Below are 112,317 nucleotides of genomic sequence, written 5' to 3'. Positions count from 1 at the left end.
GTGTTGGTTGTTGACCTGCACAACTGCCTCTTACATGCCACTAGAGCATAATTACCCAATTTCATGTAATAGAAAACCAAAAGCCAGTGTTTACTGGAATATTTAGTTTTATTTTACATGATCCTGTTTATGAAGTATATTTAACACAGGTCTTCAATAGCAAGATTTTTCAGAAACTACACTGTTTTGTCAATAGGCCATGTCAGATTAGTGAAGCCCTAGACACTTAAATGGGACAGAGCTGTAATGCCAAAAATCATTAAATTGAGATGTAGTTGAGAGATATATATATATATATATTTATTCACCCCTTTCAGTTCCAGATCGTTTAATCCTTAACTTTAGGCTGATAAAACAATAAATGCAATTTCCCTGGAGATGTTCCACCTCGTGCCCTGTTTTGGCAGTAATCTCCCATTGGCACCATTGTGTAGCTCACAACTTCTACAGCTTGGTATCTTTAGAAAGGCCCTGCTGTATCTGATTATTCTAAAGAGGGGGGAAAAACTATCAACGGAAACCATGATGAGTGAATGTGCTGGGATAAGGTGTTCTCAGGTGCTACCGTAATTGAATGTCATTGGTGTGATTTAAAAAAAAAAAAAAAAAAAAAAAAGCTTGAGCCCCCGCGGCTGCATGTGTCATGGCTGTTCGACGGCTGCAGAAGTTGTCTAACAAATAGACTATCTTCATGTGATATGGCTGTCAAACAGCAACGAGACATGCAGGGACTCAAACATACATATTATTCAAAGACTCGGTTAGCGCCTGAGCATGGTCAGATAACCTTATCCCAACATGTTTGCTCATGACTAAACCCATTTAATGCTGCATTCACATTTGCGTTGTGCGCCGCAGCGCAAACAAAACGTAGCAAACGCATGCACAACGCTGCGTTTTGCGCCGCATGCATCCTTTTTTTAATTGATTTTGGACGCAGCAAAAATGCAACTTGCTGCGTCCTCTGCGCCCGGACGCGGGCAACGCATGCGGCGCAAAACGCAAGTGTGACTCATGTCCATGCGCCCCCATGTTAAATATAGGGGCGCATGACGCATGCGGCGCCCGACGCTAATGTGAACGTAGCATAATAGAAGTCTCTCATGCATGAGCTTTTATTCAGCTACTGCCAAGTTAAAGGGATATTCCAAGCTTATAAAGTGGATAGCTCATCGCTTTTACTGTATAATCATTGAGCTGTGACTTCCACAGAGCTGGATCATGAGGGTTATAGCATTGGGCTGCCTACTTTTATCCCATCCAGAAAGTTTATTACCCTTTTTAATTGAGTCTGTGCTGCTCTTCTCCACCCAGTGAGTATTGGGAGCATCAGTGTGCAGTGAAGAAAACGGACTAGATCTGTGAACTCCAAATTCACATGATCATTGGAGTCATTAAATGGTACAGCTGGATACGTGCTTCTCCCCAATGAAAATGATACTTTCTCAGGTAGAGAGCCAATGTCCTGGTCATTAGAAATCACATGCAGATTAGGCTGGATGTGCACTGGGGTTGTCAGTGCACTTGGAAGAAGCAGTCTAAGTGCACTAATGGAGTGCCCCCAGATGCAGGACACTCGGTACTGGGCCTCTCTCTCAGTTCTGGGGTTGTCACGGTGGCTGGACCCGGTCCGTGACCCTGCTAAGGGGCGTCCAATGAAAGATGTGATGATGGTGCGTGGTGCAGGTAGCAATAAATGACGAGGACACAGAGTTGCAGTCTCTTTACCTCTTTACTGAAGGCTTCAAGATCCTCAATCCAGAGTACGGTTAACAGGGCTGCAAGAGACCGGCCGGTCCGATGGCACCTCCAGAGTTCCCTTTGCAGGTGGAAATCTGTGCCTACCTTCTAGCGCCTGTGTTTTGTAGTACTTCCCTGCTGAGCACCACGGGATAGTCCTCAACTGTTGTCTGTTTCTGATGTTCTTTCCCACAACTTATGTCTGTTCTGATGTTCTTCTCCGTCCCCCAGATGATATGGATAGGACGCACCCGTATGACGGGTAGGCCTGGAGTTCTTCCGGGACCCTAGTGACGCCCCTCTCCCACAGTTCCCCCCCCCCTATGTCTGCTTAGGTGATTTAGGTGAGACAGCCAACCTATAATTAACTGTCCTGCCGTTGCTTTGAAGTATTGCTTGGAGCCCAATACTTCCTCGGCGTTCCCTGCTACGCGCCTCAGTAGGATGTTGCCTCGTCTTACAGCACGACTCCTACTGGTGTTTCTCCTTGTTGCATTGATCTCGTTTCTCACTCTCCACAATAAACCTCGCTTCTTGTCCTTTCTTGAGATACCGCCGCGATGTAGTGCAGGCGCGGTTCCTTAACATTCTTTCCTGTTCGCTAGGCCTCTGTCAGGATCCCACCCCTGACAGGGACCCCCCTGAATCTTAACCCGCAACACCCTCTGCCACAGGATGTTGCCTGGTTCCAACCCAGTCAGCTTCTGACTAACTTTCTATCTAACCCCCAGTTTTACCAGATTGTGAGGAGTGGCCTAATACATAGCACCCTTAGCTCCCCCTGGAGGCCAGACTGTGAAGTGTATTGGTGTCTGTGATACCTGGTCAGATGAACTCCTTCAGTGCCATCAGACGTACCATCACTCCCCTTAGCGGCGGAGCATCAGTACTGCAACGACCAGGTCTCTGGGACGCTGCACTAACACGCCCACAGTGCTCTACCAGCCTGATCTGCATACAGCTTCTACACAAGACTTCTCATGACTGGCATATTGGATCACTATATAAGACATATAATTGGGAGGGTGGGGGGACAAGCGGCCGTTATATATGGAAGTAATGGTATGACTGTACAAAGTGCTGATAAGCTCCCTTTATGGTTGGACTCCCACCAGTCATATGTGCGATACTTCATGCACGTTAGCCTATGGGATCACATGTTCATGTGATAACACACTTTCACAATTACAAAAAAAAGCCAGCAGGAAGTGAATATGGCGCAAAGATGAACTTGGACTTTGAAATTGGACCACTGGAAAGGTGCAGGAGGTGGAGTCAGAGACCTATCGCCCCCTGGTGGTAGGAGACCCCGGAGGCTTCCGAACGATATCCTGACATGACAGAGAATTCTTACAAATTGGAAATTTATTTACAGGATATTCCAATATGGAGGAGCAATACATACAACATTTCAATGGAGTAAACTTGTGGGACGCTCACGTATTTACAGATGGCTCTTCCCCAGTGAAGGGAATGTGCTGACGTACATCACCAGCTGTACTCGTCTCTGTCGCAGTTACCACGCAGTATACCCAGTGTGGCCTACTCCACTCAATTCATGGTTTATAATACAGCACAAGCCCACTTCTTCCCTGACAGTCAGAATAAGTCTACTGCCCACGTTCTCTCTGCCCCCTAGGTACTGGCCTTGTTACTCTCTGAGGTCCTCATCAGACACCACCTTACGTTACTCAGCTACAAAAAGAAGTACAGAACTGTCTATCCAAATGCTAAAATCAATTTTCAGGGGTTACAGCCGCTAGTATCTCTCACTTTACAAAACAATGCCATTCTGATCCTTCACTTCCCAGGGAACGGTGGAGATCTCTGGATTCTTTCACTGAGCAGCACTACTGCCGATCTCGCTGCATGTCCATTGTGGGACTCTACAATAACCTCCTAACTGAAGCCTAAACTACCAGTCGCTCCCACATTATGAAATATGCTACCCGCTTGCCCATCATTCTTCTCACTTCACCATGTCAGTGACACATATCAGTATGACATCATCATATGAGGCTGTCAAGTTTGGATTAGGAGACTCATAAACAGGATCCAAACTTGACAGACTCATATGAAGCTGTGAAGTTTGGGGCAGGAGACTTGTCATAAGTCCGTGCATCCTTTTTCACACTAAAACTGTGACACACAGATGAGGCTGTCAAGAGACCTTTTGGACAGTCAGTACATTGCGGTCTCTGCTCGGACCATGACACACGGATGAGGCTGTCAAGTTAAGGTCATGTCACCCTTTGGACAGTGAGTACATTGCGGTCTCTGCTCGGACCATGACACACGGATGAGGCTGTCAAGTTAAGGTCGTCACCCTTTGGACAGTTCTTACATTGTGGTCTCTGCTTGGACCATGACACATGGATGAGGCTGTCAAGTTTAGGTCAGGAGACCCTTTGGACAGTGAGTACATTGTGGTCTCTGCTCGGACCATGACACACGGATGAGGCTGTCAAGTTAAGGTCGTCACCCTTTGGACAGTTCTTACATTGTGGTCTCTGCTTGGACCATGACACATGGATGAGGCTGTCAAGTTTAGGTCAGGAGACCCTTTGGACAGTGAGTACATTGTGGTCTCTGCTCGGACCATGACACATGGATGAGGCTGTCAAGTTTAGTTCAGGAGACTCTTTGGACAGTTCTTACATTGTGGTCTCTGCTTGGACCATGACACATGGATGAGGCTGTCAAGTTTAGGTCAGGACACCCTTTGGACAGTGAGTACACTGTGATCTCTGCTCAGACCATGACACACGGATGAGGGCGTAATATCAGTTGGGGGTTCTCAAGATTTAACAGACTACTGATATGTAGCGCAAGTGCCCTTCACTGCCTCCAATGAGGATGTCAAGTTTAGGTTAGGAGACCCATGGGCAATCTGTACATTGCTGTCCGTTCTTGGACACACGGATGAGGTGTGTCAAGCTTGGGTCAGTCCGTCAATCATGGTCCGGACCATGACACACGGATGTGTAAATGTGGCGGTACTCTCTCAGAATGCAAATAATGCTTCTTTCACACTTGTGTCAGTATGAGGTCGGCGCGATGTACCGACGCACGTTGTGAAAATGTGGCGCAACATAGGCAGCGGATGCAGTTTTTTAACGCATCCACTGCCTATTCTAAAGTCCGGGGAGGAGGGGGCGGAGTTCCGGCCGCACATGCGCGGTAGGAAATGGCGGATGCGACGTACGAAAAAACGTTCCCTTGAGCGTTTTTGTGCCGACGGTCCGCCAAAACACAACACATCCAGTGCACGATGGACGCGACGTATGGCCATACATCGCGATCCGTCGGCAATACAAGTCTATGGGAAAAAAACGCATCCTGCGGGCACATTTGCAGGATCCGTTTTTTTCCCAAAACGACGGATTGTGACGGACGTCACACAACGCAAGTGTGAAAGAAAGGCTACTTTCACACATCCGTCGGTACGGGGCCGTTGCAAACCGTCAGCCCGACGTACGTTGTGCTAAATGTAGCACAAAGTGGGCAGCGGATGCAGTTTTACAACGCATCCGCTGCCCATTGTGAGTTCCGGGGAGGAGGGGGCGGAGTTTTGGCCGCGCATGCACGGTCGAAAATGGCAGACCTGACGCACAAAAAAAGTTACATTGAACTTTTTTTGTGCATCACAGCCGCCAAAACACGACGCATCCGTTGCACGACGGATGCGACGTGTGGCCATACGTCGCTAATGCAAGTCTATGGAGAAAAAACGCATCCTGCGGGCAACTTTGCAGGATGCGTTTTTTCTCCAAAACGACGCATTGCGGCGTATCCCTAAAGACGGAAGTGTGAAAGTAGCCAAACCTAACAGAAAACATATGTATTCAAGGAGGTGTCGATCCGGCAGGCTCAGAAATACAAATGCTGATTCAAAAAAAAAAAATGCTGTCTATAATGAGGGAGTGAGAACAGCATCCTGATCCTTCCCACCACTTACACCATCATTGGACACATATGGGATTTGCACAGCCTACACTACCTGTGGGACCTGCTGGGCACAGGTGTCCACATTAGTAGCTGACCAATCACGTGTCCCTTCTCCATGATATAAATGCTTGGTCTTGGGTGTAGGTTAGTAATCAACATCACAGAGAAGATGGGGTGTAAGATGGCAGGGGTGGGCATTGGGCTGGTGTTCTGGATATGGTGTGTTTGTTGTAGTGATGCAAAGAATTTATGGGATGCCTCTTCACATCTCCATTGTGGTGTTGAAAGCATGGAGTTGTCCTTCCCTCTATTGATAGAGGATATTGCATTTTCATTGACTGTTCTAGGTAAGTCTAAGTGAGAGTCTTCAGCGTGCATTTGATTCTCTTATTAGGTTTTGCTTTTATTTTATCTAAAGTAGAGGTGCTGATGTAAAGTTATGGGGAAAGTAGTGTGTGTGTGTGTGTGTGGGGGGTGGGGGTTATGATTTGGGTTTTAAAACTTTGTTTTTTGAAGGGTGAACTGGCCTCAGCTGGTTGTGGGGTTTTTATTTCCCGACACTTTTATTGTGTGTGTCTTTATGTTGTGCTCACGCTAAATCTTTGGAGCATAAACTTCAACTCTGTACTCAATTTGGTTTTTGGAAAGTTCTTACTCTGAAAACTGACCCTTAGGTTAAGTGCTTTAAAAGCTGTGTAGGAGGGTGTGTGGGGGTTTTATTTATCATTTATTTTCCAAATCCACTTTGTCCCTTTTTTTTTTTTTTTTTTTTTTTTTTTTTTTTTTCCCCCACCATTTTCTGCTAACTAGATTTTTGTGCACTGGGTCTTCTCCTCCATGACTACTCTCCCATAGCCCCTCTGTTGTCTGAACAACTACTGTACTACTTTTTACTGCCCTGCCTCAAAGACTAAGGCTAGGAGCAGACCCAATACACTGAAATATATAAGTGGAAAAAATAAATAAATCTGAAATTGTAATTGAGCACCAAAGTACATAATCATGCTAATAACTTTTTGGAAGGGGCATCCCCAGAGTAGCTCTGTTGGAGGAGGAAGCAAAAACTCAGTTCGGAGGAAGCAAAAACTCAGTTCAGAGGGTATCTCCCCTGTAGAGCAAATGGGCAAAGTGAATAAACTGCTAGTCAGTGGAGCAGCAGCAACTTGGGAAGATACCCAGTGATGGGTTGTCTGACTCTGATCAGTACTTGTATAAACTTTTTTTTTTTTTTTTTTTTATGCAGTTAACTTTAGTCACCATTTGTAAAGTTTCCTATATTTTAATTTTATTGTACTATAAATGTATAATCAATCAGCAAAAACTGCTTCTTTCTCCACTTATGAGCCATTTCATACCACCCACAACCCCCCCCCCCGGGGAAAATTAAGCTTTTTTTTTTTTTTTTTTTTTAATCTTGCTCAGGACTAGTGTACCAGTTCACTAGGGTATTAAACTTTATGGTGGTAGGAACAGTGTACCATATGTAGGAGCTTTGTGAAGCAGGGAATATGTGCAGGCTCAAGCTAGCTTATCCCAGAGCTGGACTCACATCTACACTGCATAACTTACTGCATGACTCTGTTAGTATACAGATGATAAGCAAAGTGAGAGAGCAGGAATCCTTCATTCTGTGTCTATGGAAGACATCATGATGTTAGTTTCTACTTTTGTTGCAGAGTGTGAACTTTCTCTAAATCCTTGCTTGGTAACAAATTCTGAAGTTTTAAATTGTCTTAGACTTTCAGGGAGAGCCTCATGTCCTTGGCAATAACTCTGCTTGTGGGTTCTGGATAAGCAAGAAACTAAATGGCACAGTGCTGGTTATTGCTGCTTATGACGGATGCTACATGATTGAGGAGGTAAGAACTAGATGGAGAACTGACAGCAAAGCAAAAAAAAAAATATATTGATGACTAATTTCGGTGCTCCCATACCTTTTTCACATGGTTGATGTAGGTGAACCCAAAGACCCCCTCTGCCACATAAGACACCATAAATGAGTGGGTTACCAGATCTTGCTTTGGTTTTCACCCCCATGTCCCATAACTGTTGGCTTGCAGGGCAACTCCTTAAGACTTTTGGGTATGGTGAGAAAAGAAAAAAAATTGGTGCTCTTAACAACTAAAATTTTTAATTTGTCTTATGCTGTGCACACCCAGGAAAACTGGTCAGCGCAAAATAAGTAGTCACTTGTCTCCACCTATTAGTTTTCTGGGAGTTTGGAAGTTGCTATAATGCTTTTGCAGACAAGTCTAACAACTGATCAGGGATCTAATCTGCTGTCAATATATCTTGGCAGGACAACGAATATGTGATGACTCTAATCTTGGAAGAGATCGTAAATGGACAAGTTGAGCAATATAAGGTGGAAAAGAGATGTCCTGTTATAGCAGGTAAACCTCTCTAAAAAAAAATGTTTTTTTACATACATTCACTTTTGCTGCACATTTTACTCCACTCATTAGTATGGATGAGTTCGGAAGCAGAAACACCTGAAACTGTGCTACATTTAAATCTGCAAGCAAAAAAAGAGCCTTCAGGATTCTCATTCATTTCTCTGGTACTAAAGGATCCTTCAGGTTTACTGACAAAACTATACAATGTGTGCACAGACTCTAAGGGAAGAGGGTTGGTGATCCCAACAAACTAATGTTGGGGATGGAAAGTTTGTTTTGGGCCTGCCATGACCTATTCTTTCAATGGGGTACTTGCCTATCTTCCATGAGAGGTATTTCCTCTACCTAAACTAGATCTGGTGTTCTATGCCTAAAGTCCAAAAGGTCAGCCCTTTTTTAAGTTCCTTAGTACCGGGTTACACTTATTTCTCTCTTCCATCCTAGTTATGGATGCTCCAAGCGCAAGTGAATGTTCAGCAGTGAGTCAAGCAGACAAGCTTTCTTGTGTGAAGGCCCCAGTGTCTCGAGAAGTTTGCGAGGAAGTTGGGTGCTGTTTCTCAAATGACTTTACAGTTCCATGTTACTATGGAAAGAAATGTAAGTCCGATATTTTGACCACAAAAATCCTGTTGACAAGTTTTACTGTTTTATTCTAACATTATGGAGGAATGACACTCAATCTTTCATGACCATTCAATAGAGAATGGTATAACTTGCTTTCCTTTGGTTGTCATGATATTTCATAACTTTCTTGCAGTGACCACACAGTGCACAAGTGACAATCTCATGACAGTTGCTGTTTCCAAAGATCTTACAAAGCCATCACTGAACTTGACTTCAGTCCATGTGGTTGGTTTGGACTCTTCGTCTTGTGCTCGTTTGTCAATGTCCATGAGTGCGTCATTTGCCGTTTTCCAGTTCCCTTTATCCTGTGTTGGATTTCATCAGGTAAGGACAAGTAGATGAGAAGGTGCGCACAAATATTTGGCCACTCCAAGGGGGCACTAAGTGCCTGGACACTCCTTTTAAAGGATACTGAGCAAAACAAATCTGGTCTATCTTGAGTAAGGGAATGTACAGAAGTGTTAAACATAAGTCTAGAAGTTGGGTGCCTTAAGGGAATATGGCTGTGCTGCAATGTCTCGACATGTAGATAAGTGCTGCAGGAATGGTAAGAGCAGTCAGCCATGTATCTACAAATTTTCACAAATGATTTGGCCGACCCTATAACATTTCCGATAGGCCTCAGATATAAATTACTTTTGCAGCATCAAACTAGACCTGGTATGATGTAACTACTAAATATCTAATGTAGGTAGTTGAAGGACCAATAGTCTATGAGAGCACTATTGAAGCTGTAAGAAATACCATCTCCTGGCAAGGATCCACAATTACAAGGGACAGCACGATGCGGTAAGAGGAGTCAAACTTGTGAGACTAAACTTTATTATTTCTGTCCTGATTTATAACAATGTCGTCATATTTCCAGGGTGACTGTACGATGCAGCTATTTCCAAACTGACCTTATTCCTTTGCAAGTTGGAGTATCCACTCTACCACCACCATTTCCCATTACTACCTCTGGGCCACTGTTAATGGAGATGAGGATTGCACAAGGTGACTTCATGGAATGACTTCAAATTGCAAAAAAAAAATAAAAAAAAATGGCTAAACCTAGTTTCTTAAAATCTCTGTTCTATTCGCAGATGTGTCCTACTCCTCTTACTTCCTCGAGGAGCATTACCCTGTGGTTAAAGTACTCAGAGATCCGGTCTACTTGGAAGTCCGCCTCTTGCATAGAACCGATCCCAATCTTGTCCTAGTGTTAAACGACTGCTGGGCCACTAACTCCGCAGACTCCACACTCCTTCCTCAATGGCCTATCCTATTGAATAGGTGGCTGATCAGTTACAAATTAAATGCCCACTATGGGTTTATGCATCTGACTAACATAAGTCTACTTACAGATGCCCCTTTGATGGTGACAACTATATTTCCCAGAGTGTACCTGTTGGAGGTCCTACGCAAAGCCTGCCTTTCCCAAATCACTATAAACGTTTTGTAGTGAAGACCTTTACATTTGTGGATCAAGGGGCACAAATTGCTCTTGAAGGATTGGTAAATATACTTCAAATTCATCACTTTTCTATGCAAAACCTGATCTTGTATTGGCCATCAAGCTTTGTTATCTCCACTCCAGATCTACTTCCACTGTAGTGCTTCTGTCTGTGTCCCATCTGCCATGGACAACTGTGTGACTTCATGTTCCTCAAGAAATAGTAAGCTTGCTTCATCTAAGCATAAGCTCTTGCCACCTTGTAATGTCGTCTTCTACACTAAATGTACATAGAAATAATGCTGAGACTTATTTTCTAGGACGTATGGCTGAAGATGTTGAACCAGAACTTTTAGCAAACGTGGTGACTTCAGATGGACCAGTTGAGTTCCTCCCAATTGAGACTGAGGCCTTAAACCTAAAAGGTAATTGTACAATGTGTGGGTTGATCATTAGAATATTGGGATTAAATGAAATATAATTTATTTTGTTTTTTCCTCTTCAGGTCACACTTACTCTAAATATTCAAAGTTGGATGTTGTCCGAGCCATTACTGTTGGAGGAGTAGTTATGTCAGTGTTTGTGGTGTTTTTAGGTGTTTGGTTTCATTGTAGGACGCAAAGTAAGAAGAAACATGAACTAAATGCTTAAATAAAATAATTTTTCAAAAACGTTTGTCTTGGCCATTACCTTGAAAGATATGTTACCTTATCTGTGAGATAAAACTACCAGCTTATTTTCATGTATGTAGTATAAAGTGCATAGGTAGTAACAACCTTCTCGCATATGGTTGAGTGGGTTTTCTGTATAACTGGAACTGATCAGTTAAGAAAAATTGATTGCAACCCAGATTCACTTCTACATGTGTCAACTAGCTACTGAAAAGGATCAAGCGCTCTAAATCCAGATTTGGGATTCACTATCTTACTACTCCTTCACACGTGTAAAAGGGAAAAATCCTTTAAGATCTCAGAAGTTGATAAGCTTCTCATTAAGAAGAGCAACAAATTGGTGCAGGTAGATACCTGAGGCTGCCCATGGAAATTTGAGTGGGTAGGTAACCTTTTTATTTAGCTATTCATGCCAATGTCCAATATACTCACATATGAGCTTTGCCATGTTGTCGCTGGCCAGAAACTTTACTATCTAGACCCCCCCCCCCCCACTTTCATTATAGAGGCACTAGCAATCCTAAAAGTCAGTATTTTTATATAGTGGCACAAGGGCTCCTCTTGAGGTGACTTGCATATTTTATTTTCGCATGTCCTGACCACGTGCTATGGTACCTCTTGCACAATAAAACTAGATATGTCCATTAGATGCTCTAAACCAGAGCTGTCAAATACAAATGGGCAATATTAAAAGCCTGGATGAAGCCATAGGCAACCTTGATATTAAGCCTAAAAATGAAGCTTCTTTCCTTCTAGGCTATGTGCACACGTTCAAGAGAAACGCATGTGGATTTCCTGCCGAAAAAGTCCGGTTTTGTTCAGGAAAATCTTGACGTGTGCACATACCCTATTAGTTATTTTACACTTTCTCATGGAAACAACCTTGAGGGGGTTGTCCTGCACACAGTACATTCTAATGAATAGATCTGACTTTAATGTATTCTGTTATGTAAAAGCAGTATAAAGCATACGGCCTAATTTAGATATAATAAATCATAAAAACCTTGACTAATGTGTAATTCATACAAACGTGCCCCCTACAGTGATATCCACATAGCGAATCCTCCATGCCTGGTATAATGACCCTACTGTACCCCCACCCCCAACACGGTGATTCTTCAACTGAAATCCCCACACACTATAATGGGCCCACATAGTGCTCCATACAGTATAATGGATGGACCCACACTGGGCCCATTCCCCAGCTGCTCATCTCTTCATGGTGTCTGCAGATCCTCGTTACATCTCAGTACAGTGGGATTGTTGTAATAACATCATTGCGACAGCAGACAAATGAATGATGTTAGAGGAAGGGTCAGCTGATGCTCCCTCCTCATTGCTTTCATCTCTATTTGCATCTAGGATGCTGATAAAGTTGAGTAGACATGTAGTGCCACCCATTCTTCAAGTCAAGAGCTCTGACCAAAAAGCTTGTGCAAACTTGCAGAGCACTGGCTACTGCCTTATCTGCTGCCTCGATTTAAAGACCTTGTTGTCACTTCCCAAAAATTTCCTCTCTTGAATCATTTATCAAAACAAATGGATGCGAAGGTTATTTGGGTCAAATGCCCTCCCTCATTTGTTTCGTGACCCATGGTTGAGGTTGCTCACCTCTTGGTTAAAGGGAACCTGTCACTAGTTTTGTCCTGTCAACTAAAACTATAGAAAGGAATATCCACCGCACTCTCAAAGTAAATGTTAAAGATACTTATTGATTGGTACACATCAAAGAAGCATGGACCTGTTAAACAGATTAGCGACAAAAAAATAAGGAAGATGTTTCAACCCATCCTGGGTCTTTATCACAAGGTTGCAGTGTATCTGAATCCATGAAATACAGCATGAGCTTCTTATAGAGGGATAACTTAAGAGTCCATCCATCTGGGGAATAGAAGAGAGTAACGCAGGCACATCCTGTGCCCTTGCAGTGTCTGTTTTCAACTGGTTCATGCTCCTCTGATGTGTACCAATCAATAAAGTATCTTGAACATATCTACTGTGAGAGTGCTTTGGATATTCCTTCCTATATACTGGGACCATAACCTACTTCTCCAGCACCACCAATTTTTTTCTTTTTTTTTTTTTTCTTGTGCAGCCCAATTATTAACTTCATCTAAAGCTATGACATTAATCAGCACCTTTGCTGCAGTCCATCAATGGTACATCAATGGAAATACCCCCCCCCCCAAAAAAAAATAAAAAAATAAAAAAATAAAACCTTTAAGTTCTCACACGCTGTATGTTTTTCCTGTCAGTCTGGTCCAATAGGTGTTTTCTGCGGTCTCCATCCTGGCTTCTCTATCCCTTTTCCTGGCTGCTGATAGCCACCGTCCTGCTGTAATTAGTGTGGATGACACTATCTGCGTCATCCACCTAGCCGGGCAAAATCAAGTGCCTGCGCAGGGAAATCTCCAGCTCACACCTGCGCACCTTTCTTGGCCCTCTTAGGGCACAGCCTAAATCCTACCGCCTTATGTGCTCTTGTTTTCGGCTCTGCCCGCAAAGGGCAAAGCACACTGCAGAGGCGTGAGAATTAGCCAGGCTATGTGGATGACTTAGGTGTCGTCCATGTAAATTACAGCAAGACGACTGCTAGCAGCAGCCTAAAGGACGGATAGAGACCACAGAAACAATGCCGACCAGATCAACATACAGTGCGGGAGAGCTTAAAGGTTTTTTGGGGGAGTCGGGGTTATATAAGTGGTCGTGCCCTCCTTTTTATACTGCTCTGTTCCTCCTCTTCCTCGGTACTTGCTGACTGAGCTGGTTGTGTCACTCCAGCAATATGGCTGACGGAGAGTAGGTGGCGGCCCTGAGGGCGCGCATACAGGCAGAAGGGCACTTCTTGTGGCTCAAGCTCCTGCTTCCCAGTCAGTGTTGAGTACACAGGTTAATACAGGTGGTCCGCACAGTGTCCCAGATCCCCCTACTTCTGCCCGAGACATAAGGTGGATGAGGTGAATAGGAGACATTTGCATGGGCAGTGTCTGAGGCCTCCTCGAGGAGGTCGTGCGGCCTTATACCTTTATCCCTCAGCAATATCCTGAGACATAAAAATACACAAAGGAAATTGGAGACATTTATTAGCATCCTGGATAGGACCTGTGCACAGTATATACCGTATGGGAATAAACATACTAGAAATAGGAGGAAACCAATATGGCTAAATAGAGCTGTAAGGGGCTCAATAAGTGACAAAAAGAAAGCATTTAGAGAATTAAAGGAAGTAGGTAGTGAGGAGGCATTAAATAAATACAGAAAATTAAATAAATTCTGTAAAAAGCAAATCAAGGCAGCAAAGATTGAGACAGAGAGACGCATTGCCAGAGAGTAAAAATAATCCCAAAATATTCTTTAACTACGTAAATAGAAAGAAACTAAAAAATTATAGCGTTGACCCCCTTAAAAATAGTCTGGGTGAAATGGTGGATGAGGATGAGGAAAAAGCCAATATGCTAAATGACTTTTTTTCATCAGTATTTACACAAGAAAATCCCACGGCAGACAATATGATTGCAGCACCCCAGGGTCCTGGTTGTTGCAGTAATATAATTCTCCTCTAGGGGGGAGTGATGTTACGTTTGGAGGCAAAGAATGACAACCGAATCCAGGTAACACAAACATGCAACACATTTCGCACTCCAGGCCACCAGGGGGAGCTATGCTCCTATTTATTAGGGCACTCTTCATACTTCGGTAAAACTGGTTGCCTGGAGAGGAAGTTAAGCAGTTGCTGGCTGAGCTTTGCTCAGGTAGTTGGTCCCTGTCAGAGGCCTAGACAGAAGGACACGGAGCTGTGCCTGCCCTAAGTGCAGCAGTTCCTAAGAAAGGACACTGAAAGAGAACTGTATTGTAGAGAGGGTGAAGAAGTCATAGCAAAGGAGTGGATACCAGGAGGAGTTCTGCCTTACACAGGCTGCCTCCTTCTGAGGCGCAGGATCCCGGTAGCCGGAACACCGAGGGAGCAACAGTCCTTTATGCCTTGCTCCAGAGACCGGCAGGACAGCTAATTTCATGTTACTGATCCGCCCCTATACCCCGGAGGCAAGGTGGCACCACTTAGAGGCTGGGGCATGATAGAGTCCCTGTAAAATGCCTCAAGTCACGGGTCATATGGGTTTGTCCTATCCATCTGGGGGACAGAGAGAGAGACATAATATCGATAACATCTGTAAGGACCTTATGAAACGCTTAGCAGTAAGGTACTACAACACCAAGACGCTAGAGGAAGGCTACTGATTTCAATGATGGACAAGAGAACTCTGCATTTGCCTCCAAACCGGCCGGACTCTGCCTGCCCTGTGATCTGTGCTCTGGACTGTGGATGCTGAAGCCTTCAGTAAAAGGTAAAGAGACTGCAACCGTGTCCTCATTCATCACTGCGCCTCTCACCATTGGGAAGCCCTGGGGATACACTTCACCTGTGGGAAGGTATACCATCTAGCTGCCATAACATCACCCCAGCGGACCCCTTAAAGCAGCGTCGGTCACCCTGACCGAATGCCACTGGTGGCGTCACAAACATTTCCCCTTTAAAGACCTTTCCCCTTTTACACGGACGTCCCAAGGGCCACGGACCGGGTCAGCCACCGTGACATCCCCTGTGAACCGAAGGACCTGGTACCGAGTGCCCCATGGGGCGCTCCATGATCAGTGATAACAAAAATTCCCCATTAAATGTCACCTGCTTAACCCAGCATGAAGTACGGCGGCGTCTAAAAATCACTAAAATTGACAAATCTCCGGGCCCGGATGGGATACACCCCTGAGTACTGCAGGAATTAAGTACAGTCATTGATAGACCATTATTTTTAATCTTTAAAGAGTCCATAATAACAGGGTCTGTAGCACAGGACTGGCGTATAGCAAATGTGGTGCCAATATTCAAAAAGGGGACAAAAACTGAACTCTGAAATTATAGGCCAGTAAGCTTAACCTCTACTGTGGGTAAAATCCTGGAGGGCTTTCTAAGAGATGCTATACTGGAGTATCTGAAGAGGAATAACCTCATGACCCAGTATCAGCACGGGTTTACTAGGGACCGTTCCTGTCAGACTAATCTGATCAATTTCTATGAAGAGGTAAGTTTCGGACTGGACCAAGGGAACCCAGTGGACGTAGTGTATATGGACTTTTCAAAAGCTTTTGATACGGTGCCACACAAAAGGTTGATACATGAAATGAGAACAATGGGGATAGGGGAAAATATGTGCAAGTGGGTTAAGAGCTGGCTCAGGGATACGAAACAAAGGGTGGTTATTAATGGAGCACACTCGGACTGGGTCGCGGTTAGCAGTGGGGGTACCACAGGGGTCAGTATTGGGCCCTCTTCTTTTTAACATATTTATTAATGACCTTGTAGGGGGCATTCAGAGTAGAATTTCAATATTTGCAGATGACACTAAACTCTGCAGGGTAATCAATACAGAGGAGGACAATTTTATATTACAGGATGATTTATATAAACTAGAAGCATGGGCTGATAAATGGCAAATGAACTTTAATGGGGATAAATGTAAGGTCATGCACTTGGGTAGAAGTAATAAGATGTATAACTATATGCTTAATTCTAAAACTCTGGGCAAAACCGTCAATGAAAAAGACCTGGGTGTATGGGTGGATGACAAACTCACATTTAGTGGCCAGTGTCAGGCAGCTGCTACAAAGGCAAATAAAATAATGGGATGCATTAAAAGAGGCAGAGATGCTCATGAGGAGAACATAATTTTACCTCTATACAAGTCACTAGTTCGACCACACTTAGAATACTGTGCACAGTTCTGGTCTCCGGTGTATAAGAAAGACATAGCTGAACTAGAGCGGGTGCAGAGAAGAGCGACCAAGGTTATTAGAGGACTGGGGGGTCTGCAATACCAAGATAGGTTATTACACTTGGGGCTATTTAGTTTGGAAAAACGAAGACTAAGGGGTGATCTTATTTTATTGTATAATATATGAGGGGACAGTACAAAGACCTTTCTGATGATCTTTTTAATCATAGACCTGAGACAGGGATAAGGGGGCATTCCTCTACGTCTGGAGGAAAGAAGGTTTAAGCATAATAACAGACGCGGATTCTTTACTGTAAGAGCAGTGAGACTATGGAACTCTCTGCCGTATGATGTTGTAATGAGGGATTCATTACAAAAAATTTAAGAGGGGACTGGATGCCTTTCTGGAAAAGTATAATGTTACAGGGTATATACACTAGATTCCTTGATAGGGATTTGATCCAGGGAACTAGTCTGATTGCCGTATGTGGGGTCGGGAAGGAATTATTTTCCCCAATGTGGAGCTTACTCTTTGCCATATGGGGTTTTTTTTTGCCTTCCTCTGGATCAACATGTTAGGGCATGTTAGGTTAGGCTATGGGTTGAACTAGATGGACTTAAAGTCTTCCTTCAACCTTAATAATCATGTTACTATGCCATTTCCTGTAGCGCTGTCCACTGTTTGTGGTGTTGATGTGCTAACAGCAATGGGCAATTGGAGAAATACTTTGTCTGCTGAGGATCCTTTAACGCCTCCTGCTACACAAATTAATGAAGGGGTTACAGCATCTCTCATACAAATCCCAGCTAGTGAAAAGGCTGAAAACAATTTCTTTGATGCCCCTCAGCCCCCTCTTAACAGATCACTAGCGGGAAAAATTTCCATGTACCGTTGTTCCTGGCAGTGTCACGCAGGTGCACCAGAAAGGCTCCCTCATGGTCACGCTCCTGGTACGGTTCCCAAAAGTCTGTTAGGCGTGGGCGCAGGAGGGTCGCTGGCCACAGATGGCACAGACGCAGACATTCCTCCAGATCATTGAGGATATATCAGAATAAAAGAAATACAATAATGGACGGGGTCGGCCACAGCTAAGAAGTTATGTGTCATGTGCCTTATTGGTCTTATGGTAGGAAGGCACTGTTTTCCTTAAAGGTGTTTTTTAGTTTCAGCAGTCAAATAAGGTTACAAGGCTTCTACACAATGGTCCAGTCTTCTGTAGAGCGATGAAGTAGGGTGGTGAGAGAGACTGTGACAATTGCTTGCTGAAAGTTGAGAAAGTGGTGTTACATGTTGACGGATTGGGAGCTCATGTCAGCAAGAGGAGGCCTTGTGCTCGACGAGCTAGCTGATGAAAATATAGGACAGTCGGTTGCGGCAGTTAATGGCACTGATTGAGGAAGAAGTAAGGCTGGGTGGCCTGGTGGGGAAGGCCACCAGGTCCCCTAAAGGAAAGCCAGAAACGAGGCGCGAGCCAGAGATTGAACCCCTGACATCGATCTGGTTCATGGCCTGCAGTAGGGCCAAATGGCTGGAGATATTATGGGCCCAGACACCAATGGCTAGGCTACTGACTCCAAGAACAGTCCCCACCCCTGAGTGGGCACCCGCTATCACCCAGATGCAGTAGATAGAGGATGTGACATGCGACAAAAAGAGGGAGGGAGGAATGGGTGTGAGACCAGTTGAACAGCCCTGGAGATGAGGACTTGGTCCAACATATCAGGAATCGAAAGGTCTTGTTTTTTGACCGAGAGAGGGACTATGGCTTCCAGAAAGAGAAGCTCACCAAACACTGTATATGTGATCGTTCCATCTGGTGCGGTCCCTTTCTCTCAAATGGCCAAAGTTTACAGCCCCAGTGAGTTCAGATCCATAACGAAGACAGTCCGTGGAGGTGGTTCACGGTGGATTTCTCCAAGGTGGAGATGGGACCAGAGACAGAAAGTCTGTCTGCAGTTGGAGCGCCCCCACTGCCGCAGGGCCGAGGGGTACCCGGTACCGGGCCTCTGAGTCTCTGCTCTGGGGTTGTCACGGTGGCTAGACCCGGTCCGTGACCCTGCTGAGGGGCGTCCAGTGAAAGGTGGTGGTAAATGGTGGTGATGTTGCGGTGCCGCGTAGGTCGTAGTAATAACAAGGACACCAGGTTGCAGTTTCTTTACCTCTTTACTGAAGGTTTTAGAATCCTCAGTCCAGAGCGCTGTCAACAGGGCTGTCTGAGACTGCAACGACCAGGACTCTGGGGCACTGCACAGTCATGCAGCTCCGAGTGAGCCTTGATTTCCCCATACCTCAAGGCTTGTGTGGAGGACTCAGTCTTGAGTCTCCACTGTTCCATAAAGGTGGAAGGAAAGAATAAGATTTAGAAGCTGGAGGAGTCCACATTGTGCTAGTGCACCCAATAGTAGAAGCAGTTTAGGGTTCTTCAGGGGAGTGTGTGAGTAGTGTAGCTTACATATCACTCGTCAAACTCAATCTGACAGGTGCCCCGCCCCTATCAAAGTGTATCAAAGTGTGTAACCCCTCCCCTCTGCAGTGTGTAGGCGTTCCCCCTGTAATACTTTGTTGTGTTATAAGAGTATCAGTTAAAATTGCTAGATGTATTTTCAAAGCATTTAATTTTGATTTTGATAATGCTGCTATCAATTAAATTACAATTTTGTGGCTATACAGCGCAATAATTTTGATTGTCAGGCTATTATTATCATGTTGTTGTGTAGCACAATGTATTTTATCCTGGTATATTATGTATGTCTCTATCACAATGTGAAATGTCACTATCAAAATGTGATTACTTGGTCATTATATGATGTATTAAGCTTACTCTTATTTGATAACCCGATGACATGCAAATGAGCCTGTGTTTTTGCAGCATTATTTGATACTGGGATTCTCATTTTATATGTGTTTTATAACACACCAGGCTCATTGTATGGGCATATTATGTATATGACCATGTTACAACACCACCAAGTATAAAGCGCGTGTTTTATACATTTGTAAAAAAGCAAAGACACGGAATTGTAAAAGTTTTAAAAATATTTTATTGTAATAAACTAAATACATTTCATTTGATACTGTGATTCTCATTTTATATGAGTTTTATAACACATCAGGCTCATTGTATGGGCATATTATGTATATGGCCATGTTACAACACCATCAAGTATAAAGCGTGTTTTATACGTTTGTAAAAAGCAAAGACACGGTATTGTAAAAGTTTTTCAAGATTTTATTGTAATAAAATAAATACATCTCAAAGACATTTCAATAATATAAAGTTCGTACAGAATGATATAAAAAGCATCACAAGAGACTGCGGTCAGGGTCTGTGTTAATATGTGATTACCAAATGTGTGCTGACCAGCAGATAAAATAACCATAAGCACAGCCTCATCCTGTCCAGATGGGGACAAGTGATAGTAAATCGATAGAGTGCTGCAACAGAATTACTATTTTGTGGCTGTACAACGCAATGATTTTGATTGTTAGGCTATTATTATTATGTTGTTACACAAGATTTTTGGTCATTATATGATAGAAAACGAAAAGGTTGATTCCAGCTCCAAGAATGTTTGAATAAAATAAAATAAAAACACAGGCTGCAATGCTCTCCATGATGAAAACGGGAAACGAGCTACGCGTTTCGATCTATTACAGATCTTTGTCAGAGCTCTGACAAAGATCTGTAATAGATCGAAACGCGTAGCTCGTTTCCCGTTTTCATCATGGAGAGCATTGCAGCCTGTGTTTTTTAAACATGTACCAATAAAGGATCAAATTTTATTCAAACATTCTTGGAGCTGGAATCAACCTTTTCGTTTTCTACTATTACAAGTTACCACGTGGATCGGCGTGGAGGTTCCGTGCACCTGCTAATGGCTGTTTGGTGAGCTGGCTTTTTGTTTTTTCTTTTGTGTCATTATATGATGTATTATTTCTCAACATTATATGATACTGTCATGCTTAATAGTGTGTGATAGTATAATTCTCAATATTATGAAAAATGACAGACATTGTTTGAGTTTTAAAGATTTTGGTATATAGCACAGCCACGAAGTATATAACAGCCCACGTAGTAAATAGCACAGCCACGTAGTATATATCACAGCCACGTAGTATATAGCACAGCCACGTAGTATACTTAGCTTAGACATTTAACCAGCATGTACTTGCAAGCCAATACTAACTACCAAACGTCCCATACCGTTGGTGCACCTGCTCAGAATGAAGGTAGTCAGCAACGCTACATTGCTTCCCTCACTGTAAACCCACCGGTTAGGACACCACCAGGAGCAAATGTGGAGGTATCGTCGCAAGGCCAAAGCAGTTAGGGAATCACAAGGTTATTGGTAAGAAACACTGTAGGTAGGCCAACATCAATAATACCATCACCAACCCTCTCTCAATCCGACATGTCCACCACCACCCCCGCTAGTTCCACCATATGCAGCTCTCCAGTCCAGCTCACCCTACAAGAGACTCTCGTTAGGAAAAGAAAGTACTCATCCTCTCATCCGTGTACACAGGGTTTGAACGCCCACATTGCTATACTAATCTCGTTAGAGATGATGCCCTACCGGTTGGTTGAAAGCGAAGCTTTCAAAGACCTGATGGCCTATGCAGTACCATGCTATGACCTACCCAGTCATCACTTCTTTGCGAGAAAAGCCATCCCAGCCCTCCACCAGCATGTCAAAGACCTCATTGTCCATGCACTGAGGCAATCAGTCAGTGGAAAGGTGCACCTCACAACAGATTAATGGACCAGTAGGCATGGCCAGGGACGTTATGTGTCCATCACGGTGCACTGGGTTAATGTGGTGGATGCAGGATCCACAGGGGACAGCCATAGTGGGACAGTTCTGCCTAGCCCACGGTCTAGGAAACAGTTGGCTGTAGGCGTTCGCCACCCCTCCTCCTCCTCCAGAAGCGAAAGCTCGTCCACAGAGCGCAGTCGCATGACCACTCCATCCGCAGCTGCCAGTGTTGCACACGAGGTGTCCCATTATCGAACAGCTAGAGGTAAGCGTCAGCAGGCTGTGTTACAAATGAAGTGTTTGGGCGACAACAGACACACTGGCCGGAAGTACTGGCGGAGTACTTGCAGCAACAAACTCAGTCATGGCTGGGCAGTGTACATCTTGAGGCAGGCAAGGTAGTGAGTGATAACAGAAGAAATTTTATGGGTGCCATAGCCCTTTCAGAACTGAAACACATACCTTGCCTGTCTCAAACCTTGAACCTGGTGGTGCAGTGCTTCCTCAAAAATTATCCGGAGTTACCAGCCCTGCTCCTGAAGGTGCAAAGACTTTGCTCGCACATCCGCCGGTCGCCCGTACACTCCAGCCGTATGCTGAACCATCAGCGATCGCTGAATCTTCCCCAGCACCGCCTAATAATCGAAGTTGCAACAAGGTGGAACTCCACACTGCACATGGTTCAGAGGCTGTGCAAACAAAGGTGTGCTATAATTAATTTGTGGGAGGATACACATACACGGGCAGGCACTTGGATGGCAGACATGGAGTTGTCTGGTGTGCAGTGGTCGAAGCTACAAGACCTCTGTCAAGTCCTTCAGTGTTTTGAGGAATGCACACGGCTGGTAAGTGCAGACGACGCCATCCTAAGCGTGAGCATCCCACTAATGCGTCTGCTGATGCAAAGTTTGATGCAGGTGTCTGCAGCCGAGGAGGAGGGAAGCCTTGATGACAGTCAGCCATTGTCTTCTCAGGTAACTCTCCTGGACAAGGTGGCGGACGAAGAGGAGGAGGATGATGGGGATGAATATTTATGGGAGGAGGATGCTTCTCAGGGGGCAATAGAAACTGGTGATGTTGCAAGGTCAGGTACAGGGTTTTTGAGGGAGACAAGTAATGTTGATTTGCCAGAAAGTGCTCCTCAACCCAGCACAAGCAGTGAATTGACACCTGGAACATTGGCCCACATGGCTGAGTATGCCTTGCGTATCCTAAAAAGGGACCCCCGCCTTATCAAAATGACGACCGATGACGATTACTGGTTGGCCTGCCTCCTGGATCCATGATACAAAGGCAAATTACAAAATATCATGCCACATGAGAACCTTGAGCAAATATTGGCTACCAAACAAGCAACTCTTGTAGACCGTTTAGTTCAGGCATTCCCAGCACACAGCAGCGGTGATGGTTCTCACACGAGACGTAGGGGGCAACACGGCAGAGGTGTTAGAGGTGCACAAATCAGGAGTGGCGTTGGACAGAGGGGTTTTATGACCAGGTTGTGGAGTGATTTCGCAATGACTGCTGATGACACGACGTACTGCTGCATCGATTCAAAGTGACAGGAGACAGCATTTCTCCAGTATGGTTACAAACTACTTTTCCTCCCTTATCGATGTTCTCCCTCACAGGTTATTCCCCTTTGATTACTGGGCATCTAAAATAGACACCTGGCTTGAATTGGCAGAATATGCATTACAGGAGCTCTCTTGCCCTGCTGCTAGTGTGCTATCAGAAAGAGTATTCAGTGCTGCCAGTTCAATACTGACCGTAAAGAGGACACGTCTGGCTACCCAAAATGTTGATGATCTAACCTTCATTAAAATGAACCAATCATGGATTTGAAATTATTTTGCCCCACCTTCCCCTGCTGACACAAAACTTGCCTGAAAAATGTCTTGCTTTTGGCCTCCTCTTACGGACTTCTCAAATTCTTCCATTTGCAGCTGCTGGTTGTCCACCATAGGCCATTTTTATACTTCCCTAAATGGGATGACTCCCCCCACAGGGCCGTGGTCACCACCTGGCGCAAGCACCCGTGCGAGTACCGTTTGCCTGGACAGGTGGGTGTGCCCACTCTTGGGCGACGGCACTGGCACAGGGTCCCTCATAGTACAATGAAATGTCTCTGGCGGTGGTGGTGCACAACCAACGTCAGACACACCGTCGTAATATGAGGGGCCCTGTGCCAGTACCGCCGCCCACGAGAGAGTGTTCCCCCCCCAGCTCGAACAGTGCTCTACCACTTGCAATACTTACCTCTCCTTGCTCCACCACTGTGTAGTCTGTAATGTTAAATCCTTCAATGGTACTGCCATAACAAATTTGTTGAAATGATAGATGATAGTTAAAATATACAGGGGCCCTGGCCTCCATTTAGACCAGTTAATACTTAGCGCCTACTACCACTGTCTGCTACTCAGCAGAGGAGCCCACCCCTGTACCTAGCTATGCCACCTGTTAAAGTGGGCTAAATGTCTGCCAAAAAAATTGTTCATAAATTATTATTTGGGTCTACTGTGTTTCCTCCTCATCCTGCCCATTGCCCAGCCACTGCTAGATGAGTCTGCTGGTACATTGACCAGGGCCGGTTTTAGGCAAAGTGGGGCCCTAAGCAAAAGTTTAAAATGGGGCCCCAAATGCTAACATATTGCACCAACAGAAACATTTTGGTTGTAGCTACATGCACTGATTTCAGGCCACTAAACGAGCGTGATCAACAATATTGAAGTCATTCGCCACTTGTTTCCAGCCTCTTTACACTGGCTGGGGACAGAATGATCACTAGTAAATCAATCTGTCCCCATACAGTATCATCTTAGCAGAATATCTGCAGTTTTAACTGGGCGATGTGCTGATGAGAACAATGATTTTTGTTCCGGCATATACTGTACATACATACACCGTACATACACACAGATACACATACCGTACATACACAGACATACACCTTACATGCATACACACATACAGTTATATACACAGATAGTATACACATACCGTACATACATATACCATACATACACACAAATACACATACATACAACGTACGTACACAGATACACATACAGTATATGGAAACATACATATACCATACATACACACAGATACACATACATATACCATCATACATACACATACCGTACATACACACATGCATATACCGTACATACACAGATACACACATATACCGTACATACACAGATAGTTATATACATATAGTACACACATACCGTACATACATATAAAATACACCCAAATGCACATACCGTACATATACACCGTACATGCACACACACATATACCGAACATACAGATACACGTACCGTACATACACACATACAGTATATACACATACCGTACACACATACATACACATATACTGTATGTACATGCACATAAACATACATATATACCATATATCCATAAAAATGTATTTCACATACACAGATACACACATACTGTACATGCATACACACACAGCCATACAACTATACCATACATACACACATATACCGTACATACACAGATACACACACAGACAGAAACATACACATACACACAGATGCACACATACATATACAAGCATATACATACATACATACTAATCTTGTATAGGTGATCAGATGAGCCCTGCAGGTCAGTTCAGCTGGAGAAGGCTGCAGACCCCACTGTGGGGGATGGGGCACAGAGCAGACAGCACCTGATGATAAATTCCCAGTAAGGGAGGAAAAGACTCAAATTCAAAAAGTTCCATGACTAAAATTATAAAGAGATAAGTTATAAAGAGCACTATAACTGCACATTACTTTTCAGGTCACTTCACAGCATACATTTTGCTGCCGTGCTGCCCCTGCAGTGAGCTCCTCCCCCATCTCTTCTCTGTGAGGAGACGCTGCAGCCTGCTCTGAACAGAACAGTGGAGGGAGCAGAAGACCCCCTGTAAGTCCTGCTCTTCCTCCACTGATGTCCCTGTGTGCTGTGCAGCCGGGGCCCCTGACTGTAGGCGAGCACTCACCATTGGGACGCTCCATGCAGGGGGACAGACGGCAGCCAGTGAACGCTCTCCTCGGTCTGGTCACTGTGAGGTAAGGAAAGCGTTCATTGGCCAGCGTCTCTCCCTGCATGACACGCCCCCTTTTTGATCTCCTGCACTTCGCGCCCTGCTCTCTCCCCGACACTCTGTGTTCCATGATTACAGGAGGGAGTGAGAGGGGCCCGACCCTGCATGATACCGGGCCTGCCTGCAGGGGCCCCCCTCCACCTCTGGGCCCTGGAGCAGTGCCATCAACAGTATGTCTGCCCCTGGCTGGGGGCCCCCTAGGGCAGCGGGGGCCCCAGGCAGCTGCCTAGTCTGCCTGCCCCTAACGCCGGCCCTGACATTGACCCAGACCACTACATTCCCTTGGCACTCTACACAGCCAGAATCTGACCCTGCTGAAAGTCAGGTTCCCCTTCCCGCATGTTATACCACCTTACACTGGGACAAAGATGAAGGTGCAGATGAAAGTGCAGGTTCCTTCATCAGGTGGGGGGGCATACTCGTTGGTGACGTCACAGGCACAGGGCCCCTCAGAGTACGCAAAAGTGTCACTGCCGGTGGGAGGCGCCCCCGCCGTGCAAACACACCGCCGTACTTTGAGGGGCCCTGTGCCAGTGCGAACGAGTGGGCCCCCCCTGCTTGCTCAGGATCACAGCACTTGCAAAGTTGAAATACTTACCTTTCCCTGCTCCACCGCCGTGATGTATTCCGCGTTTCCTGGGCCCATGAAAATCTTGAGCCAGCCCTACTCCCCCCACAACTTTAGCCAAATGACCCCCAGTTTTCAATGTTTAACTATTATTATAAAGTAAATTAAGATTGACAAGCTTAAGTAATAAGAATGGATGTTTTGGGCAGTAAAATGGGCACCGTAGGTGTTTTCCTGGCCTCCACTCACTGCCGACTTTGATTCCCCATTGACTTGCATTGGGTTTCGTGTTTGTCGGCCCCCGACTTTTTGCAATATATTGGCCGATTTCACCCGACTTTTCACAAAGTCAGGTTTCGCGAAACCCGACTCGATCCGAAAAAAGTAGAAGTCGCTCAACTCTAGTACTGATCTTTGTAAAATAAAGAGCGAGAGAACTTTTTCAGATAAAAGTAAAAACGTTTATTGAACAAAATCAATTACATTTTATAAAGTCATATGAATAAATTTCGTTTTTCAATTAGATTTAATCAGTTACTTCTTGAAATCCACAATACACCGCAAATAAACAAATTATCACTGAACACTCACTATTACACTCATATAGATGACTCGGAATGTAATAATGTATATACAGTACATAATATTTCTTCCATAATAATTTATAGCAATACAATTGATAACGGCTACATAGTGAGCCACTTGGATTGTAGTATCGATGATACTCTTTTTTGAGCCTCAATGGTCCTTGAGTGATACCTAGTGGGGTGGAGTGTAAAGGACGGATCGCACGGTGTGGTGTGAATAGAGTTTGTGGTTTAGATGTTCCATCAGTTTCATTCATTGGAATTTTTAAAAATCGATCAAATTGTTCTCTAGTAGGAGGGCACATTTAATTCTGCCATAGCCTGCATAAACTTATCCCAGCCCTGGGGTAAATTCCTGCTGGACGTGGCATGACCGAGTTGTGTTACGTACCAAATCCAGCATGTTACAGTTCCTTTCAATATAAATTAACTTCTCATTCCACGACGTAATATTTTGGGTAGAAAATGCTGAGATTTCTGCGATGTACATACTTGGTAAAGGCTTTTTCTATCTCACAATTTTCACCAGCACTCTCCATGAGATCAACAGTAGCCAAATTCACCTTCTCGGGAGGGAATAATACGAATGTATTTGGCAGACCCTCCACAAATCTGGTGTTGGGAAAAGCTATATGATGAAATCTCTTTTCCCAACACGAATAAAACCAAACAATATTATCAAGTTTCTGAAAAAAAAATTAGTTTCATTATATAGCAGTTTTACAAAATAGCTCTTTCCAGAATTAGACGGGCCTGCTAGAATGCATGAGAATGGGTGTTGCAATTGCGGATCCATCACAATACTCAGCTAATAGACGATTTCACTACCATGCCATTTGGCTAATAGTCGACGCTTTGTGTAAACGCACTTTTGGGTTTTGCGTAATGGTCTTGTTTCAATGTCCCAGTAATTATTATTTCTCATAATCGACTGCTGGTGTACAACAATACGCTGCTGAGTTTGTGTCAGAATTATGCAGATAGTCCAGAACTAGATCTTTTACACTGCTGAAATTTATTCATACGACTTTATATAATGTAATTGATTTTGTTCAATAAACGTTATTACTTTTATCTGAAAAAGTTCTCTTGCTCTTTATTTTACAAAGATCAGTACTGTTTATAATATCAAATTGTCAATAAAAGAGGGTCCTATATAATTACTGTAGGTGTATCAAATTGTCAATAAAAGAAAAAAATATTTGACTAAATAAAAGGGCCTATATAATAATAGATGTATCAAATTGTCAAAAGAGAATAAATTATTGTTGGGATTATAGGTGTATGAAAATGCCAATAAAAGAATAAATATTATTGGGACTATAAATAAAAGGTCCTATATAATAGGTGTAATACACTTTGATACACTACAATTGTGATATCTATTTAATACGCTTTGATGTCACTGATAACAATTTATAATCAATGTGTGGGAATCGTATCAGTAATCAATTTAATACACTTTGATTCACTACGATATCCGTATGATGTCTAATTAAAGTCACATAAAGTGAATTAAATAATTATCTGCTGGCCAGAACACATATTTGGTAAACACCTCTTAACAAAGACCCTGACAGTGTTGAAAAATTATGGCATCACCACTTTCTGAACACTTGTAAAATAACAGTGATACTATATCTTATTAAACTCATCACCACTGTTTGCTGTTGTACATCATGCTGTAATCCCGCTGAAATGTGCTGTTATAGCTGAACTGTAACACTATTATCTATTTTGTAATTAGTGTAATGATGTATGTTAATTGTACATGTGATTTTATATCATTCAATAAGAATTTTATAGTATTGAAATGTATTTGAGATGTATTTTATTACATTAAAATCTTTTAAAATTTTACAATACCATGTCTTTGCTTTTTTAGAAACTTACAACACCATCAAGTTTAAAGCGTGTGTTTTTATAACATGGTCATATACATAATATGCCCATACAATGAGCCTGATGTGTTATAAAACTTATAAAATGAGAATCACAGTATCAAATGAAATCTATTTAGTTTATTACAATAAAATCTTTTTAAAACTTTTACAATTCCTTGTCTTTGCTTTTTTACAAACGTATAAAACACGCGCTTTATACTTGGTGGTGTTGTAACATGACCATATACATAATATGCCCATACAATGAGCCTGGTGTGTTATAAAACATAAAATGAGAATCCCAATATCAAATAATGCTGCAAAAACACAGGCTCATTTGCATGTCATCAAATAAGAGTAAACATAATACATCATATAATGACCAAGTAATCGCATTTTGATAGTGACATTTCATATTTTGATAGAGACATACATAATATACCAGGATAAAATACATTGTGCCACACAACATCATGATAATAGCCTGACAAATCATTGCACTGTACAGCCACAATATTGTAATTTAATTGATAGCAGCATTATCAAAATCAAATCCTTTGATAATACATCTAGCAATTTTAATTGATACTCTTAACACAACAAAGTATTACGGGGGGGGGGGGGGGAGACGCCTACACACTGCAGAGGGGAGGGGTTACACACTTTGATAGGGGCTGGGCACCTGTCCGATTCAGTTTGATAAGTGATATATAAGCTAGTGTGAGTGTGTGAGTGTCGAACTCTTTGGTGTCTTTCACGTTTTAGATGGCCACCATTAAAGAAGGGGGAAATGTAGGGAGATTGACATGCTGCCTACAATTCCTTTTGAAGAGATTGTGTTGTGTGAGCTGTGGTGGTGGTGTTGTGCTCTGCCTGACAGTAAGGAGAGTTGGAGTTGATATTTGGGACTAGCCCATAGTGGGAGGGGCTAGGGTGAGGGGAAAGAGGTACTTTCCTGTCAGGACATCGGATGGAGGCCAGTGTGCCTACTGTGCAGACCCTAGGTCTGCTCCTGATGCAGTGTTGCTTGATGTGGGTGTCCAAGTTGAGAGGAGACCAAGACAGAGGTTGGCATGAACCATAGTGAAGAGGAAGGAGAACTGACAGAAGAACAGGGTGGACAGCCAAAGACAGGTCCTGGGAGAGGACACCTAACAGTGCAGTGCAGAGTTTGTAACACGTAGAGGTAGTGGGCAGGGACGGTGTCCCAGGCGGGAGTTCTGGGGTGTCAGTAGCAGAGAAACAAAAGTACATATTGCCATATTGGCAGACTAGTTACCTCGAGTGGAAAGAAGACACAGAACCAGAGATTGAAAATAGGTTGTGGTGAAGGAAAGTTAAACAGTGGAGATAGATAAAAACAAGTAAAGAGAAAGACTGTGAAAATGATCCATATTGTGAAGGAAAACATTCACTAAGCCGTGTACCCGCTACCTGTTGTACATAATCCCCATCAAGTTATCATTTAGTAAGAAAGTTAATTTTTTTGACTGATGGTCTCCCTCATGAACTGTTCAACATCTGTTCCTGGCCAATCCAAATAATCTGCAACATGCGGCCTGCAAGGACGTAGCGCCCCCTTAGCACAAGTTCATTCACCCAGCCAGGATCCCCACCTTCATGTAACATGCCGTAAGAGAAGACAAATTTAATTGCATGACCATAAGAGCCTCAACAATATCAAATACAATTCAGTAATTTTTCTTCTGGTAATCCAACGTTCCATGTTAGTCTAATAAGTTTCCCAGTTATCAGGGATGTACCAAATGATAAGCTCATTTGTAAAATTGGGGCAATTTGGTATGGTCATGCTTGAATTTTAGTGGTTGAGCGGTCAAATAAATGATTGCTGTAGTTAACATATTTATTTAAAAAAAACTTTAAAACTTTAAAATTAATTCTCTACAATAGAATATTATTTTCAACCATGGGTGGATTGAGTTAACTAAAATAAACATTGAAATACTGAACATTTGATCAGATTTCTTCTGTGTTGGCTTCTGTCTTTTATAATACTGTATCAGGTCTGTTCGCTCTCTCAACACTGTGGTGGATTCCATATAGAAAATATATAGCGAAACCTGCAAAAAAAAAAAAAAGTTTATAGTAATATGGAGGAAATAATAGCTTCCGTATTATGGAAGTGTAAGAGGTCTTTAGGGAGTTGTCCACTATTCGGAGAACCTCCTTCTCAATAACTAGGTTTCCCCCTTGTAAAACATTTACACTTACCTCCAGCATCGTTCCAGTGGAGTTGGCACTGGCTCTCCTGGGGATCGTATGACATAATGTCACGCGATCCCTGAGGCCAATCCAGTCAGCCGCTTCACTCTCCACTCCTTCAGACAAATCACATACATCCGAAGGAAGTGAAACAGCAGCAGCTCTCACTTCCTACGGATGCATGTGATTTGTCCACGGGAGGGCCAGTGCTGACAAAACAGGAACAGCACCAGAGGCAAGTATATGTGTTATTTTACAAAGAGGAAGCATAGGGATTGATTAGAGGTTGTCCAGATAGTGGACAACCCTTTTAAAACTTTTTACGGTAATGTATTCTCTTGTTGCTTGTTGGCTTTTCTACGTACCAATTGCCATCCACACCATGTATCGAAGCCATGTGTCAGAACTTAGTTGGACCATCAGGTATACATTAACAAAGATGCTAAGGACCGGTAGAAATGGTAGACATGGAACCTACAGAAAGAACAAATGGAAATGTAAAAGATTCTTTAAGAACTATATCTTTGATAGACCTAGGAAGATGAAGATCTTAGTAACCTGGTGTTTTTACACAAATGACCTCAAGACTGTATCCTAAATACCACAGCTACAAAAATGAGTCATGAAGGCAGGAGTCATACTTGACTAACTAGAATATATGATGCCAAAAGCCGCTCTTGATAAGGAGCAAGGCAAACGAGTCTTCCACTATGGTACTTTGGCTTATGCAAGATCACCTACTCTTCCGGTGGTGTCTCATATGAATGGTGTCCCTTTCATCAGCTCTCAGTATTGGACCTCCTGCACATGGCGTCTCCCTTCAAGAGCTTTCAGTATTGGAGTACCTGCGAATGGTGCTTCCGGTCATTAGCTCTCAGTATTGGACCTCCTACATACATGTCTTCTGTCATTCATTGCTCTCAGTATCTGACCTTTTGTCGTCTACAGTCATCTCACTGTATTGGGCCTCCTGCACATGGCATCTCATCTCAAGAGCCCAGTATTGGACCTCCTGCAAATTGTATTTCCTGGAATCAGTGATCTCCGTATCAGACCTCGTTGTCTTCAGTCATCAGCTCTCAGTATTGGACCTTCTGCACATGATGTCTTCTCAAGAGCACTCAGTATTGGATCTCCTGCACATGCCATCTCCCATCATCTATCAATATTGGACCCTCCTACCCATGGTGTCTGTGCAGCGCCCCCACTGTCGCAGGGCCGAGGGGTACCCGGTACCGGGCCTCTGAGTCTCTGTTCTGGGGTTGTCACGGTGGCTAGACCCGGTTCGTGACCCTGCTGAGGGGGCGCCCAAATAATAGGTGTGGGTATGGTGATGATGTTATGGTGCGGTGAAGTGCCAGTCGCAGTAAATAATGAGGACACCAGGTTGCAGTCTCTTTACCTCTTTACTGAAGGCTTCAGGGTCCTCAATCCGGAATATGGTTAACCGGGCTGCGCAAGCCTGGCCGGTCCGATGGCACCTCCAGAGTTCCCTTTGCAGGTGGAAATCTGTGCCTACCGTCTAGCGCTTGTGTGTTGTGGTCCTTCAATGCTGTGCTTACGGGATAGTACCCCACAACTGTTGTGTCTGTTTCTCGTGTTCCCTCACAACTCGATTCTGATGTTCTTCCACGTCCCCCAGATCTTATGGTTAGGACCCACCCATATGACGGGGAGGCTCGGAGCTCTTCTGGGACTCTAGCGTCGCCCCACTCCTGTTGTTACCCCCCTGTGTCTTCCTAGGTCAATTGGGTGAGACAGCCCGCCTCTGACTGACTGTCCTGCCGTAGGTTTGAAGTTTGGCTTGGAGCTCTATACTTCCTCGGCGTTCCGGCCACCGGTTATGCGCCTCAGTAGGATGTTGCCTCGTCTTACAGCACGACTCCTACTGGTATTCTCCTTGTTGCGTTGATCTCGTTTCTCACTCAGCACAATAAATCTCGCTTCTTATCCTTTCTTGGGGTACCGCCGCTATATCGTACAGGCGCGGTCCCGTAACGTTCTCTTTGGTTGCTAGGCCTCTGTCAGGATCCCACCCCTGACAGGGACCCCTCTGAATCTTCCCCTACAACACCCTCTGCCACAAGGTGTTGCCTGGTTCCAACCCAGTCAGCTTTCTCATCTAACTTCCTATCTAACCCCCAGTTTTACCAGACTGTGAGGAGTGGCCTAATGAATAGTACCCTTAGCTCCCCCTGGAGGCCAGACTGAAATGTATTGGTGACTGATACCTGGACAGATGAACTCCTTCAGTGCCATCAGATGTACCATAGCCCCCCTTAATGGCGGAGCATCAGTACTGCAACGACCAGGACTCTGGGGCGCTGCATCTGCTGTCATCAGCTCTCCGTATTGGATACCCTACACATGGGGTGTCTGGTCTACAGCTCTCATTTTGATAGCACCTCTACGTGGACCTGGCCCTTTCCTAATGTGGATGTCAAAGTGTGACTAGCATCACTTACCATGAAGGCTGCTTTATTCGGATTCTGTGGCTGTCTCCAGATGAACATGGTGAGTGCCGCTATTCCAAGAAGAACCACAACAAGCAAAATAATGTACCAAACTGTACCAGACAGTAAATACTGTGATCCTGCTGTAGACATCACACTCGTTACGCAGATTAGAACACCTGTGGGAAGATATTCTTGTATGTAGTTAGTTATTCTAACATTTGCTTCCCAGTTTTTTTATACCAATATAAATTTCTACGGGCACTACCATCCTCCACTATGCAGTTAGACGTTATACACCAGCCATAAAAATGTATGGACCCATATAGTGCCTTTTAGATACATATGTTATACACAAAGAAATGCATATTATAGGGATAGCCGCCATTACTAGCAATGCTTCTAGGGGAAAATACAGAATTTATAGATGTACAGTCCTGTGAAAAAGTTTTAGACAGGTGTGGAAAATATGCTGCTTTTAAGAATACAAGTGTTAATAGTATATTTTCATCTATTAACAAAATACAAAGTGGATGAACAAATGAGAAATCTTAAATCAAAGTCAATATTTGGTGTGATCGTCCTTTGTCTATAAAAGCAGCAAAAACTGGAATACAGTTTTTGAAGAAATTCGACAGGGAGGTTGTTCTAAACATCTTGGAGAACTAACCACAGATCTTCTGTGGAGGTCGCTTGTGAAATTCGTTCTGTATCCACGTAATCAGACAGACTGAATGATGAGGAGATCAGGGCTCTATGGGGGCCATACCATGATTTCCAGGACTCAGAATTTTCATCGCGGCAGCATAAAGAACAAAGTCTCTGAGCAGTTAAATACTCGGAAGTCACCCAAGCTTGCTCAGGAAAACCCGAGCAACGAGTACACTCGCTCATCACTAGTTGACAGTAAACCACATTAATAATAAACCGCATTCATGTTTCACCTTCGCATGTGATCGTATCTTTGAACCTTGGGCAGCACGGATTCTGAACCACCATATTCCTCATTCATATCAACTCAGAACTGGCAGCAATCAAAGTGATCCAGCTACACTCATCTACTGGTTAGAGAAAGTTGGCCAAAAGTGGTCTTAATGGAAGAGTCGCGACCAAAAACCCGAATCTTCCACATGGAAATAAGTGATTCAATTACAGTGAGTACGGAAAGTATTCAGACCCCTTTAAATTTCACTCTGTTTCATTGCATCCATTTTGTAAATTCAAAAAGTTCATTGTTTTTTCACATTAATGTACACGCTGCACCCCATCTTGACTGAAAAAAAAACAAAAATGTAGAAATTTTTGCAAATTTAAGAAAAACTGAGCAAAGGGTCTGAATACTTATGACCATGTGATATTTCAGACACTTATTTAAGTAACATGTTGTCCATTTCCTTGTGATCCTCCTTGAGATGGTTCTAGTCCTTCATTGGAGTCCTGCTGTGTTTAATTAAACTGATTTGGAAAGGCACACACCTGTCTATATAAGGCCTCACAGCTCACAGTGAATGTCAGACCAAATGAGAATCATGAGGTCAAAGGATCTGGGCAAGGAGCTCAGAGACAGAATTGTGACAAGGCACAGATCTGGTCAAGGTTACAAAAGAATTTTGGTAGTACTCAAGGTTCCTAATAGCACAGTGGCCTCCATAATCCTTAAATGGAAGAAGTTTGGGACCACCAGAAGTCTTCCTAGACCTGGCAGTCCAGCCAAACTGAGCAATCGTGGAAGAGGAGCCTTGGTGAGAGGTAAAGAAGAACCCCAAGATCACTGCAGCTGAGTTCCAGAGATGCAGTAGGGAGATGGGAGAGAGTTCCACAAAGTCAAATATCTCTGCAGCCCTCCACCAGTCAGGCCTTTATGGCAGAGTGACCCGACGGAAGCCTCTCCTCAGTGCAAGACATATGAAAGCCCGCATAGAGTTTGCTAAAATAAAAAAAAACAAACACACCACACACAACATGAAGGACTCCCAAATTATGAGAAATAAGATTCTCTGGTCCAATGAGATGAAGATAGCCCTTTTTGGTGATAATTTTAAGTGGTATGTGTGGAGAAAACCAGGCACCTGCCCATTACAATCCCAACAGTGAAACATGGTGGTGGCAGCATCATGCTATGGGGGTGTTTTTCAGCTGCAGGGACAGGATGACTGGTTGTCATTGAAGGAAACATGAATGTGGCCAAGTACTGAGATATCCTGGATGAAAACCTCTTGCTCTGGACCTCAGACTTGGCCGAAGGTTCACCTTCCAATAAGACCATGACCCTAAACACACAGCTAAAATAACCAAGGAGTGGCTTCAGAACAACTGTGACCATTCCTGACTGGCCCAGCCAGAGCCCTGACCTAAACCCAATTGAGCATCTCTGGAGAGACCTGAAAATGGCGTCCACCAACGTTCACCATCCAACCTGACGGAACTGGAGAGGATCAGCAAGGAAGAATGGTAGAGGATCCCCAAATCCAGGTGTGAAAAACTTGTTGCATCATTTTCAAGACGACTCATGGCTGTACTAGCTCAAAAGGTTCTTCTACTCAATGCTGAGCAAAGGGTCTAAATACTTGTGACCATGTGATATTTCAGTTTTTTTTTATTTTTTTATTTTTTTTTTTTAATAAAGTAAAAGTTTCTACATTTCAGTTTTTTTTTCATTCCAGATGTGGTGCAGAGTGTACATTAATGAGAAACATTTTGGGGGGAATTTACCAAATGGCTGCAATGAAGCAGAGTGAAAATTTTAAAGGGGTATGAATACTTTCTGCACCCACTAAACATAGGAACTGGGGTGGAGAAAAAAAAAAAAATGGACAAAGCCAAGTACAATAATGAGTGTCTGTAGAAACAGTGAAGCATAGTGGAGGTCTCTTATAAGTTTGGGGCTGCATTTCAGTAAACAGGAGTTGGGGATTTGGTCAGGATTAACGGTACCCTCAATTTTGAGAAATATACACTCACTGGCCACTTTATTAGGTACACCTGTCCAACTTCTTGTTAACACTTAATTTCTAATCAGCCAATCACATGGCGGCAACTCAGTGCATTTAGGCATGTAGACATGGTCAAGACAATCTCCTGCAGTTCAAACCGAGCATCAGTATGGGGAAGAAAGGTGATTTGAGTGCCTTTGAACGTGGCATGGTTGTTGGTGCCAGAAGGGCTGGTCTGAGTATTTCAGAAACTGCTGATCTACTGGGATTTTCACGCACAACCATCTCTAGGGTTTACAGAGAATGGTCCGAAAAAGAAAAAAAATCCAGTCAGTGGCAGTTCTGTGGGCGGAAATGCCTTGTTGATGCCAGAGGTCAGAGGAGAATGGGCAGACTGGTTCGAGCTGATAGAAAGGCAACAGTGACTCAAATCGCCACCCGTTACAACCAAGGTAGGCCTAAGAGCATCTCTGAACGCACAGTGCGTCGAACTTTGAGGCAGATGGGCTACAGCAGCAGAAGACCACACCGGGTACCACTCCTTTCAGCTAAGAACAGGAAACTGAGGCTACAATTTGTACAAGCTCATCGAAATTGGACAGTAGAAGATTGGAAAAACGTTGCTTGGTCTGATGAGTCTCGATTTCTGCTGCGACATTCGGATGGTAGGGTCAGAATTTGGCGTAAACAACATGAAACCATGGATCCATCCTGCCTTGTATGGAGCATCTTTGGGATGTGCAGCCGACAAATCTGCGGCAACTTTGTGATGCCATCATGTCAATATGGACCAAAATCTCTGAGGAATGCTTCCAGCACCTTGTTGAATCTATGCCACGAAGAATTGAGGCAGTTCTGAAGGCAAAAGGGGGTCCAACCCGTTACTAGCATGGTGTACCTAATAAAGTGGCCGGTGAGTGTAGGTAGATACTTATGCATCATGTAATACTATCAAAGAGGTGTCTGATTGGCTCCAAATTTACTGTGCCATAGGACAATGACACCAAACATGCAGCCAATGTCATTAAAAGCTATCTTCAGCGTAAAGAATCACCAGGAGTCCTGAAAGCCATGATCTCAACATCGGGAGTCTTACATGAAGAGACAGAAGGATTTACATAGGTGACTAACAGACGAAACAGTGTTTACCAAGTCCCCTATGTTATTTAGATGTGCCATTGCTCTTTACCTACAGCAGGGTATATGCTCATTTAGTTTCTATGTTAGATTTTGTCTGCTGTATCCTGTAGACTTAGGACTTTTGTGGTCCTAGTCTTTGCAGTTTAAAGACTTGATCCCAATACCATCTTTGTCATTTTAGGTAAGGACTGAAGTTGAAGGTGCATATCTGACCTCTGTTTTTTTCACTTTTTGTTTCTATAATCCTATGTACATTGGCATGTAATAGTTTGGGCACCCCTGGTCAAAAGTACTGTTTTTTTTTTATGAACAGCTAAGCAAGTTGAAGATGAAATGATCTCTAAAAGGCCTAAAGTTAAGGATGACACATTTACGTTGTATTTTAGGCAAAAAAAATAATAATTACATATATACACATACACATTACAAAAAGGAAAATGGGCCGCTGCAAAAGTTTGGGTTGCTTTTTTTCCTTGCAGACTTGAGCCAATGTTTTTCTCAAATGTGCAAATTCTACATTCTTTCAGGGTTTTTGCAGCATTTTTCACCCAATCAAATGAATGGAAAAAAAAAAAAAAAAAAAAGTATAAATATGCATCAAAAATGCATGTAAAAACACTGCACAAATGCGATTATAAGCAACGTTTTTCCTGCCAACTTTTTTTCAGCTGAAAAATTTGCTGCAAGTTCAGTGTGTGCGCATATATCAGAAATCATCCTCCCTTCAATCAGCCCCTTAGTTCATGCTTACATAAATTAGAAATATCGGATTACTCACCGGTAATGCTCTTTTATAGAGCCCACGACAGCACCCACTGAGAGAGGGGATCCGCCCCTAGGAACAGGAAACCTACAGAGAGATAAAAGGGGCGGCCCCCCCTCGCTCCTCAGTTGTTTTACAGAGAAAAAAGGAGGAACCGCCGCCAGGTTTTTTAGTTTTAACAGGTTTAGGCATATATACATATTTACAACTTCATACCATACTACTCTATTATATACATCTCCCTATTAAGACACCACGTGCGACTAAATAAAGAAAAGGGAGGGATTCGAATGGGTGCTGTCGTGGGCTCTATAAAAGAGCATTACCGGTGAGTAATCCGATATTTTCTATTCGCCACGACAGCACCCACTGAGAGATTTTCAGAGACTATATACTGGGTGGGTTAACTGAATCAAGAACCGAAACCCCAAAGGTTAGGTCAGAAGCAGCAGATAGATCTAATCTATAGTGTCTATAGAAGGTATTTGGTGAAGACCAAGTTGCAGCCTTACATATAAGGTCTATCGGCACATTCGCCCTTTCTGCCCAGGAGGTCGACACTGCTCTTGTGGAGTGTGCTCCCACATGCATTGGAGGATCTCTTCCTCCTGCTTTATACGCCAGGACTATGGCATCTCTAATCCAGCGTGATAGCGTGCTCTTTGTAACTCTGGAACCTTTGGTTTTTCCCTGGAAAGAGACAAAGAGAGCCCTACTCTTCCTCCAGTCCCTAGTCCTCTCTAAATAGGCTAGAATAGTTCTCTTAACATCTAGGGTATGAAGCCTGGCTTCTTCTGGAGTCGAGTGGTCTTCATAGAAGGTAGGTAACAAGATCTCCTGGGATCTATGAAAACTAGTGGCTACCTTAAGGAGATAACAAGGGTCCGTTTTTAAAATTATTCTATCAGATGTCACGGATAGATAAGGAGGGTCAATTGACAAGGCATGGAGATCACTCACTCTTCTAGCGGATACTAACGCTACTAACAGTATTGTTTTTAGCGAGATGTTCTTTAACGAGGCCGCATGTAGAGGCTCAAACGGGCTTTGTGTCAAGGCATCTAGGACCAGAGATAGATCCCACTGAGGCACCTGTGGTATATGAATAGGTTTTGATCGTTCACATGCTGATATAAAACGAGAAACCCATCTATCTCCCGCCACATCATAACTAAAGAGGGCTCCTAGAGCTGAAACCTGGAGTCTTAGAGTATTTACAGACAGTCCCAATTCAAGTCCTTTTTGCAAGAACTCCAATATTGAAAATATAGGTACCTCAGCGGAAAGTTGTGCAGTATGAAATTGAAGGAATTTTTTCCAAACCCTGACATAGATTTGGGTAGTGGAAGGCTTTCTACTCTTCATAAGAGTATCTATAAGCCCACTGGAAAAACCCCTTAGAGTTAGTAAGTGCCTCTCAAATTCCATACCGTCAGATTCATGCCTTTTACCCGAGGATGGAAAAACGGTCCCTGAGACAACAGGTCCTTGGTCTGAGGCAGGATCCAAGGGTCTGTAGTCGACATCGCCCTGAGCCAGGAGAACCATGGCCTTTTGGGCCAGAATGGGGCTACCAACAGAACTCTTGCCCCCTCCTCCCTTATTTTTCTTATTACTATAGGTAATAGATTCCATGGAGGGAATGCGTAGGCCAGGTCGAATGTCCATGGCACCTGAAGGGCATCGAATATGTCGGGGTTGTCCAGTCTGCAAAGGGAAGCAAATGTTTTGACCTGACGGTTGGACCTTGTTGCGAATAGGTCTATTTGTGGCACTCCCCATCGGTCTGTTATCAGCCAGAAAATATCTCTGCTGAGCATCCACTCCCCTTGATGAAGGGTATGGCGACTGAGGAAATCGGCACGAATGTTGTCTATACCTCTGATGTGCACCGCTGATAAGGACAACAGATGACTTTCGGCTAACGTCATGATGTCCGATGAGATTTTCATAAGATTTTCTGACCGTGTACCTCCTTGATGATTTAAATAGGCTACTGCCGAGGCGTTGTCTGAGAGGACCCTTGTGTGAGAGCCTCGTAGCTGGGGAAGAAAGTGGAGTAAGGAATAATATATGGCTCTTAATTCTTTAACATTAGAGGAATTAGCTAATTCTGACCTGGACCAAAGGCCCTGAACCACCTGATCACCAAAATGTGCTCCCCAGCCCTCCGGACTAGCATCTGTGGTTACTACGGTAGAAGGGGTAATGACCCATGGTACCCCCTCTGATAGATTTCCCCAATCTAACCACCATGTAAGGGAGTGTACTACCTCTGCCGTTAAGAAAATTGTTCGATCTAAATGTACCCTATTTTTAGTGTCCTCCTGTAATACCAATTTTTGGAGTTGCCTGGTATGGAATTGGGCCCATGTAACCGCAGGGATACATGATGATAGTGAACCTAACAATGACATGGCATTTCTCAGTGACATATTACGCTTTTTGATAGCTAAATCCACTTTACTAATAATCGAAACCTTTTTATCATCAGGCAACCAACATTTTTGCTCTACTGAATCCAGAAGGAGACCTAAAAATTTCTGACAAGTGACGGGTTGGAGTCTGGATTTTTCCCAGTTAATAATCCATCCCAGCCTTTGTAAGGAGGATACTACCTCCTCTAACCTTTGCTCACACTGTAAGAAATTTTTCCCCACAATTAGTAGGTCATCGAGATATGGGATGACCAACGTGTCTTTTAATTGTAGAAAGGACATTACTTCCAAAAGTAACTTAGTAAAGACCCTAGGAGCCATAGATAGACCAAAGGGCATTGCTCTATATTGAAAATGACGAACTTGACCGTCTATAACCACTGCTACCCGAAGAAACTGCTGGTGTGACTGGTGTATAGGAAGATGATAATAAGCATCTTTGAGATCAAGTACTACCATGTAACAGTTAGGGAACAAATTTTTAATAGCTGACCGAATGGATTCCATTTTAAATGTTGTGGGTTTTATGAACATATTTAGTTTTTTCTCAAATTAAATATAGTTCTATAGGATCCGTCAGGTTTTGTAATCAGAAACAAGGGGGAGTAGAACCCCTGCCCCGTTTGAGATGACGGAACCTCTATTAAGACCCGTTTTGCAAGAAGGGACTTAACTTCTACTTCCAATGCTTCTTGTTGTAGTTTGGATCTCAGGGAGGTGAACCGAAAGGAATCCGGAGGTTTTCGGATAAAGTCTAGGGTGAGGCCTGAGGATATTAATTTTATGGCCCATGGGTTGACAGTTATTTCTCTCCACTGATTGATAAATCCCAGTAGTCTACCGCCCACTGGTGGAATAGGGTTCCCGGGATTTTTCGGCTGGTTTGAAGGGACGTTTGTTAAACAAATTGCCTTTCTGCCTGAAGTCTTTGTTCCTCCATTGCTCCTTAAAGCTTCCTTTTCTGCCAAATGCTGGCCTCCTAAATGCCCTTCTGTAAGCAGGAACAAAGGGATTAGGAAAACCTTTTTTACGTTCACCCGCCTTAGTGAGTATCTCATCCAGAATAGTTCCAAAGAGGTACTCACCCTGACAGGGTATGGCACACAACTTGGACCTGGACTGGGCATCCCCCTTCCAGTTCTTTAACCATAAGGCTCGGCGGGCAGTATTTGCGAGGCTGGCTGTCCTGGCCGCCAGGCGGAGAGAATCCACGGAGGCATCGGATATAAATGCCGCAGCGCTCCTAATTAAGGGGATGGATGCCCTCAATTTCTCCCTAGATATACCACTCTTGATATTCTGGTCCAGCTGGTCTAACCAAACCAGCATAGATCTACTGGTACATGTGGTGGAGATTGCCGGCCTAAATGCAGTGACACAGGCCTCCCATGATTTTTTCAAAAGTGCATCCGATTTCCTATCCATGGGATCAGATAAGGAGCCTGCATCTTCCACTGGTAGGGAAGAACGGCGGGAAGTGGATGCGACAGCCGCATCGACCTTTGGAACTTTAGTCCAGGTATTTAAATCTTCGTCCTCAAAGGGGTAACGTCTCTTACAGGATACTGGTGTAAACCCCTTCTGCCCCTTGCTCCACTCCTTTTTAATGAGGTCTTTTATAGTCTGATTTACTGGGAATACGTGGCCCTTTCGCTGAGATAGACCTGCGAACATAACCTCCTGGGCCGTTTGGGGTTCTTTAACCTCCGACACCCCCATCGTTTTCCTCACTGATTTGACTAGACTATTTACTCCCTCAGTCGGGAAACAGACATGTTCCTCCTCATCTGAGGAACCAGACAAGTGGGAGACGTCTGAATCAATCTCCCCACTTTCCGCCGACGTGTCAGCATTAGGCGAGGATCTTCTACTCCTCTTCTCAACACTGCCTGAGGGACCACCACTCAACGATTGGAGTTACTCTCGAATCATGAGCCGTATTTCGTCCATTTTAACGGACTCCTCCTGCCGCAGGGTGTTATCTATGCATGCCTGACATAACGTTTTTGAATAAGAGTCAGGCAGGGGCTCAATACATATAGCACACTGCTTGTGCTTGGTCTTCTCCTTGCTTTTTGCCTAGAGGGACATGAGCAGAGGAGACCAATATAAACTCTGAAGGAGCTGAATACCCAACATTCTGAAGCATACTATACCGATTGTTGGGTGGATCGTCCGGTCTGGGATGTGGAACGGGATGATTTCCTTCCCGATTTTTCAGTGGAATCACTCTTCCTGGAGTGTCCACTATTCCTTTTTGCAGCATCACCACTTTGCATTAGTGGCTCTTCTACAGGGTGCTCACTGACTTCCTCGTGGGACGACATAATGCGCACTGTTTTCCCTTCCTATCGGACTTTTATAGTGCGGACTATCAATCTCAGCCCCCGCAGCTGCAATCCCCTTTTTTTTTTTTTTTTTTTTTTTAATTACCTGCATCAGGAAAACCTGCGAACACCGCCAGGAGGAATCCAACATGGCGGTTACCCCGGAAATGCAATGCCGACCTCAGGGGGTCGGCCATACTACATCCGGGATTCCGGACGCACTGCGCATGCGCCGGCGTCTGCCGCATTTTTCCGGCACTGCAACCCCACGCATCGTACCTGAGGGACCGGGGGGAGCCACAGCTGTCCAGCGCCACATCGTTCCAGACCGGGATCAACCAGGTATACCATGGTCGTTTTTCAACAACGATGTCCCAGCAGGGAGATCGTTGGAACCTTTCAGACCCCACTATTCGGCCGGTGCAGACGAGGAGGGAACCATCAGGAATCCCCGACTCTGCCTTTACTCGCTCTGGAGCCCCTGCCGCTCAGCAGAGACGTACAGGCGGCATCCAGGCGAGTTTTTCCTCTTCTCAGACACCGCTGTACAGTGTCTACAGAGATCTTCTCTGTGGGCTTCCTTCTAGGAACAGGAAACCAACTGAGGAGCGAGGGGGGGCTGCCCCTTTTATCTCTCTGTAGGTTTCCTGTTCCTAGGGGCGGATCCCCTCTCTCAGTGGGTGCTGTCGTGGCGAATAGAAAAAATAAAAATTCTTCTAATGCTTCATGAATACAGCTCCTAGGCAGACCTAGAATACAAATTCATTTCGATTTACAGACTATACAGAGTAGGAGACAGATGGACACCACTACAAAATCAGACTACACGCAGTGTTTGTAGTCTGTTACCTTAGAGACACATAGGCCTGCGTAGGAGCTGTAAACACTAAACGGTAAGAGTTATTTTACAGTGTATGATTTCAGTGTTTCTTTGCACCCTACAACCACAAGTGTCTCTAGATTTATCAGTAATAGGAACACAACAGATACTAACTTATGCCTACTACGCTCCGTAGCACCAGTGTAGAAGAACGTGCCGGCCTCATGGCCGAAGGTCCGTTACCGCTAAGTTCCTCGAGGTTTCCATTGTTGGTTGGGCTAAGTTCGAGGTTTCCATTGTTGGTTGGGCCAATTTCGATTTGTAATTGGTACCTGGATTTAAAAAAAAAAATATATATATATATAATTTTATTTTATCAAAAGCTTAAATAATTAATAGAAGACTAATAATATAAAACATTTTATATCTGTCTTTACCTTAGTAACAGGACACAAGTAGAGACTAAGGTGTAGGCGAATAAGGTTCCGATAGACATCATATCGACCAAGGCTTTCAGATCAAACAGGAGCGCCATAAAAGCTGTCAAGCATAATTTATCTTAGGTGGATTATTACTGTCCTGGTGGGCCAGGGTGGTAAAGGGATTAATGAGGCATCTCCATGTTCTAAGGTATTTATAATGATTTAGATGAAGTGGTTTTAGAAGTCTAGGATGGTGAACATAATGGTAAGAGAGGAGAAAACGATACCTGCCACTATTCCAGATGACATGGTAGCATACACTGGACTCTGCCGACTGCTAACCCGTGATAATAGCTGAAAAAGTAGTCCATCTCTAGCCATGGCGAAGAGAATCCGAGGCATCGGGAAAATAGACCCTAGAAGGCTTAACAAAGGATTAATTGCAAAATAAGAGTGAAGGTTGCAAGAAGACACAGAATGAAAAGGGGAGTACAAAGGAGACATCTTGGAAATGCCACTCGACTCCCTGAAGAAGCACTGCGAAACATGCCTTTGAGGGTGAGGTGGAGGATGAACAGGGCATTTAGATATTATGGGTTTGTAGTTCTTTTATTATTCTTACATTGATGTAACACTTATCTATGAATGGTGTATACTTTTCGGGTTATTTATTCTTGGTACGCCATCATTCACTAAGAATTGAGCTCTATATTTATTTTATCATTTTCTTAAGTTGTGCAGTAGGGGTAGCAAGAACCAAGCACTTTTTGATCATTTAGGTCTATACAATTTGATTATTTTGTCCTGATCTCTGGGTCACTCCTTACTATAAGATCTACATCATAAATTTTGCACTGTATTCCTCCACCTTCATTTATTTTATCTTATCCGTCTTGTCATATATTGTTTTGTTTTAATTATGGTAAATTGTCTTGTCCACTTTGTTTTCAATAAATATTTTTTTAATATTGTAGTATTGGTCTTGTGCTGGATTTTTGTAGGTGTTCTGTTGTAAATACCACTATATAAGTCAGTGTCAGAACAAAGACCGGTTGACCAAGTGCGAATTGCTGTCTCCTAAAAAAGGACCTGTTACTGGGTCATAAGTGGACAGTTTATGTCCTTATTTTTATTCCCGCTGTGTATTTTCTCTTCTAAATGCGCCATACAGTTCCAGAGATATGGGCTTTTTTTTATTTAGGCCTGATGTTTATAGTCTTTACTGAGGGGGTGGTGCTCACAGGGTTATGACAGAGCAGCCTAGAGACACGCCCCAGAGGATCAGGAAGACAGGAAGACAGGTATTTGAATATTATACTAAAGGAGTTAAGTGGGAAGGAAATAAAAAGCAGAAATGATACACCCTTGACCCTGTAACAGGTTAAAGAGATTAACCGAGTAGTGAGTTTTATTGAAGTGCTACATGGGAGAGAATTATGCAAATTAGCCATCTCTTAAGTCTCATCTAGGAGAGGTGATTACCCTATTAAAATCAATATCAAACTCTTTAGCGAGCCTTTCAATAGGACCAGAGATATATGTCAAGCTAAAAACTCATCTCAAAGTCTGTTTTGGTGTGTTTGCCCTTCATCAGGGTAGAGTAGGGACTGGCTGAGTGCACCACATTAAAAAGATCAGCTGACTTTGCTCTACACTGATGAGGGGCAAATGCCCTGAAAACAAGGCTCCCTGTAGAGAAGTTTCTGACATTCATACCTATTCATGTTTTCAAGGATTGGTTGAGTTAAGACATTGATTTATAGAGTAGCTACCTTTTCTAGATATTTTATTTTGTTCTGCAGGAGAGCAAATTTACATTCTCAGTATTTAACAAATTTTGGATCCATCATATTCCACCAATGAATGTAGCTTTTACAATGAGAGAAGAGGCACCGGATCAAGATCAGTGATGACAAGACCGCACTGCAAGGGGTTATACGAAAGGTATTTCTGTACTATGCAGAGGAAATTGGGGACTCACATTCAGCTTACTAGAATATTGAAAAAGACCATAAAGGTTGTGGTCACACTTTATATTGGGAAAACCTGGCCTTGAAAGTGGCCTCACAACATGTCGAAAGATATAAGCTATACAACGGCCTCGTCGAGGACGATCTGCAGACTCATATGGACCCTAATTAGAAGTAAAGTAGGGTAATGGTTGGCTTGATGAGAGTCCTTTAATGAGAGTCTAGAATTTTACTACATTTCCCTGTGGAGACCTGGCATAGGAGGGTCTTATAGGCCAGGTAATGTCCCCTGGAGAAAATAAAAAAAGATGTTTGCATTTTGTATTTCTTACTAACCAGTGAGCATGATCCTGCCAAGTACAGTTTTGCTGAAATGTTTACATACCCCGGCCAAGGCAACCTGTCATTGGCTACAGCAGAACAAAGTGAAGGTTCTGGAGTGGCCATCTCAGTCTCCTGATCTCAATATCATTGAGCCACTCTGGGGAGATCTCAAGCGCGCAGTTCATGCTAGACAGTCCAGGAATTTACAGGAGCTGGAGGCTTTTTGCCAAGAAGAGTGGGCAGCTTTACCATCTGAGAAAATAAGGAACCTCATCCACAACTACCACAAAAGACTTCAAGCTGTCATTGATGTTAGAGGGGGCAATACACTATTAAGTAATGGGGTATGTAAACTTTTGATCAGGGTCATTTGTTGGTTTTGGGTTGTCATTCTGATTTAGAAAGGGAAAACACAGTAGTTTGACAATAAATCGCTTCACCCAACCACTAACCATGAGTGGAGAAAAAGTTTTGGTATGATCATTCATATTCTCTGAAAAAAGGCCAAGAAAGCAAAAATTCTGCCGGGGTATGTAAACTTTTTCAGCACAGCTGTATGTGCACACAACATCTGTTAATCTACTGTATTTTCTAAGAGTAAGACACGTCTGGACAAATCAGCTCTTTTTGTCATGAAACATCTTTGGTAATTTCCTAAGCGCTTGCTTTGTCGCTTTTGACCACTTGCAATTTTTTTTTTTTTTAGTGTTTCCATTGTTTTTGAGCTGTGTTTTTTTGTGGCATTTTCCAGTCATTTTTCTTTTTTCATTCAACAATGAAATAACCTTTAGTGATTTCTGGTGCAAAAACCACTGGGAAGAACTGTTAAAAATTCCCCAAGGCCCCTCTGGCAACTTTTGAGCCTTCCCATTGACGGAGTGTCTTCTGGGCGGAGATCAGAAGAATGGACGTGTCATATCGTTTAGCCACTTTTTTGGAAACATGAAGTGGCTAAAAAAAAAAAAAAAAAAAAAAAAATATATATACTCTAAACCTGAACATGTGCATAGCAATTCATTTTAGCACAAATACTTATTTTCGTTCTTTTAAGTGTTTTCTAAGCACTTTTTCAGGAGGTTTTCAAGTGGAATTCACCTGAAAAAGATGAGGTGTGTACAAACCTCAAAAGCTGCCAAAGAGAAACAGCTTCTTAAATCTGAGATACAATTTTTTTTAAGAAAATAATGTAAATAATTGTACAAGTTTCATAATGGGTTTATAGAGCGAAACCCTTCACATATATTGGGGAATTTTGTGGCGTTTCGCTCACACATCTTGTGCAGTCACTAGGAAAGTGTTAGGATGTGACAGCCATAAAATAAAAATTTTCACCTTACCTTGTGGTCAAGGCACACAAGGAACCAGCGGCTACAATATATTTGACCACATTCCACCCCACATATTCAAAAGCAGCCGGCAGTGGACTCCGAGAATCCAGGAGGTAGTATGGCATCATGAGAGTGAGAGACGCAGAGACTCCAAAGTATGCCAGGAAGCAAATGGACAGGGATAACACTATTCCGAGAGGTATTGCTCTTTGGGGGTTTTTTACCTCTTCTCCTAAAATTAGAGAGTTTTGGCTTTTAGCATTTTGAAACATTTTTACTGATTTATTTTTATCTTTTATTTAATTTAACACATTATGAGCATGTTTGCTCATATAATGCACATCAATACTTGTCCAATAACTGAACAAAGTCTTTTAGGTCAGCCATAAAATCCCATCCACACCCAATAATTATGCCATGTGGTTGGGGGTGATGAGGTGTCAAAGGAAACTTCTTGAAGGGAATCAATCAGCAGGTTTTGCTTTATAAGCCAAGAACAGCGATTTATCACTTACTGGACTGCTTTTTGTAGTTTCATTAGAATCCCTGTTTTCTCTGCTGTAGATTTAGCAGTGCTTGGGAATGGTGAGCGTTGTATAACCCCACCCACACCACCGATTGGCTGACTGCTTGCTGACAGTGTACACTGTCAGCAAGCAGCCAATCAGTGGTGGGGTGGGTTACACAGATCAGCTGGACTGCCTGGCATGTGACATCTAGTCCAGCAGAGATAATCTCCTGCTGATATAACACTGATTGTATTAAAATCACAGAAAGCTGCTAAGTGACACATTCCTGAAATCAGCCTCTCTCCGTACACTATGCTGCTCTCAGACTACACAGCACAAACCTTGGATGCAGCGGTCGCCATCGACCAATCTAAACAGTTAAAACAGGATCAAAGTAATCTCTGATAAAAGACCGACAGCCGCTGCCAATGACGTTGAAAATGTACATAAGGCTGTGGGATATCGAAAAGAGGTTAAAACCGTTTCCCCTGTGGTGGATTTGTTGCACAATGTCACAATACGAAACTGTACACATTATAGAATAGATCTGATTTAAAAAAAAATAAATAAATAAAATTCAGAATTCTTCCTTTTTTAATCTTTCCCTGCCAGATATTTAAATGAGCATTTTAAAGCTAAGAAAAAGCACATTTTTATATTTTCAGAATTCTACAGCCTCTCTAACAAATTTTCAAAGTAAGTACACAAGCCTCATCAGGTCTTAAAGATCTATTCAATTATGTATGCCGCTTCTATTGTGACAGATCAGCTTTAACTTGTGGCAATACATAGTATGTACATACCTGTGGTGGCGATGCAGTCAAACCCAACAAAGGCATAGAAACAAGTGGCTGCTCCTGCCAACGTGCCGCTAAAACCGAACGGCATGAATCCACCAACTCCATACATGCCAGTCTCGTTGCCACCTGCTGAATGGTTACTGTTGGCATGATGGTTAAAATATTAAAAAAAATAAAAATAAAAAAAAAATCTTAATACAATCATGTCAAAGTTTCATAGAGAGCAAGTGAAAGAGGGCACCAAGATTACAAAGCATCATCGCTATCATTTGTGGTTTTTCATGCTGGATAGCCTTCAGGAAAACTATGACAATATTCCTTTATGTGAATAATCATACATAAATTGGTCTTACCACTATGAACCTAAGAAAAGGCAACTACCTAGCACAAAAAAAAAAAAAAAAAACAAAACCCACAATATTTGGGCTTCTTAGAGCATTGTCCTTCCACCCATCATCCTAGTATAGGTGGACCTGGCACAAGTTCCGCTACATGTTCACATTGCTTATGTATAGATAGAAGTAAACCAAACTTAGCTCAGACTTTTTTTTTTTAATTTTAATAATTTCTTATTTAATTTTTTTTTACTACACCAGAAATTGTAGACTAAAATGGAAAGCTTCACATGTTCCAAAGGGATTGGAAATGCAGTGCGACCTGCCAGCAGCAGCAGTGGCGGACACTGACAGCTTTGGGCCCCTGTGCAAGAAATGTGTCTGGGCCCCCCTCCCTGCCCAGCATCATACCTCCCAACTTTTGAAGATGGGAAAAAGAGCTAAAGCTTGCGGCGCGCAACGCGGCAAATTTTAGGCCACGCCTCTTGCCACACCCATTCATAACTAGTCACACCCATATCCACATCCCAACCACACCCATTTAGCACTGCTGATCACACTTTCATAAAGAATAATTATAAACAAAAAAATATGGCCACACAGTGCTCCATACTGTATAATGGCCCCATATGATGGTCAATACTGTATAATGACCGCAGATAATGCTCCATACTGTACAATGACCCCACATGATGCTCCATTCTGTATAATGGCCACACATGATGCTCCATACTGTATAATGACCGCAGATAATGCTCCATACTGTATAATGACCCCACATGATGCTCCATTCTGTATAATGGCCACACATGATGCTCCATACTGTATAATGACCGCAGATAATGCTCCATACTGTACAATGACCCCACATGATGCTCCATTCTGTATAATGGCCACACATGATGCTCCATACTGTATAATGACCGCAGATAATGCTCCATACTGTATAATGACCCCACATGATGCTCCATACTGTATAACGGCCACACATGATGCTCCATACTGTATAACGGCCACACATGATGCTCCATACTGTATAACGACCGCACATAATGCTCCATACTGTATAATGACCGCACATGATGCTCCATACTGTATAATGACCGCACATGAGGCTCCATACTGTATATACTGTGCACTGTACTATGTGCACATATATAGTGTTATATACACTGAGCACTGACCACGCTGCAGGAACTCACATTATAATATACTATATTATAATGTGAGTTCCTGCAGCCTGGTCAGTGCTCAGTGCACATAACACTATATATGTGCACATAGTACAAATCTATATCTGATATATAATGTGGGATGTCCTGGAGCCGGGCTCAGGGTCACACAGTGCAGGGTGAGGATCACTGTGTTACTGCAGCTTCAGCTTACATGCAGATCGGGTGACGCTGGAGCCGAGACCTTATCTGTATGTAAACTTAAGGTGGTGCAATAAATCTCACAGTACAGAGAGATCCTCTACAGAAAGCAGATAAGAAAGCAGGAGTGAGATGAAGCCCATCACACACCTCCTGCCCGGGACCTCATGGCTTTCTACTAACTTCATCTCTCCTCTCCGGCGCGCAGGTGACGTGAGATCAGCAGACACACAGGCTCCTGCTGTGTCTGCAATAGGAGGATGCCGGCCGGCACTTGTACACTGCTAATACAGTGCGGGGCCTGCACCGATCTACTGCAGCAGCAGAAAGCCGGGCCCCTGTATGCCCCTGCCTGCAAGGGCCCCCCCCTCCACCTCCGGGCCCCGATGCGGCTGCACCGGCGGTAGGTCCGCCCCTGAGCAGCAGGCTATACAGCAAGTGAAGCAGAACAGACTGATATACAGTTTGTTAAGACTCCGGGTTAGGCCACGTTCATACGGTCAGTATTTCACATCAATATTTGTCTGATTTAGAAAAGGTTTTCAAAACACTATTAGAAAAGCCTGGATTAATAGAGCAGAGGCCAACTATGAAGAGCTGTCCTTGTTTTGGAAGACCATGTCTAAGGCCTCGTTCAGTATTTGGTCAGTATGTGCAAGTCAATAATCAGGAGTGGGTGAGAAATGCAGAAGTGGTGCATATGTTTCTATTATACTTTTCCTCTGATTGGTCAGTATTTTGCATCAGTATTTGTGTAAGCCAAAATCAGGAGTGGAACAAATACTGAACGTGTGAACACGGCCTTAGGGTAGGGTCACATGGCAGCATTTTACCTCAGTATTTGTAAGCCGAAACCAGGAGAGGAACAATCAGAGGAAAAGTAGACTAGAAACACGTCACCACTTCTGTATCTATCAACCACGCCTGCTTTTGGCTTACAAATACTGAGGTAAAATACTGACCAAATTCTGAACGTGTGAATGTGGCCTTAGGGTACTTTCACACTAGCGTTTTTTTTTCCTCCGTCGCAGTGTGTCGTTTTGGAGAAAAAACGCATCCTGCAAAAGCGCTTTCGCCATAGACTCACATTAGCGACGCAGTGTGACGCATTGCCACACATCGCAACAGTCGTGCGACGGTTGCGTCGTGTCGGTCCGTCGCCAGCAAAAAACGTTGCTTGTAATGCAGCGTCGAGACAGTCTTTTCCAACCGCGCATGCGTGGCCGGAACTCCGCCCCCCCCGCACCTCACATTGGGGCAGTGGATGCGTTGTAATAATGCATCCGCTGCCTCCGTTGTGCAAAATAATCACACTGTCTGTCGGCACGTCGGGCCGACGCATGGCGACGGCCCCGTGCCGACGCCAGTGTGAAAGTAGCCTTAGGGTACGATCATATGACCAATTTCTCTACATCTGAGAAAAATCGTCCAATTCTTCTGACCAGACTTTGATCAGAGTTCCATCAATTTTTCTCAAAAGTGGAGAGGAAAAAAAAAAAATATATAGAATATCATAGGTACGAGTGCAGTTTGTGATATCCACTGATAGCACTCGTATGAGAAAATCACTGTGTTCGCGAGCCCTAACTTGCACTTTAATGTAATAGAATCCCTATTGTTTCTGTGCACTCAGATCCAGTGGACGGTTTTAATCAGTGATTGACAGATATCGCTGTATTTACACCTACATAGGGAAAGCTGTCAATTACCGATTAGGACCACCCATTAAAAGTCAAAAATACAAGTTATATTGAATCTTTTCCAACAAAACTATATATCAGTTAAGTTCCTCCCTCTCTAACACGATGCCTGTAGATTGCACTGCATTTCCATGCTGACAGGCTCCCTTTAAGTCTGCACACCCACTAGGGTACTATATTTTATATTACACCATTAATCTCAGCCTATGTGCACAAATACAGGATAATAAATACCTAATGCTCTGAATGGCATCGTCTAGCTCTTTTTCTGTGATTTCCCAGTTCTTTAGGTTGCCTTTAACAAATCCACTCACTATGACAAACGCCAAGACAATCATGTTGATGACTGTGAAGACTTTATTAACTGTGCTTGACTCCTTTACACCAAAGGAAAGAAGCCCTGGAATGGAAAAAAATAGATAAAATATAAAATACCTTTAATCCACGTTTAGATCGAGCTATGTTTCATCTGGATTCAAACTGCTCTTTCGATTCTGGAACAGTTTTTCTTTTTCTTCTATGTCCCTCCGTTTCAAAGTTATGCCCTAAAGTAATAAATATATATATTTTTCCTTTAAGCAAGTGGGTGTGTACAATGGAACTACTCAGTGGGCGTGACTTTGTTTTGATTGGCCACCAGAGGATAAAGAGCAAACGCCCACAGAGAAGGTCTGTGATTTAAGTGCAGTTGGGAAAATTTGCATCTAGAATACCAGGGGACATAACTTTGGAATGGAGGGGCACAGAAGAAAAAGAAAGACTGTTCCAGAATCAGTGGCTCAGCAGCAATCGGAGGTGGGACTCTGTTTAAATTTGAAATCCAGTGAAAAAAATTACTCTAAGGGTATGTTTCCACGTTCAGGAAACGCTGCGTTTTTGACGCTGCGTTTTTCTGCTGCGTCAAAAACGCAGCGTCCAGATGTTACAGCATAGTGGATGGGATTTTATGAAATCCAGACTCCACTATGCGTTTAAAAACGCATGCGTTTTTGCCGCGAAAACGCATGCGTTGTGCGTTTTTTCAAAACGCTGCATGTTGCTACTATGAGCAAAACACGCAGGTACACCGCAGGTGACCTGCCAGTGACCTCAGGTGCAGTTTTGGTCAGGATTTTACTTGCATAAAATCCTGACCAAAGACTGATGCAATCCTGAACGTGGAGACATACCCTTAGGCGCCCTCACAAATTAGAATACAAGTGGCCGATTTTGATGAGATTGGCCACTGATCTTGAGTATATGGGGTCTTCCCCACTAGACCAACAGATAATGTAAAAGGGACAAACGATCGGAAAGTCAAATTTCAAGTGCAAAATCATAGAACTTTAATACCTGAAAGAATGAGAATAAGACACATAGCAAAAATGTCAGGGTAGTCTGCCAGCCCTGGCACATCCATTGGTATTTTACTACTGAGGAATGTTCCTATTGCTTTTCCAACAAGTTCATCAAATGTAGCGCTCCAAGCCCGGGCAACACTGGCAGTGCCTACAAAACAATACTCGATTACTGATATATGCCATCTGTCAATATGTCCCTCAAAGGGAATGTATCAGTTTATTTCACCAATTTCAACCAGATACTGATGAATATTCTAATTTTCTAATTTTTATTTGATTTTTTTTTTGCATATGATTATGGGGCCAGTTATCTTGCCTTGACCTCAATCAGAGATATACATAAAGGAGTCACATGGACATAGGACCTGTAGTCTGTAGAGGTTTATTGAACCCTATAGGAAGGTGTTGTGGGCATGCTCTGATCTGTGCAGAATTCAATGTACAGGCAGGTGGAGGAGGCGATCTGTGATTATGACTGGTGGGCCCCGTATTATTCATATATAGTGATTTTTTATTGTAACCCTCCTTTGGATGATAATGACAAAACAGCTGAAAAGTGAACTCTACGAAACAGTAAGCCTACTATTATATGAAGGGTACAAATAGTTAAAAGATTTCAAGATTTACTTACTATAGATATGGAAAATGTTGAAAATATTGGTAGTTTAAAATGATCTATTTAGAAATTTTACTGATGAATATATGTATATAAGTGAGGACGAGAAAACTTTGTACTTGCCTATGACATAAGAAAGAATCAGGTTCCACCCGGCAGTAAATGCCCAGATCTCTCCAACTGTAACGTAGCTATACAAGTAGGCAGATCCAGTAAGGGGTACCCGAGCACCAAACTCGGCATAGCACAGTCCAGCAAGCACCGAGGCCAGAGCCGCAATCATGAAAGATAACATAATGCTTGGACCCGAATCCATCTTTGCCACTTCTCCTGCTAGGACGTAAACACCAGCCCCCAAGGTGCTTCCGACACCCAGTGCCACCAGGTCAACGAATGTCAGACATCGGCATAAGCCAGATCCCTCTGTGTCCTCTGAATTAATTTTTTTCGTTCTTGTTAGGCTTTGGTAAAAGTAATGTAAGGCATCACAGGACGGCATCTGGAAGGAACAAGTATGGAACATAATGAAGGAAACTCATGAAATATGTATTTGGATATTGCTTCTGAACAATTAAGATGTGAAGACACGTAGGCTCAGCTCAACTTGTGGTAAGTAAAGCTGATCGCCCCTTAAAAAGGTTTTACGACCAAAGACATTTATCGCCTATGCATAGGCCTTGTGTAGGGGGGGGGGGGGGGGGATCATATTATTGTCTGTGTGCCATCTGACAAAGCATCAGATGGCATTTGGACCAACCGAGAGCCATCCGGACCAAACTAGGACCTAAACTTGAGATCGATGATAACATCTGATCATTGGGAAACCAACTTCTGGGACACCCATAGATCACTAGACTAGGTGTCCCGAGCCTCTACAGTACTCTTCCTGTGTTCTTCCAGGAATTATGGGTTTGAACAAGTGAAACACTTGCTCCACTAAAGGTCTATGGAGCAGACAGATGTACATCTGGTGGTGTCTCAATCAATGAGACATCTTTCCTGTGGATCAGTGGTAAAAGTCCTAGGTGGTAAACATCCTTAACGCCTAAAGGATCGCGGGTGATTTTTCATTTTTGTGCTCTTGTTTTTTTCCCTCCTCTTATTCCAAGAGCCATAACTTTTTTTTTATATTATATATTTTTCTGTCGACATAGCCGTGTGAGAGCTTGTTTTTTTACAGGATGAGTTTTACTTTTGAATGACAATCTATTTTATTAGATCATGTTATGGACAGCATTCATTTTACCGTAAAAAAAAAACCCAACAACCAGGCATCAAGATTCTCCAGGTACCTATGATTAAAGGGAAGCTGTCAGCAGGATTGTGCTTAGTAATCTGCACATAGTGTCAGGTCGGCGCCGTTATACTGATTACAATGATACCTGGTTGATGAAATCCGTCTTGTGATTGTTTAATCTTTGTTATTTTTCAGTTACTGAGATTCTTGTGCTTCGGGGTGACCTGTCGGGGGGGGGGGGGGGGGGTCTTTACGTGATGCTCTGCTTAGATATTCATCCTTATGGTTTATGACCGGTCAGTGATCTGCACCCTGTTACATACTGAATATAATATATGTTTGTTTTGAAAAATTATTATTTTTTTTTTTTAAATTCACATTCAGCAGGCAGGCGCCTGCGCTGTAACATGATCACATGTATAATATTGATGTAATTATTTTATTTGATGATCTAGATGTATTCAGAAAAAAAAAAAATTCTCAAAATGGCACCGGCCATGCCTGCGCAAGTAGCATCCATCTGATAGATTCTACTGCGCTGGCGCCATTTTGCTAGAGGGAAAAAAAAAAAAAAAAAAAAAAAAAAAAAATATATATATATATATATATATATATATATATATATATATATATATATATAGTCTCCACCAAGATGCCGCCAGAGAGTTTAATTTTTTTCCTGACTACATGTATATCACCAAATAAAATAATTACATGGACACTATACACTACTTCCCCATAATCCTGTAGAATGTAAGCCCACAAGGGCAGGGTCCTCGCCCCTCTGTATCAGTCTGTCATTGTCGGTTTGCTTACTGTAAGTGATATCTGTATTTTGATTTAACAGCACCATGGAATTAATGGTGCTACATAAATTAATAATCACCATGCTACAAAAACACGAGGCTGCATGTCTCACAGCTGTTTAGACAGTCACAAATTATGGCCGTTCTTAGGCAATCTGTCGAACAGACGCCAGATATGCAGAAGCGTCAACTCAAGCAGTTTTTTTTTTTTTGAGTGCATCAAAAATACTCGATCAGGACATGAGCATTCTCAGATAACACCTTATACAAGCACACTCGCTCATCACTAATGGTAATAATCCTGGAACGCTTCAATGTATCACACCGATTATGAGACTGTTTTTTTCGCAAGACATTGTACTTCATGTTAGTGGTAAATGTAGGCAGATATTTTTTGTGTTTGTGGAAATTTGATAAAAATTTTGCAATTTTCAAACTTTTAATTCTTATGCCTTTAATTATGTCACACAAAATAGTTAATAAATATTTCCCACATGTTAACTTAACATCAGCACAATTAAAGAAAAAAAAAGATAAAAATTTGTTAGCCCGTTATAGGGGTTACGTTGACAACGATTTCATTTTTCAAACAAAATGAAAAAAATTATTTTGTATTTTTTTATTTTTAGGGACCACATCACATTTGTACTGACATTAACGGGGTCTATATGACAGAAAATACCCAAATGTGACACCATACTAAAAACTGCACCCCTCAAAGTGCTCAACACTAAAACAAGAAGTTTATTAACCCTTCAGATGCTTCACAGAAAATAAAGCAATGTGGAAGGCGATTCACAGGATTGTATACTGTAGATGGAATGGTGAGCTGTACTGACACACTCACCTTACTGACTCCTGATTCTGAAGGAAGTTTCCTACATCGAAACACAAACATTTTACAGTGCCATCTGTACAGTGGGCACGGCCATTTTTTTTGTACCATATGTTAGCGCAGAGGTGTCAAACTGCATGATAATTTAATCACCTGCACAGAATGATTCTAGCACCTTGTGGAATGCTAAGGAAATCCTGAAAACATGACCTGTTGGCGGCCCTCGAGGAATGCAGTTTGACACCCCTGCGTTAGCTTTTTGCATGGCACTGTGTGGTTTGAGGACATGATTTGAGAGATCTACAACCCCCCACCCCATGTACTTATTATAACCCAGGATGCAATCTGGCTTTGGGGCTTGTGTTGTGGTACCTCAAAGTTGTTGTCATGGTGTATGGTGGTCAAAAAAAGGCCATCCCCGTCGTCCTTATACTTGTTCACCAGCATGTTGCTGCTGCATTCGGCTTGGAAAGGCCTCTTCGCATGGTGCCGCGTACAACTGTACCTCAATAGCGGGATGCTGGTGTAAAAGTTATCTACGTAGAAGTGAATCCTTCTCCAGCAATGGGTGCAGAAATTCCCGCACAATTTTCCCACTCACCCCCCAGGACGGGGGGGGGGGGGGGGGGTAATCTTGGTATCCTTACCCTCGTAGACCCCAAATCTGTGGGTGTACCCTGAGGTACTCTCGCACAGCTTGTGGAGTGTAAACCCATAGCTTTCCCTCTTACTGGGCAGGTATTGTCGGAATTTTCACCTCCCTTTGAAATGAACCAGAGATTAATTTACAGTGATGTCCCTCTGGGGTGTGTACGCCTCAGGAAATTTTCTGCTGAAGTGGTCAACTACTGGCCGAATTTTGTATAGAAGATCAAAGTTAGGATCGTCTCGGGGAGGACACTGCGCACCATCATTATAATGCAATCATTTTTGGATCGCTTCAAATCGTGTCCTTGTCGTGGCCATACGGAATACCGGTGTACTGTAGAGTATCGGTACTCCAGCATTACCGAATCTCTGGTTTACTGACTATGTCCATATGCAGCACAATGCCCCAAAATGTCATAATCTCTGCTGCATCTACAGGATCTATCTGGCATTTGAGGAAGTGGGATTTGGGGTGAAAAATTGATGGGTATACAAGTTTGTCGGGGCACCATATTTCCTTGCTGAAAAATAATTTGAAAAAGTCTATTTCAGTGAAACTGGTGGGTTCAAATAGGATTCCTGAACTGTCCATGAAATACGGAAGAGTGGGCTGAATTTTTGAAAGTGTATGCCTCCTCTGATGAATAGCGTCTTTTTGACATATGGCCCATTTTTAGATTATTCGTCTAACCAGTGGTAAGGGGTCTGTAAGTGGTGCTTTTACACGTGTATGATGTGGGGTGCATGTAAAGGGTACTATTTATTACTTACTATAAAAAGTAGAGAAAAAAAAAAAAAAAAAAAAAGGAAAAAAATGTATAAGTCTACATAAAAAAAAGTTACAGTGACGTGACGTTCATTACGCTAATGCCCTTCTTAGTAAGCTACTCGGAACTAACTATTCTTTTTTGTGCAAAAGAAAAACGGACGTCCCCAACACTGCGACGTACGTTCCCCTAATGCGCTAACTAACAAGTTATCCGGCGCTAACAATTCTTTTATTTGTGCACAAGGAAACAAACGTCACCAACACTGAGACGTGCGCTCCCCTAACGCGCTACCTCTATACCTAGCTACTCGGTGCTAACTACTACTGTTTTTTTTTTGTCCCCTACAAGAAAAATCGGATGCCTGCTACTCTACTTATAGAAATAAAAAGTCCCTTGGCACAGACTCTGAATAGCAGTGATACGATAGTGTCCCCAAAACAGTGTGCCAAAAATTGAGCACAAATGCAAAATACAATTGGGGTGTGCACACGTAAAATGTGCAAAGAAAAAAAAAAAAAGTGCCAAAAATGCAAATGAGGAGTGGGGGTATTGGGGGGTTGGTCAGCGGGAAGAGGGCTTTAGGAACTGCTGCTGCGATCACACAGCAACGGATCGCAGGAGACACGGGAGGATCACACTGGCCATCAATTTTTTTTGTTTTCTCAGGTACACAGAGGGAGGGGTCTACAAACGCCCTGCACGCCAGATCTGAGGAAAAGATGGCATGTAGAGCCGCAATCATTATTAAAAAAAAACCAAAACCTTTTGGCACTGATTGGTCAGTAACGCATAGGTGCTGTAGACATCTACTCTTCATGGTCAATAGTACTGCCGAATATTGCCAAACAGAGCACAGCTTCATCTGGGGGTCCAGAACGCACCACTCAGCACTAATCTGGGGATCACTAGGGTTTCCAGTGGTCAGATCCCTTGATATCAACAAGTAATGCCATATTCTTTGCATCAGCAAGTTACCAGTTATCTCATATCCCAAAGAGGGGCTGTTCTTCTGCAGGCAACATCTCAGCCCGGATTGGGGTCAGATCTGCCATCATGGCCACAAGAAACAGGCCATGTGCACACATTGCGGATTGGTGTGCGGATTTTCCCGCACTGTTTTTGCTAAATCCGCAGGTAAACCACACTGCGGATTTACCACAATTTTTTTGCAGATTTCCCCTGCGGTTTTACACCTGCAGATTCCTATTATGGAACAGGTGTAAAAAGCTGCAGAATCCGCACAAGGAATAAATAACGCTACATTTCAGCGTGTTTTTTTCCACAGCATGTGCACTGCGGATTTTGTTTTCCATAGGTTTACAAGGTACTGTACACGCATGGAAAACTGTAGCCAATCCGCTGCGGATCCTCAGCAAAATCTGCAACGTGTGCACATACCCTCATAGGTCCCGGTTCTCAAATTAATCTTACCTTGGGAGCTGGATCCTGACTGAACTCACAGATAAAAACTCCAGTCAGCCGCTCCCTTCACCTGGGCACCTCAGGCTGGATGGTGGTGGCTGCACATATCATCTACTCAATTAGCAGCTATACCTGCAAACCAGGTTTTAATTAACCCCCTGCCCACCTGTGCTAGTAAAGACCTAGGAAATAGGCCTGGACTTTGGCAAGGAACTTGTTAACAGACAATTGCTGAGGCACAGACACAGAGCCATGGGGTCAGCAGCAGAGTTTTAAGTCCACGTGCACACGATTTTGGTAAATCCGCAGGTAACCCGCACTGTGGAATTACCGTGGATTTAGCACAATTTTTTTGCGGATTTTGTGCGGATTCCACCTGCGGTTTTACACCTGCGGATTCCTATTATGGAGAAGTTGTAAACCACTGCGGAATCCGCACAAAGAATTGACATGCTGCAGAATAAACAATGCTGCGTTTCCGCACTTTTTTTCCGCAGCATGTGCACTGCGGATTTTGTTTTCCATAGGTTTACATGGTACTGTAAACGCATGGAAAACTGCTGCGAATCTGCAGCAGCCAATCTGCTGCGAATCCGCAGCAAAATCCGCAGCGTGAGTGCAGCGCCCCAGAGTCCTGGTCGTTGCAGTACTGTGGCTCCGCCACTAAGGGGAGCTATGGAACGTCTGATGGCACTGAAGGAGTTCATCTGATCAGGTATCACCGACACCAATACATTTCACAGTCGGGCCTCCGGGGGGAGCTAAGGGTTCTATTCACTAGGCCACTCCCCACCATAGTGGGTAAACTGGGGGTCAGGCAGGAAGTTAGATCAGAAAGCTGACTGGGTTGGAACCAGGCAACACCTTGTGGCAGAGGGTGTTGTGGGGGAAGATACAGTGGGGTCTCTGTCAGGGGTGGGATCCTGACAGAGGCTTGGCAACTAGAGCGAACGTAACGGGACCGTGCCTGCTCAGGATAGCGGCGGTGCCCAAGGAAGGATCAGAAGCGAGATAGATTGTGCTGAGTGAGAAACGAGATCAAGCAATAAGGAGAACACCAGTAGGAGTCGTGCTGTAAGACCGAGGCAACATCCTACTGAGGCGCAAAACCGGTGGCCGGAACGCCGAGGGAGTATTACAATATTCAGCTTCAAGCAATACTCTAAACAGCGGCAGGACAGTCAGTCTAAGGCGGGCTGTCTCACTTAAATCACCTATGCAGTCTTGGGGGGCAACTTGTGGAGAGGGGCGACTCTAGGGTCCCAGAAGAGCTCCGAGCCTACCCGTCAAACGGGTGCCGTCCCAACCGTAACATCAGGGAGGGACGGAGGATTAGCAGAACATCATCTAATCGAGTTGTGAGGGAACTTAAGAAACAGACACAACAGTTGTGGGGACTTTCCGTAAGCACAGCAGGGAAGGACCGCAACACATAGCGCTAGAAGGAAGGCACAGATTTCCACCTGCTAAGAGAACTCTGGAGGTGCCATTGGACCGGCCGGACTAGCGCAGCCTGGTGAACCGTATTCCGGACTGAGGACCCAGAGATCTTCAGTAAAGAGGTAAAGAGACTGCAACCTGGTGTCCTCGTTATTTACTGCACCGCACCACTACAGCCTCACCACCACCATCATCCGTCATACCTATCACTGTACGCCCCTCGGCAGGGTCACGGACCGGGCCTAGCCACCGTGACAACCCCAGAGCAGAGACTCAGAGGCCCGGTACCGGGTACCCCTCGGCCCTGCGGCTGTGGGGGCGTTGCAAATTTGGCGTCACGAACAGGATCTACTTAAGCCTGAAGAATCAGGTCATGTGTGCCTTGGAACTGTGATTTACTGTGCTTGGACTGTGCCTTATTACAAAGACTGTGCCGCGCCACTTGCCGCCAAAAGTTCCCGCCAAAACCGCCGCCATTACAGCGCTAGGGAGAGCGCAGGAGAAGAAGAGGGGCGTGGAGTGGGCGTAGACAAGCTGGAGAGCGCGAAAGACAATGGCCGCCCAGTCTAAATATTTCTGCACTGTAAGGACGTGTCTGTCAGCAGCCGAGATCCGCCTCCTAACCCTCAATGGAGGGCGGAGACAAGGAAAACGAAACCGCCCACGAAGGAGAGAGCGGGAAAAAGACCAGGAAGTGACCCACGTGGAGAACGCCATGACCAGCAGCTCCGAACCCAACAGTGGGGTTGAAGTGGAAGTCTCCCCCAACTACCTGGATGAGCACAGCAGCCCGTTCTCCGTGGATAGCACCGAACTTCTGTGGGTCGAGATGGAGAGCCTGATCGACCAGCTCCTCCAGCTGAACATGAAGGCCCAGGCTCCGCACCAGGCAGCGCCGGAAGAAGGTCCTCAGGCGTCGGATTCTGCACCGTTACCGGAGCAACCGCTGAGATCCTCGCCGACGCCGCCGGAAGAACCCGCCGCGGAGGAGGCACCTGCATCGGCTGGTGAGTCCGCCGACCCCGTCCCACCGGCCGAGGGTTTGCTAGTGGGTCCCGTAGCAGCGCCCCCTCTCCCGGGGACCCATAAACTCCAACGCCTGCTACCATGGGAGGAAGCCACGGGCATGGAGCACCGTATGCGAGCCCCAATCGCCCCCACTCCCCTGCTGTGTGAGGTTCACGCGGAGCGCACAGTGTGCCGCTGGGTGAACCCCGGATCCAATCTTATGGGGTTCCCCGGGGTGAAGACCCAGGAGGGAGAGATGGTGCAGGCCCTGAGCTGGGAAGAATATCAAGCCCAGCTACAGCAGCAGTGGAAGGAGAGGGAAAAGGAGTACCAGGCCGGGCTAGAGGCCTACCATCGGAAAGACTTGGCGGTCAAGGACCGGGCCCGCAAAGACCACACCGCTCACCAGGCCCTGCGCAGGCAGGGCATCATCACCACCTTCAAGCTCCGTGGAGGCTGGGGCTTCATCAAGGAGCCGGGTCTGTATGCGGAGGTGTTTGTGAATCGGAGGGATGTTGAGTCGCACCTCAGGGAGGGCCACCCAGGCCGGGATCTCTATCCGGGGGATGAAGTCTCATACACCAGGCACTTTGGGGAAAAGGGGTGGTTTGCCCTGAACGTCCGCAAGGGGCCAAATCCTGTGATGCCCCCGAGTAGGGTGCCAGTGAAGCTAACCCCTGTAGCAAAGTTGTCCCCTTGCGGTCAGCCCGTGGTCGTTGCCAGGACCACCGAAGACACCCCCACGTGCACTATGGTCAAGACCACGACATGCAGCATTGTCACCTCCACCACCCTCGTGGCCAAGGAGGCGCCTCTCCCGGTGGGTGGTGCCCGTGCTGCTGCAGAGCTGAAGACTGTGGGTACACAGACCCCCAGATGGGACGACAGACCCCCTTATGCAGTACCGGGCGGTTCGCAATACCCAAAGGGGTTGCCTCCGCCGGTGCTGCCTCCTGGTTGGTTCGAATAAATGTCACAGTATTCTGAAAATGTAAATAGTTAACTGTTTCTCTGCTTCTTTTTGGTTTGTTTTCTAAGTTTTTGCACAAGTTTTCAGAACTGCCGCAATCATGAACAGTGCATGATACAAACTTTTTGTAAATAGTTTGCACCTTCTTAAAGGTGCTTCCTACTGGTTTTACTTCAAAAAGGACTCTTTGTGAAGATACCACACTGGAACCTTTGCTGAGTACGGACTGGTAGCTTGAGAAGATATGCTACCTCATAGAGACTTGGTCCCCTCTTAAAGGGGATGTTCATTTGTTGCACTTAGAGAATAGTATCGCTTTAAGACTGATAGATAGCAATGATGTTTTGATAAAGAGAACGTGATGATAATGTTTATGTGAGAAAGTTATATGTATCCAACTAGTTAATTGTAAAGAAATGCTGATGATGTTCCCTGAAAGAAAGTGAAAGCTAGAAGAAGGATGCAGTGGGCCCGTAGGGGTGGACGTAGTGCCTAGCATACATGTTAGTAAGACAAATAATGAGAAGGTTTAATGTTCTATAGAAAATGTTTGATAATGTTGATAGACAACGAGGACAGAAGGTGAACCCTGAGTCCTCCTAGGAGTCATGTAGAGATGGCTCGGTGCTCTTAAACTGAAAGTAATGTTATGTTCTATACTGTGTATAGTAGTTGAAAAGACAGAAGGCTCGGGCTGAAAGGAGCGGTCCTGTAAGGAAGGAGAGGCAGTAGGTCTGGTGCCGTTAGGACAGGCGGTCCTGCAGATTTAAAGAAGGAGAATGTAGAAGTTAAATTGCCTTATAATGTGATTATAAGAAGGTCTTTAGCGGATTCAGAGTGTACGTCCTTAAAGGCAATGTTAAATTATTGTTCAAGAATTTGTACTAAGTAGAATACCCGGTTGGGTAACAGGAGTTATTTATAGCCTGTAATTTATAATGTTAACCATGTTTGTAACGTTCAAGTGTCCTCACCTCCCATAAAGGGAAGCTTTGTTCAAATATACTTATTGTTATTGCACTCAACAAAACTGTATGTCTTTTTGCTAACTTGTATTGTTGTTTTCTTCTCAGTCCCGGAGTACTGTGTTTAACCAGGGGGGAGTGCAGCGCCCCAGAGTCCTGGTCGTTGCAGTACTGTGGCTCCGCCACTAAGGGGAGCTATGGAACGTCTGATGGCACTGAAGGAGTTCATCTGAACAGGTATCACAGACACCAATACATTTCACAGTCGGGCCTCCGGGGGGAGCTAAGGGTTCTATTCACTAGGCCACTCCCCACCATAGTGGGTAAACTGGGGGTCAGGCAGGAAGTTAGATCAGAAAGCTGACTGGGTTGGAACCAGGCAACACCTTGTGGCAGAGGGTGTTGTGGGGGAAGATACAGTAGGGTCTCTGTCAAGGGTGGGATCCTGACAGAGGCTTGGCAACTTGAACGAACATAACGGGACCGTGCCTGCTCAGGATAGCGGCGGTGCCCAAGGAAGGATCAGAAGCGAGATAGATTGTGCTGAGTGAGAAACGAGATCAAGCAATAAGGAGAATACCAGTAGGGGTCGTGCTGTAAGACCGAGGCAACATCCTACTGAGGCGCAAAACCGGTGGCCGGAACGCCGAGGGAGTATTACAATATTCAGCTTCAAGCAATACTCTAAACAGCGGCAGGACAGTCAGTCTAAGGCGGGCTGTCTCACTTAAATCACCTATGCAGTCTTGGGGGGCAACTTGTGGAGAGGGGCGACTCTAGGGTCCCGGAAGAGCTCCGAGCCTACCCGTCAAACGGGTGCCGTCCCAACCGTAACATCAGGGAGGGACGGAGGATTAGCAGAACATCATCTAATCGAGTTGTGAGGGAACTTAAGAAACAGACACAACAGTTGTGGGGACTTTCCGTAAGCACAGCAGGGAAGGACCGCAACACCTAGCGCTAGAAGAAAGGCACAGATTTCCACCTGCTAAGAGAACTCTGGAGGTGCCATTGGACCGGCCGGACTAGCGCAGCCTGGTGAACCGTATTCCGGACTGAGGACCCAGAGATCTTCAGTAAAGAGGTAAAGAGACTGCATCCTGGTGTCCTCGTTATTTACTGCACCGCACCACTACAGCCTCACCACCACCATCATCCGTCATACCTATCACTGTACGCCCCTCGGCAGGGTCACGGACCGGGCCTAGCCACCGTGACAACCCCAGAGCAGAGACTCAGAGGCCCGGTACCGGGTACCCCTCGGCCCTGCGGCTGTGGGGGCGTTGCATGTGCACATGGTCTAAAGGCTTCCAGTCTGCAGACTTGGTGAATCCTCACACTGTGAGGATTTGCCAGGAACAGGAGGTCATATGACCATAAGTATGGGATATATAGATATTCCCTAACACATAACACATTCCGACTCAATACACTTGCATTGAGCAAGGCTGCGCATGTCTAGTCGGAATGTGGCCAGGAGTATGTACCGTTTATCACATGCTTATGGTCATATGACCGACCGTTCCCGGCAAATCCTCGCAATGCGAACAATGTGAGGATTCACAAGTCTGCAGTTACAAAAAAGCTTAAGACCGGACATCACCTTTAAGGCTATGTTTGCATTTATTCAGCTTTTTTATGCAAATTTTAAGCTGCGTTTAACAGTACCAGCAAAGTCTATGAGATTTCAGAGATCTCATGCACACACATTGGTTTTATTTCCCTGACTGATTTGCAAAAGTTCCGAGTTTTTTAAAACTGCATCATGTCACTTCTTTCAGTGTATTTGCAGCGTTTTCTCACCGATAGGAAACAATGGGTAAGTGCAAAAACGCAGGAAAAAATGCAGGTATCAGTTTTTGCTGCGTTTCTGGAGCAAAAACCTAAGGAAGTTAAATCAAGCTTTTTTGGGGGGACGGGACTAAACTTTATCATCATGCACAAGAGACAACAAACACGCAGCAATAAAAACCTGCTTTTTTGTAAGCAGCGTCTTTACTGCCAAGAGAGCAGGTTTTACCTGCAGAAGAAAAAACGCAGCAAAAATGCAACGTGCGAACATAGCTTAAGGATATGTTCACACTGCGCATTTTTTAATATAAACTTTCAGCTGTGTTTTACAGTACCAGCAAAGTCTGAGATTTCAGAAATCTCGTGCACACAGCTTGATTTTTTCGTCTTTTGTTTTGCAGAATGCGTTGTGTCACTATTTTCAGCGTTTTTCACCCACTGAAATCAATGCAGGTATCATTTTTTGCTGTGTTTTTGGTGCCAAATCCTGATGAAATAGAGTCAAAAAAATTTTTTTTTTGTATGTACTAAACTTTATCAGAGTGCACAAGAGACTAATGTACCGTGCCAAAAACGCTTAAAAAAGCAACAAAAACAAAGCAAAACCTGCTTTTTTGAGGCAAGTTTATCACTGCCAACAGAGCAGGTTTTGCATTAAGAAAAAAACGCAACGTGTGAACATAGTCTAATTGTGACTGGGGTGCAGGAGTTCTGCAGCAATGCAATTGAAGTTCCTAGCTAGTGACCTCTTCCCCAGTCCGCGTACCTAATCCCACCCATACAGTGCGCTAAGTCCTGTATCTAATCAAATTAACCCCTTTCCGACCTTATCCATACATCTCTGTGTCCTAGTACTTACTGACCTGGGATACGTCCGAGCGATTTTGGCGCACAGACGAAGTGCCAGCTGCTTCAGCATTGCTATGCCTTATAACTGCGATCAGACTGCAGTAAAGTAAATAAAAGTAAAAAAAAAAAAAAAAAAAAGTTGTAAGGCTACGTTCACACGATCCGTTTTTCACTGCGGATTTTTCCGGTCCTTTTTCGGGGAAATCCGCAGTGGAAAACGGCGGTGCTTCTCTCGGCGGATTTGTGTCCTTTTTCTTCTGCGGATTCCACTGCGGGTTTCCAACTGCAGTTTCCTATTGGTGCTGTTGGAAACCCGCAGCGGAATCCGCTGAAAGAATTGACATGGTACTTCTTTTTTCCGTTGGCAAATCCGCGCGGATTTTCCAGCGAAAAAAAGGATCGTCGGCACAGCGGGTTTTGTTTTCCATAGGGTAACATTGTACTGTACCCTGCATGGAAAACGGCTGCGGATCCGTAGCTGCAATTCCGCTACGGATCCGCAGCAAAAAACGGATCGTGTGAACGTAGCCTAAAACTTAAAAAAAAATGATAATAATTAAATATATATTATAATTAAATATATATACACACACTTTTATAAATATATATATATATATACATATCTATTGTACTCAGAAATAAATATTTTTCTGAAAAAAATATATTATTTTTATTTTAATATATATATATATATATATATATATATATATATATATATATATATATATATATATATATACGGTATATATATAGCAATAGAAGTACACATACTTGGTATCGCCACCTCCAAAATGACCCGACCTATAAAACTGTCTCACGAGTTAACCCCTTTAGTCAACACTGTAAAAAATAAAACTAAAATACAAGGCATAAAACAATGCTTTATTATCATATCGCCAAACAAAAAGTGGAATAAAACGCGATCAATAGGATGAATATACATAAACACGGTACCGCTAAAAATGTCATCTTGTCCCACAAAAAAAACAAACCATCATACAGCTCCATCAGTGGAAAAATAAAAAAGAGTTATAGCACTTAGATTAAAATGATGCAAAAATAATTATTTTTTCTATAAAAGTTTTTATTGTGTAAAAGTGCCAGAACATAAAAAAAATTATAAATGAAGTATCACTGTAATCATACTGACCCGAAGAATAAGGCTGCCTTATCAATTTTACCACATGTGGAACGACATAAAAAAGCAATTCCTGAATTGCTGGTTTTTGTTCATTCTGCCTCCCAAAAATGGGAATAGAAAGCAATTAAAAAATGTCTGGTACCCGAAAAAAAGTATCAACAAAAACATCAACTCGTCCCCCAAATAACAAGCCATAACATGACTATGTGGACCAAAATATTGAAAAATTATAGCTCTCAAAATATGGCGATGCAAAAACTTGTTTTTGCAATAAAAGCGTCTTTTAGTGTGTGACAGCAGCCAAACATAAAAACCTGATATAAATATGTTATCGCTGTAATCGCAGGACTCGAAGAATAATGTCACCATATCACTTATACTGCACAAGGAATGTCATAAAATAATAAATAAAACCAATTCTTCACATGCTGTTGATTTGTTCATTCTGCCTCCCAAACGCCTGTGATCCGGCGGTGTCTGCCTTTTTAGGCGTGCATAAAAGTGCAGTCAGCCACAGTTTTGTTCACTTCTGAAAAAAGGACACCGCTGTCCAAAGTAACTATTCTCAATATAGTGAATGGATCCTTCTGGGGTTTCATCTGAATCACTTCAGTCAGATTTTTAGATGGAAACCCCAATGTAAGTGTTCAACATAGAGTGCCAGATAAATGTGATCCCAAACGTTATGTAAAATGTTCCCAATAAAAGGTTCAACTCAATCCACACGGGCTCAGGCCCGTCATCTGTTAATGGAAACATAGGGGACTTCCACGTAACTGGTAGTACAAAGACTAAATCCAACAAATTTTGCACTCCCAAATCCAAATGCCCCCTCTCCCTTCTGTGCCCCAGTGTGCCTAAACTACATATAGCGTCCACATGTTTAGCATTTCTTTAGCGACGAGAACCCGTCTAATTTACAAGTGCGTGTCTCCAGAAGCATGAGCTGGGTATAATATACTGGTTACTACAATGTACTGGTCACTTCAACGTCAGTTTGCAATTTTCAATTGGCAACATCAACTGCTGCTTGTTTCTGGAAAACACCCATGGAGTCAATGAAGCGATGGCCCGGGGACCACCACGGTGCAGGAAGACTACTGTACACAAGATGAGGTGCAAACAACAAAGGATAGATTTATTGGGAGACAGGGAATGGAAGGGACAAGGAAGATGCAAACAGGTTTACAATAGTAAAAGATAATGCACATGAGTCAACTTGTATGTAAAATAGCACGATACTTAAGCAATTGCAAACTCAGAACCTATCTCATAATCAACTTTGCACAATGGAACATATATATATCGATGCTACTCTGCATATAGCCTCCCTGGCCTTTACTACACAGGCCACACGGCTACCGTGCTCTAACTGCTGAAGTCTGCACTAGGCCCTAACTGGTGCACCAGACAGGAACAGACTCACGGTGACGTTGGGGACACAGGTCCAGTCCCAGGGGGCCCCCGAAGTCCTTAACTGTGGTACACACGGGTTCCTGTCGGCTCTGTAAAGCGTGGTCTTCTCTTTGCTCCTGGAAACCGTAGGTCCCCTTCTCGCTATCTTCGTGGCTTCACAAACCAGCGCAGAACAGCCACCCTTTGCTGTAGCCGGGAACGTCTATTTAGCAAACGCAGTTCGTCTTAAGCTGTGTAATCTTTCCTGCAGCAAAAGTCTCTTCCTTGCAGATAGCAAAGCACCCAAAGTTCTCTCTGTTCCCTCTGGAAACTTCTCTCTCTACGCTGCTTCAGCTCCACCCCTTCACTCAGCCCTGAGCAGTCCATAGCAAAACAAGAGCAGGGGAGAACAGCAGAACATACCAAAACATAGATAAGGGGGTGCAGCCTCTTAAAGTGACAGCGTGTTTCTTATTATGCATAACAGCACCACCCTCTTACATGCCTCCCTTCTTAATGATGGTCGTCCTCGGCCATCACAGCTTCAGGGTAAAAGTATAATGGAGGAGACAACAAAGGTATACAAACAGACAGAGCACACTGTTCTACATATCGGACTGGTGGAACCCCTGCATTAGACCTCTGGGATCTCCGAAGCTCTTGGCTGTCAGGCAAGGCTTGACTATCTTCCAGAGGAACACTTGTTGCAGGGGACACTGTGAGCTCTTGTCTGGTCTCATCCTCACATGGCGGTACTGGCACATCCATGGGATTACCGTTTCTGGGCGGCTGAGGACCCCCTACTGTGTCAGGGACGGTCCACCACTCCTCATCGATTTGGCCATCAGGCATGACAGATTCAGGAGGTGGAGTGGCGCCTTCAGGCGACAATGGCGTAGAACAGACCTCAGACCGGCAAGGCCGCAGCATATTTCTGTGAAGTACTCTAAGGGCGGATGCCCCATTCTCAATCTGTACCTTGTAGACAGGGCCATTAGCATACACTCTCTCGATAACCTTGTACGGCTGTACTTCCCATCTCTCACTTAGTTTTCCCTTGGGGCGTTTCTCTCTGACCAACACTCGGTCTCCAGGTTGGAGCGGTAACTCTTGAGTCGGTTTGCGGGCCGTATGTTCTTTTTCTTGCAGTTGCTGACCCGCCAACCGCCGTATCGTTTGCAAACGTTGTCGATGCTCTTTCACCCATGAGGTGACATTTCGCTCCATCAGCTCCTCTGGCTGTTCCAGATTCAGCTCAATGATCTCTCGTCCAGCTCTTCCAAACAACAGTAGATAGGGGGTGTAACCCGTGGTGGAGTGGACCCGATTGTTGTAGGTCCAGACCAATTCCGGCAGATAGTCTGGCCAACACACCTTCTTATCCTCTTCCAATGTTCTCAGCATCTGAAGCAAGGTTCTGTTAAAGCGTTCGCAAGCTCCATTGCCTTGAGGATGATAAGGGGTGGTCCGGGACCGCTCGATGCCATACATGCGATACAATTCTTCCATCACCTTGCCTTGGAAACACGCACCTTGGTCGGAGTGGATGCGCTTTGGGCACCCATACACCCGAATGAAGTCTTGGCAGATGGCTCGCGCCGCCGATTCCGCAGTCTGGTCTCTAGTCGGGGTTACTACTGCGAACTTAGAAAAATGATTGGTCATCACCAAACAATATTGCAGCCCCCGGGCCGAGTGTCCCACGAGGAGATAGTCGATCATCAAGACTTCCAATGGCTCCTTAGTTTGTATGGTCTGGATGGGTGCCCTCTGTTCAGTACTCTTAATGAGGTCACATACTCGACACCGCCGGCAAACCTCTTCCACCACAAGCTCCAACCGAGGACAATAGACATGCCGCTGCAACCATTGGTAGGTCTTTGTGGAGCCAAAGTGCGCTCCGAATTCATGGGCTTCTTTAGCTATTTCTTGAGCCATTCTTCCTGGGATGACCACTTGCCACCTTACTTCCATATCTTTTGGCTGTTGCTTCTTACGATATAGTACTGACTCTCTCACTTCCAGTCTATCCCACTGGTGCAACACACTCCTCATTTCAGAGTCCAGATCATCTTTTTCTTGTTTGCCAGGCTTCCGCTTTTGCGTTACCCACCATTTCATCTGTCTCAGCCCTTCGTCTTCATCCTGAACGTGTCCCCATTCTTCATTGGTTCTTCCCAGGGACCGAGGTAATGCGCAGGCCTCCCTTCTTGACTGGGCCACAACCATCGGGGGCTTGAACTTATTAAAGTCTGGGGTTTCCTCCTCTTCAAGTTGTTCATCAAGATCCCCCACTGGAGTCTCCACAGGCACTCTGGACAGCCCATCCGCATTTGCGTTTTCGGTAGCAGAGCGATAGCGAATAGTAAAGTCGAACTTGGCCAAGCGAGACATCCACCGTTGTTCTAAGGCCCCCAGTTTAGCATTCTCAAGGTGGGCCAGGGGATTATTGTCTGTTCGAACTTGGATTTTTGTACCTGTCAGGAAGCCTGCAAACTTTTCTGTCATGGCCCATACCAGAGCCAGGAGCTCTAACCGGAAGGAGCTGTAATTGTGAGGGTTTCTTTCGCTGTCTCGCAGGGACCTGCTAGCATACCCGATGACTCTCTCATGTCCATCCTGTATCTGAGAAAGTACTGCACCGAGTCCATGTAGGCTACCATCGGTGTACAACAGGAACGGTTGATTGAAGTCTGCGTAGGCCAAAATCGGGGCCGAAGTAAGGGCATCCTTTATAGCCTGGAAGGCCTCGTGTTGTCCCTGTGCCCAGGGGATGCGCTGGGTCTTCGGCACTCCAGCGGTCCCCCTCAGCAACTCGTTGAGGGGACCGGCCAACTTCGCGAAGTCTTTAACAAACCGGCGGTAGTACCCCGCTAGTCCCAGGAAGGCCTGGAGTTCTCTCACTGTTTGAGGGACTGGCCACTTCTGGATAGCAGCCACTTTTTCTGGCGAGGGTAGGACTCCATCTTGTGACACTATGTGACCTAGGTACTCGATCTCCCTCTTGAAGAGGTGGCATTTCTTTGGCTTCAACTTCAGGTTATGAGCACGCAATCTTCCGAGTACCTGTCCAAGCCGGGCAAGGTGATCTTCGAAAGAGGATGAAAACACAATGATGTCATCCAGATAGATCAGGGTAGCCTCAAAATTTAGATCTCCCAAACACTTCTCCATCAGCCGTTGAAAGGTGCCTGGGGCATTGGAGAGCCCGAAGGGCATCCGGTTAAACTCGTACAGTCCCATAGGGAGGATGAAGGCGGTTTTCTCTCTGTCTTTCTCTGCCACGGCTACTTGCCAATACCCGCTTGCTAGGTCCAGGGTGGAGAAGTACTTGGCTTTCCCCAACGCTGTCAAGGATTCCTCGATGCGGGGCAACGGATACGAGTCTCGAACAGTGCAGGCATTGAGTTTCCTGTAGTCTACACAGAACCGGGTGGTCCCATCCTTTTTCTTGACGAGCACCACCGGGGCTGCCCAAGGGCTCTGACTACTCTGCACCACTCCTGAATCCAGCATCTGCCGCAGTAATGTTTTCACCTCTTGGTACATCTTGGGTGGGATCTGCCGGTATCGTTCTCGAATTGGACGAGCTTCCCCTGTTGGGATCTCATGCGTGATGGCTTCAGTACAGCCGAAATCTTCGGCGTGACGGACGAATGCGGCATGATTTTCCCACAGCATAGTTTCTATTGCTTGCACGTGCTCAGGGCCCATAGCCTTCACATCCACTTCCATTTGTTCAAGGATGACCCGTCCACTCCACTCCGGGGATGGTGTCTCTTCGCCTCCCGCGGCAACTGCTAGGGTCCACCCCACGCCTTCTTTCGGTGATAAAGGCATCTCCTTCTGACTCACCACTTCACCCTTATGTAGGTACACCAGGGCTAGATCTGTCCCTCGTGGTAAGGCGACCTCCCTGGGGCTCACATTCAAAGCTCTTATGGGGACATGTCCTCGCTGGACCACAGCTATCGTGCGAGCTATCATGACTTCTTGATCCCCTCCGCCGCCTACCACCGGCTGAACAACCACTTCAACCCATCAAGGTTGCGGTGAGTCCCCACTGGAAGGTACACTAAAGTTTCTCGCTCGGGAGGTAGGATTACAGGTTCTTTCCCAGGAGCCCGGATGACCCCCCATAAGATGGCACACTCTTCTGCGTCCCACAGACGCGGATCAGTCGTTGAAGGGCCTCCTGAGTAGGCTTATGTGGAGTAGCCTTCTTCCAATATCCAGGTCCCCGTTTGGTAAACATAATCTGATCGAGTTCCCGTAGAATATTCATTCCCAGTACTACAGGCACATCTTTCTTGACAGGCTCAGGGACTAGCAGGATCCCTTTTCTTCCAACTACTTGTCCACAGATTCGAATATTCATCCACACGACCCCTGTGACCGGAATCGGTTGTTGGTTGGCAGCAAACAAGCGAATCAATGTCTCTTTCTCTGGCTTGGCCAGGTTCTGGAAATGCTGCTTGAAGTACGCTTCAGACATCGTTGTCACTTGTGACCCGGTATCTACCAGGCAATCCACCAGAACTCCTTCAAATTCAGCACGTAGGATGGGGCTCCCAGCGATCAAGTGTTCGTTATGATATGGAGCGGCCTCTCTTCTCGCCTCCCCCGCAGACTGTCGCACTACTGCGGGGGTTGGTAGTTTAACGACGGCTTCCACTGGCCTTGCGTATAGTTCCGACAGTCTCTGGCAAGGTGCCCCCGTCCTCTACACTCCCAGCATTGAACACCTCCTCCTCGCCGAGGGGTACTTCGAGCCTGTCCTCGTGCCACCAATGCCTGACGGGAGGGGGCTTGTTCCCACTGCTCCCTTGTCGATCGGGCCGAAGAATGGTTGTAGGAGTATGGTGGGTCAGTTTCTTGTAGTTCCCCCACTCTCCGCTCCATCTGGGTCAGTTTCTCTTGCACGTTAACAAGGGACCGCTGCAAATCTTGCACTACCTGGACCAGCACTTCTTGATGGTTTGGGTCCCCCCTGGAATTGGCGTCCTGGACACGCATCACTCCAGACGCGTAGCTTTCTTCTTTACTTCGGGCCACTGTTTCTGCCAGGACTTGACGAAACGTAAGTGCTGGATCTGCCCGGACCCGTTCTGACAGCGCCTGCCTCAAGGATGTGCTGTGTAGTCCCAGAATGAATTGCTCCCGGAGTATCCGGTCTTTAGAGCCCATGCCGCCAAGTCCATCTGCCTCCTTTCTCTGCACCTCTTCAAACACTTCCTGCAGTACTGTTGCATACTGAGAAATTCCTTCCTCTTCCCGCTGCAGCCTAGAGAAAAATGTGGCGCGAAGATGTCCCGCGCTAGTGGTCTCACCGTAGATCTCTTCCAGGAACTTCACTAGCTCCTTCAGGGTACTGCGGGTGAGTTCTGGTTGTAGGCAGACGTTTCTGCGGGCTTCCCCCTCTAGGGCAGTTAAAGCAATGTCCACTTCAAGGACTGGGCTTATGTTATAAATCTTCAGGGTGCATTGCAGCCGGGACACCCAGTCGGACAGTGGCATATTCTTGCCATCAAATTTTGGGAGCACACTAAATATGGTGCCCATAGGGAGTGTCCTTGCAGGGGTTCCACCAATGCCCACAGCATCTCCATTAACATTTGCATTCCCGCCATTGCTGTCTGCTGCCTCCATCTTGGTGACAGTACCCTGCTCGCAGCGCCACTTGAAGCGATGGCCCGGGGACCACCACGGTGCAGGAAGACTACTGTACACAAGATGAGGTGCAAACAACAAAGGATAGATTTATTGGGAGACAGGGAATGGAAGGGACAAGGAAGATGCAAACGGGTTTACAATAGTAAAAGATAATGCACATGAGTCAACTTGTATGTAAAATAGCACGATACTTAAGCAATTGCAAACTCAGAACCTATCTCATAATCAACTTTGCACAATGGAACATATATATATCGATGCTACTCTGCATATAGCCTCCCTGGCCTTTACTACACAGGCCACACGGCTACCGTGCTCTAACTGCTGAAGTCTGCACTAGGCCCTAACTGGTGCACCAGACAGGAACAGACTCACGGTGACGTTGGGGACACAGGTCCAGTCCCAAGGGGCCCCCGAAGTCCTTAACTGTGGTACACACGGGTTCCTGTCGGCTCTGTAAAGCGTGGTCTTCTCTTTGCTCCTGGAAACCGTAGGTCCCCTTCTCGCTATCTTCGTGGCTTCACAAACCAGCGCAGAACAGCCACCCTTTGCTGTAGCCGGGAACGTCTATTTAGCAAACACAGTTCGTCTTAAGCTGTGTAATCTTTCCTGCAGCAAAAGTCTCTTCCTTGCAGATAGCAAAGCACCCAAAGTTCTCTCAGTTCCCTCTGGAAACTTCTCTCTCTACGCTGCTTCAGCTCCACCCCTTCACTCAGCCCTGAGCAGTCCATAGCAAAACAAGAGCAGGGGAGAACAGCAGAACATACCATCACATAGATAAGGGGGTGCAGCCTCTTAAAGTGACAGCGTGTTTCTTATTATGCATAACAGCACCACCCTCTTACATCAAAATCGTCGCTACACCTGTAGATAAATTCCCAAAGGGGTATAATTTCCAAAATGGGGTCACTTGACGGGTGGATTCTGCTCTTCTAGCACTTAGGGGTTTTTGTATATGGAGTCTGCAAACTATTTGTCACAGGGTTACCGTGACAGTGTGGAGCCAGAAGACCACAGCGTCTGATTGCTCCAACTCCTTCTCCTTCATTTTAAATGTGTTTATTCCTTCTGGCAGAACAGGGATTAATCGGCTATGTTGGAAATCCCTGTGCTCACAGCTGTGCTTGGCTATCCACTCCTTTTCCCTTCATAATCTGGGCTCTGATACTTGTCAGAGATAGCTTTATTGCTGCATGGCTAACAGAGGGAGAGGAGTTCGTATGAGAAGGAGAGCCGAATGATTTATTAGTGACTGTTGCTTGGTTTGTATGTGTGGTAATTCCTTATCCTCCTCTGTTTTGGTTTATTCCCCTACCTCCACACCCCGATGCATTCCTCTGATATATGTGAGTGAATATTTTGTATACCTGGAGTTTTCTGCTAATCCTTCTCTGTGTTGCCTTTTTTGTCGGGTTGGTGTACTACGGTGCACAGGAAATAAGGCAAGGGCGGAGGTCCCGGCATCTTCGCCATCTGAAGCTTCCTGGGAAGCAGGGCGAGCTAGGACGTTCCTAGTGTTAGGGACAGGAAAGGGGCCCCAGGTCCTGGGTCACCCGACAGCTGTGTTGCGATACTATTCTAGGAAAATCTGCGCTCTAGGAGGCATATCATGCTCCGTCCCTCCAGAGTCTTGCTGTGTGGCTAAGCAGTACTGTACAGCCACATATGGGGTATTGCCAAATTCAGTAATATGTTACATTTGTTGTTTGTTTTAATGAAAGGCTGCTGTGGCCAATTTAATCCACCCTGGTGTTTGGTCTGTTTATGCCAGGAAAGGAAAAAGGGGGCTGGGCAGGACAGGGGTAATATAACATATGATGACTCGCCAATACCCCTTGTCATGTGTGATACAGTACACTGAGCCCTGTATCTAATGCCAGTGCATGATACAGTCCGCATATCTAATCCCAGCATGTGGTACAATCTGCGTATCTAACTCCCCAGTGTGATATGCCGAGCACCACCAACTAATAGGCATCCTCGATGACAATGTCCACGTCTCAGTATCACTTTGCAGTCACCAGTAATGTCTCCGCACTGTGATCCTAAACTTCATCCTCCCTTATCCTTCTGCAAACACCCAGAAGGGGAGGAGACATTAGACACATGTGACAAGACTCCACCCACATTTACTGCAGTCGTAATGCAAGCTAGCAGCTCACTAGCTATTGATAGCAAATTTCAGCAGCTGCTCCCCCTATAGTTTAAAAGTGGAAAATGTAAAACCATTTAACATGATTTTTCACATTTGATGCCATTAAAAAATGTTAATATTTTAAAAAAATGAAAACATTAACAGTTTACATATTTTCAATTGCTTATAAAAGTTTTATTTTATGGCACATTCCCTTTAACCCTTCTCGACATGGGCCGTATATATACGATGCTGCTAGAGCTGCGTTCCTCCATAATGTCGAACAGATACTGTGTGATGATCGTGCAGGCTCACGCCACCCCAATCGAATGTGGGTGTCAGCTCTGTAGCTTGCTAGCGCAGATTGCGAGCATTTAACCCCTCTGAGGCTACTGTCAATAGTAACAGCGACATCGATGGACATCGCAGAGGGAGGGAGCTTCCTCTCTGCTACTATCAGCGCAATGCAATTGTGTTGCATGGCCGCATGGTCACCCAGTGACGGTGGTCTGTAAGCTCTTGCTCAGAGTAGCATCTGACACGCCACCTCCCTGCCTACAATGCACAGATCTGATGCCTTACAATGTAAAAGCATTATAGAGAATTAGATTAGCGTTCAAGGACAAGGGGAAAAAAAAGTTTTTAAAAATTGTAAAAATATAAATAAATAAAAATATCACTAAATAAAAGAACAAAAAAATATATTAATCCAATAAATACATTTATTTATGTAAAAACAAAAATAAATAAAGTACACGTACTTGGAATCACTTCGTCTGGAATGACAACCTATAAAACTGTCCACTAATTAACCCCTTTGGTCAAAACTGTAAAAAAAAAAAAAAAAAAACCCATGGCAAAAAACGATGCCTTTCATCATACCTCTGAAACAAAAGTGGAATATAAAGCAATCAAAAAAGTCAATTGTAAATAAAAATGGTATAATTGAATACGTTGTTTTGTCCCGCAAAAAATAAGCCGCTATACAGTTCCATCAGCACAAAACTAAAAAAGTTATAGCTCTCAGAATATAGTGATGCAAAAACAATTATTTTTTCTTTAAAATAATTTGTGTAAAAGTGTCAAAACATACATTTTTTTAATTTAAATCTGGTATCACTGTAATCGTACCTACCCAAAGAATAAAGTTGCCTAATCATTTGTACCGCACGGGGAACAGTGTAAAAAAATACCTAAAACCAATTCTTCACCTGCTGTTGATTTGTTCATTCTGTTTTCCAAAAATCGCAGTAAGGCTTGGAGCATATTTATCCTGCGCTCTGCGCTGAGCACTTACACCAGGGTTTCCGTATAATTCTCTGAAATACCTGATTCAGACAGAACCCTCAGCCGAAGATTCCCTATAAGGAGGCAGATGGGGGCACTGCCTTATTATTCATCTTCTTAGGCATTGTACGCCACAGATTTGTGCACTTCTGAGAAGAAGGACACCGCTGAACAGAGGACAGACAGAGTCAAGAGTAACTTGGGGGTTTCATCTGAATCACGTCACTTGGAGATTTAAATGGAAAGTCCAATATAAGTGCTCACCGAAGAGCGCAGGATAAATGTGATCCCAAATGTTATGTAAAATGCTCCCTACAAAAGCTTCAACTCAATCCACAAATAAAGCCCCTACTCAAGTCCTTCATCTGTCAATGCAAATATAAGGGGCCTCAATGTTACTGGTAGTACAAAGGCTCTGGAAAAGCTAAATGTCTCCTTGCCTCAAAAAGAAATAAAAAACATTTTGCACTCCAAATTCCAAATACCCTCCCTCCCTTCTGAGCTCCGGTGTGCCTAAACCACATATCATCTACATGTTTGGCATTTCTGTAGTAATGAGAGCCCGCCTAATTTACAGGTGTATGTCTCCAGAAGCACAAGCTGGGCACAATGTACTGGGCACTACAGCATATGGGCATTACACTGGCAGATTTGCAATTTTCACTCCACAACATCCACTGCTGCTTGTGAGTCGCCCGCCAGGGCCGTGGGGTACCTGGTACCGGGTCCGGTGTTCACAGGGGAATGTCACGGTGGCGACCTGGTCCGTGGCCTTGGGCGCCCATGTAAAAGGGAAATTGAATAAAGTTTATGTTCGTGACGTCACCTGTGGTATTCGGTCAGTGGGGACCGACGCTGCTTTAAGGGGTCCTCTGGGGTGATGTTATGGCAGCTAGATGGTATAACGTTCCACAGGTGAAGTATATCCCCAGGGCTCCCGGTGTGTAGATGGAAGATGGTGAATGGTGCAGGAAAGAATGAGGACACAGGATTGCAGTCTCTTTACCTGATTTACTGAAGACTTCAGGCAGCCACAGTCCAGGGTACCAGATCACAGGGCAGGCAGGGTCCGGGCCGGCTTGGAAGTGAATCCAGAGTTCCCCTTTACCAGGTGGAGTTAAAAGCCTTCCTCTAGCGCGGTGGTGTTGTAGTCCCTTACTGCCTATGGCTTCTAATAAGGTCCTCACAGTTCTTCTCTGTCCCCTATATAGGATAGGACACAAACCCGTATGACAGGTGACTCGAGCCTTTTTACAGGATCTCTATCATGACCCGGGCTCTATTTGTCACTGTGCCTCCTGGGTATTGAGGCAGACAGGTAACTTGCAGTTCAGCTGTCCTGCCTGTCTCTGCTGTAAGTCATAGAGTCTCTTACAACCTCGGTATTCCAGCTACCGGTTATCTGCGCTTCCGAGGGAGGCAGCTCATTCGCAGCTGGTCTCCCCTGATATCACTCTCCTGTGCTTCGCTCTCCTTCACGCTCACTGAACTATGTTCTTTCCTTCTGTATGTCTCTTTCTCCAGGGGCTGTAGTACTTCAGACTACAGGGCCCCTTCAGACCTCCTGACACTCTATGTTGCTCTGCACTCTCCTCTGCCTCTCTATGACAGGAACTAACTGACTTTTTCCTCCAAACCACAATATATATAGGGGAGTTACCTAGGAATAGGATCAAAAGCTCCCCCTTGTGGCCTGGAGTGTGAACATGTTGTGTGCATTGTGGTACCTGATAAAAGAAGATCTTTCATCGCCTCCAAGTGTAACATCACTCTCCCCATGAGGAAAGCAATGTCACTGTGACATCCAGGACCCTGGGGCGTCACACTTGTTTCTGGCAAATACCCATGGAGTCAATATCGTGGCTATTCCCAGAGGGGTGTAATTTCCAAAATTTGGTCACTAGTGGAGAGATTCTACTTTCCTAGCTCTTAGGGGCTCTGTATATGGAGCCCGCAAACTATTCTATGATAATTTGTTCACCAGTAGTCAAATAGTGCTCCTTCCCCCCAAGTCTTGCCATGTGGCTAAGTAGTACAGTACAGCCACATATGGAGTATTGAGTGACAAATTTTGTGCCATTTTCATCCATTTCCCCATGTGAAAATGTAAAATCTGGGGCTAAAACAAAATAATCTTTGTGATAAAAATGTAATAATTGTTGTTGGTGAAAGGTTCTGTGACACATCCGTGGTGTCAATATGATCACTGCACTCCTAGGTGAATTCATTGAGAGGTGTAATTTGTAAAATGGGGTCACTTATGGGGGATTCTGCTGTTTTACACCTCAGAGACTCTGCCAATGTGACATGGCACCCTCAAATAATTCTAGCAAAATCTGCACTACAATGTGGCGCTCTTTCCCTTTGGAGCTTTGCAGTGTACTTCTAAAGTAGTTTTCGACCACGTATGAGGTATTGGCACACTATATATGTAACATATTTTGTGATTCATGGTCTCCTATTATCCCTTTTGAAAATTGAAAACTTGAGGCCGAAGTAACATTTTAGTGGAAAAAAAATTAAATTTTCATTGACTCAACCCAATGTTATACAATTCTGTCAATTCCTTGAGGGTTAAAAATACTCACTACACAGCTAGACGAGTTCCTCAAGAGGTGTAAAATATGATCTTTTGAGCGGATTTCTGATGTTTTGGCATGTCAGGAGCATTTGCAATCTATTCCAGGCAAAATTGCACTCCAGAATTCAATTGGCGTCCCTTCCCTTCTGAGGCCTGCCGTGTGCCCAAACAGTAGTTTACTCCCACACATTGGGTATCTGTGTACTCGGGACAAATTGCACAACAAATTGTGTTCCATTTTTTCCTTGTGAAAATGAAAAATTTAGGTTTAAAGCAACATTTTTGTGTGAAAAATTTATTTTTACATTTTGACGGCTCAACGATATAAAGTCCTGTGAAGCACCTGGGGGCTTAAGCTGCTCACCACACCTCTAGTTAAGTTCCTTGAGGGGTGTTGTTTCCAAAATGGGGTTACTTGTGAGGGATTAAGGCCGGCGTCACACTCGGCGTAAGACAATACGGTCTGTATTTTACGGCCGTAATACGGCCGTAATACGGAGAAATGTTCCCAAAATAGTGATCCGTAGGCAGGGTGTGTCAGCATATTTTGCGCATGGCATCCTCCGTATGTAATCCGTATGGCATCCGTACTGCGATATTTTCTCGCAGGCTTGCAAAACCGACATCTAATGGATTTATGTGCTCAAATGTTCGGTAAAACATATATACAGTATATATATATATATATATGTCATTGAGACACATATATATATATAGTCTGTATTTATATTTACTTCAGCGCGATATCTGTGAAAAGCCGGTAATTCAATTGCCGGCTTTTCATTTCTCCTTCCCAAACCCGACATGAAATGAGACATGGTTTAAATACAGTAAACCATCTCATATCCCTTTTTTTTTTTGCATATTCCACACTACTAATGTTAGTAGTGTGTATGTGCAAAATTCGGGCGCTGTAGCTGCTAAAATAAAGGGTTAAATGGCGGAAAAAATTGGCGTGGGCTCCCGCGCAATTTACTCCGCCAGAGTGGTAAAGCCAGTGACTGACGGCAGATATTAATAGCCAGGAGAGGGTCCATGGTTATTGGCCCCCCCGTGGCTAAAAACATCTGCCCCCAGCCACCCCAGAAAAGGCACATCTGGAAGATGCGCCTGTTCTGGCACTTGGCCACTCTCTTCCCACTCCCGTGTAGCGATGGGATATGGGGTAATGAAGGGTTAATGCCACCTTGCTATTGTAAGGTGACATTAAGCCAGATTAATAATGGAGAGGCGTCAATTATGACACCTATCCATTATTAATCCAATTGTTTGAAAGGGTTAAAAAACACACACACACATGATTTAAAAGTATTTTAATGAAATAAACACAGCGGTTGTTTTAATATTTTATTGCTCTCTCAATCCATTTGCAGACCCTCGCTTGGCAATAAACACACAATATACATACCTTCTGCTGACCCGTCACGTCCCACGAGGTAATCCATCTGAAGGTGTTAAAATAATTTACAAGCAGGAGCCCTGCAAATGCAGCTGTGCTCGTGCTTGTAATTCCCCGGCGAATGAAGGAAATGTAGGTCATTGACCTACATTTCCTTCAGTCGCAGTGATGCGCCCCCTGGTGGATGTCCTCATATGACCTGGAACGTGGGAAAAAGTTCCCAGGCTGCAGTTCATGAGAACATCCAGCAGGGGCGCATCACCGCGACTGAAGGAAATGTAGGTCAATAACCTACATTTCCTTCATTCGCCGGGGAATTACAAGCACGAGCACAGCTGCATTTGCAGGGCTCCTGCTTGTAAATTATTTTAACTCCTTCAGGCTATGTGCACACGTCAGGATTTTGTCAGGATTTTGTCAGGATTTTGTCAGGATTTTGTCAGGATTTTGTCAGGATTTTTCCTCAGGATTTGTAGCCAAAACCAGGAGTGGAACAATTAGAGGAAAAGTATAATAGAAACATATGCACCACTTCTGCATTTATCACCCACTCCTGGTTTTGGCTACAAAACCTGATGAAAAAGCCTGACAAAATCCTGACAAAATCCTGACGTGTGCACATAGCCTCAGATGGATTACCTCGTGGGACGTGACGGGTCAGCAGAAGGTATGTATATTGTGTGTTTATTGTTTTGCCAAGCGAGGGTCTGCAAATGGATTGAGAGAGCAATAAAATATTAAAACAACCGCTGTGTTTATTTCATTAAAATACTTTTAAATCATGTGTGTGTGTGTTTTTTAACCCTTTCAAACAATTGGATTAATAATGGATAGGTGTCATAATTGACGCCTCTCCATTATTAATCTGGCATAATGTCACCTTACAATAGCAAGGTGGCATTAACCCTTCATTACCCCATATCCCACCGCTACACGGGAGTGGGAAGAGAGTGGCCAAGTGCCAGAATAGGCGCATCTTCCAGATGTGCCTTTTCTGGGGTGGCTGGGGGCAGATGTTTTTAGCCACGGGGGGGCCAATAACCAAGGACCCTCTCCTGGCTATTAATATCTGCCGTCAGTCACTGGCTTTACCACTCTGGCGGAGAAAATTGCGCGGGAGCCCACGCCAATTTTTTCCGCCATTTAACCCTTTATTTTAGCAGCTACAGCGCCCAAATTTTGCACATACACACTACTAACATTAGTAGTGTGGAATATGCAAAAAAAATGGGATATGAGATGGTTTACTGTATGTAAACCATGTCTCATATCATGTCGGGTTTGGGAAGGAGAAATGAAAAGCCGGCAATTGAATTACCGACTTTTCATCAACACCGCTGCGTATTTCTCGCAAGTCACACTGCTGGTCCGTGTGGAATCCGTATTTTTCTCGCCCCATAGACTTTCATTGGCGATTTTTTTGCGCAATACGCTGACAAACGCAGCATGCTGCGATTTTGCACGGCCGTAGAACGCCGTATATTACGGATCCGTAATATACGGCTGATAGGACGAGACCCATTGAGAAGCATTGTGCCGTATGTTATGCGAGTTTTACGCACGTAGTTTCTGCGCTCTTACGCCCGTAAAACTCGCATGTGTGACGGCGGCCTTACACTGTTTAGGCACATCAGTAGTTCTGCAAATGCGACACAGCACCCGCTATGTATTCCAGCTAATTTTGTGTTCCAAAAGTCAAATGGCGCTCCTTCCCTTCGGCATTCTGCCATGCGCCCAAACAGTAGAATTCCCCCACATATGGGGTATCGGTGTATTCAGGAGAAATTGCACACAAATTTTGAAGTCCATTTTCTCCTGTTACTCCATATGTAATAAAAAAAATTGGGGCTAAAGTAAAATTTATGTGGAAAAAATGAAAAAAGTTCTCATTAATAAAAATTAACAGTTTGAAAATTGCAAAATTTTCACCAAATTTCCGATATTTTCACAATTAAATGCAAGTCGCATTGAGCAAATTTTACCACTATTATGAAGTACAATATGTCATGAAAAAGAAATCTCAGAAATGTTGAAATGTTCCAGAGATATTACCTCATAAAGTGAAAGTCAGAATTGAAAAAATTGGCCTGGTCATGAAGGTGAAACAGGATTCAAGGTGAAGGGTTTAATCAAAGAGTGCACTGGTCCTAACAACATTGTTATTGCTTCTTGAAATGAAAGACCAACGTGGAATATCATTGTACATACACGCCATAACATTGAAATTGCAACTGTCATGATCCAGACTGGGTTTTGAGTCTTATCTTCCCCTTTTTCCGGTCTGGTCATGCCAGGGGTTAACTTTCTTAGCCTCAGTCTGGTCTCATGTTTGCTATTTATCCCCGCTGTGTCCTGCAGACCATGTCAGTTATAGTTCTGCCTTCGGCATGTGTAGCTGATTCTGGTATATCCTGATTTGTCCTGCTGCGTTAGCTGCCTCAACCCGTGTCTCTGTTTTCCACTATCCCCATCTTGACTCAGTGTTTCCCTTTTATGTGTTTACTCCCCTGGTTTTGACTTGGCTTGTATCCTGACCTGCTTATGTCTTTGGATTATCCATGTCATGATCCGTTCTGGGGTTTTTGTCCTGTCTGCCCTTTTTCTGGGTGGATCATGTCAAGGGTTAACTTTGCTCTGCCTCGTTCTGGGTTCAGGTTTGCTATTTAGCTCCGATGCATCCTGCTGGCGGTGTCAGCTATAGTTCTGCATTTGGCACGTGTACCTGACTCTGGAAGATCTTGATTTGTCCTGCTGTGATCCCTGACTCGGACCCGTGTCTGTTGTCTCCCTCTGTCTGTCCTTTTCCAGTGTTCCCTGTTAGTTGGCTTGATTCTCTGGTGTTTGACTCGGCTTGTATTTGGACTCGCTTTTGCTTTCTGTCTTTGTCTTTTACGCTTTTGACCAGTGCTGAACCCCCTGGCTTGTTCCTGACCACGTGTACTGCTGCACCTTCTGGTACTTCTGCTTCTAAGGGTATGTGTCCACGTTCAGGAAACGCTGCATTTTTGACGCAGCGCTGAGCCGCAGCGTCAAAAACGCAGCGTCCAGATGTTACAGCATAGTGGAGGGGATTTAATGAAATCCCGACTCCACTATGCGTTAAAAAACGCATGCGTTTTTCCAGCAAAAACGCACATGCGGTGCGTTTTTTCAAAACGCAGCATGTTGCTACAATGAGCAAAACACGCAGGCACACCGCAGGTGACCTGCCAGTGACCTCAGGTGCAGTTTTGGTCAGGATTTTACCTGCATAAAATCCTGACCAAAGCCTGAAGCAATCCTGAACGTGGACACATACCCTAATTGTTTTTTGACTCGGCTTGTTTGACCAATCTCTCGCCACATGGTGGCGCCTGTGCTGCTGCTCTGTGGTGCTGCTCTGTGTGTGCAGCCTAAGTTCCCTCACAAGCTCCCCCTGGTGGATGTTGTGCTCTACTGCACTGCAGCAGCATGACAATTCGTTCCTGATTGTTGCTGACCTTTTGGCTTGTCTATGACTCTGTGTTTTGTCTATTCCTTTGGTACTGTGCTACTGACTAACATCTACCCAGCTTGTTTGACTTTCCTGCTGCCACCTAGTGGTAGACTCGCTACTGCATGACAGGCCTGCTTTGTCAAGGTGCAGCCCTCCTTCCTCTCTATAGCCATCTAGTGGAGCTTGCACCTACCTGCATTGCAGCAGCGTGACAGCAACAGTAAGAAAGAAAAGTTGTATGTAATCCACAGGATGAATAAACAAGTTACTGATCTGCAAATGATGAAAAAATGACAAAATTTCAAAACATCTCAATTTATTCTGTCTGGAGTATGAGCGCCACGTGCACAAATACCTGTACTCACCGGCCTGGCAGCTACCAGTGAGATTACTAATGGTCGTCTGAGGATTTTTTTGCCATGCTGAATGCATTTGGCAAATCATCAAGATCTGCTGCTGGCAGCTTACTTCTTATCATTGTATCTACCACAAAATTGTATCAGTGAAAACATCAGCTCAGGACACAAAAGATAAGCCACATATCCAGAAGAATTATAAGGCCTCGGGAAAAGGCAACACAAGCAAAACATGTTTGTTTTTTATACAAAATTTCCAATTTTTTTTTCACCACTTAAATTAAAAAAAGAAAAAAAAGTATACATGTTCACCATTACGTACCCGGATGGATCTGGAGAATCATGCTGCTAAGTCAGTTTTACTGTATAGTGAAAATGGTAAATTTTAAAAATCCAAAAAACAAATTTTGGAATTGCCCTTTTTTTGCAATTTCAATGCACTTGGAATTTTTGGGGAATTTCAACGCACTTGGAATTTTTTTCCCGCTTTTTCCATGCATCACATGATAAAAGGAATGGTGTAATTCAAAAATATAACTTGTTCTGCAAAAAAAGACCTTCATACGGCTATGTGGATGGAAAAATACAAGAGTTATGGCTCTTGGAAGAAGGGTAGGAAAAAATGTAAACAAAAAAATGGAATCATGAAGGTGTTAATGAATCAAGACTGTTGGGTGAGTGACGCGCTCCTCTGTGTACATCCTGCGACAAATCCTACTCCAATCCCTGCTGGAGTAAAGTTTGTAGTGCAGCGAGCTCCGCCAGCCATGAATTTGACAAGTGGCGGTCGCCACTCCCCCATCCATCCCAGCTCCACCCTTGTTGAGGGAGATTGATGAGAATGGTACGAGAACACCAACATTTGCAATATTTTATGGCAGCCTCATGTTGAAAAACTATCGACGCATAACCATGAATTTCACCCAGGGGATGGGAAAGGGTAATGGAATGGAATATAGGTACATCCCTAATGCATGATGCTCTCTGACCTAAACAGCAAGTTTTGTCTCCTGATCACGAGTGTTGATTGACTGAATCAACATTTGGAACAAAAATTTCTAGAAAAAAATCTGAGCCTTTTTTTGAAACCATAAGCGGTTCCTACCTCTTTGTCATTACATTGGCCATGATCGACAAGGGGGCTGGCTTAGCTATTGAAATGAGCCAGTCAAACCCAAATAGAGCTGTCGGGGCCCCAAACCAATGCAAATATCTTGAGATCAGGGCACATTCGCAAATTTGAGTATATTAGTAAATTATACAATATATTTTTCTTTCTAATATATATGACCGGCTAAGGCCAAGAAGAAACTTTTTTTGGGGCATCCATTGGGTCTATAAGGTTATTTCCTGGCATATAGACTGAGCGTGAACTCCAAACCTGATGTGATTGCAGTCTTTACTTTTCGGTAGGGGGTTCCATTGCAGAATCTGCCAGTTTGATGGGAGAAATATTGATCTTGACTGATTGTAAGTTAATGGGGTCTACCGAGCACTGTTGGCATCCATAGCTCGAGAGACTCCATGCCTCCATGGCTTTCATTATAGGTTTTAGGACAGGTGTAGACAAAGCCTAATCCTTTCTTGTCCTGTTAGAGCGGCTACCAATGGTAGCTTCTTATAATCCTGCCTTTGACCTTCGTTTTACATTATTATCACCATACAGATCGATTATTCTGAAAATAAACAACGTTTAGCAGCAAAACTTTATAAAACAGCAGAAAAACTTACCTTCAGAGAGTTGCACTTCCAGCACCTGACAATGCCACTGGGCTGTTCCTCGAGAAAAGTATTTCTAAATTAATTCTGAAAAGCCTTTCCCCCATCTTTTTAAGCCTATTATTTTAACCCTTACTTTACTGCACCAGTAAAGAATCATGGCACAACAGTATATCATACCATGACTACCATAGCACCAAAGATAACTCCTGTTCCCGGCATGATATCCAAGCTCGCTGCTGGAAATCAATGAATGAGATAGAAAAAAAAGGGTTAAAGTCATCTAAGAATCCAGCCCAGTCCAATACTAAAGAACTATTCAACGTTTGCTATGTATTTCTCAAATCTCATAATCTCCTTTCTCTGGGAATGAGCTGCAGGTCTCGCCTCCGCTTGTAATAAGTAGCACCAGTCAGCAAATTGTTCACTTGGACCCTTTCTGTTGGCACAGGGTAGGAGAGGGAAGAACATTTTCTTTGACAGAAGTAAAGTTAAGGAAATAACAATTAAAAAGTTTGACAACATCTGATTCAAGGATGTAAATTTCCATCAGTTGGACAAAACGGCTTATTGTCCTTTCTACATATTCTGTAATGTACAAAGCCCTCATTCATATTCTTATTCTGATTAAATAGCAGTTTTCTGCTGGCTTTTATCAGTGTTACAATATCAGTTGCTGTTGGCTCCAGATCCCAACCTTTTACACCCACTCTGCACTGAAATACAGTTAGGTAAAAAAATATTTGGACAGTGACATAGGTTTTGGCAATTTAAAAGTTTCCCAGAACATATTCAAGATACAGTTATATAAATCATATGAGCTTAAACTGAAGACTCTCAGCTTTAATGTGAGGGTATTCATATCCCATATATAGCGGCCTCTTTTTCATGTAACCAAAGGTAAATTGGACAATTATCTGAAAAAGCTCTTTGATGGGCTGCATGGGCTATTCCGTCATTAATCCATCATCAATTAAGCAGCATAAAGGTCTGGAGCTGATTCTAGGAATGGCATTTGCATTTGGAAGCTGTTACTGTGAAACTACAACATGTGGTTAAAGGAGCGCTCAATGGAAGAGAAACAGACCATCAGTAGGCTGAAAAAAAAGTAGAAATCCATCATAAAGATAGCAGCAATGTTAGGAGTTGTAATATCCACAGTTTGTTAAATTCTGAAGAAAAATAAACGCACTGGTGAGCATGGGAATGCAAAGAGGCCTCGACATCAACAGAACACAACATAGGTGAATGAAAGCAGAATCCTTTCCATGGTGAAGAAAAACCCCTTCAGAACATCCACCCATGTGGAGAAAACACTCTCCAGGGAGTAAGTTTTTTCAGTATCTAAGTGTACCATAATGAGAAGACTTCATGATAGTGTGACACCCCAGGGTCCTGGTTGTCACAGTGGCATTGGTTTCCTCACGGGGAGACTGATATCACGCTTGGAAGCAAAGGAGGATCTCTTTTATCAGGTAACCACAAAGCACACAACATGTTCACACTCCAGGCTAGAAGGGGAAGCTCTGATCCAGCTTGTGGGTGGCTCCTCTAGATATACAGTACAGACAAAGTTTGGACACACCTTCTCATTTAAAGATTTTTCTGTATTTTCATGACCATGAAAATTGTACATTCACACTGAAGGCATCAAAACTATGAATTAATACATGTGGAATTATATACTTAATAAAAAAGTGTGAAACAACTGAAATTATGTCTTATATTCTAGGTTCTTCAAAGTAGCCACCTTTTGCTTTGATAACTGCTTTGCACACTCTTGGCATTCTCTTGATGAGCTTCAAGAGGTAGTCACCGGGAATGGTCTTCCAACAATCTTGAAAGAGTTCCCAGAGATGCTTAGCACTTGTTGGCCCTTTTGCCTTCACTCTGCAGTCCAGCTCACCCCAAACCATCCCATTTGGGTTCAGGTCTGGTGACTGTGGAGGCCAGGTCATCTGGTGTAGCACCCCATCACTCTCCTTCTTGGTCAAATAGCCCTTACACAGCCTGGAGGTGTGTTTGGGGTCATTGTCCTGTTGAAAAATAAATGATGGTCCAACTAAACGCAAACCGGATGGAATAGCATGCTGCTGCAAGATGCTGCGGTAGCCATGCTGGTTCAGTATGCCTTCAATTTTGAATAAATCCCCAACAGTGTCACCAGCAAAGCACCCCACACCATCACACCTCCTCCTCCATGCTTCACGGTGGGAACCAGGCATGTAAAGTCCATCCGTTCACCTTTTCTGCGTCGTACAAAGACACGGTGGTTGGAACCAAAGATCTCAAATCTAGACTCTTCAGACCAAAGCACAGATTTCCACTGGTCTAATGTCCATTCTTTGTGTTCTTTAGCCCAAACAAGTCTCTTCTGCTTGTTGCCTGTCCTTAGCAGTGGTTTCCTAGCAGCTATTTTACCATGAAGGCCTGCTGCACAAAGTCTCCTCTTAACAGTTGTTGTAGAGATGTGTCTGCTGCTAGAATTCTGTGTGGCATTGACCTGGTCTCTAATCTGAGCTGCTGTTAACCTGCGATTTCTGAGGCTGGTGACTCAGGTAAACTTATCCTCAGAAGCAGAGGTGACTCTTGGTCATCCTTTCCTGGGTCCTCATGTGAGCCAGTTTCTTTGTAGCGCTTGATGGTTTTTGCCACTGCACTTGGGGACACTTTCAAAGTTTTCCCAATTTTTCGAACTAACTGACCTTAATGTCTTAAAGTAATGATGGCCACTCGTTTTTCTTTACTTAGCTGCTTTTTTCTTGCCATAATACAAATTCTAACAGTCTATTCAGTAGGACTATAAGCTGTATATCCACCAGATTTCTGCACAACACAACTGATGGTCCCGACACCATTTAAAAGGCAAGAAATCCCACTTATTAAACCTGACAGGGCACACATGTGAAGTGAAAACTATTCCCGGTGACTACCTCTTGAAGCTCATCAAGAGAATGCCAAGAGTGTGCAAAGCAGTCATCAAAGCAAAAGGTGGCTACTTTGAAGAACCTAGAATACAAGACATAATTTCGGTTGTTTCACACTTTTTTGTTAAGTATATAATTCCACATGTGTTAATTCATAGTTTTGATGCCTTCAGTGTGAATGTACAATTTTCATCATCATGAAAATACAGAAAAATCTTTAAATGAGAAGGTGTGTCCAAACTTTTGGTCTGTACTGTATATTCTGGTCTGGAGAGAAAGTGAGTTAGTCAGTGCCAGACAGACTGGAACAGTCTGAGGCAGAAAGATGTGTGAGGGGCCGTGCAGTCAAGAGGGTGCTGCAGCTCCTGGATAGAGAGAATACAGAAAGAGAACACTTTGTAGAGAGCGTGCAGGAGAACGGAGCACAGGAGAGTGAGACCTGGGGAGAATAGCTGCGACTGAGCTACCTCTCTACAGAGCGCAGACACCAGTAGCCGGAAGACCGAGGTTGTGTCGGACTCACCGAGGCCCAGCAGAAACCGGCAGGACAGCTGGACTACACGTCACCTGTCCGCCCTAATACCCAGGAGACACAATGGCGCATAGAGCCCGGGTCTTGATAGAGACCCTGTAAAAAGGCTCAAGCCACCTGTCATACGGGTTTGTGTCCCACCTTTAAGGAGGACAGAGAGAACTGTGAGGACCTTGACAGAAGCCATAGGCAGCAAGGGACTACACCACCGCGCTAGTAGGAAGGCTTCTAACGCCACCTGGTAAAGGGGACTCTGAATTCGCTTCCAAGCCGGCCGGACCCTGCCTGTACCTGTGATCTGGTGCCCTGTACTGTGGCTGCCTGAAGTCGTCAGTAAACCAGGTAAAGAGAGAGACTGCAAACCTGTGTCCTCTGTTTCTTACCGCACCACCCACCATCTTCATCTACACTCCGGGAGCCCTGGGGACCTACTTCACCTGTGGGAATTTATACCATCTAGCTGCCATAACATCACCCCAGTGGACCCCTTTAAGCAGTGTCGGTCCCCTCTGACCGAATACCACAGGTGGCGTCACGAATACAAACTTTATTCAGAACCCCTTTAAAGACACTCCCTTTTACATGGGTGCCCAGGATCACGGACAGGGTGGCCGCCACCATGACACATCCCTTTAAGTACTGGTCCCGGAATCGAGTACCCCACGGCCCTGGCGGGCGTTTCAATAGCAAATAGAGGGTTCACCTCAAGGTGCAAACCATTAATCAGCCTTAAAAATAGAAATGTCAGATTGGACTTTGCCAAAAAACATCTAATGCAGCCGCCAATGTCACGACACAGCAATCGGGTGACCCAGGACCAGGGCCTCCTTTCCTGTCCCTAACACTAAGCGGCACCCTAGCTCGCCCTACTCGCCAGCATACTTCTGAAGTTGAAGATGCCAGGGCCTCCACCCTTGCCTTATCTCCTGAGTTAGCCCTCCGGCTGTTCACTTCCCTCACCCAGGGAATAGGGGTGCTACTGTGCAAAGTGTGGACTCAGCTAAGGAGATGCGATAGGGGTCATCCTATATATGGCCCAGTGCCAGAAAAAATTCCTCCACCGAGGGGGAGCGAGATTACTATCCCCACATATATATCACATAAAATCCCAATAAAATATGTAGTGTGTCATGGTTTAGGAATCATACAGACAGAATTGTATTATCATCGTATTGTCGTTATGCTGCCTTGCAAGCTCTGTCGCTCTGATGTCAGTTATGCCTCCCTTCTTCTTCCTTATCCTGTATGTCAGCCATATTATGAAGAGCACATGTCTGCATCTCAGGTTCAGAATAAGTTCTTTTTACCTACTGTAATTGTGCATACCTATATGAATTCAGCTGGAAAATAAATCTTCTTCTGTAATCTTCACACATGCCTCTGCAGTTGAGTTCAAGCTACCTGATTGAACCATTTTGTGAGTAACAGTACATAAAGAGCCACAGAAACGGTCTCTCAAGCGCCCACATATGCCCACCCATTTAACCTGGTATGAATATTTTATCAAGTCACAAGTTATTAGGATATTTTGTCTCTGTCCTAAAACTGCCCACCCAGCAAACAATTAACCAATCATGTTAGGACACATTAGTCCAAAATACCACCTACAATCCTCCCATTTTTTTTTCTGTCCTCACTGGTAGTGATGGACAGACCGGCTCTTTTTGGTGATCCAGCTCTCATGGCTCCGCTCACCAAGAAGAGCCAGCTCTTTTTGGATCCTAAACGGATCCTTGTTAAATATGTGTTCACCATAGGTGAACACTTAGCTTGAGAAACAACAATACTAATGTTTTAACTCAGGAAGAGTTCAGAAATCAATATTTTGTGGAATAACCATGATTTTTAATCACAGCTTTCATTTGTTTTGGCAGGCTTTCCACCAGTTTTTCACACTGCTCCTGGTGCAAAACTTTAAGCAGTTCTTCTTTGTTTGATAGCTTGTGACTATCCGTCATCCTCTTGATTACATTCCAGAGGTTTTCAATGAGGTTCAGGTCTGGAGATTGGGCTGCCCATGACAGGGTTTTGATGTGGTGGTCTCTTAATTATTGCCAGAGCTGTATGTGGACAAATTTGAACTAATTATCTTTCCTCCATCTCGCATATCTTCCCTACCTGATCTATCTATCAAAATAAATGAAATCACACTTTCCCTTGTCCCCAAAATCCGCTGCCTCGGAGTAACCCTTGACTCTGCCCTGTCCTTCAAACCGCACATCCAAGCTCTCGCCACCTCCTGTCGCCTCCAGCTCAAAAATATTTCCAGAATCTGTCCTTTCCTCAACGATCACTCTACCAAAATGCTTGTGCATGCCCTAATCATCTCTCGCCTTGACTACTGCAACATCCTCCTTTGTGGCCTACCCTCTAACACTCTCGCACCCCTCCAGTCCGTCCTTAACTCTGCTGCCCGACTAACTAATCTCTCTCCTCGCTACACTCCTGCTTCCCCTCTTTGCAAATCCCTTCACTTGCTCCCAATTTCCCAGCATATCCAGTTTAAACTACTAACACTGACCTACAAAGCCATCTATAACCTTTCTCCTCCGTATATTTCCAAACTAATCTCTCAATATCTTCCCTCACGTAATATCCGGTCCTCCCAAGACCTCCTCCTCTCCTCCACACTTATTCGCTTCTCACCCAATCGCCTCCAAGACTTCTCCCGAATATCCCCCATCCTCTGGCATTGTGTGCCCTAACACATCCGGTTATCCACAACATTTGGATCCTTCAAAAGAAACCTGAAAATCCATCTCTTCAAAGAAGCTTACAGCCTGTAACGACCACACGGCCACCTCAACACCATCGGAGCTACTGCAACCCCCCACCTACTATCTCCTTCCCCATAATCCTGTAGAATGTAAGCCCACAAGGGCAGGGTCCTCGCCCCTCTGTATCAGTCTGTCATTGTTAGTTTGTTTACTGTAAGTGATATTTGTATTTTGATGTAACCCCTTCTCATGTACAGCACCATGGAATCAGTGGTGCTATATAAATAAATAATAATTATATATATATATATATATATATATATATATATATATATATATATATATATACACTCACCGGCCACTTTATTAGGTACACCTGTCCAACTTCTTGTTAACACTTAATTTCTAATCAGCCAATCACATGGCGGCAACTCAGTGCATTTAGGCATGTAGACATGGTCAAGACAATCTCCTGCAGTTCAAACCGAGCATCAGTATGGGGAAGAAAGGTGATTTGAGTGCCTTTGAACGTGGCATGGTTGTTGGTGCCAGAAGGGCTGGTCTGAGTATTTCAGAAACTGCTGATCTACTGGGATTTTCACGCACAACCATCTCTAGGGTTTACAGAGAATGGTCCGAAAAAGAAAAAAAATCCAGTGAGCGGCAGTTCTGTGGGCGGAAATGCCTTGTTGATGCCAGAGGTCAGAGGAGAATGGGCAGACTGGTTCGAGCTGATAGAAAGGCAACAGTGACTCAAATCGCCACCCGTTACAACCAAGGTAGGCCTAAGAGCATCTCTGAACGCACAGTGCGTCGAACTTTGAGGCAGATGGGCTACAGCAGCAGAAGACCACACCGGGTACCACTCCTTTCAGCTAAGAACAGGAAACTGAGGCTACAATTTGTACAAGCTCATCGAAATTGGACAGTAGAAGATTGGAAAAACGTTGCTTGGTCTGATGAGTCTCGATTTCTGCTGCGACATTCGGATGGTAGGGTCAGAATTTGGCGTAAACAACATGAAAGCATGGATCCATCCTGCCTTGTATGGAGCATCTTTGGGATGTGCAGCCGACAAATCTGCGGCAACTGTGTGATGCCATCATGTCAATATGGACCAAAATCTCTGAGGAATGCTTCCAGCACCTTGTTGAATCTATGCCACGAAGAATTGAGGCAGTTCTGAAGGCAAAAGGGGGTCCAACCCGTTACTAGCATGGTGTACCTAATAAAGTGGCCGGTGAGTGTATATATATACAGTATATACTACTTATGACTCTAACATAATATATATAAGTATGCCTATGTGTTCACTGCAAATTGTCTCTCCAGAAAGGAAGAGGACTAGAACTCTATAGCGCCACCTGTTGGCAGCAGCAATCCTACAACTCACTATAAACCCTTTAACAGGCCTTGCAATATGACTTAGGATAGAATACAGATCAGAACCTCACTTGAAACATCATTTTGTGATCCAGATGGTAGATCCTGGGATGAGACTGACTAGCAGACCCTGCATTTAATTCAACACTGCTGGTGGATCCCATGGGTAAAGGGCATATTGCATATTTTAGAAACCATGGATCCATCCACACCATTGTTGTTTTCCAGTTCTTTAGTGGTGCAACTAATGTACGTTTCCTGATCCTAGTATTACATGTGCCATCTCTTATCAGCGCTACTCTGGTCCTACAACTTCATGTTGTGACAGCGACTTCCTGTTGACCAGAAGTCAGAGGTAACGATCACGATACCTCAATATAAGTCCTATTTGTTCGGACATTCATAGAATTCCATTGAGTTATGATTTCCAGATTGCTCAGCAAACACTGAAGCGATCTGGCAGGTCGCAAACTGCAAAAAAAACGACCACCAGGGGCAGAACGGAAGGGACAAGTGGGGCAGAGAGAGTGGGTGACAAGAACTGTTTTCGGTAAAGGTATTTACATTCAGGTCTAGAACTACAAACTGGTTGTAGCGGATAATGGAAAGCCTAAGTTGGACTAAGTTCCCACGATCAGCTTTTGATGTTGCAGATTGTCTGTACTCATTAAGTAAAATCGATTACTTGCATTTTTTTTCGAAAATACAGCGAGTAAAGAAACTCACCAAAACCTCGTCGTGGGAAATTAGCCTAAGTCTAAGGGTTAAAAGTTTGGCTGAAAATGAAGTTGGAAAGTGCATTTTAAAACATTTGTAAGGGTGCTTTCATATTACATTGGTGGGTCACATCGGGGCATACGTCCAAACCCCCCCCCCTGCGAAACGGGGTAAGACTTATGCGCTGGCAGGGCCATAGCTGTTGTGAATTTGGATTCTGGGCTCCCCCGGTGGCCGCTTGTGGAATTGGACTTGTCATCCTCTTTCCTGTTTCACCTGGTTCCATCAGTAGTGGGTGTCGCTATTTAAGCTCATTTCTCTGGTGGTTTCTTGCCGGTCAACAATGTTATCTGATGCCTCTCAGTGCTTGTTCCTGCTTCTAGACTACTACTAGATAAGTTGGACTTTTGTCCATGTTTTGTTTTGCCTATTTGTTCCAGTTCACAGCTGAAGTTTTGTTACTGTGTCTGGAAAGCTCTCGTTGATCAGGGATTGCTACTCTGGCGTTATGAGTTAATGCCAGAGTTTAAGGTAATCTCTGGATGGTGTTTTGTTAGTGTTTTTCTGCTGACCATGAAAGTATACTATCTGTCTTCTGCTATCTAGTAAGCGGACCTCAAATTTGCTAAGACTATTTTCCTGCTGCGTTTGTTGTTTCATCTGAACTCACCGTCATTATATGTGGGGGGCTACTGTCTTCTTTGGAATATTTCTCTAGAGGTGAGCCAGGTCTTATATTTCCCTCTGCTAGCTATTTAGGTCTTAGGCCAGAGCTGGGCATCTAGCGATAAATAGGAAATGCTACCTGGCTATTTCTAGTTGCGCGGCAGGCTTAGTTCATGGTCAGTATAGTTACATCTTCCGAGAGCTTGTCCCTCTATAGGCTTGCTATGATCTCTGCCTGCAGAGATCATGACAGTTTGACCGGCCCATAAAGTGTTAAAGACCCAGGTTGAGAAAGGAGAGTTATAAGAAGTCTGCTGGAATTTTTTTTTTTTTTTTTTTTCCCTCCAGTCTGCCTTGCTGCAGTCTTTTTTCTCTCTCTCCTCCTAATCTCTGTATGGCTCTGTGTGCACCTGACAATAATGGATCTCCAGAGTGTAACTGCGGGTTTGAATAATCTCATCACGAAAGTACAAAATTTACAAGATTTTGTGGTACATGCTCCGGTATCTGAGCCGAGAATTCCTTTGCCGGAGTTCTTCACAGGGAATAGAGCTAGCTTCCAGAATTTCCGAAATAATTGTAAGCTTTATTTGTCCCTGAAGTCTCGTTCAGCTGGAGACCCTGCTCAGCAGGTTAGGATTGTGATTTCCTTGCTCAGGGGTGACCCTCAAGATTGGGCCTTCTCATTGCCAGCAGGGGATCCTGCGTTACGCGATGTGGATGCGTTTTTTCTGGCCTTGGGCTTGCTTTATGAGGAACCTCATTTGGAACTTCAGGCAGAAAAAACTTTGATGGCACTATCTCAGGGGCAAGACGAAGCTGAAGTTTTCTGCCAAAAATTCCGTAAATGGTCTGTGCTTACTCAGTGGAATGAGTGCGCCTTGGCGGCAACTTTCAGAGAAGGTCTCTCTGATGCCGTTAAGGATGTTATGGTGGGGTTCCCTGTGCCTGCAGGTCTGAATGAGTCCATGACAATGGCTATTCAGATTGATAGGCGTCTGCGGGAGCGCAAACCGGTGCACCATCTGGCGGTGTCTATGGAAAAGACGCCAGAAAGTATACAGTGTGATAGAATTCTGTCCAGGAGCGAGCGACAGAATTTTAGACGGAAGAATGGATTGTGTTTCTATTGTGGGGATTCTACTCATGTTATATCAGCATGCTCTAGGCGTACAAAGAAGCTTGATAAGTCTGTTTCCATTGGCACCATTCAGTCTAAGTTTATTTTGTCTGTAACCCTGATTTGCTCTTTGTCATCCATTGCCACGGACGCCTATGTTGACTCTGGCGCCGCTCTGAGTCTTATGGATTGGTCCTTTGCCAATCGTTGTGGTTTTGATTTAGAGCCTTTGGAGACTCTTATTCCTCTGAAGGGGATTGACTCCACCCCATTGGCTAATAATAAACCACAATACTGGACACAAGTAACCATGCGTATCAATCCGGATCACCAGGAGATTATTCGTTTCCTGGTGCTGTATAATTTACATGACGATTTGGTACTGGGATTGCCATGGTTGCAGTCTCACAACCCAGTCTTGGACTGGAGAGCAATGTCTGTGTTGAGCTGGGGATGTAAGGGTATTCATGGGGACTTACCTTTGGTTTCTATTTCGTCGTCCATTCCCTCTGAAGTCCCTGAGTTCCTCTCTGATTATCAAGATGTCTTTGACGAACCCAAGCTTGGGTCGTTACCTCCGCACCGTGAGTGCGATTGTGCCATAGATTTGATACCGGGTTGTAAATATCCCAAGGGTCGTTTGTTTAATCTGTCTGTGCCGGAACATGCTGCTATGCGGGAATATATAAAGGAGTCTTTGGAAAAGGGACATATTCGTCCATCTTCTTCTCCCTTGGGAGCTGGGTTTTTCTTTGTCTCAAAAAAAGACGGCTCTTTGAGACCATGTATTGATTATCGGCTTCTGAATAAGATCACTGTTAAGTATCAATACCCATTGCCATTGCTTACTGATTTGTTTGCTCGTATAGAGGGTGCTAAGTGGTTCTCTAAAATTGATCTTCGTGGGGCGTATAATTTGGTGCGGATCAGGCAGGGGGATGAGTGGAAGACCGCATTTAATACGCCCGAGGGCCACTTTGAGTATTTGGTCATGCCTTTTGGTCTTTCTAATGCCCCTTCAGTTTTCCAGTCTTTTATGCATGATATTTTCCGCGATTTTCTGGATAAATTTATGATAATATATCTGGATGATATTCTGATTTTTTCTGATGACTGGGACTCTCATGTCCAGCAGGTCAGGAGAGTTTTTCAGGTTCTGCGGTCTAATTCTTTATGTGTGAAGGGGTCTAAGTGCGTTTTTGGGGTCCAGAAAATTTCCTTTTTGGGGTATATTTTTTCTCCCTCTTCCATTGAGATGGATCCCGTCAAGGTGCAAGCTATTTGTGACTGGACTCAGCCCTCCTCTCTTAAGGGTCTTCAGAGATTTTTGGGCTTTGCCAACTTTTACCGCCGATTTATTGCTGGTTTTTCGGATGTCGTTAAACCACTGACTGATTTGACCAGACAAGGCGCTGATGTTGCTAATTGGTCTCCTCATGCTGTGGAGGCCTTTCGGGAGCTTAAGCGCCGTTTTGCCTCTGCCCCTGTGTTGCGTCAGCCTGATGTGAATCTGCCTTTTCAGGTTGAGGTTGACGCTTCGGAGATCGGAGCTGGGGCAGTGTTGTCGCAGAAAGGTTCCGACTGCTCCGTCATTAGGCCTTGTGCCTTCTTTTCTCGCAAATTTTCGCCCGCAGAGCGGAATTATGATGTTGGGAATCGGGAGCTTTTGGCCATGAAGTGGGCGTTTGAGGAGTGGCGCCATTGGCTCGAGGGGGCTAGGCATCAGGTGGTGGTATTGACTGACCACAAAAATTTGATTTATCTTGAGACTGCCAGACGCCTGAATCCTAGACAGGCGCGCTGGTCTTTATTTTTTTCTCGCTTTAATTTTGTGGTGTCATACCTACCGGGTTCTAAGAATGTTAAGGCAGATGCCCTTTCTAGGAGTTTTGACCCGGACTCTCCTGGTAATTCTGAACCCACAGGTATCCTTAGGGAGGGAGTAATTTTGTCGGCCGTTTCTCCTGATCTGCGGCGGTCCTTGCAAGAGTTTCAGGCGGATAGACCGGATCGTTGTCCGCCTGATAGACTGTTTGTTCCGGATGATTGGACCAGCAGAGTCATCTCTGAGGTACATTCTTCTGCATTGGCAGGTCATCCCGGAATTTTTGGTACCAGGGATTTGGTGGCAAGATCCTTCTGGTGGCCTTCCCTGTCACGAGATGTGCGAGTCTTTGTGCAGTCATGTGACGTTTGTGCTCGGGCCAAGTCTTGTAGTTCTCGGGCTAGCGGACTGCTGTTGCCCTTGCCTATTCCTAAGAGGCCTTGGACACACATCTCGATGGATTTTATTTCAGATCTGCCTGTTTCCCAGAAGATGTCTGTCATCTGGGTGGTCTGTGACCGTTTCTCTAAAATGGTCCATTTGGTTCCTCTGCCCAAGTTGCCTTCTTCTTCTGAGTTGGTTCCTCTGTTTTTTCAGAATGTTGTCCGATTGCACGGTATTCCTGAGAATATTGTTTCTGACAGAGGTACCCAATTTGTGTCTAGATTTTGGCGGGCATTCTGTGCTAGGATGGGCATAGATTTGTCTTTTTCATCTGCTTTTCACCCTCAGACTAATGGCCAGACCGAGCGGACTAATCAGACCCTGGAGACATATCTGAGGTGTTTTGTCTCTGCTGACCAGGATGATTGGGTTGCTTTTTTGCCATTGGCAGAGTTCGCCCTCAATAATCGGGCCAGCTCTTCCACCTTGGTGTCCCCGTTTTTCTGTAATTCGGGGTTTCACCCTCGATTTTCCTCCGGTCAGGTGGAATCCTCGGATTGTCCTGGAGTGGATGCGGTGGTGGAGAGATTGCATCACATCTGGGGGCAGGTTATGGACAATTTGAAGTTGTCCCAGGAGAAGACTCAGCGTTTTGCCAACCGTCATCGTCGTGTTGGTTCTCGGCTTTGTGTTGGAGATTTGGTGTGGTTGTCTTCTCGTTTTGTCCCTATGAGGGTCTCTTCTCCTAAGTTTAAACCTCGGTTCATCGGCCCTTATAGAATATTGGAGATTCTTAATCCTGTTTCTTTCCGTTTGGACCTCCCTGCGTCCTTTTCCATTCATAACGTTTTTCATCGGTCGTTATTGCGCAGGTATGAGGTACCTGTGGTACCTTCAGTTGAGCCTCCTGCTCCGGTGTTGGTTGAGGGTGAGTTGGAGTACGTTGTGGAGAAAATTTTGGACTCTCGTGTTTCCAGACGGAGACTCCAGTATCTGGTCAACTGGAAGGGTTACGGCCAGGAGGATAATTCTTGGGTCAATGCATCTGATGTTCATGCTTCTGATCTTGTTCGTGCCTTCCATAGGGCTCATCCTGGTCGCCCTGGTGGATCTGGTGAGGGTTCGGTGCCCCCTCCTTGAGGGGGGGGTACTGTTGTGAATTTGGATTCTGGGCTCCCCCGGTGGCCGCTTGTGGAATTGGACTTGTCATCCTCTTTCCTGTTTCACCTGGTTCCATCAGTAGTGGGTGTCGCTATTTAAGCTCATTTCTCTGGTGGTTTCTTGCCGGTCAACAATGTTATCTGATGCCTCTCAGTGCTTGTTCCTGCTTCTAGACTACTACTAGATAAGTTGGACTTTTGTCCATGTTTTGTTTTGCCTATTTGTTCCAGTTCACAGCTGAAGTTTTGTTACTGTGTCTGGAAAGCTCTCGTTGATCAGGGATTGCTACTCTGGCGTTATGAGTTAATGCCAGAGTTTAAGGTAATCTCTGGATGGTGTTTTGTTAGTGTTTTTCTGCTGACCATGAAAGTATACTATCTGTCTTCTGCTATCTAGTAAGCGGACCTCAAATTTGCTAAGACTATTTTCCTGCTGCGTTTGTTGTTTCATCTGAACTCACCGTCATTATATGTGGGGGGCTACTGTCTTCTTTGGAATATTTCTCTAGAGGTGAGCCAGGTCTTATATTTCCCTCTGCTAGCTATTTAGGTCTTAGGCCAGAGCTGGGCATCTAGCGATAAATAGGAAATGCTACCTGGCTATTTCTAGTTGCGCGGCAGGCTTAGTTCATGGTCAGTATAGTTACATCTTCCGAGAGCTTGTCCCTCTATAGGCTTGCTATGATCTCTGCCTGCAGAGATCATGACACATAGCCTGTAATAGTGACAACAGAGTGACGCGCACCATTTTCGTGAGTGTATTTCTACAATAGGCAGACACCCAGGTGTAGTCTTCTACGTCTGAGTGTCCGCCTCCTGTAGGCGTACACTCCCGAAAATAGTGCACGTCAGAGCACAAGTTCACTTTGCCTTCTCCATTACAGTCTATGTTCCCGCCGGTGCTTAAGTCCAAACTCCGTGTTGTAGGGGGGTGCGGGTGGGGGTTCGGATGTATGCCACGGGGGGACCCATGAACGCAATGTGAAAGTGACCTAAGGGATTTGTACAATGAATCAGGACACAATGACACTTCCATTCTATTACCGCAGTGTTCTCGAGGCACCATCCAAACATAAGGACTAGGACTTTACCCATCACTCTAGTCCTCCCTTGTTACCAAAAGCTACTACCAAAAATTATATACACAGGAATTGGAGTCATGTACTTTTATATGACTAAAATACTAATTTTTAATTAATCATAATTAAAAAAAACACATTTTGGCTATCTATAGAAAATGAGGTCCAAATAATGGATAACTACAGATATTAAACACCATGGGAATCATCACCATGATGACAGTGCACACATGGGGGTGGCGTGTGGAGCGAGGAGGGACATCCAGACTAAGATGGGTAAGCCCCTATACATGACAATAGCTAAATAGCGTAGTCACTATGGCACTTTATCTGCTGATCTAGTTTGCACTATTTGCACTTTAAGAGCTGACTTTGCCATGCGGATTTGAGTCACTGCCATAAGTGTCATGATGTTATGAACTTTATATTATGGTCCGTATAGTGGCAGCCTTTGTGATGTGATAAGTTCTCTGCTTGCTCCGCCACCATTATTTGTTTCCTCCTCCACTTATCCTGTGATACATGTATTGTATTATATTACTGTTGTTTACTTATTGTGAGATATAATATTGGATTAATAAAAGTATATACATTTTTTTAAAAAAAAGGAAAAATGCGTTATGGGATTTATGTACTCCATTTTCTGGTTGTATACACATGCTATATAGGAATATATCACAGTCCTGCTGTCAACAAAGAGGCAATCCCAAATTATATCCAGACACCGCATCATTATTCTATATCCACTTCAGTAATCATCCTCAATGCACGTTTCGCATTAAGCTTCCTCAGGTGGTTACTGTGGATCTGTCTCATACCCCTTAAATAATGGTCCTTTAGCTAGGTAAATCCTTTTTGTAGATGCCGATAAACCTGTGAATATGGTGTATTAAATGTTTACCTTAGGTCTTGTAGACAATCAGTAGACTAATGGGTGTGTTCCATTCTCCAAAAATCAATCCATAGGTTCTCCAGCAAGAAACACAATTATAATCTAGTTTTAGAATAATACCTAAAACTTACTATGTAATTGCTCGTAGAGACTGACTAAGAAAAGGCTGAAGTCATGACTCACGGAGATGTGGAGTGGTCCGGAGTGAGCGGAGAGACCTGTTTAATAATTAGACCCCCTGAGAACGGATTTCTTTTCCGCTGGATCCCCCACCTACTGATGCCCTTAATCAGCCCCTACTGCCAGCTCCAACAAGCAGATCTGTCTAGAAAGACATTTTTTCCCACAAGACTTTCCAAATTCTGTACAAGTAACAGAGGGCCGATGTGCTGACTGCTGGGGTTAAGGCTGTAATTAACATTTAGAGGAGACTCGTAGAAGGAAGCTTGCGCTGCTTTCCTTGGAATTCATGTTTTGTGTAATGTGTACAACTTCTGATATTAGAATTTTGACTCTCTTTTATGGAAAACATATGCACTTTTCTATTTCATGATTTTAAAGATCTTAGGCTAAATGGCAAAATTCCGATTTAGTACATTGTACTGTTTCTCCCTTCATCAACTATGGAAGACCTTAAAAGTGTTTTTAGGACCCCTGCACGTTGCCTTACTGTTTGCCGGGAGGTGGTGCGCTCCTGCTTGATTGACACCTTGGACCAGCAGCATGGTTGCAGCACGTGCCCCAATTGTGCACTCTCGAATGCTGCAAGCAAAAGCAGCTTTACCGCTATAAAATCGGAGGAGAGCAGCCACCCGGAAGCTGGCAAACATCTATCATGTTGAGGAAACCCCTTTAAAGGGGTTATCAAGGCTCAGAAAAAAAATGTCTGCTTTCTTAAAGAAAAAAGTGCCACACCAGTCTACAGTTTGTGTCTGGTATTGCAGGTCAGATGTATTGAATAAGGCCAAGCTGCGAAACCTGTAGACAGATGTGGAATTCTTTTGAAAGCCATGTTTCTCTAAACCTGGGTGGCTCTATTCCTTCATTTCTGTCCTCATAACTGACCCCATAATTTTCTACATTTAGCCTTGAAGAGTATCTGTTGCCAGATTTCACAATATAAACTGTAGAAGATATTTTAGGTCTGATGAGGCTGGTGTACTTCCTTTGAAAATATAGGGCTGCATAATCCTCAAATGAAAATGAACATTTTATCAGTCAAGCTGGCGCTAAAATGCTCATTCTAATTTTCAGCAGGGAAATTTTCATGAAGGATTATAAAGCCATACTTACAGTACATAGATTTTCAACGCAAGAACACCAGGCTCATCAGGTCTACAGGATCTATTTATTAATGTATACAGGTTGTATTGTGATTCTCTTTAATCCTCTCAGCGCTTTTCTTATGTAGGTTACACAGGATTCCTTAGGGGAGATATGAATTGAAAATGAAAATTTGCTATTGGCACAAGGATAATAAAATGTCCCGGAATGTTTACTCAGAGACTCGAAACAGGTGATTGATAAGAGAGTCCGTAGTGTTATGCTCCCATGAAGCGGAAACGCTGCCAGTTCTAACATGTAGTAGTAGGGGGTCTCTGTCTTCAGGGAAATTACTCCATCGAGATTTTGACATCACTTATTTGCAATTTCATAGGTTAAAGGTTTATTCCCCAAAATAAAGTCATCCCCTATCCATAGGAAATTCATAGGATAGTGGATAACTTTCTGATCGGTGGTAGTCCGAACACTGGGAATCCCAGCAATCCGAGATCGAGTATGGGGCTGACTGGAGCAGAACTGCGCATGCTCGGCCTCTGATACAATTATTGGCTATGGGACCGCCACAAGTCGATGAGCACCGTATTCCACAGAAGGACTGTCAAGGCCATATTCGCACTTTCAGTATTTGGTCAGTTTTTTACCTCAGTATTTGTAAGCCAAAACCAGGAGTGGGTGATAATACAGAAGTGGTGACGTGTTTCTATTATACTTTTCTTCTGTATTTATCACCCACTCTTGGTTTTGGCTTACAAATACTGAGGTAAAAAGCTGACCAAATACTGTACGTGTGACCGTGGCCTTGTTTTGATTGTTCTGTACCCACACCGCTTCTTGTCAGCTGCACCACAAGGACTTTTATGTCGATTTATATGATCCAATTACCCATCAAAGTAGTGTTCTGCCTTTTTGCTGGGTGCTCGCCAGCAACTTAAACAGACGTTTTTAAATTGCCCTGGTCACGTGGTAACCAGCCAAGTAGTATGAACTAGAGGAAGGTGAAAAAATTCTCAAGGAGGGGTCATATATAGGGGAACATGTTTCAGCGAGGGCAAGTGTTAAGTAGGGAGTGTTGTCTTCCTCTATATAAGGCCTCCCTTTTTTTCATACATGACCCAGTAGTCAGCTTGCACCCTTCCTATTCGGTGGGTACATTAAAATGAGTGTTTATGGTGGTAGTAGGTTGCATAATTTGGAGGTTCTGTGGGTGTTTTTGGATACTTAGAGGAAGATATAAAAACATGCCACAAATGGGGATCTAAAAAATAGGAGATATGCCCTAAGTAATAGTTTAATTAGAGAGTAGTGGTATTACCCTACCCGGTTATCAAGGGTAGTATGTGGCTAACTAAATTTTTTTTTTTAGTCTGATACAGAGCTCCAAATTTCTTCCATCAGAGTTAGATTCAGTCTGTTTATAGCCACCACAAGGGGGAGCTCACAGCAGCCAAATTTCCAATTGAAGACAGTGAAGCTGTGTACATGTATATGCTATTAGCTGAGAAAATGCAGCAGAGGGTAGATGACAAGACTGAGAAAGAGGGGAAAAAGCAGATAATAGAAAGCAAGCAACACTTGTTTGTGATAGAGCTCGTGGTAGGATGGAGACCCGTTACAAGACTTACAGTGGAGCGCTCTAGATACTGGTAAGTGTGATTTCTCACTGTGTTCCAGTGTAAGGGGTTGTCTAAAGTCATAATATACATGGCTTTTATCTACTGTTTATAGTATTTATGTAAGGAATGGGGATATACGGTAGTTATACTCCTAGTGTATATAGTTGAAGGAGGGGCTAACTGTGATTAAGCCGGGGAGCATCCGGCATTTTTGTCAGTTGGGCCAGGAGAGCCCTGTCTGGGCAGTTGGCCCCATAACATTTGAAGACTGTAGCCCAGCCGTTCAAGGCCTGAGGGCCACAGATGGCAGCAGCGTAGATTATTACAGAACAGATTGCAGCAAAACAGCTAGCAGCAGTTCAGCAGCACAGGTCGCTCATCATGTGGAGTATTGCTTCGTGGGCTGATGCCCTCATGTCCGGCGCGAAACGGACGAAGGAACTCTCAACTGAGGTAGAGCTTAACAGGGAGGACGCTGTGATGCTGAAAGGGACGGGATGACCTGGGTACATGCTGAAGGAGGACAAGGAAAGCACAGGAAAAGAGACTGAGGCAAACTGTGTGGTACCCAAAGTGCATGCTGTAATTTATTTGAACGGGCTGAGAACAGACAACAGTAAAGTTTCTTGTTTAAAGAATTTGGAGGTTCTGTGGGTGTTTTTGGATACTTAGAGGAAGATATAAAAACATGCCACAAATGGGGATCTAAAAAATAGGAGATATGCCCTAAGTAATAGATTAGTTAGAGGGTAGTGGTATTACCCTACCCAGTTATCAAGGGTAGTATGTGGCTAACTAAATTTTTTTTTTTAGTCTGATACAGAGCTCCAAATTTCTTCCATCAGAGTTAGATTGAGTCTGTTTATAGCCACCAGTTGGAACTGGACTGTGTCTCTGTTTGTGAACTAGTGTCCAGAGGAAGCCCTGATGAAGTGGAGCATGAAGCAACAGGTAAGCTGACAGAGAACTGTGAAGTGCATGTGATGGGAGACCAGAGCGTGTTGGAGCCGTTTACCTCAGCCACGACTATGGCCCTGGTGCTCTCTCACACCGACACCTGTTCAATGGCTCTGTTGGGGTTTACTTCTGAACCCCCTGCAAAATGGAATTTGGACATATGCACCGATGAGGCCATAGACTATAATGATGCTGGCAGAACGTGAGCTCTGATGTTTATCATTTCCAGGCAAGTACGCCTACTGGAGGCGGACACCCAGACACAGTCTACTATGCCTGGGTGTCTGTAAGGAGGTGGCAGGGACCCTCATCTGCTCCCTCTCTCCCGTGTGCTGGACCCGTGCCCCTTATGTGGTACCCGGACAGTGTACCTGTTTATTAATGCATTAATGCTATATTCATGTGATGTAATGTGCTTGTGATGCATTTATGCTGTATCATTGTAATGTATGTGCTGAGATGTTCCTTGTGTTTTGCATTGTTATTAACGGTACTGTAGTGTGCTGTGTTTGCCATTCACATGCTAGAAGCAGGGATAGAAGGGGTTAACACAGGAGGCTGGGCTAGCAGCTTCCAAGCAGACAGGAAGTCCCTGTCTGCAGCTCAGTGGCAAGTTTGCCTGTCGCCAGGTGTGCTCCTCTGCTGGGAGCTGGCCATACCCCTGGAGGGGAACAGAGCTGCCAGTGGACTGTCGGGCAGTGGGCATAGGGACTGCGTGTGTGCCCCACAAGAGACTTGCAACTCCTGGGATCTGCCTGGGAGTTACCCAAGAGGCTTGCAACTCCTGGAATTTGTCTGGAGCTACTGCCTCTGCTGCAGCCATTGCTGGAGATAGGGACAGCTCAGGAATTGTACCATCCTTTTTTCATCACCTTTATTAAATACAAGTTGCCACTGTTGGGCCGTACAGCGTGTGACAAGTGGTGCATCTGTTCCAGCATGGAGAGGAGCCAGATATCTGAGGTAACCCACTGTGACCCGGGGCTGGGACTAGAACTGTCATTTCATGTGCAAGGGGCCAGGGTGCTCACTGACTGTGACCTAGTGGACTCGGCTATGACTACCACCCCGTGCCACCTTGTAACATGTCTATATCCAGTAGGCATATACACCCAAAAATGATGAACGGCAGAGTTCACGTTCGCTCTGTGGGCACCATTATAGTCTATGGCCCCATCAGCGCAATGGGGCAGAAAGAGTGCACGCAATGTGAAAGCACCCTAACACTCCTGGCAGGGCCGTATTTGCCACTAGGCACTTGAGGGCACGTGCCTAGGGTGGGGACAATGCAGGGGGCGGCACCTGAGCAAGGTTTTTTTTTTTAATTTTTATTTTTTTATAAGTCCTGGGTCACCTCCCGACCGACCGCTACCCCGTCCCCCCTCCGGCCGCCCGCCCGCCTCCCACCCACCCTCCTTGAAGACGATACTCACCTTGCTCCAGCGATGCCTGGTCTCGGCGTACACAGCTCGTCCTGAATGAGCAGTCACGTGGTACCGCTCATTAAGGTCATGAATATGCACATATTCATGACCTTAATGAGCGGTATCACATGACCGCTCGCGCAGGAAGAAGGTGCTGTGCCGGGAGTCGGGACAGAGCCAGAGGGATGTCGGTGCGGCCGCGCGATGTGGGACAGGTGAGTATGAGGGACGGGAGGGACGGGGGGGATGAAGGAGGACATAAGCCGGCGCGTCATGCAAGATGGAAGCAGGAGCGGGGGGGTGGAGAGATAAGCCATGCATTAAGGGGGAATATGAGCCATGCATTCAGGGGGGAATATGAGCCATGCATTCAGGGGGGGAATATGAGCCATGCATTCAGGGGGGGAATATGAGCCATGCATTCAGGGGGGGAATATGAGCCATGCATTCAGGGGGGGAATATGAGCCATGCATTCAGGGGGGAATATGAGCCATGCATTCAGGGGGGGAATATGAGCCATGCATTCAGGGGGGGAATATGAGCAATGCATTCAGGGGGGAATATGAGCCATGCATTCAGGGGGGGGGGGGAATGAGCCATGCATTCAGGGGGGGGGAATGAGCCATGCATTCAGGGGGGGAATATGAGCCATGCATTCAGGGGGGGAATATGAGCCATGCATTCAGGGGGGAATATGAGCCATGCATTCAGGGGGGGAATATGAGCCATGCATTCAGGGGGGGGAATATGAGCCATGCATTTGGGGGGGGGAATATGAGCCATGCATTCAGGGGGGGGGGTATGAGCCATGCATTCAGGGGGGGAATATGAGCCATGCATTCAGGGGGGGGGAATATGAGCAATGCATTCAGGAGGGAATATGAGCCATGCATTCAGGGGGGGAATATGAGCCATGCATTCAGGGGGGAATATGAGCCATGCATTCAGGGGGGGGGAATATGAGCCATGCATTCAGGGGGGAATATGAGCCATGCATTCAGGGGGGGGGAATATGAGCCATGCATTCAGGGGGGAATATGAGCCATGCATTCAGGGGGGGAATATGAGCCATGCATTCAGGGGGGGAATATGAGCCATGCATTCAGGGGGGGAATATGAGCAATGCATTCAGGGGGGAATATGAGCCATGCATTCAGGGGGGGGGGGGAATGAGCCATGCATTCAGGGGGGGGGAATGAGCCATGCATTCAGGGGGGGAATATGAGCCATGCATTCAGGGGGGGAATATGAGCCATGCATTCAGGGGGGAATATGAGCCATGCATTCAGGGGGGGGGGTATGAGCCATGCATTCAGGGGGGGAATATGAGCCATGCATTCAGGGGGGGGGAATATGAGCAATGCATTCAGGAGGGAATATGAGCCATGCATTCAGGGGGGGAATATGAGCCATGCATTCAGGGGGGAATATGAGCCATGCATTCAGGGGGGGGAATATGAGCCATGCATTCAGGGGGGAATATGAGCCATGCATTCAGGGGGGGGGGAATATGAGCCATGCATTCAGGGGGGGAATATGAGCAATGCATTCAGGGGGGAATATGAGCCATGCATTCAGGGGGGGAATATGAGCCATGCATTCAGGGGGGGAATATGAGCCATGCATTCAGGGGGGAATATGAGCCATGCATTCAGGGGGGGAATATGAGCCATGCATTCAGGTGGGGAATATGAGCAATGCATTCAGGGGGGAATATGAGCCATGCATTCAGGGGGGGGGGAAATGAGCCATGCATTCAGGGGGGGGGAATGAGCCATGCATTCAGGGGGGGGAATATGAGCCATGCATTCAGGGGGGGAATATGAGCCATGCATTCAGGGGGGAATATGAGCCATGCATTCAGGGGGGGAATATGAGCCATGCATTCAGGGGGGGGAATATGAGCCATGCATTTGGGGGGGGGATATGAGCCATGCATTCAGGGGGGGGATATGAGCCATGCATTCAGGGGGGGAATATGAGCCATGCATTCAGGGGGGGGAGTATGAGCAATGCATTCAGGAGGGAATATGAGCCATGCATTCAGGGGGGGAATATGAGCCATGCATTCAGGGGGGAATATGAGCCATGCATTCAGGGGGGGGAATATGAGCCATGCATTCAGGGGGGAATATGAGCCATGCATTCAGGGGGGGGGGAATATGAGCCATGCATTCAGGGGGGAATATGAGCCATGCATTCAGGGGGGGAATATGAGCCATGCATTCAGGGGGGGGGGGATATGAGCCATGCATTCAGGGGGGGAATATGAGCCATGCATTCAGGGGGGGAATATGAGCCATGCATTCAGGGGGGAATATGAGCCATGCATTCAGGGGGGGAATATGAGCCATGCATTCAGGGGGGGATATGAGCCATGCATTCAGGGGGGGATATGAGCCATGCATTCAGGGTCGGGATATGAGTCATGCATACGGTGGGGAATATGATCCATGCATTCAGGAGGGGGAATATGAGCCATGCATACAGGAGGGGGAATATGAGCCATGTATATCGGATGGGAGGGAGATGAGCCATGCATACAGGAGGGGGGGGTCATTATACAGTATTGAGCATCATGTGGGATCATTATACAGTATGGAGAACTGTGTGTGGCCATTATACAGTATTGAGCATCATGTGTGGCCGTTATACAGTATGGAGCATCATGTGTGGCCGTTATATAGTATGGAGCATCATGTGGGGCCAATGGCCATTATACAGTATGGAGCATCATGTGTGGTCATTATACAGTATGGATCATCATGTGTGGCCATTATACAGTATTGAGCATCATGTGGGATCATTATACAGTATGGAGAACTGTGTGTGGCTGTTATATAGTATGGAGCACTATGTGTGGCCATTATACAGTATGGAGCACTGTGTGGCCATTATACAGTATGCAGCACTGAGTGGCCAATGGCCATTATATATTATGGAGCATCATGTGTGGCCATTATACACTATGGAGCATCATGTGTGGCCATTATACAGTATTGAGCATCATGTGTGGCCATTATACAGTATGGAGCACTGTCTGGCCATTATACAGTATGGAGAACTGTGTGTGGCCATTATACAGTATGGAGCATCATGTGTGGTGGCCGTTATACAGTATTGAGCATCATGTGTGGCCATTATACAGTATGGAGCATCAAGTGTGGCCATTATACAGTATGGAGCACTGTGTGGCTATATTTTTTTTTGTTTATAATTATTGTATATAAAACAGTGTGATCAGCAGTGCTAAATGGCTGTGGTTAGGACGTGGATATGGGTGTGACTAGTTGTAAAATGGGTGTGGTAGAGGCGTGGCCTAAAATTTATACCTCCTTCCCTCCTTCAAAAGTTGGGAGGTAAGGTACCGCATTTGCCAGATCATGGCAAGTGCCGCAAATCCCTTAGGGAATGAATGAG

General features: G+C 44.6%; 2 protein-coding genes across 5 annotated transcripts; one reads left to right on the top strand and one right to left on the bottom strand.

Moving 5' to 3' along the window:
• Positions 1-5,839: 5,839 nt before the first annotated feature.
• LOC143773994 (zona pellucida sperm-binding protein 4-like) lies at positions 5,840-10,811 on the top strand. The gene is made up of 12 exons (XM_077261288.1): positions 5,840-6,035; positions 7,426-7,547; positions 7,988-8,081; positions 8,529-8,681; positions 8,842-9,032; positions 9,400-9,497; positions 9,574-9,701; positions 9,791-9,980; positions 10,052-10,202; positions 10,285-10,363; positions 10,461-10,565; positions 10,646-10,811. The coding sequence occupies exons 1-12, from the start codon at positions 5,858-5,860 to the stop codon at positions 10,789-10,791; spliced, it is 1,635 nt and encodes a 544-aa protein (XP_077117403.1). The 5' UTR covers positions 5,840-5,857; the 3' UTR covers positions 10,792-10,811.
• A 17,808-nt stretch (positions 10,812-28,619) lies between these two features.
• Positions 28,620-103,769, bottom strand: LOC143776693 (cationic amino acid transporter 2-like). 4 transcript variants are annotated; one of them, XM_077266359.1, is made up of 12 exons: positions 103,750-103,769; positions 54,439-54,814; positions 53,692-53,847; positions 52,594-52,759; positions 48,955-49,091; positions 47,652-47,874; positions 44,308-44,444; positions 44,036-44,138; positions 43,773-43,930; positions 33,190-33,356; positions 31,090-31,198; positions 28,620-30,582 (listed from the first exon to the last, which is right to left on the bottom strand). In XM_077266359.1, the coding sequence occupies exons 2-12, from the start codon at positions 54,812-54,814 to the stop codon at positions 30,509-30,511; spliced, it is 1,806 nt and encodes a 601-aa protein (XP_077122474.1). In that variant the 5' UTR covers positions 103,750-103,769; the 3' UTR covers positions 28,620-30,508. The 4 variants fall into 4 exon arrangements, with proteins under 4 accessions (XP_077122474.1, XP_077122472.1, XP_077122473.1 ...); XM_077266357.1 differs by having other exon boundaries at positions 103,628-103,763; XM_077266358.1 differs by lacking the exon at positions 103,750-103,769 and adding an exon at positions 88,229-88,349.
• Between the last annotated feature and the right edge of the window lie 8,548 nt (positions 103,770-112,317).

This window comes from Ranitomeya variabilis, chromosome 5, assembly GCF_051348905.1.
Source record: "Ranitomeya variabilis isolate aRanVar5 chromosome 5, aRanVar5.hap1, whole genome shotgun sequence".
NCBI lineage: Eukaryota > Metazoa > Chordata > Amphibia > Anura > Dendrobatidae > Ranitomeya > Ranitomeya variabilis.
The sequence above is the reverse complement of the archived record's forward strand: the minus strand, read 5'-3'. Positions and strand labels throughout refer to the sequence as shown.

Excerpts from the sequence above, each read along its gene's own strand:
- LOC143773994 (XM_077261288.1), top strand. The coding sequence starts at position 5,858 with ATGGGGTGTAAGATGGCAGGGGTGGGCATTGGGCTGGTGTTCTGGATA. Across the intron at positions 9,033-9,399 it reads CCTGTGTTGGATTTCATCAG|GTAGTTGAAGGACCAATAGT; the intron begins GTAAGGACAAGT and ends TATCTAATGTAG. Across the intron at positions 10,203-10,284 it reads AAATTGCTCTTGAAGGATTG|ATCTACTTCCACTGTAGTGC; the intron begins GTAAATATACTT and ends TCTCCACTCCAG.
- LOC143776693 (XM_077266359.1), bottom strand. The coding sequence starts at position 54,814 with ATGCCGTCCTGTGATGCCTTACATTACTTTTACCAAAGCCTAACAAGA. Across the intron at positions 49,092-52,593 it reads GATGCCATTCAGAGCATTAG|TAACCATTCAGCAGGTGGCA; the intron begins GTATTTATTATC and ends TCATGCCAACAG. Across the intron at positions 47,875-48,954 it reads TGACTGCATCGCCACCACAG|GAGAAGAGGTAAAAAACCCC; the intron begins GTATGTACATAC and ends CTCTAATTTTAG.